The 124,914-nt window shown below is 53.2% G+C and overlaps 1 protein-coding gene across 2 annotated transcripts; it reads right to left on the bottom strand.

Moving 5' to 3' along the window:
- Window positions 1-6,023: 6,023 nt before the first annotated feature.
- On the bottom strand, window positions 6,024-110,056 carry MGLL (monoglyceride lipase). Of its 2 annotated transcripts, none has more exons than XM_022562571.3 (8): window positions 109,903-110,056; window positions 108,607-108,751; window positions 73,530-73,636; window positions 31,690-31,826; window positions 30,391-30,501; window positions 22,807-22,896; window positions 10,697-10,912; window positions 6,024-8,702 (listed from the first exon to the last, which is right to left on the bottom strand). In XM_022562571.3, the coding sequence occupies exons 2-8, from the start codon at window positions 108,729-108,731 to the stop codon at window positions 8,577-8,579; spliced, it is 912 nt and encodes a 303-aa protein (XP_022418279.1). In that variant the 5' UTR covers window positions 108,732-108,751; window positions 109,903-110,056; the 3' UTR covers window positions 6,024-8,576. The 2 variants fall into 2 exon arrangements, with proteins under 2 accessions (XP_022418279.1, XP_022418276.1); XM_022562568.3 differs by lacking the exon at window positions 109,903-110,056 and adding an exon at window positions 109,212-109,329.
- Window positions 110,057-124,914: the final 14,858 nt, after the last annotated feature.

Below are 124,914 nucleotides of genomic sequence, written 5' to 3'. Positions count from 1 at the left end.
GGCAGCAGCTGTCTTGCACGTGGGCCGGGGACCTGGGCTAGAGCACATCAGAGCCACCGCATCCTTATCGGTCTAAGTGGGAGCAGTACTACCAACCACCAAACCTGGAGTGAGAGACGGGGTCCTGAGGAGGCACCAGCAGCCCACTGAACCTCGAGATGAACTCACCTCTTTCCTGGAAGATGGAACACGAGCAATTCTGGGCACACGGTGTAGCCCCTTCTTACCCATGGAGTCATGGAGATGGACACTCGTGTACTCCTAATTCCTCGGCCCTTGAGGTAGTTGTCACCCAGCCTCCACGGTAGCCGCCTCCTGCCAGCTCGGCCCCACTTGGGGCCCTGCCTCACCTCCAGCTCACTCTCACCTGCCCTGTGGGCATCTTCCAGGTGGATACTGAGCCCAGGTCTCCCCTCCTGGAAAGCCTGGGGTGCATGTCTGGTTCCTGGGCACAGCCTGCTGTCTCTCTGAGCTCTGTGCCCTTCCTTTGCTGTGGGCACCTGGCTCATTTACCAGCTTCCCTGCCTTGAGTCGTGGCCACGCCACCAGGTCCTAGATGTGAGCAGAAACCGTAGACGAGGTCTCTGGTTTTGTCCTTGCAAAGCTCACCCTGCCCCTCTCCTTTCTTCTCTCCCAGTGGGCTGGGATGAGGATGCTGTGGCAGGAGCAGCCACCTTGGTCCACGGGCCGGAAGCCACACAGTCAGGGCAGTGAGTGGGAGAGCAGCTGCTGCTCCCACCCAGCCTCCACCCGGCCACGGCTGTGTCCTCTACCCCAGGCTCCAGACACCCTCCGGTCAGGGCGGGTGGCTCCCCGCTGTGGCTGGTCCCGGCACTGCACCCCCACCGCAGGCTCCCCCCACGCACCATCCCGGGCGGGGTGCTGCTGCTGCTGGAGATCTCCGTCCCTGAATCCCAGTCCTGGGACCAACCTGTGCTCCCTTCCCATCTACCCCGAGCCCCTCGGACACGCCCCTCTCATGCTCACCTCGTGCTCTCTCCCGCTGGGCCGGCCTGGCGCTCCATCGTCCCTCTTCCTGCCCCACCAAGATGAGGCAAGCTGTGTCACCCCGTCCTGGATCTGGGGGCAGCCCCAAGACCATGGGGCACCTGCCACGTGATGGCCCTCAGCAGGAGTCTGTGCTCCATGGGTGCTCCCAGGAGGCAGGAACAGCCCAGAGAGGACACTGCCCACAGTCAACCCCTTGAGGCTTGGGCTGTAGGAGGAGTGCAGGCCTCGGGAGGGGGCCGTCCTTCAGGTCTACATTCCACCCAGGGGGCCTCTGCACAGGGGACGGCCAGCTCTGGCCACCCCGTGGGACCTACCCCAAAATGATTGAAAATTCCATCACAAGTCATCTCAGGAGAGCAGCTCACCTCCTCTCACGAGCACACCAACATCACAACCACCTGCAGAACCATCCACGGAAAAGACCAAACCCCACCAGAAAGTATCTTCCATAGCTAAAGACATGAGGAAGGAACGACGACGGGACAGCAGGAGTCCCTGACCCCCGGATGGGTGACCCACACACGAGAATAACGACCCTGCAGAGGTTCCCCCCGAGGAGTGAGAGCTCTGAGCCCCACGTCAGGCTCCCCAGCCCGGGGGTCCGGCACCGGGAGCCCCCAGAGCATCTGGCTGTGAAGACAGCGGGCCTTGACTGCAGGGGCCCCACAGGACGAGGGAGCAGAGACCCCACTCCTAAAGGGCCGCACAAAACCTCACACGCACCAGAACCCAGGGCAGAAGCAGTAATTTGATGGGAGCCTGGGCCAGACCTACCTGCTGTTCTTGGAGGGTCTCCTGCAGAGGTGGGGGGCGGTTGAGGCTCACCCTGGGGACACAGACGCCGGTGGCAGATACACTGGGGGACATTCGGCCCGTGAACACAGCTGCTGTGCTGCTGGGCTGACATCTTGGCCTGTGAGCGCCAAGACCAAGCACCACCCAACAGCCTGTAGGTCCAGTGCTGGGAGCCTTGGGCCAAACAGCCCCCTGGGGGACAGAGCCCCACCCGTCAGCTGACAGGCTGCCTTGGGACCTGCTGGGCTCACAGCCCCCTGGGACACGGCCCTGCCCACCAGACGGCGCAGCTCCACCCACCAGTGGGCAGGCACCTGCCCTACCCTCCAGGGAGCCTGCTCAGGCCGCTAGACCAGCCTTGCCCAGCAGGGGGCAGACACCAGACCAAGAAAACCACAGCCCTAAAACTGGACGACTATATGTAAAACAATGAAATTACTGTAAGTCCCCTACATACAAACTTTCAAGTTGCGAACGAAATATGTGTTCCACTAACGTCAGGCGTGAGTGAAATTGCAGCTCGCTCTCCGTCTCCTATTGCTGACGATCCTTCAGCTCTACCGTCTCCCACCCCCTCTCCCTCCTCAGTCAGTAACTCTTCTTGCCTGTTCCCTTGATGCCAGTATCCCAGCTGTTGCACTACTGTACTTTTCCAGGTGCTGTAAGATTAAAAATGTCCAGGGCTTCCCTGGTGGCGCAGCGGTTGGGAGTCCGCCTGCCGATGCAGGGGACGCGGGTTCGTGCCCCGGTCCGGGAAGATCCCACATGCCGCGGAGCGGCTGGGCCCTGTGAGCCATGGCCGCTGAGCCTGCGCGTCCGGAGCCTGTGCTCTGCAACGGGAGAGGCCACGACAGTGAGAGGCCCGCGTACCGCCAAAAAAAAAAAAAAAAAAAAAAGGAAATGTTTTATTTTTTGTGTTTATGTATTATTTGTGTGAAAAGCATTATAAACCTATTACAGTACAGTACATAGCCCATTGTGTTAGCTGGGTACCTAGGCTAACTTTGTTGGACTTATAAACAAACGACTTACGAACGCGCTCTCGGAACAGAACTCATTCCTATGTAGGGGACTTACTTTAGAACATCCTCTAACACCATACACAAAATAAACTCAAAATGGATTAAAGACCTAAATGTAAGGCTGGATAGCATGGAACTCTCACAGGAAAACATAGGCAGAACACTATGACGTAAATCGCAGCAAGATCTCTTGCAATCCACCTCCTAGAGTAATAGAAATAAAAACAAAAGTAAACAAAGGGGACCTAAATAAACTTAAAAGCTTTTGCACAGCAAAGGAAACCGTAAAAGACAACCCACAGAATGTGAGAAAATACTGGCAAACAAAGCAGCCGACAAGGGATTAATCTCCAAAACATATCAGCTCATGCAGTTCAATATCAAAAAACCAAACAACCCCATCAAAAAAATAGGCAAATGATCTAGACAGATATTTCTCCAAAGAAGACATACAGATGGCCAAGAGGCACATGAAAAGATGCTCAACATCGCTAATTATTAGAGAAATGCAAATCAAAAGTACAATGAGAGATCACCTCACACCCGTCAGAATGGCCATCATCAAAAAGTAGGAACAACAAATGCTGGAGAGGGTGTGGAGAAAAGGGAACCCTCTTGCACTGTTGGTGGGAATGTAAATTGATACAGCCACTATGGAGAACGGTATGGAGGTTCCTTACAAAACTAAAAATAGAGCTACCGTATGACCCAGCAATCCCACTCTTGGGCACATATCCAGAGAAAACCATAATTTGAAAGGATACATGCACCCCAGTGCTCACTGCAGCACTGTTTACAGTAGCCAGGACATGGAAACAACCTAAATGTCCATCGACAGAGGAACGGATAAAGAAGGCGTGGTACAGATACACGACGGAATATTGCTCAGCCATGAAAAAGAATGAGATAGTGCCACCTGCAGCACCATGGAGGGACCCAGAGACGATCACACTGAGTGAATCAGACAGAGAAAGACAAACGCCATATGATATCACTTGTGTGTGAAATCTAAAAGAAAAAAAAAGATACAAATGAACTTATTCACAAAACAGACACACAGACTTAGAAAACAAACTTATGGTTACCAAAGGGGAAACGTGGGGGCAGAGGAGAGAGAAATTAAGAGTTTGGGATTAACATATACACACTACTATATATAACAGGTAATAAATAAGGACCTGCCGCAGAGCACAGGGAACTCTACTCAATACTCTGTAATAACCTATGTGGGAAAAGACTCTGAGGAACAGTGTATATATATATACAACTGAATCACTCAGCTGTGCACCGGACTGAAACTAACACATTATAAATCAACTATACTCCAATATAAAATTAAATTAATTAAAAAAAAGAAAAGAAAACCACAGTCCTGCAGCTTGTGGACCCAGCCTGCCCAGAGCAGGCCAGATCCGCCCTGGGACCAGCTGGGCCCCGGCCCTGCCCACTGGCAGGTCACCACAAGCTTCAGGACACCCTGGACCCCAGACCCAACTGTGTCAGGAACCGCTCCCCCACCGGCCATCCAACACCAGCTCTGGGACCCCTGGGCCCGGCTCCGCCTGCCAGTAGACCGGCACTAACCCCAGGACCTGGCCTCACCGGCCAGTGGGTGGGCAGCATCCCAGGGTCTCCTGGACCCCGACTCTGCCCACCAGGGAGCCAGCACTAGCCTGGGGTCCCCTAGGATTCCACAACCCGCCGCCTCGTGACCAGACCCCGCTAACCAGCAGCCAGCGGCATCCACACGTGGCAAGGCCTGGCGACCAGCCAGGCCAGGGGCCGACCAGGCCCACCAGACGCCCCACGCGGTCAGCCCCCTGCCTCAGAAGGGCTCACGCAGCCCCCCAGAGCATGCAGCTTGGGTGACGAGAGGCGAGAGCACTGCTGGGACACACAGGACGCCTCCTACAGAGGCCCCCTCTCCAAGGTCGAGAAACGTCACTAACAGACATAAAATACAAATAGCAACTCAGACAAACCGAGGGGGCAGAGGAACATGTTCCAGACGAAGGAAAAGATAAAGTCCAGAAGAACTAAGTGACGTGGAGCTGGGCGACCTGCCCGAGGAAGAGTCCACAGCAGCGATCCTAAGGATGGTCCAGGAACTCGGGAGGAGAACGATGCCCAGAAAGATTGAGGATTTCAAGCCAGCAACAGCAGAACATTAAACCCAAGGGGGCCCTTGGAGGTGTGGCCTGGGTGAGGGCACGGGCGCCCACCAAGAAGTGGGCCCTGCGCCTATAACCCCAGTTCCAGGCTCCAGCCTGGCCCAGAGAGAGCGCTGGTCCCCCACCCCCTCCTCCCTGGACAGATATTTACCGGGGACCCCTGGAAACCACACAGAGGTCTGACGTGAGGACCCAGCTCCCGCAGCTCAGCTCCGGTGCGGGGACAGGGCTATCGAGGGTCCACAGAATGCGGTCGAGTCAGATGGCAGTGGCTGTGCTGCAGGAGGGGTGGCGGGGGCCAGGGAGTGGGTAGCTCCACACAGGGTGGTGGGAAGGCTCCACAGAGAGGCTGGCGTGTGGCCACGGGCCCAGGGCCTGCAGGCTTGGGAGGGCCGTGGCCGCCTCTGCATGAAATGGGACCACGAGGGTTGGAGTGGGAAGGGCCACCGCCTGACTCGTTGAACACCCGCTCTGGTCGCTATGTGGGAAAAGACCAATGGGACACAAGTCGGGAGATGGGGCACCCGGAGGAGGCTGCTGTGGCCACCGGCAGGAGGGGACAGTGACTGCCCTGGGGCCAGTGGGGCCAGAGGGAGATGGTCTGCCTGGACAGACAGGCAGCCGACAGCCTCTGCTTCTGGGTCAGGCGCAGGGGGGGACGGAGGGAGGGGTGCAGGCACCCGCCCGAGCTGGGGTCTCCTGCGCTCAGGTGGGCGAGGCAGAGGTGCAGCCACGGGGGAGGAGATCAGAACTTATTTCTAAATTGTCAGAAGTTATGTGGGACTGTGGAGGAGGGTCAGCCGTGGAGCCCAGAACTGGGGCGGCCCAGCCCCTGGTGGCAGCGGTGGCCGCGTCTGTACGAGAAAGCCGGTGTGCAGTCTGCTCCGCAAGAGGGACGGTCAGGTCCGCATACTGGGGTTTATCAGGGGACCGGCCCAGACCCCCAGTGCAGCCTCGCAAAGGGCCGCTGGTCTCTCCGCAAGGGACGTTGCAGTCAGATCACACAGACAAGCAGACGACACCATCAGAAAACATGTGGTTTATTAGGGTTAGCTGTGGCAGACGTTGGTGCGTTAATAGTTCTAATACAAGGGTCCCCACTAACAGCTTACGTGTAGGAAGGTGGCTGAGCGGCAGCAATGACAATAACCAGTAAATTGCTTATGATCCTAACAGGTTGATGCCAGCAGTTGGTGAAGGAAAGAGCAGGAGGGTGGGGCCCTGCAGGGAGTTTCCAGAGCTCTCATCACAAGCCCCAGGGCCCCCAAGAGCCAAGGGGAAGCTGGGGTCACCACCCCCCATCCCAGCAAAGGAATGGGCCCTGGCGGGGTTGGGACCTCCAGTGGCTGCAGGTGGCATCTTTTCCTAGAGATTTTTTCAGGCGTGAAACCACTTCGTGTGGCCCAGCATGGCCTCTGAGTTACAGGGCGGTACTGAGTTCACAGGCGTGCTTGGGCCCAGTGTCCCGAGTAATATGTCCATTCTCCCAGGCGTGGTTTGGATAGGCTGCATGTCCAGGGCCCCTCTGTGGCCTCTGTCCTCCTGTCACCTCGAGCCCAGGCCGTGTGTGACCTCGCTTCCTTTCCAAACCCAGCTCCCCTGCACCACGGCGATGGCGTGGCGGTGGTGCTCCAGGTATGGGCACGGAGCTGCCAACATGGAGGGTGACCCCAGTTCAAGACTTGCTTGGTGCAGCAAGGACGGAAGGGTGCTCCCTAGGGGCCTCCAGACGCTGCTACCTGCACCCCTGACTCAGCAGGTGGACGTACCCTGTGTCCCCTCCCAGATGAGGAAACAGTCCTGGTTTCAAATAACTTTTTTCTTTTAAATATGGGCGATTCTTTAACCAGATCTGTAAAGGTGACTGAATATGCCTCTATAAGAGCTTTCAAATAAATAAATTCATGCATCGAAAGATTACTGGTCAAACCACGTGCCTGGTATTTAATCTGGGATATGGCCTTGCCATGGCATGCTTCTGGGAGGTGGGGGGCGGGCTGTGACCTGCAGGCGGGACGGCTGGGCGTCTGGGGTTTGTGGGTGGAGTTTCTGCCGTTCCTTAGCCCGAGAGCAGGAACTTTCTCACGGCTGCCCAGCTGGGCAGGTGGGGCTGACCTCTCTTTGCATTTTCTACATGTTTTTCTCCTCCAAAGAGAAGCCAGAGGAATAAGACGTGGCGATGAAGCCGCTCTCTGTTGGGACCCAGGTGCCCCGGGGCTGGGTGCCTGGGCGCCTCTCCCTCCCAAGGGGCAGGGGCAGCAGGACACGCACCAAGGCCCCCGCCAGCTGACGGTCGCTGGGGTGAGCAGCTCGGGGGCCCTTGGAGGTGGACCGAGAAGCAGACCTGGAAGAACACGGCACACGTGGGGCATCAGCTCCCAGCGCTGGAGGAGGAGGGGAGTGGGGAGTCCTGCCCCCAGCCTCCGCGTCAGGCAGGGAAGCCTTGGGGTGGCAGGACCGCACCTCCCCCAAGGTTCCACGCCCCGGCGGCTCCATCCCCACCATGGCCACATCTGCAGGTGGGGCCTCAAGACCTGACAGTGAGTCCCATTTCAAAGTCAAAGTACCCCCCGGGTGGGTGGTGACCCCGTTTACTTCTGGCGCAATTGAGGGCCAAGGGGTGGGGGGCTGTGGGTTTGGCACCAAGAAAGGCAGCGGGGCTGCTGTGGCCTCAGGCCTGCAGCCATGGGCAGGGCCACCGCGTGGGGAGCTTCTCCGGCCACCAGAGGTAGCTGTGCTGCCAGCACCGAGGCTCCCAGGGCGGCTGTGGCCCGGCAGGCGGGAACTGGGACAGGCGTGTCCCGCACGGGGCTCCTAGGCCTGCCCCCCGGGGCTGCACAGGGCTGTCGGGCATCCATGCCTTCAAGCCCCCTGGTTCCCACCACCCCCCCGGCTCTGCTTCAGAACAGACGCTATACACACGAGCCACTCTATCTCCAACACAACCATCCTCTGAGCCCCAGGTAACGCTAGTCAGCGACGAACAGCCGCCCTGACGTGCCCCGCGGAGGGAAGGGGGCGAGGGTGCCTCTTCTGGGCCAAGCCCCACCTGCCCCACAGCCCACCCCGGGCTCCCGGCGGACAAGGAGCTGACGCGGGTCACGGGGGGACATGTGCTGAGGAAGTGCAGGCATGTTCTGGGCCGCGGCGGCGCCAGTCTGCCGGGGAAGTGGATGCCGCCCCGCATCCGGCGGCCAGAGGGGGGGCCCTAGCCGAGGCAGTGAGGGCGGGGCGCGGGGTGGCGGGAGGGGACCCCTCCAGTTATTGCAGCGGGGGTCCTGGGACCCTGCGGAGCAGGAGAGGCCGGGCAGGGCTCTGCGGCCTAAGGCCTTCCAGCACATTCTCTGGGAAGTGCTGTGACCTCCTATTTTTGCATAAAGTGTCCACCACTTAAGGCAGATCCAGTGGCGGACGGCCTGATGTGCGACAAGACTGTCTTTTCTTTTTTTTAGTAAATTGTGCTAGGGATTCCTCCAATTTGTGATTTTTGTTTGTTGGCAAGCCACATCTAAGAAGCCAGCTCCTGCCCTTCCTCTGCCTGCTTCCCCGACTGTGGCCCGACGGCTGGCCAGGGCACTCAGGGCGGGGACCCCGTTCCTGCCGCCGCTGTCCTTTGAGAGACCCACGTGTTTATCTCGCGGAAGACGGAGCTGGTCACTTCAGGAAGCTCTTTGTGGAGGATGTGGTAGGCACCTTCGTAAATCTGCAATTAGGAAAGACAGGAAGTCACGGCTACCACGAGTGACGTGTGGGCAAGGCGGCCGGGCAGCGGATGGAGAGGACCCCCTCTCCATGCACCCACGCCTGGTCAGCAGGTGGTGCTGCAAACAGCTGGAAAGGTCCCAACATGTTCATCAGATCCTTTCTTGAACCACTGTCCCCTCTCCACGCCACTCCACCTCCAGCCTTGCCCCACCTGCGCCTCCTCTCCTCCCTGTGGGACCCCAGCCTGACCCGGCTGACCCTCACTCCTACCCGCCCACGGCGGTGGTCCTGACACCAGCTCCACGGCCCTCACATAGCGGTGGCCGGGGATCACTTGCACTCTCGTAGGACTTGGCTTCTCAGCATCATTCAAAAGCTGACCAGGGGAACCTTCTAGAAACACCTTCCTCCGTGGTTCCCACAGCTCTCGACCCTCCTGGTCTTGCTGCCGCCTCTGAGTCAAGGCTGCAGCACGCCACCCTCCTGAGCTGCAGGCTGGGGCGGCCGAGGCGGGGTTGGGCCTCTTTCCGCCTCTCCCCAGGAGCCCCGTCCAGGCCCCTGGCTGTAAAAACCACCCGTGCGCCAATGACTCAGAACCTGTGTCTCCAGCCAGACCCCCCCCTGAGCTCTCCATGTGTCTAACCACCTGCCTACTTGCCATTTCAGCGATCCCTAACAGCTATCTCCAAGCTTGTTTGTTTGTTTCTTTAAACTGTAGTACACATCATATAACATGAAATTTACCATCTTAACCACTTCTGAGTGTACGGCTCAGTGGTGTTAAGTATCTCTGCACGCGGTGCCATATTCTCATCCTCCACAACTGAACCCTGTCCCCGTTACAGCGCCCTCCTCCCAGCCCTTGGAAACACCACCCTACTTTCTTTTCTTTTTCTTTTTTCGGCTGCGCCACTCGGCTTGCGAGATCTTAGTTCCCTGCCCAGGGCCCCAGCAGTGAAAGTGCGGAGCCCTAACCATTGGACCGCCAGGGAAGTCCCTCTACTTTCTATTTCTATGAGCTTTGACTACTTTGCATATGTCATGTGCGTGGAATCACGCACTATTTGGCCTTCTGTGACCGGCTCATTTCGCTGAGCACAGCCTCCTCCAGGCTCATCCGTGTGGCAACGGGCGTCAGAACTTCCCCCTTTTCGAGGTTGGAAAACACCCCCTTGCCTGGACGGACCACCTCCCCTCAGTGGGCACCGGGGCTGCATCCACCTCTTGGCCGCCGTGAACATGAGGTGGAAATATCTCTTCGAGACCCTGATTTCAATTCTTTTTCTGAATTTCAACTCTCTCTCGGGTGTGCCAATGTGGGACTTGCGGCTGGGACCATCTCCCGCCGTGATGGGAGTGGCTTTCCTTCCCCTCCTTCCTCCTGCTGTTCGTCCGGGCCTCCCTCTGGCAGGGGTGTTGGGCCAGGGGCTGCCACTCTTAGCCGCGACGGAGGGGCGCTGGACAGTGCAGACACGTGAGAGCCTTTGTAGCACAGCGCGCTGGGGCAAGCGGTGCAGCAGGCTCGGGGCAGAGAGCCAAGCGCCAGTCCCGGCACCCATGCAGCAGGTGTGGCACCTGCGGGGAGCTGCCGCGTTCCCTATAACCTAGCGGGAGGTGGCCCTCTACCGGGGCGTCCACTCGGCCGTGCCCAAGCTGGGGCGGCACTGTCCAGGGACACGTCTGTTCGCGCGTGTGCCCTGGGGTGGCGGTCTGCCCAGCCGAGCACGCAGAGCCACCTTCAGGCCCTGCTGCCACGTGGCAGGGACACAGCCGGTGCGCCTGCTCTCCCCACCCTCCAGCCAGCGGTCTTCCCGGTTCAGCCAGACACCCAGGAACTGCTCCACCTGGAACAGCATTTTCCATCCTGCTGTGCGTGACACGCCTAACGCTCTCTGAGGAGGACGACCTTTTCTGCCCGGAGGCCAGCTGCGGACGTGCCTCCCCGGGGGCCAGGCCAGCCCTAAACCAAGGGGACGTGGGGCAGCTGCTCACCTTGAGCGTCTTGTCCTGGCTCTTGGCGGACTCCATGAGCAGGTAGGCACCCCTGCTGTCGCACAGGCGGTCGGCAGAGCCCTGCAGCAGCAGGAAGGGCAGGGTCAGCTTGGGCAGCGCCCGCTCCACCCTCGACACGGCGTTGAGCAGCTGGGTGCCGAAGCACACCTTCAGGCCTGCGCGGCAGATGAGGGGGTCCGTGTTGTAGATGTCCACCTGCGGGAGGAGAGAGACAGGGGCCCGTCAGGCCCTCACGGTCCCTCCTGCTCTGGCTCTGAAGAGCCGACCCCGGTGGCGGGCCTGGGGTGGGGACCCCCAGTCAGTCTGGCCGTGCTGCCCCTGCTTCCAGCCTGCTCTGTGACCCCCCCCACCCACGCCTGTGCCCTGGGACGGTTTCAGTATCAAGCTGTGGGTTTTCTTCACGTGAGCGACATCGTATGTTCACTTTGATGAGTTCACACAGGAACAGCTCAGAAGATGTTTTGGTGTCAGTCTGAGTGGATTCTGTTTTCTCTAAGTCTGTCTGTCCTGACACAGTGTCCCCTGGTTGAAGAGGGTGAGGGGCACCCACGACTGCCGGGTCACAGGGCTGTGTGTGTGGGAACGAGGCCAGGGAAAGGCTTGGGCAGGACACCCCCGCGGGCTGCAGGACGTGGCTCCAGCAGGCTGCCTGCCAGCCTGAGAGGCAGGTCTGCTGTCCCCCTGCGCCTGTGGACGTGGCTGCCCCTCTGCCGGACGTGCGCAGCAGCCGGGCCTGCCCTCCTCAGCCGTCAGCCTGCCGGACCTCCTCTGACACTGGCCTCGCCTGCGGCCGAGGATCTGACCATGCCCTTTGCGGGGCTACCCGGGCCCCGTCCTTGACTTTCTGGCTTCACTCCTCTTGCCCCAAGGGGACAGTGAGTGGCCTGCTTGCTGTGAGCTGAGACGGCACACATGCCCACAGAACTCTCTGGACCAGGTCGGGGCCGTGATACCTCTTCCCTCACCTCTCTTTTCAAGAGCTGTGTGGTGTCAGGAGGGGTGAGGGAACAGAGGGTCAGCTGCCCGCGAGGAGGCTTGAGTGTCCACTGTGTCTCCATCTGACTCTCGGGCGGGGGCCGCGTCTCCCTGTGACAACTCCCTGGCAGGGTCTCATCCAGGGTCCCAGATCCACTTGGAGAGGGACAGGCTGTCCCAGGTGCCCGCACCACCCTGATTCTTCCGGAGCAGACGAGCCAGACCACTTGGGAAAAGCCACACGAGATGAATGAGCCCCTTACTGCAGCGGAGACGGCGGGCCTCCCGCGGGGCCGGGCCACCAGTCTGGGGGCCGAGAACACGGGAGCGGCAGGGGCTCCTTCAGGGTCTGCAAGGAGGGCTGCTTGGGAAGAGGCGGCGGGGCCAGAGAGCCCTGGCTGCCAGGTGTCCCGGTGAACGAACGCCCAGGGCCAGGGCCCACGAGGTCACCTCCTTCCTGAGCGGCCTGGCGCCTGCCCTGCTGACGGCCATGAAGCCCCGCAGGGAGTCAGCTCCGGGTTAACTGCTCTGACGGCCCAGGTGGCTTCCCACTCTTGGCTCTTTTCCCACGACTGGAGCACGTAGGCGCTGTGTACACAATGGTCCATTCTAGACCTGGGAGGAGCCGCCAGCTGTGTCGGGGAAAGGGCAGGCCCCTGTGCCAGCCACCACCGCACGGGGGGGGGGGGGGGGGGGGGGGGGGCGGCAGAGGGGCAGCCGGGAAGGCAGGGCAGGGACCACCGGGAAGGCAGGGCAGGGACCGCCTCCTCTCAGGGAAACAGGCTTAGAAGCCCAAACCCTCCCCTAAGGTAACCAGCCCCGCCCAACCCCAGGGCCTTTGCCTTCTGAGGGCTTAAGACCTAAATCCACCAAAAGTTCTCCTAGTGGGGGAGGGTCGTGTCCTGTCCCCCAGGCAGGACAGCGTTCTCCCTCCCAGCCCAAGCCAGGCCCGGAGCACCCGTCAGCAGCCTGAGGCCATTCAAAACCAAAGACCGAACAGTCGGTGTCCGAAGATCACTTACTGTGGGATTCCATCTCCATGACATTCTTGAAAGGACAAACCGGGGGCTTCCCTGGGGGTGCAGTGGTTAAGAATCCGCCTGCCCGTGCAGGGGACACGGGTTCGAGCCCTGGTCTGGGAGGATCCCACGTGCCGCGGAGCAACCAACCTCGCTCGCCACAACTACTGAGCCTGTGCTCTAGACCCCTCGAGCCACAACTACTGAGCCTGTGTACCACAACTACTGAAGCCCGCGAGCCTAGAGCCCATACTCTGCAACAAGAGAAGCCACTGCAATGAGAAGCCCGCGCACCGCAACGAAGAGTAGCCCCCACTTGCCACAACTAGAGAAAGCCCGCGCGCAGCAACAAAGACCCAACACAGCCAAAAATAAATAAATAAATTTATATTTTAAAAAAAGGACAGGGCTTCCCTGGTGGTGCAGTGGTTGAGAGTCCGCCTGCCGACGCAGGGGACACGGGTTTGTGCCCCGGTCCAGGAAGATCCCACATGCCGTGGAGCGGCTGGACACGTGAGCCATGGCCACTGAGCCTGCGCGTCCGCAGCCTGTTGCTCTGCAACGGGAGAGGCCACAACAGTGAAAGGCCCGCGTATCGCAAAAAAAATAAATAAATAAAAGGACAAATCAGAGAAATGTAGACCAGACGAGTGGTAGTCAGGCTTGAGGGCGTGGGGCTACAAAATGGCAACATGGGGTCTTCGTGGGGACGGCCTGACTCACCCCCGAGGGTATCCTGGTCGCCATAACCCTGTGGTTTTGCAAGATGTCAGCTCTGGGGCAAACTGGGCAAGGCACACAGCTCCTCTGAGTTATTTCTCACAACTGCACGTGAATCAGAGGTCTCAAAGCACAAGTATAGTTAAAAGCACAACAAGGACTCGGTCTCTGGCGATCTCTCTTGCCCCCCTAGCCCCCATTTCTGGAGCACAGCCGCGAAGACATCAGCTGGAGGCTGTGGACCCAGGTCCAAGCCAGGGCATCTTTGCTCCAGGTGACCAACCTCTGGGGGTGTGTCCACCGGCTGAGACGTGACGTCTTTTCTCTTGGGGGGAAACCCTGTGAGGAAGACCACCCAGCCCTGACGTTTCCCAGCTGTGTGACGTGGGCAAGGCTCTTCTCTCTGGGATGCAGTTTGCTGATCTGTGAAATGGGGGTGACGGTGGTCATGCCCCGGAGGACGCCGGGCATCTGGATGGGATGTGCGCCCACAGCGAGGCTAATGCCGTGCGGCTGCCTGACCCCAGCGCGGGGCAGCGAGGTGGGGCGCCACACTCCTCGGCCTGGGTTGCCCATCAAGGAAGGGTCCTCTTCCGAGCCCCAGCCTCTTCTGGTCTGAGGGCTCTCAGCAAGGTTGACTTGACAGCTGGGAACAAGCCAACTGGGGCGCCTGCCTTTTTTTTTTTTTTGCGGTACGCGGGCCTCTCACTGTTGTGGCCTCTCCCGGCGCGGAGCACAGGCTCTGGACGCAGGCCCAGCGGCCATGGCTCACGGGCCCAGGGAACCACTGCGCCACCAGGGAAGCCTGGGCCTGCCTTTTGAAAAAGCTTCGCCCTGAAGCACAGGAAGCAACCCACAGTTGGGAGTGATCTTAAACTTCTGGTTGAGCAAAATCCAGGAATCACCCCCCCACCCCCGCCCAGTCAGATCTCTTGACCTCTTTTTTGAAAAGCTGTTCTGGGATAGACTCAAAATTAGATTTTTAATTGGAACAGTATTAGAAATAACTAGCCCTGAGCCCTCACCTCTGTGCCAGGTGCTGTGCTGAGTGCTTTACATGTACTTGCTCCTCAAGTCTCTGCAGGACCCCTACGCAGGGACTGTCATTATTATCCATTTTACACATGAGGAGACTGAGGCTCAGAAAGGCTGGGTGACTCACGCAACGTCACACAGCAAGTAAGGGACAGAGCCAGGATGAGAACAAGGCAGTCGGGCCCCACCATCAGCATTCCCAACCTCTCACCACGCTGCGCTACGTGTTTAGACAGGGGGAAGTCAAGGTGAGTCCTGTGGGCTCAAGCGGCCAGGGGGCGTGGAGTTGCAGGGAACCAGCACGCCCCAGGAGAGAAACGGGTGCGTCCCTGGTGAGTACTGTAGCATGCTGCCACCCTCACGGACTGCCACGGGGTGGGGGGGCCTCTGAGCACAGGTGAGTGTCCTGCCCACGTGATTTCACACTTCCCAGAGAGGCCCAGCCCAGCAGGCCCAACCTCCTGCGTTCCCTCCCAGGCACCTACAGACATGTCTGCAGCTGGTCTTCCTGACCCTCCTTCCAGCCCATCCCCTCCCTCTGCCTACGGAAACCTCATCTTCCACCTGCTTCAGGGCCACCTGGGATTCCCATCTCCTTCCTCCGATGTTTCCATCTCTCTTAATCCACCCATTTTCACCCCAGGGAAATCAGATAGCCTTCCCCAGCATACTGGAGAGAGCAGGGCAACTCTACCCAAGTGTCCTCTGGAGCCAGAAACCTGTGGGAACCCGAAGATGAACTGGCAGGTCTTTGCAGAGGCCATGTCTTCGCCCCCGCCTTGGTCTTGAACGGCAGGACTGCTACAGAGGGAGCTGGACAAGAGAAAACCTCTCCTAGGCCTCGCCTCCGGACTTTTTGTTGGAAAGCTCAAGCTTCCCCCCAACCACCCTGCCTCTTTGTCCGCTGTTAACAGACCCATGATGTGACCCCGAACACGGGGCCTGGTCCGAAGCGCGAGTGACACAGTGTCTGTTGACCTGACGTGCCACCTGCAGGGTGGGGAGGGGACATAAGGGTCCCGCCTGATTCCACAGAGTCTCCCCAGCACGGCCGACTGAAGCAAGCCCTGTTTACTGAGGCCCAAGTTCCCGCTATGACCCCAACCCCGGAGCAGGCGCCCTGCCCTGGGGGACTGAAATTCCTGAGCCAGACCAGAGGAGAGCCGCCAGAAGTAAGGACCTGCAGTTCCACTTTGGACAGAAAGAGGACTAATCGGGATTAGCCTACATGTATACACTGCCACGGATCAAGGGCGTGTGAATCACCGAACATCTTTTCCCGAGAAGTGCTTTTTGCTACTAAAGCTTGAACTCCTGTTCACCCTCGTACCTGCTTTTTGAGCCCTGAGGTGGGCCGGCAGGTCAGGCCCTGGGCAGGTGGGTGCAAGCGGTTTGCACAAACCCACCACAGGGCACTGGAACCAGAAGCGATGCAGAGGGTCACCTTGCTTGTGCCTTGGGAGTCCCTGCGCTGTGACCCTGGAACCAGACACAGGTCCTGAGTGGTCACCGAGGGAAGGGAAAAAGCAGACCCACGTTCTGCACCCAATCACACGGGCCACGGCCACCTTTTCACAGGCCCAGGGATAGAATAAATAATAAGAGAAACAAGAAAGAATCACTGGGGTCTTGCAGGACCATGTTCACAACTGCTGGTCACAAAACAGCAAGATCGCGTGGTCTCATGTCTTGGAATCAAAAGTTGGTCACAACTGAGGAAATCAAACATGGACCAGATGGTGAGAGGCAGTGAAAGGAGTGATGATGACAGGGAATTACTGTTACTTTCCCAAAGTGTGGTGACAGAATGGCTTGTGCGTGAATGTCCTTATTCTGGGTCCTTCCTCTTGGGCAGCACATGCTGAAGTACGACCACAGGGTCTGCAACTTATTTCCTTTCAAAAGTTTCAGGGGACTTCCCTGGCGGTCCAGTGGGTAAGACTCCGCGCTCCCGATGCAGGGGGCCTGGGTTCAATCCCCGGTCTGGGAACTAGATCCCGCATGCATGCCTCAACTAAGAGTTCACATGCCACAACTAAGAAGCCTGCATGCTGCAACGAAGATCCCTCGTACTGCCACTAAGACCCAGCGAAGCCAAAATCGATAAACAAACAGACAAACATAAAAAAAAATTTCAGCCAAAACAATGCATCTACTTTATGGCATTGGATTTGGCAATAATTTCTTGAATATGACACCAAAAGCACAGGCAACAAAAGAAAAAAATAGATAACCTGGACTACCTTAAAATGAAAACCTTTTGTTCATCAAAGAACACTATCACAGAATGGGAGAAAACATTTACAAACAATGTACCTAGATAAGGGGTTATTATCCAGACTATATAAAGAACTCCTACAACTCAACAACAGCAAACCTGATTAAAAAATGGACAAAGTACTTGAATAGACGTTTCTCCAAAGAAGATATATCAATACAAGTGGCCAATAAAGCATGTGAAAAGATGCTCAATATCACTAATCATTAGGGAAATGCATATCAAAACGACCTGGCAACCCCTCTTCTAAGTATAAACCCAAAAGAATGGAAAGCAGGGTTTTGAAAAGATACTTGCGCACCCACGTTCACGGCAGTGTTATTCACAAGAGCCAAGAAGCGGAAGCAACCCAGTGTCCACTGAGGATGAATGAATTAACAAAACATGGTCTATACAGACCATGGAATATTGTTCAGCCTTAAAAAGGAAGGAGATTCTGACACCTGCTACCACATGGATGAACCCTGAGGACATTATGCTCAGTGACATAAGCTGGTCATGAAAGGACAAACACTGAGGTCCCTCGAGGAGTCAGCTTCCCGGGGGGGAGGGGCTGGGGGGGTTGGGGAGCTGGTGTTCAGTGGGGAAGAGCTTCACTTTGGGAAGATGAGAAAGTTCTGAAGGTGACGGTGGTGACGGATGAACAACGTGAATGTATTTAATCCCACTGAACTGTACACTTAAAACTGGTTAAGATGGCAAATTTTATATTCTGTATATTTTAGCACAATAAATCGCACAATATTTAAAACATACATCCATATTGATGTTCCGTATTTAAGCACAGATAAAGAAAGTGCGGCAGATTACTTCCAATTGGTGAATTATGGGGAGGAGTATATAGGTGTATGCTATACCACTATGTCGGCCTTTCTGCAGATTTGAAATTTTCCACAATTAAAATTGGAGGGAAAGCTCCAATTTGAATTATGGAAATTAACCTCTCCTCTCCCCACAGTCTCGGCTTTCATGTCATTTTTATCCCCTTGTCAGGAGGAGCCACGCATCCCCTGGGCAGGTTTGGGGCAGGAGACCCCCGTGGTCAGACTGCACTGTCTGGGGCTCATATCGGGCTTGGCCAGTATCCCAAGCCTTGGCAAGTCTGTGGCATCCTATCCGCACGTAAATGGGCCTCCAACCCTCATCTCCCGGCCTGCTGCGAGGTCACTGGTGGTACCTCTGAGACTGTGGTGGGTGAGCCCTGCCCGGCCTGCAGCTGCTTTCTTGCTGGAGCCGTGAAGGTACCTGGGAGAGAGGCAGGGCAGGGGGTGCCTCGTTTTGTCTGGGGCCTGGCTGGCAGCTGGAACTGCCCCTGACAGGCTCTCCACAGAGGCCCTGGCTTTTCTGCTGCCACTACAGCTGCTGACCTCAGGGACCCGCCTCTCTCGAGCTCGGAGCTGTTTCTGCCGGAGTCCCGGGGGAAGGAAGGCTGGGAGGCAGGGGTAGATCAACGGACCCTATGCAGGGCACCGGCCTGAGCTAGGCCCGCTCACACGCTCCCTCGCCTGCCACCTCACACGGAGGCCTACGCCAAGAGATGTTCCCATGGCTCCTTTTTTTTTTTAAGACGTCAGTAAATTATCAGCTGCCCGAAATAGACAGGTCTTCTGTGGCGATACGAGCCATGAATGATGGCGAGTCACAGAATAAGATCAGCTAAGCAAGCAGGTTATACTGGAAAGTAATAACCGGCTCTCAGAGGGGCTCGTGGGAGGCTGTGTCCTGGGGGCAGCATGGGAGGCTCAGCCTATCTTTAGCCTTGGTTACGATGAGTCAAACGCCTCGGCATGGCCGAGCCTTCCCAGAGCTGGCAGGAGCTTCCCAGGGCCACGGGCAGGTGGCCTCCCAGTCGTGTGGGCAGAAGACACGCAGGCAACAGGGCAACAGTGGCCTGACCCCTGAGGCAGGCACACCGCAAATACTGGGTGGGGGTCTGGAGCGGAACCCACCACAGAAATGAAAGGGAGCAGAGCTGGCCCCTTCTCAGCTCCCTGGGTGCCCGGAACTCACCATATGGCCAGCAGGCATGAATGTAAACCAGCCAGGAGACGCTTGGAGGGCGTCCCAGCATAGTTACAGAGAACAGAGACTCGGTTCTAGAAGACAAACTGCCCCAATATATAAACAGTGGACGTTCCCAGCAGAAGACCTGGACACGGCGCCAGGGGATGGGGCCTGGAAGGGAAGCAGGGTACCTGTCTGTGAGCGGTCGGAGGGTCATCGATGGTGTGCAGGGGGCGTCAGGAGCTCCTCAGCACCTCCCCCTCACACCTCCCCCTCCGGTGGCCTTGGCCGGAGAACTATTTAGAACATTCAAGGCTTTTCAGAGTGGGAGGGATTCATCACATTCCGAAAAACCCATGGTTGAGGGTGGAATGATTAGTATGTCAGTACAGTACGCCAATGTGCTGACTGGGGACTCTAACTGTGCAGACAAACACAACAAAGGCCGAGCAGCCACTTGCTTGTTCCCAGGATTTCAGTTCCAGGAGCACTTCAGAACTAAGGCTGGGACATGAGAGACCTAGGCTCAAATCCTTACTTAGTAGCTGTGTGTCCCTGGATAAGTGACTTGCCCTCTCTGGGCCTAAGTTTCCACAAATGCAAATACTGATGTTAAGACTGACTTCCCGGAGCTGTGGACGGGGAGACGGAGGGGCGCGACACGGTGCACTGGGTGGTGCTGAGCCAACGCCAGGTATTTCTGCCTTTACTCCTACGTGGCGGGAGCCTGTGCGTCTGAGGGCTCGCTTCTGTGAAGTGAGGGTGTCATGCTGGCAGTCCTGGCTGCCACATCAAGCCCCAAACAAACGTCCTGCTTCCCCAGAGACACAGCCGACTTCCGAATGCCCCCGGGAGCCCACCAGGCCCCCCGCATCCCAGCCTGCAGCCCCTTCCCCCAGGTCCCACTTCAGTAAGCTTGTGAAGCAAATGGTTCTTTTCCTCCTGAGGCTTTTATAGCTGCAGAACTCCAGGGGAAATGTCTCGGCTAAAGTGGGCCTTAAGACACCCGGTGTTGGATCTGGGAGGTGCCTCTTCTGAACACATTTTCCCCCTCGGCATTGCTATTTTTAACGCTCAGCAGAATGTTGAAAGGGCGACTCAGAGAGAAGGCAGGAGAGGGGCTCATTCTCCATGCCAAGGACTGGAAGCTCCTGCTTCCTATTTATTCCAGCCCGAGTCCACCCTCCGAGTCTTCCCAGCAGGGAAATTCATGAGTGCTTCTGAAGAATCACCCCGCTTACCCGACCCGTCAGAAACCTGATACAGGCCGGTGTGCCACCACGGACGGGGGCGGGGATGAGCGCACAAGGGGAGGCTGCATGCTGGGTATTCGCCCAGACTCTGCTGTTTTCATAAGGCCTTCAGTGAAATTTCCATTATTTCAAAAAGGAGATAAAAGCTCTGAAATTTGCTACTTTCAAACAATGAGGGCTCGGAATCATCTCATTACCTTTCTTTCCTTCCCTTTTGCCCATGTAGTTTCAGGTGGTGAGATAAACAATTCGGATTTGCACCTCGATGTTTCCTCTCAAAGGGAGGTCCCTCCTCCAGCCCACTGCTGTCCTAGCACAGCTGCCACACAGATCAGTGGTTTTTCTGGAAATTGCACGTTTGAGCCAGAGCCATTATTTGGCCTCAGCAGGTGGAGGAGGCCCTGCCCACACGACTCCCCTCACAAGCGATCCTGCACACAGAGCGATGGTCTCCAGCCACGGGCCGTGTGGACCAGTAATTACAAAGCAGGAGAGAGAGCTTCACGCTTGTATGTACTAGCTGGGAGGAGGCGTCCGAGTGGAGACCTTTGAATCAAAGGCTTCGGGTCCCAGCTCTGCCCCTGACTGGCTGTGTAACCTCGGACAAATTACGTAACCTCCGAGCTTCGGTTTCCTCACCTCGGAAATGGGGTTAATATTGATCTCACTCATGTCATGACTGGCTTCGGTCTTTCTGGGTCCTAACACTGTGCCTTCTCACCACACAGATCTGCCTTTTGGAATGAAAATCTTCTTCATTAACTCAAACATTCTTGACCCTGGTGGGTCAAATTTGGCCCCAGGACACAGGTTTGGGAGTTACTGCTTTTAAAATTAGATTGGGGACTTCCCCGGTGGTCCAGTGGCTAAGACTCTGCGCTCCCAATGCAGGGGGCGGGGGGCACGGGTTCGATCCCTGGTCAGGGAACTAGATCCCGGATGCCGCAACTAAAGATCCTGCGTGCTGCAACTAAGACCTGGCGCAGCCAAATAAATAAATATTTTAAAAAATTGATTAAATTAAAATTCAAATGGAATGTGGACGACTGGGCGGACTGGCCCACCTCAGGCTCCCCGCACAGGGCTCACACAAGCCAGATTCATAAACAGCCGGCCCTCGGAGGCCTGGGTTTTGACCCCTGATCGGGAATGTCCCTTCCTACACGTTAGGCACGATCCCCGTTTAGTTGCCTGCTCTCTGAGTGGCTCAAAGGGCCGGAGGTCATATTTTATAACGAAGCCAGAGTCCGACCGCTCAAGCCCCAAGGAAGCGGGGGAGGCCACTGGGGTGCCGGGCACCCGCTCCACTTTCCAGGGTCCGTGGGCAGCCAGCAACTCCCTGGTTTCAACCTCCTGACACAAGATGGGAGCTGAGGCAGGAGAGCAGCACAGTGATGTGCTCAACCCTGAGGACCATCCCTTCCAGGCGCCCAGGGGGCCGCCTGTCCACTGGGTTGTTGCCCCCCAGACAGAGCGGGCTGGGGACCCACTGACCTAAGCTCTGAGGCTAGTCCCATCAGCGGGTGACCCCAGGCATGTGCCTGCGTATGGGCGAGCCTCAGTCTGCTCCCCCGCGATACGGGAGCTGTGCATGGGTGAGCACGTGACACAAGCCTGGCACGGAGCATAAGGGCCCTGTCACAGGCAGGGGATGAGGTGCTGGACCTTCACTAAAGGGGAGGGGCTTGGTTCGCTGAGCAGCACCTTCACAGACCAACCCTGGTCTCTGCATGGACCTGGCGTCAAGGTGCACCGTCGTTCATGCTGAACCCTGGGGTCTGGTCCCAGAGGGGGTGACGGTGACATCTCACAACCCTCGGCGTATCTCCCCTGAGGCCGCCTCACCCTGCACGCTACACCTCCTGGGCTGGTTTTGCTTCTACAGAGGGCAGCGAGCTCTGCTTGAGGGCAGTAGCCCACCCCTGGCACAGCGGTGCCTCCTGACCTGCCCTCAGTTTACCCCTTGCCACTCACCTCTACACTGTGGCCGGAGCAAACTACCGGCTGTTCTGCAAATAGGCTCTTCATGCCGAGACCTTCACCCGTGCTGTTCCCTCTGCCACGAATCCCCTTCCTCTGATCCCCCTCCAGCTCCCAACCCAGTGGACACGTGGCCTGGCCTGAATCCATTCTTCCATCCTCGATCCTATCCACCCCGCCCAACAGAACTGCCCTTCTCTGCTCTCAGGCCATGAGGTTGGGTAGGACTGATGCCATCCGCTTTCCTGGGCCAATAACCCAGACTGTCAGCCAGTAAGAACCAGCCCTGAGACTTCTGTTGGGAAGAGGTGCTACCTTTCCACTGCAGTTGCTCATGTAAAGCTGCTGGTGGTCAGCTTTGCCTCCACTTGGGGAGAATTTGGTTGGGAATGAGGCCAAACCAGGGGATATGAGAGGTGGGAAGAGAGATGGTGAACAAGACTCTGAGCCCCTGGACCCAGCCACGCCTGAAGCCTTTAGTTACACTCACCAATAAATCCCTCTTTTTGCTCAAATCACTTTGAGTTGGGTTTCTGTCACTTACAACCAAAAGAGACCTGGCTGATACACACAGAGTTTCATCTGGTCAGCTCCTCTGCACACGTGGGTACAGCTCAGGCAGCACCGCCACCCACTCCTTCCCACCCAATCCTGAAGCCAGACAGCATCTCACACGTCTTCAAGTCCCCGTCACCTCGCACAAAGCCTCGGCTGAATAGTGGTAAACGGCCGAGGCAGAGCTAAAACCTGCATTCCCCCCCCGCCGGGGCTGGTGCCTTCCCACCCCACCAGCCCCAGCTGCCCCAGGTCTTCAGAAAGACTCACCTCTGTCTTATTCCGTGAGAGCGTGCTGCTGTCGATCCGGCCCAGGGACACATTCGGCAGGACAAGGTTGAGGACTTTCACAGCAAGGACCTAGGTGGGAGGGAAGCCAGGGTGAGCGCAGTGGGACCCCCACCCAGCTGCCCTCGGGGCCAGCTCAGGAGAGGGACACCCAGACTGGACCTCAGCCAGGCCTGGTCCCGGGCTGGGCACCCAAGGACCCTCCTCTCTCCGACCAGACGGCCTCACTGGTCTGGCTCTGGGCCACTGTGGGCGAGCTGGGCGAGGGGAGGCCGTGTGGTGACAGCGGGACACCACATGTGTTTTTTGCTGACCCTGATTCTGTGCAGTTACCCTCCCTAGATCCCTCATGCGTCATGATTTTGAATGATGTGCAGGACCTCCTAGCTGAGTGCTTGTGCACGAGCACCTCTCAGAGGACCTTAAAAAACACAGCAGGAGCAGACGCACCCAGTCCCCCGAGATGAGGCAGGACACGCTCTGATCCGGAAGCATTAGACACGGCGCCGAGGGAGACACCGATCTGACTGCTGGTTGTGTGGCCCCAGGTGTGTGGATGGAGCTGCACATCACTGAGCCTGTCCCCTTAGCTCCCCACGGGACCACTGTGAGCAAAGGCACCGGCACACGGGAGGTGCTCAACGCGTGCTCCTTGAACATGGTCCTGGCTCAGGTCCAGGCCTTCCCACCCCCTCCTGCTGGATCTGGTGTTTACCCAGGAAAAGCGTGAACCTGGATCTCACACGTCTGCCTGCAGAGGGGGGCTGTTCCCGTTTCTGGGCTGTGCAGACACCCGGGGATGAAAGATGCTATTTCAAAAGCGAGCTGAGAAACGCTGAAATTAGAATTGCACGGAAGGTGGCGAACAGTGAATCCTCGGTCTGCGCGGAGGGCGTGTGTCACAGAGCCGACAGGTGCTGCCTCTTGGCACCCTGCATCCCGGGAGGGCACACACATCCACTCAGTGACAACCCCTGGGTGTGCTGGGCACGGTCCCAGGTGCCCAGTCTTTTAATCTTGACACAAATGCTGTGAGGTGAGGGTTTACCCTCGTGTAACAGACAAGGACACTGTCTGTTACACAGAGGCTCAGTGCCACTGCACACGGCCAGCTGGAAGTGGGCAGGGGCCTGGGATGCAGCTGCCCTTTCCCTTCCAGCAACAGTGGCCCAAGGACAACGTTATTGGGGAAAACGACGTGGATCCCAAAGCTTGTAAAACTGATCCTAGACTTTCCGCTGTCCTTGATGCCCTGCCACGGCCTCCTGAAGGACACGGAGCCTCTCAGCTGACTCCACGTGTGACCCTGCCAGGCCCAGGAGTCTGGGGAGGCCATGTGTGATGCAACCAGACCCTGCTGCCCACTTTGGCCCGTCTGCCTGCCTCGTCCAGCACGGACTCCTCAAGGACACGGCTCTTTCTCGGCAAGTAGCTTCCTACCCACTCCCCGATCAGATAGCCGACAGCAGGAAAAGACCCAGGGACACACCGCCTGGGCACCTGCCCCGTGGCAGGCGTGAAGGCAGAGACTGTACAGGGTCCACTCCAGTGTCCAAGCCGGGCACCGTTTCTGCGTGGACGCGGGCACGCTGCCAGCTGTTCGTGGAGGGTCAGACTCACCTTCACCCTTGCGGTCTCTGCTCCCACCATGGGCACCTCTCAACCCAAACATTCACACCCCAAAGTGCCAAGGCCTCTACCCCAGGAAGAGACACTGACAGCTCAGGCTCCACGAGGATCAGGCCAGGCGGGCTGAGACTCATGCCGTCCTCATTCTGGTTTCCCGGGGTGTGTGTGGGCACGAGGCAGCCAGGGGAGATGCTGCCTCTAGGAGAGGGCCACAGGGAAACCTGCCCTGGCCTCCGTCCCTGAGCATGTGGCCTTCTCTGCATCACTAACAGGAACTCTGCGCAGCCACGGGAAGCTTCAAGAGCCTCACGGGAAAAAAAGAGGAAGAGAGCCGTTTCTGGACAAGCATTTGCTTTACGAGAAGAACAGTGCAAGGGTCCGGTCCCTGGAGGGACCAGATAATGCACAGCAGTTCGGCTGCCCCCTCACCTTCCTGTCCCGGTACAATCGCCGAGTTCCGGCAGGGCCTCTCCTGCTGCAGCTCCGACAGCCTATGGCCCTGAGCCCCTGGTCTCCACAGAAGACGGCGCTTGGTTTTGAAGTCCTGTTCCCTGCACCCTGCTGGTGTACTGGCAGCGGGCGTGGCCCCCGTCAGGCCCTGTCCCTTCCTGATGTTCCATGACCCCTGCTCTACGTGTGGTCCTCAGACCAGCAGCACCGGCAGCTGCCAGGGATCAGGCTCTGCATTTTCACGGGACCCCCGGCGTTCGTGTGTGCCCTGAAGGTGGAGGGGCAGGTAGCCTGAGTCAGAGAAGCACCACCCTAAGAGGTTCTGCCTGACCTGCTCTGAGCTGTGGCCCAGGTGGTGCAGTGTCCCCGACCCCCACAGCATAGGACCAGGGACACGGACACACCTAATGTGTAAGCCTCTCTTTCAAAGGAGTCACAGTGAGACATCTTTGCACCACCCTGACCCTCAGCTCTTTTTCTAAACCAGCAGAGTAAATTCTGGCCACATTTCCAACAAGACTCAACTGGGTAGAGACAAACCTTTGATGGCAATAATGTCACAGCTAAAACAATCAGGTGTTTCTTAGCCTTTTCCCCACAAACACCAGAGAAGAAAAAGAGGCGGCACGCGGGGAAGGGCGCTCTGAACGGCTGCTCGACACACTCCCTTTCCCTGCTGCTCTTTTAGGGTTGGTCTATTTCATTAGCTTTTCCGTTAGGAAACGGAGCAGCGGGAGTGGTGGATCAAGGAAGATGAGGTTCAGGAGGGGTGCTGAGGTCACGTGGTGAGGAGGCAGGGGGATCGGAGGGAGCCCAGCAGAACCCACGCCTGAAAGAGCAATTTGTCCAGGCTGCTGCTGCTTCCTGCCATCATCTCCCCGCGAGAGCCCCGCACCTGTGTCCACGGGAGGAAGAGTGAGGGGCAGTGGCTCACCCAAAAAGGGAGTGGGATGCAAGACACTGTGGATCTTGATGCCATTCTGAGCAAGCGTTCTGAACTCTTCGGACAACCCTGCAGGGGCGTTGGAGAGAGCCCCAGATCCAGCTCAGGAGAGGGGCGACCCCTGCCGGGCCCCCTGGAGGAGAGACCCCACCCTCATCGTGACTCCAACAGGCTAAGTCAGGTCTGTGCCACCACACAGGTCCCAGTGACCCCAACTCAACGGGGGCCCCAGGGCATATCGCCTGAGGACAATTTGGGGGCCGAGACCCATGACGACTTACACACAGTCACTGGACCCCAGCCCTGGAAAGGGAAGGTAATGAAGTGGGGGAATCGGTCCTGGAGACTCAGAGCTGGGCAAAGTGGGATTCGAACTGTGGTTCTGAATCCCGGAGAAGGTCTACGATCCTCAGTGTCTCCATTTCTAAAATGGAGAAAATGAAACGAAGTTTGAAGGGCTGCTAGGAGGCTGCGTGACACCTAATTCCTCCAGAGCTCGTCCCTAACCGCCCTCTGGTTTCCAGCCCCAAGGAGAAGCTCCACCAACACTCCTTGGTCGACTGAGCAAACGCTGATGTCATTCAGAGTGGGGACCCCAGGAAGGAGGTGACCTGCAGAAACAGGTGACAGCTGGAGCCCCAAACTACCTCAGCGACAAAAGAGGATGACTCTCCCGGAAGTGAGGTCCACCCCCGACAAGCAAGCGAGCAGACGGTCATGTGTCCTTGGCCTGCCCTTGGGGCACCCCTGGGTTAACTGCAGCCCCATCGCTTTAAGTGCTAGTGACTTGCACAAATGCCTCTATTGATCCAAAAGGTTTTCATGGCTCCCGCAGATCATTTTTAAGCTTCTGCCACTAAAAGACTTGACACGAGGGAAGTAATTACACTCACTTTTATACAGCAGCTCAACAGGCTGACCCACGCACAGGAGGCCAGAAGTGCAGGCCTCCGTGGGCGCAGGAGTGCATGGCCAGGGCACAGCCCAGAGTTTCTGGGGTGGGGGAGAGTGCACCTCCCGGCAGACGACAGGAAGCCCGCATGCCTTACAGAGGTAACAACACGCCTGGTGCATCGCTGTTGCCAGATTCAGGGGCCAGTTTATGACCTAGCTAAGCCCTGACTCCTGAGTCTAATTTTACCTGAAGTTTGAATGAGTGGCCACTCCCCAGACCCCTTCCGTGTCCCTTCTCCACCCTCTGCTCCAGGGCCTTCCGGACTCCGGAAGCAGAAGAGTGACATTCAGAGGGGAAGTGGGCTAGAGTTGACCCAGGGCAGTTTTGGGGTGAAGGGAACATCCTGCCACGCCTGCCGCCTGAGCCAGAGCTCACGCTGACCTTCAGCGAGACAATCAGCCTCATTTCCTCGTCTGTAAACGGGAACGGGGTGGTGATGGAGGGGAAATAAGATGGTACGTGTCTGGCATGAGTGCTGGGTATACAGCGGCCACTCAAGCCCCACCTGGCCAGGTGCCCTGGTTGGTGGGCGGGACGGGGGTGGTGGTGGTGGTGGAGAAGCATCCGGAAGCACTGGGATGGCTCCTGCATCTCGGACCTGACCCCAGGGGACAACCTCCAGGCAACAGGCAGAGAAGGTCATTTAGAGGATTACCCTCTGGGCAGCCTGAGTCCCCGCCCTGACCCCGGGCAGAAATCCAGGGGGATGTCGGGTTTTTCCCCAGAGAAAGGACTGGGTTAACCTGCAGCCCCTCCTGGGTGTCGCCCCGGGACAAGGCCTGGCAAGCTCAGGGTGTGACACCTGTTCCCAAGCGTTCCCCTGTGTGCCCAGGGCTGGCTGCAGTGCTGCCTTCCCCAGAGCATGCCCGGGGGCATGAGACAATCCCCAGGGAACCTCCTGTTAACCACTGAGACTTGTTCTGAGGCACAGGACTTTTGTTTCTAAATTTCTCCTGCTTCCACCACGATCTGAACACAGACAGCATTTGGGACCAGGAGACTCTGTCCTCCTTGTCTGTTCCCCAGGCTAAATATACCCCAGCTTGTTGAAAATGGAGTAAGAACCAGATGTGCGGGATCTGGGGTGGGGGGGGTGGTCTGGCATTCTCACGTTTGGAGCGGGGAGCTGTCATCTTCCACAAGCCCATCTGTGCTCCAAGCCTTGGGTATCTCACGCTGGCTGGCTATAATGATTTTCAAAACCTCTCCATCAGGAACTGGCTGCCATGAAACAAACCTCTGGCCTGTCAAGCAGCCTCGCTCTGGGAGAATAGTCACAGAACAGGACACTGCCCTGTGCTCTGTGCCGTGGCAGTGTGACTCCACCCAGGGAAGGGTCCCCTCCTCCCCCTCAGCCAGGGTGGTCTCCAGGAGGCTGTCTGTCTTTGGGGTCCGTAAGAGTGAACCACTGGGAAGACCCAAAGGCCAGTCAGTGGGGCCTCACCTGACCCAGGGCCATCCCCATAGGGCGCCTCACCTGACCCAGGGCCATCCCTGCAGGGGGGCCTCACCTGACCCAGGACCATCCCCATAGGGTGCCTCACCTGACCCAGGGCCATCCCTGCAGGGCACCTCACCTGACCCAGGGCCATCCCCATAGGGCGCCTCACCTGACCCAGGGCCATCCCTGCAGGGGGCCTCACCTGACCCAGGGCCATCCCTGCAGGGGGCCTCACCTGACCCAGGGCCATCCCTGCAGGGCGCCTCACCTGACCCAGGGCCATCCCTATAGGGTGCCTCACCTGACCCAGGGCCATCCCCCTTGGGCCTCACCTGACCCAAGGCCTGCAGCGAGGTCTTTCCTAGTCCTGTGCGCCAAGAGGTATCACAAAGAAAAATGACCAAACTAAACCCCACCCACAAAAACAAACAGGCCACCAAAACAAAACAGGAAGCACAGAGAGCGTGTTCCCACGTGTGTGAAACACAGGGACCCACAGTGGTGTGCGCACCCGCAGAGATGCACAAACTCTGCTAAATGGCTGCCCGCCTGCAACCGTGAGGAGACTCCGCTCGTGCCCTTTCCCTCTCTCACATTTTGAACCGTATAGATACATTATTTTAAGAATGCGTCAATTAAATTTTAAACAAAGATTCCGTGAGGCTCCTTCAGAAGGCTGTCAGGCGAGACGTGGAGGGTAACCCCGTGGTCCGGGGGTGGCAGACGAATCACAGAATGTCAGTCAGAACTGCCGAAGCCTGGAGCAGAAACAGATTTCACGGGGAGGATGTGTCCTCTGGTCTGGGGGCAACGGGCAATCTCACTTGTCTCGGTTAATGAGAGGAGACTTGCACCCCGCCCGGGGACAGCTGGCTCCTGATTTGACAAGGTGATCTATTAGCGGCAGGCTCGGAAGGTCACGCTGGTGGCCTTGCCCAGAAGTTCCCCCTTTGCCAGTGACTCGGGGGAAAGCTTGTGGGCTCTACTTTGGGGCCCAGCTGCCCTGATCCCCTGGTGCACTTCATCCAAAAATCCCCACGGTCCTGGACTCTTCCCAAAGGGAAAACATCCACTTTCTTCTCTGGGGAAACACCCTTGATGGGGAGAGGAGAGGACAGCCCCAGATCCCAATCCACCACACTGGGGTGTGGACCTGGAGAGTCGCTCGTCCCTTCCAAGCCTCAGTCGTCCCGACCGTAAAACGCAGGCCTCGACCTCTCCTGGGGTGAGGGTGGGAGCCGAGGGAGATGATTCACGTGTGAGCCCAGCACGTGCCCGGCACTCACTGGGCAGAACGAATCACGAATCAAAGCATGCAGCGTGCCGTGGGGACCCCCTCTTTTTGCGATCCTGGTCTTGCTTACTCTACTCAGACCAGGACCACTGAATGATCCTGACCCACTCACTGCCTCACTCACCCCTCGTGCTCCTTTGAGAGTCCTGAGAACTGGCTCGGGGGCAGCAGTGTCCCCCAGCGACCAGGATAGACTGACCGTTGCTCGGGGAGACTCGGGGCTGGGATTCCCCACCCTCACCGGGTTACCCGTCTCTGAAACCTCAGGTCCATAATGTGTCAACAACCCGGCAGCCCTGCTGAGGCCACGAGTCCCATCTCCTTCCTCAGGGGGAGGAGGCCCAGCTCAACGCGGGAACCGCTGGGTTGCGCCGCGTGGAACATTACAGCCAGAAAAACAGAATGGAGGATCCGACAGGTCAGAGGTGAAAGTGCTCAGGGATGGAGAGCACTACAGCCAAGGCGCCGGCGCTGTCCCGTTAGTAACTGCCTGCAGCTCCGCTGTCCGCATGCCGTGGCCGATGCTGGCCAACGGTCCCCGGAAATGAGCTCCAGCCCAGCACATGGCTTGTTAACAGAGGCCCCTTCGCTGGATTCCTAACGCGCGTAACCTTTCCTCCTTCTAACGTTCACCAGAGAAACATGCACAAGCAGGAAGTCATTTTTCTTTTGCCTTTGGGAAAAAAAGTACCTGACTTGAGAAACTACAGGATTCCAGGGACAACAATGCTTGCTACTTGTCCAAACCTTATCACAATCGTGGGAGAAGCCCTTTCCCCCAGACTCTAGCTGTGAACGGACACCCCGGGGCCAGGGAAGCTGCAGGAGTCTCATGGAACCGGAAGTCCGTTTACCTTGAAAGTCGTGGCAGACTCGGGATTGGCAAGAACCAGCGGGGAGATCAGAACCATCCCGGAGAAGTGGCCGGGCCTCTCTGCGGCCGTGAGGATGGTGATGGCACCTCCCTGCAATGAGAACGGGCAGCATGTGGGTGTGGGCGTCGCCAGCATGGGCTCTTAACCGCCCCATCGCGGGTCTCCTGCTGGGCTGCAGTCCCGGCCCAGAGCCCCAAGGACGGTACCTTGGAATAGACACCCTCAAATGTTGGATAAACTAGACCTGCAATTACTTGCTTTCACATGTTTTTTTCTCCGGGTTTTCCAACAGCAAACATTTCAGGGAGATCTAAATAAGGTTCCTGCTTGTGGGCTGCAAGTTAAACAATAACATGTTTCTATTTCATTTCAAGCCCAAAGCTGGCAGACTCCCAACTCACCCATTCCGTCAGCCTTAACACGAGATCTGAAAAAATCTGCTGATAATAAGAGACTGCTACACTTTTCTTGTTTTCCTGGTTCAGTAAAGGTCCCAGAAATTTAGGTTCCAAGAAAAATAGTTAGTGAGCGTGGGTGGTGCTGAAGGCGTGCGGCCTTGGCTACTTGAAGCTGAAGGTGACCTGAACCAAGGGCTGACACCACACACGCTGACGAGGGCCAGGCAGGTAACAGACGCGCAGGAACAGAGCCCGACAGTGACCGGGCTGGAAGGGAGGGAAAAGTCACCCAGATTTCAAAACCAAGCAGCTCAAAACGTTCTTTGCCAGCCACTGGGGCAGGGGGTCTAGAGGCAGCTCCGGCCTGGATGCTGCCAGTTTGAGAAGCCCTGATTTATACATTAGAGTTGGCTGATCCTTAGGGGGTTTAATGTATTTAAAAGGTGAAAGGGATTTGGAATGACCTTTAAGGACTTGTTTCCTCTGGAACCCCGTCCTAATTCCCATGTGTACTGTGTGACTCTGAAACGGGCAGGACGCATAGGACCTGTGTTTCTCCACAGGCTGACTGAGGGGCCCTCCTGCCCTGAGACGCGGCCGTGCAGGGAGAAGTGCCCTTGGGGCCCCACCATGAAGTGGCACCTTCCTGGCGCCTTGGGCGGAGGTGAGCTTCTCTGGGGCTGCCTCCAAGATGCTGGCCCTCGTTTCCTGAGCATAAATTGTCTGGGAACTCCCAGAGGGGGCCGTGCTGCCCAGGCAGAGCGCGATGGGGCCAGAGGCAGGGCGGCCCCCTGCATCCCGGGACCCTCACCCTCCACCCACTGCAGGGCTGGGGCTGGGGCCCGGCTTGACTTAGAGGGCTCTTCCGTGGTCTACTCACCATGGAGTGGCCCAGGAGGAAGATGGGAAGCCCCGGGTGGTCCTTCTGCACAACGTCCACGTGCTGCAACACGTCCCTGATGAAAACCTGGAAGTCAGACACCACCATCCTCTCCCCCTCGCTCTGCCCGTGGCCGACTGGGAGAGAACAGGAAACAGAACCAGTTACCAGAGGCTGACTCCTGCCAAGCCCAGGGGTCTCCTCACGGAATTACGAGCCACTCTTTAGGGAGGACCCACCAAGCCCTTCCAAGAACTCTTGACCGTGGGAACTCTTCTCCCCCATTTTACAGACTAGGAAGTTGAAGCACAGAGAGGTTAAGGAACGTGCTGAAGATCACACAGCCAGAAGTCATGAGCCAGGATGTGAACATCACAAAGCCTGTCCACGCAGCCAGGATGCCTTCCTTGTGGCCGTATCCCAGGAAAAAAGAAAGGACAGGCACGTGGAGTCTCACTAGGCCTCGTTTCTCCCCAAGTGGCCAGAAACAAGACGGATGAGGCTTGGAATTCCCTGGGCTTTCCCAAGTCCTTGACCCTCACAGTTGTGTTTCCAAGCGTTAGCTTTTCACCAGGTAAAGTGCTGCATCCTGTCACCTCCCTTTACAGCTCTTGGTGAAGACAGTGCGACAGACATGACAGTCAAGTGCACCTGCCAGAACCTTCTCAGCGAAGCAGCCGTAAAACTAGGTCACGCTCCCTCCCTCCTGGATTGTACTGCCTGTCCCATATCCGTGCTGTTCACTTCCCTGCGTTCTTTCTGAGGGTCCCTCCACGCTCCCCTCTCGGAGGGACGTCAGTCGCCATAGAAACCACGCAACGTGAGGGTTTGAAAATTGCCAACAAGGAGGAGCTCCCAGAGCACACGGAAGCACAGCAAGCGGACCTGCCCAGAGCTGCAGTGACCACGCCGCCCGCTTCACGGACGGAGAGTGGAGGGGGTGCTCACAGCGGCTGGAACGGCTGGCCGCCCAGACCTCACACTCGGAAACCCTCTGTGTGGTCAGACCCCGAACTCCTGTTTCCTACTGTCCGTCCCCCACGAGTGCCCATCGCACACAGCCTTCTGTCACCCTCTCAGCGGCACCCTCAGTCCCCTTAAACTCATTTTTATCTTTTTTATTGTGGTAACACAGCATCTTCGCCATCTTCCAGTACAAGCTCAGCAGTATCGAGCACGTTCACGTTGCTGCACAACCGTCGCCACCATACGCACCCCCAGAACCTTCCCACCTTCCTCAGACTAAAACCTCATGCTCCTGGCGCAGGCTGAACTGCATCCCCCTTCCCCACTCCCTTCACGTGCTGAAGTCCTAATCCCCACAGCTCAGAACATGACTGTATTTGGAGACAGGTCTTTAAAGAGGTGATTAAGTTAAAATGAGGTCACTGGCCTTGCCCCTAAACCAATCTGACTGGTGTCCTTGTAAGAGAAGGAGATTAGGACACAGACACACACAGAGGGACGCCCGTCTGCAAGCCCTGGGGAGAGGCCTCAGGAGGAACCAGCCCTGTCGACACCTTCATCTTGGACTTCCGGCCTCCAGAACTTTCAGAAAATAAGTTGCTACCGTTTACGTCACTCAGCCTGGGGTACTTTGTTATGGCAGCCCAAGCTGACTGATACACCCACTAAACAATACTCCCCTACCCCACCTGCCGTCCTTGGAAAACAGTTCAGTAGTGAAATGGCCAGAGTATTATGTTTAATACTGCCATTTAAAAGATATATTTATTTATTTATTTATTTATTTTTGGCTGCATTGGATCTTCGTTGCTGTGCGCGGGCTTTCTCTAGTTGCGGCGAGCAGGGGCTACTCTTCGTTGCGGTGCACGGGCTTCTCATGGCGGTGGCTTCTCTCGTTGTGGAGCACGGACTCTAGGCACGCGGGCTTCAGCAGTTGTGGCTCATGGGCTCCAGAGCGCAGGCTCAGTAGTTGTGGCGCACGGGCTTAGCTGCTCCGCGGCATGTGGGATCTTCCCCGACCAGGGCTCAAACCCACGTCCCCTGCACTGGCAGGCGGATTCTTAACCACTGCGCCACCAGGAAAGCCCCAGAGTATTATGTTTAAAGTTCGAATTATTACAAATACGTGATCGTTATTTTCTCTGTGTGCTTATGTTACTAATTTGATATACGATTAGATTCATTAGTTTCGAAATAAATTTGTTCACAACTATAGATTCTGCTGTTTTACTTTGCATTTTCTTTTGTGAATACGTAAACATTTACCTGGCTCAAAAGTTAGAAAAATAAAAAAAAAGATTCATCCAGGGACATCTTGCTGCTGCTCCTGCCTCCTCTACCTCTCCCCTCTCGCGCCCCATGGCTCATCATTTTGACTATCCTCTGTTTTTTCTTTCAAAGCAATTGTTTTTGCAAAAATAATTATCTTTTTTTTTTTTTTTTTTACATAGAAGGCAGCATGCTACAGGCCCACCCTATTCTGTGCCAGTTTTTTTCCCTTTTAACGTATTCTGGAGGTTATTTCGTATCACAAACAGGCCAAGAGTTCTTCCTCTGTCTTAGGGCTGTGCAGTGCTCCTCTGTGTGGGTGGAGTACAGATTATTCTGGCCATCTCTCATCAAAACCCATTTGTGTGACATCCAACCTCTCGTTTATTAAACACCGGACTGTAACGAATCACTGGGAATGTTTTATTCCATCTTTGTGAAGGTGTGCCTTCAGGGTGTATGTCTAGGTGGCAAGGTTGTTTGGTTGAAAGGTGCATGCAGGTGCCATTTCAGTAGAAGTCGCCCACTTGCCGTCCACGTGGGATGTGCTGAGTTGAATCTAGCAGCCTCCCAACAAAGCAGGTCGTTCAGTGTTTGTATTCTTGCCCTTAAGACAGAGGAGAAAGTATAGGTCGAACATCTCCTTACATTTCAAGAGTCACTTGTATTTCTTTTCTGGTAAACTGAGAACTTCTGTCTTTGCTTGCAGGGTTTTGCATTTCTTGATATTTAAGAGCTCTTTGTATATGAACTGGTCATTTGTCCTTTGACTTGATGTTGTGTTTAAGCTACAGAAGATTTTTATTTGAAAAACTTATCAATCTTGGGACTTCCCTTGTGCTGCATTGGTTAAGAATCCGCCTGCCAATGCAGGGGACACGGGTTTGATCCCTGGTCCCGGAGGATCCCACATGCCGTGGAACAACTAAGCTCATGCGTCACAACTACTGAGCCTGTGCTCTAGAGCCCATGAGCCACAACTACTGAAGCCTGCACGCCTAGGGCCCGTGCTCTGCAGCAGGAGAAGACGCCGCAATGAGAAGCCCGCGCACCACAATGAAGAGTAGCCCCCGCTCGCCGCAACTAGAGAAAACCCGCACGCAGCAACGAAGACCCAATGCAGCCAAAAATAAATAAATAAAAAATAAATTCATTTAAAAAAAAAACAGCTCGAGCACTAGTTGCTTTAAAAAAAAAAACCCTTAAAAATTATCAATCTTTTCTTTTTATGGCTTCTGAGTTTTGATTCTTAGTTATAAAAGCCTTCTCTACTCCAGGGGTATAAAGGAACTCAGCATTTTTTCTATGAGTTCCTTTATGGTTTCATTTCTTGTGGGCGGGGGGAAAACATATACATAACATAAAATTTACATTAACCTTTTTTTTTTTTTTTGGCCATGCCGCACGGCATGTGGGATCTTAGTTCCCCGACCAGGGATCAAACCCATGCCCCCTGCAGTGGAAGCGCTGAGTCTTAACCACTGGACAACCAGGAAGTCCTACATTAACCATTCTCAGGTGCACAGCTCAGTGGCATCAAGTACATTCACACTTTTGTGCAACCATTGCCACCATCATCTCCAGATTTGGTTTCATTTTCTACATGTTAATCTTTGATCCACCTGCAGCTTATCGTGGTACCTGGTATGAGACACGATCTCTTTCCTGACGGTTCTTTTCTTCTTAAAATCGAGGTGAAGTTCACATAACACAACGTTAACCATTGTGAAGTGTGCCAATTCGATGGCATTTTGTATATTCACAACGCTGTTCAACCACCTCTATCAAGTTCCTAAATGGTTCTTAATTGTTCTAGTGGAATTTATGAAGAAGTCCCTCATCACCTCACTGAACTGTGGCGCCCCCCCGATCCCATGTGAAGGTTCCCCAGACTGGAGCCTGGCCTGTTTTTGGAGGGCTGCTCGGTTCTGCTGGCCTGCCTGCTCACAAGTCAGCCCCCATGACGAGGGCGCTGCAGTGCTACCCGCCCCGGCCGCCCCGCAGGCCCTCCCGCGCTCCTCTCCACTGTCCCGTGGCTGCCTCTCCCCGCGACGCACGCTGTGCGCCGCGCCCCGCCCGCGCCCGCGCCTGCCCGCTCTCCCCGCTCTGGCAAGTTCCTCCCAGAGCTGCAGATCCACCTCGTGAACCCCTGGTCAGAAGAATCCCCCGACTGTCCTGTTGATCCTCAAACAGCTTCCAAAGTGGCTCTGCTCCCAGGTTCCATTCACCTTCTGAATCATTCAGGCTCAAAACAGGCCTGCTATCTTTGACCTTCATTCTACCCTATGTCGAGCTGGTCCCCAAACCCTTCCAGATTTCTAGGTCCTCGGCCTCCTGGATCGGCCTGCTCCTTTGCATGCCTACGCCACTAGCAGGGGGTGAGACGCTCATCGCCTTTTCCCTGGCGACAGCTTCCCACCCAGCCCCCCGCTGCCCTAACCCCCTCTGCACCCCTCTGGAAGCTGCTCTGATCCTGCAGGGGTCAGAGTCTCCACTGTTTCAGAGCTCGGTCCGCGTGTGCCAGCCCAGTTTTCGGGGCCTCTGGTAAAGGCTCCTACTGGTCCTGCTCCCTCACTAGAAAGCACAATCGGAACCACACTCACACCTCCCCGCCCGCTGTCCCTCAAAGCACATCCACGCTTTTCCGCTACGCCTCTCATACAGCAGCCCCCTGCTGCGGGGCCCTCAGCCCTGCACCAAGCCAGGAGCAAACCCTTCAAGGCCAATCGCCACTCCTGATCCTTCCACGGAGTCAATTCCCTCCACACAGGTGCAAGTTTCCCCTTCCCCCTCAACCAGGTCTTGTCTCTATCACAGGTGAGCTGACCGGAGCTCCCCCCGCTCCTCTCCTCCAGCACCACTCCTCCCCCATGGACCGAGGGGCCCTAGAGCCCGGCTGACAAGAAGCTCTGATGGGTGGCTGGTGGCCCCCACTGCACTGCGCTGTGGGAAACTGGTGACGTCTGCCATGGGCTCGGGGAGGAGGCTGGGCCCGCATGTGCCCCACACCCGCCAGGGCTGACCTCGGGATCGAGGATCCCATTCTGTTCTTCTGCACATTCCTCAGGGCTCCTCGCAATGGCCTGGCATGGGGGGCAGGTGCCTGCTATACACCTGCTGAAATGAACTGTAGCCAGGATTTCCATAATGGCCACTCACCAGAGATTCATCTCCATCACCCTGGCCACACTGATGGATACATTTCCTTTCCCGCCACGTACACTGAGCAACAGTTCTGCATTTGCAATGAAAATCCTTTTCCTCATATTTTTTAAAAGAAAGAACCCTGCGCCACAGGCCTTAATCCAGCATATTTTTGTTTTGTTTGCCCTGATTCTGCTATGTACTGTGTTTTTTAGTTTCTGTATTTTGATGCTTTACCATCTGGTTAAAGCTGGCCCTGGAGGGACCGCTGCTCCCAGGGTTAGCGAATTTCTAGAGACAGGAAAGAACTGGCCTGTGAGCTGGCCTTTCACATGCAAACCAACCCGCCCAGAGCCTGCATCACACCTCTCACTTTCTGGGCTACCCTCCTGCTGTCCTTGTCACCCAGGGCCAGGTACCGGACAAGCAGGGCAGCCCCTGAGCCCGCGAGCCCACTGAAGTTATTCAAACCAACCAATCCTCAGCCTGCTCAGCCTGCCTCACCATTCCTTCTCGTAGAAAATGCAGTAACGGCTCCCATCTACACTCCCCCCACTCCCTCTGCCTCCTGACCAGCCCTGGTGCTTCCCTGAGTGGCCCTGTATGGCGTGCCCTGCCCCCTTTCTAGGGAATTGTGAATATAATAAATTGTCCCTCATGACAGCCATTTCCGTGTCTGTGTGTCTCACCACATCTGATTAAAACCAATCCCAAGGACCCTTAAAACACTCTAGCGTCGTATTCCGTGCACAGTTAAGTAGTTAATAATTCTTTGTTGAATGATGAAATAATCCCCGTCTCTTTGTCTCATACAAAATATTTCTACCTGAAAATAACTTTCCACGGCACCACCATGTGCTAAAGAGATCGTGAGGAAGTATCCAGAAAGCTGATGATCCCGTTAAAGCTGGAATAGGAAGAAATGAGCATCTGACTTCCCTTTTCTTAGGGAACCAGTTCTACTCACTTGATCCTCACAACCCCATGAATTAGAGATTCTTTCCCCCATTTTCTAGCAGACAAAACTGACCCTCGGACAGACTGGATGGAGCTCATCCTCCCGGTGAGTTACAGGCCGAGCAAGGGCTCAAGCACTGATTTCAGACCCCAAATCTGGTGCTTTTACTGCCACTTGCCTTGCCAACAAGGAGACCAGGGCCTCGCGGCACGGCTGGATCTGACCCAGGGAAGTCTGATTCCAGAGCCCACCCCCTACACGGTGGTGACTCAACACGCTGCCTCTGTGCTCTTCTATTCTACCCCTAAATCTACCTCAAACGTTCTTCCTGTTTTAATCAGAAGAGATGGGTGCGTGTGACTGAAAACACAGGCAGGCATTCACACCAGGCCCGCAAGTCTAAACGATGAGATGGTTTCCTCCAGACGCTGGGGTACCAGGCTCCCAATTTTGCCATTTTCACAGCAAAAGCATCGCCACATGCCCTGTCTGGTGAGGGGTCCACAGCAGGGCCCTAACTGTGGACCACACGCTCCCCACTGGGGGGGTCTGCACAAACAGAGATTTCTCATTTCTCGCCTCTGCTCCTTTGGAGGCTCCAAGCAGACAGCATTTCCCTGACCCAGGCTCTAGCGACATGGCTTTGTCTCCCTGGGAAAATCTGACCAGTAAGAGGACGGACTTCCTTCCATCCCGCGGGGGGCTGGCCCTGCATTCCTGGCCGGCGCACAGGCCAGCACGAAGGAGGAGGGGGACTCCTGTGGGACGTGCGGTTCAGGCCAGCGAGACAGACGGTCACTGTGGCGCCTCTGGCCTCAAGAACCACAGGACTGGATGGGCAGGAGCCACGTGTGGGAATCACAGCCACACAGACCCAGAGGGAGAATAAAGCCACTTGGACGAGCTCCGGTGTAACAGAGCACTGTGAGGGGCCGGGAGGAGACCTGATTGAGCTCCCGTGTCCAAACTTAAAGGGCGCCACTAGCCCGTATATGTTACACAGAGAGAAGCCGGTACAACCACTTTGGAAGCCTATCTGGCATCTCGCAAGGTTGGAATTCCATACTTTACAACCCAGCCGTTCCACCCCCAGGCATTCATACACCCAAGAGAAATTCCTGTGCAGGCACCATAGGAGGCGGGGTAACATCCTTCACTACAGCCTGTTGTCACAGCTGGAGAATGGACACATTGCAGCTAAAGGGATTATTCTACAGTAGTGAAAAAAATGAATAAACGAAAGCTACATGTAGGAAACTTAGAAACAAAATACAAAGTGAAAAAAAGAAAGGTATTCAAGTTTAGCCATTTTATAGAAAGCTAAAAAAAAAAAATCAAAAAAGAAAACGAAAAAACAAGCAAAAGCAAACTATATCTATTTTTAGAGAGCCAAACCTATGTGATTAAAGCACAGAATAAAAAAGCAAGGGAATGAAACACAAATTTTAAGATGGTAGTTACCGCTAGTCACTTGCCCATCTGTAAAACTAGGAGACATCTCCTGACCTCATCGTAAAGCTGCTGGAATAAATGAACCAGAGCAGCACACCCGGCAAGTAGTGGGTCTTCACCAAACGCTCCCTTCCATCCCCACACAGTCTCAGAGGAGAAAACCCGTAAGTTGTCGTGGTGTTTAGGGCTCTTCCCCATCAGAGGTTCTTCTGCATGTCTAACCTGTATTTCTCCTCTGCATAATCATGGCTTGCTTTCGCCTTGGTTTCCTTCTAACTAAAAATAAATTTAACATCTAACAGAACTTTTCTCCTCAAAACATTAAGGTAGGTCTGTTCAGTCCCCACCAGACGACAGAAGCTCCCATGTGGCGCCTGACAGTTGTTTGGAGCTTCTGCAACCCACAGAAAAACATGAGAACTGGGCAACCCACGTTTAACCTCTGTTGAAACTGCAACAAATGCTACTTTTAGAAAGCAAAGGAGATCACCCATGGTGAAGTGAACTGCTTTAGAAAGAAGCACAGATCCCTTTCTCCAGGATGGGAGACGCTGTATTGTTAATATTTAGGAAGCAGAACTTTCTGAAAGCCTTGGAGATGCCAGCAACTAAAACCAGCTGAAGTCAGGACCCCAGAGCTTTCAGCAAAGACAGAAGGTGGTCAGCGTTTCTCAACCACAGAGAGTCAATGGAAGCGACCACAGAGCGAGCGGGCAGGAGAAACGGCCCCTTCCGCCCCTGACAAAGGGCCAGCTCTGCACACTGAGGCCCCGGCAGGGCCCGGCAGGGGACAGGCCCTTACACACCTGGGTACTGAAACAACACTACTGCAAGTTCAAATTCAGCTAAGATGTTACAAAGGCGAGAAGAGGAGCACATATTAGCTCCCGCCCCGTGCCAGCCCCTGGACCCGTGGCTCCTCCTGTTTGATGACAACAGCGCAAATCTCGAGGAAGAGTCACCACCCCATTTAAGGACCAGGAGGACCAGGGAAGGACGGGATATGGAGGACAGAGCTGAGCGTGGAGGTCAGGAGTCAGCTCCACCTCACCTCCCTGTGAGCTTGGGCAGGTGACTTCACCTCGGCCGGCTCAGCCTCCCCGCCTGCACAAAGGGGCGCTCGTGGACCCCACTCCACAGGGTGCGTGGGGAGTCAGGGGGAGTGAGGCACGGTGGTCAGCCCTGAGTGCAGCACACAGCAAGCACTCAGTAACGGCTCACTGTATCGCTGGTCAGGGGAGGACGCAGGCGGGGACCCAGAGCAGCCCTGCGTTCTCTGGGCAGTGTTCCCTGCCGTTTTCAACTCCAGGACACACCAGCTACCCCCAGGACACAGTGAAAGCATCCCCGATCCTCAAGCCCGGCGTTAATTATGCACCAGCATCACTACTGCACACGAGGCTATGAAATCAGGAGATGAGGGTGAGGTCGGCGTGCCGGCAGTTCCGGGAGTCTGGACCTTTCCTGTTGATTCCTCAAGCAGACGCAGGGGCAAATATACCCCAAGTCTCTGCTTCTTAAGGAGCCAGTGGGGGTCCCGTGGGATCACCGCGTGGGGTGGAGGCTGGGGGCCTGGAGTCCGGCCTCAGGCATCCTCCACCCTCTGGCGTTGTCAGAGCAACAGACAAGGCAGCAGGAGGCCTTGTGCCAAGGCCATCGGCTGGACCGTGGGCGTCCTGCTGGCCCCGACCAACCCCCACCCCAGGCCTCCCTTGAAAGGGTTAGAGATGGGCCATCTGGGTGCGAGGCTCGGCTCCCTGCGGAGGGTGGAGCTCGGTCCCGGGGGGAGCAGGCAGGAGGGTGGCGGTGGGGCCCCAGACGAGGGCGCCTGGTCCCCAGACGCCATGGGGCAGCGACTCTGGAGGGGCGGCAGCCACAGCCACGTGGGGCAAATTTAAATTCACTAAAGTGCAAACCGTCAAAACGCAGGTCCTCAGCCTCACCAGCCCCATCACGGAACGTTCCGTTAGGCAGCGTCGAAAACAATTTCTATTGCGGAGGTGCCATGTGGAAAGAGGAAAAACACCTGGATCCGTTGGCCTGTATTTAAAATGTTACTTAAATAATAAAACCCTGCACCCCTCCTCTGATTACAGAAGTAACACACGTTCACGGCCGATTTCTGGGGGAGCCAGGAAAGCGTCGGGCAGCCCGAGTGCGGGTCACGGGACGGCTCTGGGGTCAGACGTCCTTGGACCTAACCCGGCCCCGCAGGGTGCAGCCTCCTGCACGGTTTCAGCTCCTCTGGGCCCCTGTCTCCTCACCCCCGCTCCCTGGACTGTGGGAAACGTGAACCGAGACCACCTGTGTGAAGTGCACAGGTCAGGGCTGGGCACAAAGTGGACGGCAAATATTAGCTGTGGAAATGAAAAATTAACCACAAAAAAGCAACGGGGACTTCCCTGGTGGTCAGGGGGTCCGGGTTCGATCCCTGCTCAGGGAACTAGAGCCCACAGGCCGGCCGCAACTAAGAGCCCGCATGCAGCAACTGAAGATCCCGCACGCCACAGCTAAGACCCGGTGCAGCCAAACAAACAAACAATTTTTTTTTCTAAAGCAACAAACCAGTCCTGCCCTCGCCAAGCAGGAGTAAACACAACGGAAGTCTGGTCTCATTTCCGGAGCGGCCAAAGTGAACTGGACCAGCTGACCTGGGACACCCTCCAGCACACATCACCGGGAGAAAAAGAGCTCAGATTGTGAGGGGTGCCTCCACTGTCACCACCGATGTTTTCAACAACCCATAAAACCATACTGTCTATTCCCTGTCCTGCCTGTGGCCCGGGGGCTACCTCGGCAGGGTCAGGGCCGGCTGGCATGGCCTCCTGGCTCTTCCCAGCCAGCCTGAGTTCTCGCAGACAAGACGAAGCCACCGCGTCCTCTGCCGGGCGAGAGGCTCACGCTGGGGCACCCATGGGCCTCCCAGTGGGGCAGAGGGTCCTGGTGGAGGTGGCCAGGAGTGCTTTCCAGCCAGAGCAGCCGGGAGTACAACCGGACTCCTCGTTCAGTCAACACCCTCATCTCCCATCCAGGCGGTACACGTCAGGATGGGGTTGGGGAGGTCAGTCCTGCAGTTGACAAGAGTCCTCTGTAGGGGCTGCTGCAGGAAGAAGGTAAAAGCCGACCACTTCAACTGGAACACACGCTTCCCAATTACCTGTTGGGTGTCCGGTCTTGGCTAGGCTCTGGGGCAGGGGGCTGATTTTCAACTTAACACATAAGACTGTAATATTTCCCCCACTTTCACACAAAATTTATACTTGGGATTTATACTGACTGCATGATGTCCCATCAGGGGGATAAAAATCCAAACTCACGTTACTTGCAATGGTGGAGCACTGAGGTTGCCAGCAATGTTTGCTATCCTAAATAACACTGAGATGAACATCTTTTCACAGATATTTATAGAACTGTCAGGATAAACTTGCCAAGATGGGATTTCTAGATCAAAAGATATGAATATTTTGGGGAGTCCCCATTCATAGAACCAAAAATGCATTCCAACTTGAGAATTTCCGTTGTCCCCAGCCAAGCACAGAAATTTGAATTTCCTCACGTCCTTGTCCACACCGGGAGTTACAGCTCTTTGTTTATTAGAGGAGGTAGCAAACCCACTTTCTTCCCATCACGGTACTTTGCTTCCAGGTAAAAACCCTATGGAAAGCTACTGTTTCGGTCTGAAGAACTTGTAATCAAATGTTTTTCTCTCCTCTTTTAAAGGCAGTTCATTTCTCTACCTGTGGTAGGGAGAGAGCCACAGAACACATAGTGACCCAAACAATGGTTCGTAAGATAACCAGGGCTCTGGGCTGAGCCAGGTGGAAGCCCCCACTGCCAGGAGCAGCTGTGTGACTACTTGGGCCACACCAGGTGCCCCCAGAAGAGATGTGACAGAAAGCACACACATTCCAGGTCCAGCAGGTTTCCCTGAGACTGTTCTGTAGTTTCTGCTTCCACTGAGTTCCCCTCAATGCTCTTTTGGAACGAGGGTGCCAGAATCCCCATAGATCCTCCCTACCTTAGGCCGCAACGTGATCACGCTACTTAAAATTTAGCCATCGGGGTTTCAAAGCCCGTTTCTAACGAAGGTCTGGCTTGCTTTCCGCGCTCCTGGGACAGTCCCCAATCGTGGGATTTCATGTTGCAGAAGTCCCATGAGCAACAGCATTCTATACTGAAGTGTAAGGACACGAGGCCAAAGACAAGTTAAAAGTAGAGGAGCTGCATCCTTCAGCTAAAAGGCCACCAAAAATCACGTTCAGACATCAGCCGACACAGTCCGCTGATGCTAAAAACGCCCTTGTGAGGCTCCAAGAGCAGACAGTGTGGGACAAAAGGACACTCGGAGGGCGAAGGGCTCACAGGCGATTTGGTGCAGGCTGTACAGGACCTTCGTGCTGCCTCTCGGGGAATACCGTGTGATCCGGGAGGTTCTGCTTCTGTCTGTCTCTCTCTAAAAAAAGTGCATATGGCAGAAAGTCCAAGATCACAGCTTGCTGGCCTGGAAAACAGTTTGTTTCCCTCAACAAAAGCCATTTCCTCCTTTTCTGTTTGCTGATGGTCCAGGCTTCCATCATGGACACCTGGACCAACACGCTTTCATCTCCTGAACTCCTGCTGCACGAGCTCCCCTCAATGGGAGGAGAAAAGGGAGTTCCCTGCGGCATCCATGCACAAGCTCGACTGTACGAAGGACACAAAGAGAGAAATTAATTTCTCTACTAATTGACAACAGCTTGAAAAAGGTATAAAGATGCCAGAATTCAGCATATGGGCTACGGAAACACATTTCGGCTCAGATATTTTTTTTTTTGAGCTGTTACAACATGCTTTATAATATAACCAGCTAAAAGGCTGTTAACGGTGCAGCGTTTCAGAAATAATGCATTCTCAGGATTTCATATTTAGAGGGTTTATTTGAAAACATCCTACTCTCCACTGCATAAATAAGAGGAAGCATGACCAAGAGTGTCATAACTATGGCTCGTGGTGTCTAGCGAGATGATCTTCCTTTTGTATCAAGCTGCAGGATGACTGGGCGAGGCCAGTTCCCCCGTGCGATCAGCCACCCCTTCCCACACATCACGTTCCTTTCCTGTCTCTTGAGCAGGCAGGGCTCTGGGCGACTCTGGGTGACGCAGAATCACCCAGAGCTACCAGACCTTTCACCCAGATCTCTCGATGAAAGCTGAACACATACAGAAAGTGCCCGTGGCTTATAAACAGGCAACAGCTGTGGGGCAGGGCGAGGCATTCACAACGGCAACTCCAGGATGCGATGAGATCAAGGAATAGAAGTCTGTGACACAAAAACAGGATGCTCGGCAAATTCCAAACAACGCTCGAGGCAAAGGACAGAGCTCCACAAGATCAGCAATCCCAAGAGCTTGAAAGTTCAGGAAAAGGTTTAATGTTAAAAAAAATTTAATACAATGTCCAAGGGATGGGCGACACCATGCCCGACCAGGCAAATGCCCGACCTAACCTGGCTTTTACAGATACTTCCTTTTTAAACTACTTTCTCCGTGTCCTTAAGGTCAGCTTTATTTTTGTTAGAAGACAGATTAAATAGACCACGTTCTGACTCTCATGTTTTCCTCGACCCCGTAAACCCCTCGACTGGCAGAGTTTCTGGAAGAAGAAAGAACACAGCTTTGGAAGCAGGTGTGGGTTCAAATCCTGCTGCGTTTCGGCTGTGAGCTCGGGCAACCGCTTCCCTGTTGTGGTCCTGTTTCTCCCATCAGTTAAAACTGCCCTGACTCTAGCCGGCAGGTGCTGGAGGATTAAACGAGAACGCAGATGAAAGCAGCGAACATCACCCAGCAAACGGTGCTCCTCTTCTTCCATGCTCTGCCTTTCGTCCTTGCGGTGGCAACTCCAGGAACGGGAAAGCCTGTCCGGGGACGCTTCAGTCCCAGCACGGGGTCTGCCCCCCTCTACGACGTGGCCCCCACTCAGGCCGAGGAGGCCTGAGCCTCACCCAGAGCGGCCCCCTTGGCGCCTGTCGTAGGGACCGGCTGTGGAGCATGGAAGGAGTGGCTGCACAGGGCACCAGCTCCTACGAGACTGGCTGTGAAATCTCCTGCTTTCACCTACCCTGCTAACAAAGTGGCTTTGACTTTTCTGCAGCAAACGCAAAGAACAGAGTTTAAACAGAACAGGAGGCCTTCCCTGGTGGCACAGTGGTTAAGAATCCGCCAGCCAATGAAGGCGACACGGGTTCAAGCCCTGGTCCGGGAAGATCCCACATGCTGCAGAGCACCTAAGCCTGTGCGCCACAACTACTGAGCGTGCGCTCTAGAGCCCGTGAGCCACAACTACTGAGCCCCCGTGACTTGACTACTGAGCCCGCACGCCTAGAGCCCATGCTCCACAACAAGAGAAGCCACCACAATGAGAAGCCCGCGCACGGCAACAAAGAGCAGCCCCTGCTCGCCGCAACTAGAGAGAGCCCGCGCGCAGCAGCAACGAAGACCCAGTGCAGCCAGCAACGAAGACCCAGTGCAGCCAAAAATAATAAATAAATAAAATGAATACATTTATTTAAAAAAACCAGAACAGGACACTCAGTAGCCAGGAGCCTGGGACAGAGGTGGCCCAGATGGGCACAAATCAGGGGGAATGCAAGAGGGACAGCGGTGGAGCCAGAAGGTCGGGAGACAGCCAGGGGGCTCAGGGGGTGGCCAACACGGAGCAGGGTCCAGCTGCAACAGGCAAGTCTTCTTCATTCTCCTTCAGGGAAAAACCAAAACTAAATACCCGTGGCCACTTCCTCCAAGCGTCTGATGTTCTATGTGCCCCGAGTCTCTCCAAGCTGCTCACACCCTGTGCAGACGGCAGCCACCCGTTCCCCTCCCTGGTCCAGCCCGGGCAATTTCCCGTCTCACTGGGCTCCCAGGTCCCACTGCCATGTTTCCCCACAGCTCCCCTCCAGCCCAGGCCTCTCGTGCTGCGTCCCTCACCTGCCCTGGTGGTAGAACCTCAGGGTCCTTCCCTGGCTGCCCCTGCCCCTCGCTCACCCCTCCCGGGGAGCCTGCCAGCCGACTCACTGATTCACACTCTCCCCGACCCCCATGCTCTGCAGCGCCCGGCCTCCTCTGGCCCAGCACTGTCTGCAAAACGCTCCCGGTCTTCGGGCCCAGCGGGGACATGCTCCTGCCCCCGCCCTCCTGCCTCCTCATTTTTCCCAGGAAGGTGGTCTGCTAATCTGATGGGCCCTGTTCTAGACCCTGACAGGGACGCCCCTGCGAGCGAGTGGACCACGGGGTGCGAGAAGGTCCTGCCCCTCCTGCTCAGCAGAAACGGGGAGCTCCTTGGGCACCTCTCCAGCTCCTGCCCTTCGATGGCCTGGGGCTCAGAGGAAGGGTCAGTACCCAGGTCGCGTCCCAGGCCTCTGCCCTCTGTCCTCCAAAGGCACCACGCACGTCCAGCCTTGCACATGCTCCGGGGCTCCTTCTGGAACACTCCCCTGCCCCCTCGTGGAGCTCAGCTCTCCTGTCTCATCCTGTCCCCCCCAGGAGACCCCCTGATTTCTCACTGTCCTCTGGGGTCCCCGGCTCCAGTGTCAGCCCATGACAGGGTGACCACGCTCTACCTGGAGAACCACACCCCCCAGAGACAGTGCTCCTGGGGCAAGGACACCTCATCTCATCCCTGCATCTGCAGGCTCACAGCAGACTCTCAAGGATGCAAGGAGCAACAAGAGCCAGAGGCTGTGGGTCACAAACGAGAGAGCCTCCCCAGGTCAACTGACAGGCCCGTGGGAACGGACCGCCCGGTACCAAGTCCAGCCCAGCCCAAGCAAGTGGAACCGTCACAGCTTCCTGGTGAAACTCAGGCCCCTTCTTTCTTTGGGGTTTGCTGTAGATGAAGCCTCCGAGGGACAAGGAGGCCACACAGGTGGTCTGGGACGCTGGGCCAGGAATCGAGTCACCATCCTGTCCCCAGCCTGCTGGGTGGCCTTGAGCAAGATACTTGCCCTCTCTGGGCCTTGCCTCTCCATCTGTGCAGGTAAGGACACAGCCTCCATATCTGCTACCATCGAGCTTCAAGATGCTGTGCTCCCACTTTCCCATTTCAGAAAAAGCAGAGGGAAGTGCAAAAATGAAGGAGACAGGGCTTCCCTGGTGGCACAGTGGTTGAGAGTCCGCCTGCCGACGCAGGGGACACAGGTTCGTGCCCCGGTCCGGGAAGATCCCAACATGCCGTGGAGCGGCTGGGCCCGTGAGCCATGGCCGCTGAGCCTGCGCGTCTGGAGCCTGTGCTCCGCAACGGGAGAGGCCACAACAGCGAGAGGCCCGCGTACCACAAAAAAAAAAAAAAAAAAAAAAAAAAAAGAGACAGAGAACGCCCCAGACAGCAGGTGGAGCCCAGCCCAGTGACCTGTAAGGGGACATCTGTCCACTCTGATCTCATTTACACACACGCACGCACACAACCGAAAGAATATTACCACAAAATGGGGTACTGTCTCTGGGTAATCAGATTAAGGTTAGTTTTTTTGTCTTTTTTTTTTGTGTGTGTGTATTTCCCAAAATTTCTACAATGAGCAGGTATTTTGCCATCGGGGGAAAAAATTAAGACTTTTTAATCATTTTGTTAAAAATCATACCTGTACGTAAGCACAGGACCATAAAGCCTGAAAATAAAATCAGCCAGCTCTGCAACCAGCCTACAATCCTATCTGCTCTCGAGAAGTGACTGTACTTGGAGTTAGTGCATTCAGGTGTGAAAGTGACAGGCGGGGACTCAGCTAGGTGTCGCGAGCTTGGAGCCTAGGGAACTGGGCCGGGGGTAAGGAGGTAACGACAATCAGTCTGAAGGGCCCTTTAATGAGCGATGTTGCGGCTGCTGGCCTGGATCAGCGCCATCAACACAATTCCCTAACCGCCACCGAGACAGAAAAAAGCGACTATCAAAAACAGCTCCAACAAACACTTTTCATTACATGTTGCCATCTCTGCCTTCTCGGAAACACGCCTGTGGGCTCCTCGCGGTCCCCTGCTGGGCTGGCGGGAACACAGCTGCACCTCCCCCCACAGCACCCTTTGCAGTGGGCCCGCAGCTCCTCCCCGCCGGGCCTGACCCCGGCGTGGACTTGCTTTGACCACATGCAGCGCCGCTGACGTCGGCCAGATCTGGGCCCAGGCTCCAGAGGTCTCGCAGCTTCCAGAAGCCCTGCTAACCAGCCCGGCACCTCTACAGCCCAGGCCACCGCATGGACTCACAGGACCACAAGCTAGACACATGGCAGGTGGCTTCTCACGACAACTGTCACACTGTCCCGGGTGAGAAAACCTTGGCACAGTCTGAACCTGCCCTCAGAGAATGCTGTTTTTTACACGTTGAGGCTCGTTCTCCTGTGATGGGCATCTGGGTCTCCCAGCCCCCCAGGGCCTGGCCAGGCCAAGCACTGTGGCAGGTGAAGAGCCATAAGTAATACCTGAGTCAACAAGCTTTGCATCTGTTGATTTTTAAGCTGCTATTTACTTTAAATGACAAGGCACATGAACACAGCCTCCCATCTGCTAACCCTATCACTTGGGTGTGTGTTTGCGAGACCTCTTTCTACAGTCACACTCACGTCTGTGCCTCCGGATAATTCTGTGTTAGGCTCTTCTTTTTCTTTCCATAAACGGCACTCTATTTTTCTCCTTAACAATATGTCTTAGAGGCCTCTCCACAGCCAAAATTATACCTCTCTTTCCTCTCAGCAGGCGGGGTCTGAGCGTGCCCTGGTCTGGACTAGCCGCCCCTCTGGGTGGGCACAAGGGCTGTTCCCAACTTTTCAACTAGAGCAGTTTGTGCATACACGCTGGGCCCCCCTGGGTGGAAAGAAATGTGGACTCATTGGTCAAGCAAGCATTTTAAAGAGAAAAAAGCAGTGGGTGGAGATGCCAAAAGCCACAGACCACTGAACTGACGATTCCTGAAAAGCCAGCGGAGCTTCCCTGGCCCTGTGCTTCTGGTTTGTGTCGCTCCCATCTCTCTCAGGCTCCCTCCCTTGCCTCCCCTCCTGCAGCCTCAAGCCCACATAGCACGGGACTGTCAAATACAGTTTTAATCTTTCCTGCCTTAATCTAAAAAAGCATGTCCGCTGAAGCTGCTATATTTACCCAAGAGAGGAGAAAACTGCCCCATTTACTTGCTCTGGTACCTTTGATTGATTTTTCTGAGTCAACAGCCTTGCATTTAAAAAAGTTTTTTAAAAAATACTTTCTACTTTTGCATTGTAAAATAAACAACAGATTCTTACGGAGAAAGACTAGGAAAGGAATCAGTACGAAAATGGGAGACAACATTCACAGAAGTGCAAAAGGAACCCAAAAAGATAAAGAAAAAAGACAAAAGGAAGAGAAGCAGCAGAACAAAGTGAAGCAGCATGGAGCCCCCGCCTGATGGGGGCCACCTGGCCCAGTGAAGGCACATTCGCTTCCGCACCCTCTCCCTGGTGGTGAAGGACCCGGGAATGCCCTCAGGGGTCAGGCCTGAGCCCACGCACAACGGCCCTGGACCCAAGGTTTTCCAAGCTGGCATGGATCTCTGTTCCATGGATTCTCCGGGCGTGTGTGGATCAGCTGCTAAGCTGGGTGTCTGTACTTTCACTGAATCAGCATCAGGCACTCTTGGGCCTGAGTTTCGGCTCTGCCATTCGGGAGCCCTGTGCAAACACTGTCACCTCTCTCCTCGCCGGAAGTGCTGACAGTAACAAGGGCAGCACGTGGTCCATGGGGAGGAAAGTTCCTTCTGCAAAAAAAAAGGAAGCTCGGAAGCCACTGATGACACAGGGCCACATGCTACAGGATGATGAGGACCCTGGTCCTCGGGACGTGCAGGTCTCACCACCCCCAGCAGGCACCCGGTCCTCGCAGATAGGTCTCCACTTCCACCCCTGCCTCTGGCGTGGTGTGCAGGGAGGGCCAGCCTGGACCAGTCTGAACCAGCTGGTACCGGCCGAGCCCCGTCTTTCCTTGGGTGGCACTCCCGTCACAGCCATGTCACAGCCTCTGGGGCTCTGCCCCGCTGTGCACTTCTCAGCTGGATTCCTGGGTCTGCAGGCCCTGCCTCCCACACGCCAGCGTCCTGTTTCGGTCACTTCTGGTTGGTGGCCATTTCAGCGGCTGGGGTGGGGAGGGGGCCGCACTTGCCCCCCTCCCCCGTTTCTCTGAGCTTCCTTCTCCTGCTGGTGCTTCCCTCTGTGAACGCAGCACCGGCCGGCGAGAGCCCGCGTGGCAACCTCTGACTCTGTGACCCGCCAGGCTCACCATCCACAGTCCCACCCAGTTCACACTGAGCTCCTGGGATGCCCGTGAAAGGAGGAGGCGCCCAGACTAAGTGAGAAAATTTCTCCATTTTAGGGAATCAGTCCTGCTGTCACCCTCACGACCATAAAAGGCAAAATAAAGAAGAAACAAAAAAAATATATAAAAAGCTCCATACCAAAATGTTCCAAGATTGCAAGAAATACTTCACTTCTGCTCCAGTTTCCTCAACCATAAGATGAGAATTCTTAAACCTCTTGCTGAGGGAGGGAAGGCTACTGGGAAACCTAGAAATACTGTACGTGCACCCAGGGCCTCCGCGTACATCACCTGGACGACTACTCAAAGCAGCCCTACTAGGCGGGTGCAGCTGCTGGTCTCCCATCCGACCCAGGAGGAGGAGACCCACAGCGCCCGGGTCCACAGCTGCCCACCTTCGTCTGTTAGTCCCAGCAGGTTCACCCTACAGGCTGGGAGGCAGGGTCCTGATCAGTGCCTGGGAGAGGGAGGCGTGCCCGAATTCCCCAAGGCCTGGTCCCGGGAGGCCGGACGCTCGTGCCTGCACCCAGCCTCTCCCTGCAGGGCGCCCAGCTGGGCTCCCCATACCCTCTCTCACTCAGCAGCTGAGAAACCAACCACAACCACGGCGAGGGAGAGGGGAATGTTGAAAAGAAAAGGGTTTTCTGGGCAGGCATCTGAGATGTATTTTCCAATGTGTGCACTCACGTTCACATATCCTGCACCCTTTAGACAGGAACGTCCCCCGATGCTGCTTTCTGTTTCAAAATTCGCCCTGAGCCCAAGGGAGGGGACTGCGTAGGAGGGACGCAACCTCTGACAAGGCATCGGGTGTTTTGTTTTTACGCGTGCCTCCCGGCGCCCTTAGCCTTTGGGAGGGGCTGGCTACAGGAGGGCCATCAGACCCCGGCCACTCTCCCAGCGGACACAGCCCCATCTGCACGGGGCTGCCCCAACATTGCTCAACCTCAGAAAGAAAAGCAGAAGACAAAGCCTAAATTCAATTTCACTTCCCGTGAGCCACCATGACCCGGGAACAGGGGAAAATCCAAAGTTAAAACTGGGTTCACACGAGCTGTGCTCTGGTCTCGGTGACAGGCTTACATATCTGCGTGCAGCTCCATAAAGTCCAGGATGCTGTCCCGCCCCGCCGCCCTCCCATGTCTCAGCCCCTCCCCACACACGGCAGTGACACGGAACGCCAGGCATACATCAAAGGACATTTTAACGACAGCTGCAAGAGAAAGCTGCTTCTGAGCGCACGTGGGTGGGAGCATGCAGACGTGGCGCGTGGTCGGGAGGGTGGCCACCAGCCGGCGGTGACTCAGCACAACTGGATGCAGGCAGATTTGTGGAACATGTGTCACTGTTGTTCCGAACCCAGAACGAGGGGCACCCACTGCGGGCCCCGGCAAATGCACCGAGCCTTCTGTGGCCCCAAACCTCTTGCAGAGGAGGCAGTCACCCAGTGTCCATCACAACTGTGTCCTGGCCACGCACCAAATGTGTTAACGTTCGCCCAGTATATCTCTTTACACGGGGACTCGTATCTTATACCAACACACTTAACCAGACACTTTCGAACACTACTGTTAAGGGAGAACCAGAGTCGCTTCCCATAAACAGAGAGTAACTGGCACAGACTGCTGTTTGCCTCCTTGGTAGCCGTTCTCTCCCTTCTTAGTAACCTAACCCTGATTTTATTCACACTGGCAAGAAACCCAGCTGGAGCACTCTAGCTTCCAGCCTCCCTAGTCATCAGGTGTGGCCACATGACTAAGTTCTAGTCATTAAGACATATGAGGAAACTGATGGATGAAACTGTCTAGATGGAAGGTAGGCAGCATTTCTAATGTCTGAAATATAAATGTGATGTGATGGGTGGTACTCTGGCTGCCGTTCTGGACCAAGACGGACACTTGAGGCTGGACGCTCTTCTCTCTGGCAGAACAGATAGAAGAAAGCTGGTTTCTTGACAACACAATAGAGCTGTCATCCCAGGGTGTATTAAACGTGTCTTCTATTATAATATTTTGACATCTGGGGCCTTATGGACCCTGGGGAAACCGGGGGGTGGGGTGCGGGAAGCCCTCCTAGGGCTATCCAACTCCCACAGAATATCAACCTGCCTTCCAGGGTGCCTTTCGTATGCAAACTAACCAATCCAGAGCCCACTCACCCCACCCCCTTCTCCTCTATCTGGCTCTCACACTCAGGCCAATATCCTCCTGCCCTCATCACCCCAGGGTCTGTACCAGACAACTAGAGACAGGCCCCCACTCCCCAGAGCCCACTGAAATTATTCAACCAGCCAGTCCTCAGCCTGCTCACCCTGCCTCACTACCCCTCTCCAGGGAAACCACAATAAAGCGTCCTGTCCCCAGTTCCCTGCTCCCCCTGCCCCTCCTTGGTCCTTCCCCATGTGGCCCTGCATGGGGGTGGCATCCCCCACTTCTGGGACTGTAACAATTACCTTTTTTTTTTCTTACAACTATCTTTTCAATGGCAGTTGTCTCCTGTACCTGATCTGTTGATCTCACCATACCTGAGTAATAATAAAACCTACATCTTAAAACACAGGCCTGGAATATCTCCAGACATCTTTCCAGTTAGAGAGAAATTAACTTTTTCTTGTTTAACCCACTGTTATGATCCATCTTATTCCAGCAACCAAACTTAATTCCTAACTGATATATATTTATTTTACGATTTCTTTTTTTTAATATACAGCAGGTTCTTATTAGTTATCTATTTTATACATATTAGTGTATACATGTCAATCCCAATCTCCCAGTTTATCCCACCACCACCACCACCACCACCCCCCTGCCACTTTCCCCCCTTGGTGTCCATACGTTTGTTCTCTACATCTGTGGCTCAACTTCTGCCCTGCAAACCGGTTCATCTATACCATTTTTCTAGGTTCCACATTCATGTGTTAATATACCATATTCGTTTTTCTCTGACTTACTTCCCTCTGTATGAGTCTCTAGATCCATCCACATCTCTATAAATGACCCAGTTTCGTTCCTTTTCATGGCTCAGTAATATTCCATTGTATATACTACCACATCTTCTTTATCCGTTCATCTGTCAGTGGGCAGTTAGGTTACTTCCGTGACCTATCGTAAATAGTGCTGCAATGAACATTGGGATGCATGTGTCTTTTTGAATTATGGTTTTCTCTGGGTATATGCCCAGTAGTGGGATTGCTGGGTCATATGGTAATTCTATTTTCAGTTTTTTAAGGAACCTCCGTACTGTTCTCCATAGTGGCTGTATCAATTTACATTCCCAACAACAAGGCAAGAGGGTTCCCTTTTCTCCGCACCCTCTCCAGCATTTGTTGTTTGTAGATTTTCTTATGATGCCCATTCTAACTGGTGTGAGGTGATACATCAGTGTAGTTTTGATTTGCATTTCTCTAATGATTAGTGATGTTGATCAGCTTTTCATGTGCTTCTTGGCCATCTGTATGTCTTCTTGGGAGAAACGCCTATATAGGTCTTCTGCCCATTTTTGGATTGGGTTGCTTGTTGTTTTAATACTGAGCTGCACGAGCTGTTTATATATTTTGGAGATTAATCCTTTGTCTGTTGATTTGTTTGCAAATATTTTCTCCCATTCTGAGGGTTGTCTTTTCATCTTGTTTGTAGTTTCCTTTGCTGTGCAAAAGCTTTTAAGTTTCACCAGGTCCCACTTGTTTGTTTTTATTTCCATTACTCTAGGAGGTGGATCAAAAAAGATCTTGCTGTGATTTATGTCAAAGAGCATTCTTCCTACATTTTCCTCTAAGAGTTTTATAGTGTCCAGTCTTACATTTAGGTCTCTAATCCATTTTGAGTTTGTTTTTGTGTATGGTGTTAGGGAGTGCTCTAATTTCATTCTTTTACTTGTAGCTGTCTCCAGTTCTCCCAGCACCACTTATTGAAGAGACTGTCTTTTCTCCATTGTATATCCTTCTCTCCTTTGTCACAGATTAGTTGACCATAGGTGCATGGGTTTATATCTTGGCTTTCTATCCTGTTCCATTTATCTATATTTCTGTTTTTGTGCCAGTACCATACTGTCTTGATTACTGTAGCTTTGTAGTATAGTCTGAAGTCAGAGGGTCTGCTTCCTCCAGCTCCGTTTTTTTCCCTCAAGATTGCTTTGGCTATTCAGGGTCTTTTGTGTCTCCACACAAATTTTAAGATTTTTTTGTTCTAGTTCTGTATAAAATGCCATTGGTAATTTGACAGGGACTGCACCGAATCTGTAGATTGCTTTGGGTAGTATAGTCATTTTCACAATACTGATTCCTCCAATCCAAGAACATGGTATATCTCTCCATCTGTTGGTATCATCTTTAATTTCTTCCAGCAGTGTCTTATAGTTTTCTGCATACAGGTCTTTTGTCTCCCTAGGTAGGTTTATTCCTAGGTATTTTATTCTTTTTTTGCAATGGTAAATGGGAGTGTTTTCTTAATTTCTCTTTCAGATTTTTCATCATTAGTGTATAGAAATGCAAGAGATTTCTGTGCATTAATTTTATATCCTGCAACTTTACCAAATTCATTGATTAGATCTAGTAGTTTTCTGGTGGCATCTTTAGGATTCTCTATGTATAGTATCATGTCATCTGCAAACAGTGACAGTTTTACTTCTTCTTTTCCAATTTGTACTCCTTTTATTTCTTTTTCTTCTCTGATTGCTGTGGCTAGGAGTTCCAAAAGTATGTTGAATAATAGTGGTGAGAGTGGAAATCCTCGTCTTGTTCCTGATCTTAGAGGAAATGCTTTCAGTTTTTCACCACTGAGAATGATGTTTGCTGTGGGTTTGTCATATATGACCTTTATTATGTTGAGGTAGGTTCCCTCTATGCCCACTTTCTGGAGAGTTTTTATCATAAATGGGTGTTGAATTTTGTCAAAAGCTTTCTCTGCATCTATTGAGGTGATCATGTGGTTTTTCTTCTTCTATTTGTTAATATGGTGTATCACATTGATTGATTTGCATATACTGAAGAATCCTTGCATCCCTGAGATAAATCCCACTTGATTATGGTGTATGATCCTTTTAATGTGTTGTTGGATTCTGTATGCTAGTATTTTGTTGAGGATTTTTGCATCTATATTCATCAGTCATATTGGTCTGTAGCTTTCTTTTTCTGTAATATCTTTTTATGGTTTTGGTATCAGCATGATGGTGGCCTCATAGAATGAGTTTGGGAGTGTTCCTTCCTCTGCAATTTTTCGGAAGAGGTTGAGAAGGATGGGTGTTAGCTCTTCTCTAAATGTTTGATAGAATTCACCTGTGAAGCTATCTGGTCCTGGACTTTTGTTTGTTGGAAGATTTTTAATTACAGTTTCAATTTCATTACTTGTGATTGGTCTGTTCCTATTTTCTATTTCTTCCTGGTTCAGTCTCGGAAGGTTATCCCTTTCAAAGAATTTGTCCATTTCTTCCAGGTTGTCCATTTTATTGGCATAGAGTTGCTTGTAGTAGTCTCTTAGGATGCTTTGTATTTCTGTGGTGTCTGTTGTAACTTCTTTTTCATTTCTAATTTTAATGATCTGAGTCCTCTCCCTCTTTTTCTTGATAAGTCTGGCTAATGGATTATCAATTTTGTTTATCTTCTCAAAGAACCAGCTTTTAGTTTTATTGATCTTTGCTATTGTTTTCTTTGTTTCTATTTCATTTATTTCTGCTCTGATCTTTAGGATTTCTTTCCCTCTACTAACTTTGGGTTTTGTTTGTTCTTCTTCCTCTAGTTCCTTTAGGTGTAAGGTTAGATTGTTTATTTGAGATGTTTGTTGTTTCTTGAGGTAGGATTCTATAGCTATAAACATCCCTCTTAGAACCGCTTTTGCTTCATCCCATAGGCTTTGGATCGTTGTGTTTTTGTTGTCATTTGTCTCTAGGTATTTTGATTTCCTCTTTTATTTCTTCACTGATCTCTTGGTTATTTCGTAATATATCGTTTAGCCTCCATGTGTTTGTGTTTATGTTTCTTTCCCTGTAATTGGTTTCTAATCTCATAGCATTGTGGTCAGAAAAGATGCCTGATATGATTTCAATTTTCTTAAATTTACTGAGGCTTGATTTGTGAGCCAAGATGTGATCTATCCTGGAGAATGTTCTGTGTGCACTTGAGAAGAAAGTGTAATCTGCTGTTTTTAGATGGAATGTCCTATAAATATCAATTAAATTTGTCTGGTCTGTTGTGTCATTTAAAGCTTGTGTTTCCTTATTAATTTTCTGTTTGGATGATCTCTCCATTGGTGTGTTCAAGTCCCCCACTATTATTGTGTTACTGATTTCCTCTTTTATAGCTGTTAGCAGTTGCCTTAGGTATTGAGGTGCTCCTATGTTGAGTGTATATTTATAATTGTTACATCTTCTTCTTGGATTGATCCCTTGATCATTACGTAGTGTCCTTCCTTGTCTCTTGTAACATTCTTTATTTGAATGTCTATTTTATCTGATATGAGTATTGCTACTCCAGCTTTCTTCCGATTTCCATTTGCATGGAATATCTTTTTACATCCCCTCACTTTCAGTCTGTATGTGTCCCTAGGTCTGAACTGGGTCTCTTGTAGACAGTATATATATATATATATATATATATATATATATATATATATATATATATATATATATATATATGGGTCTTGTTTTTGTATCCACTCACCGATCCTGTGTCTTTTGCTTGGAGCACTTAATCCATTCACGTTTAAGGTAATTATCTGTATGTATGTTCCTATTACCATTTTTTAAATTGTTTTGGGTTTGTTTTTGTAGGTGCTTTTCTTCTCTTGTGTTTACCACTTAGAGAAGTTCCTTTAGCATTTGTTGGAGAGCTGGTTTGGCGATGGTGAATTCTCTTAGCTTTTGCTTGTCTGTGAAGCTTTTGATTTCTCCATCCAAACTGAATGAGATCCTGGCCGGGTAGAGTAATCTTGGTTGTAGGTTCTTCCCTTTCATCACTTTAAACATGTCATGCCACTCCCTTCTGGCTTGTAGCGTTTCTGCTGAGAAATCAGCTGTTAACCTTACGGGAGTTCCCTTGTATGTTATTTGTCATTTTTCCCTTGCTGTTTTCAATAATCTTTCTTTAATTTTTGCCAATTTGATTACTATGTGTCTCGGAGTGTTCCTCCTTGGGTTTATCCTGTATGGGACTCTCTGCGCTTCCTGGACTTGGGTGGCTACTTCCTTTCCCATGTGAGGGAAGTTTTCGACTATAATCTCTCCAAATATTTTCTCGGGTCCTTTCTCTCTCTCTTCTCCTTCTGGGACCCCTATAACGCGAATGTTGTTGTGTTTAATGTTGTCCCGGAGGTCTCTTAGGCTGTCTTCATTTCTTTTCATTCTTTTTTCTTTATTCTGTTCTGCAGCAGTGAATTCCACCATTCTGTCTTTCTGGTCACTTATCCGTTCATCCGCCTCAGTTATTCTGCTACTGATTCCTTCTAGTGTATTTTTCATTTCAGTTATTGTATTGTTCATCACTGTTTGTTTGTTCTTTAGTGCTTCTAGGTCTTTGTTAAACATTTCTTGCATCTTCTTGATCTTTGCCTCCATTCTTTTTCCGAGGTCCTGGATCATCTTCACTATCATTATTCTGAATTCTTTTTCTGGAAGGTTGCCTATCTCCACTTCATTTGTTTTTCTGGGGTTTTATCTTGTTCCTTCATCTGGTACATCACCCTCTGCCTTTTCATTTTGTCTATCTTTCTGTGAATGTGGTTTTTGTTCCACAGGCTGCAGGATTGTAGTTCTCCTTGCTTCTACTGTCTGCCCTCTGGTCAATAAATATGTATTTTTAAAATAAGAAGTGATTACCTACGTACTGTTTAAAATCAGCTTGGGCTCCATCCTTGATAACCTGGGCCCAGGTCAACACTGGGATGAGCCTCAGCTCTTTTCTAGGGAAGCCTCCTCCACCTGAGCTCTCTGCCCCAAGTCACTGCGGGTCCTCACGCCAGGTGAGGAATGTAGGATGTCCCGACCTTGGGCTTGGCCAGTAGACTATGGGCAGAGGTGATGGTGGGGCCAGTCTGAGCTGAGGCTTTAAAAAGCACTACATGGTCCCACCATTCTCTCATGCTTCTGACATGGTCCTGGGAGGAGCAGGATTTGGCTAGACCCCTGGCCCAAGGAGGACGAGAGTTCATGGAGAGGACCGGACCCAATCTGAGCGCAGCCAGGCCCGGCCCAAGTCAGCCGACCTACAGATACACAAGAAAAACAACGCTATTGCTGTCTTATGCTCACGAGTCTGGGGGGCCTTGCTATACAATATTACTGTGGCAATTGCTGACTGATTTGGTCAGAAAAGCTGTGATCTACAAGTATTTCTTGATTTCTTTTCTTTTTTTCTGGCTGCACCATGCAGGATCTTAGTTCCCCGACCAGGGGTTGAACCCAGGGCCTGGGCAGTGAGAGCGCTGAGTCCTAACCACTGGAACACCAGGGAATTCCCTATTGATTTCTTACTGTTTTTGAGAACCTGTATGAGGCATATCCCAGTGCATAGACACATATACAATATACAGTACATAATACACACATACGTGTAAAATTAGCAACACGGTTCCTGTCCTCAAGGATTCTACATCTTAGCTCTGGGACCCTCCAACTTCCCAAAACCAGTGAGACAGCTCGAGGCCCAGCCATGAGTCTGGCAGGAGATGTGTCCCCATTCCCAGATGAATGGATTCCCCCAGAGGAAGAAACTCCTCCCTGAACTCCTAAAAGATAAAGTCCCGGAAGAGCCCTGGGGACACGAAGGAAGCTGCGATGGTGTCGTGAGCTGGGGGACATCTGAAGTCGGCTCAGGGCACCCCAACTCGGCTGCCTTTAGCCAGGTGCATCAGCGCCTTGGGATGAAGGCTGCCAGCCTGCGTGTGTGCTGCAGGAAAGGGGTGCGTGTTTGCTCAAGGTCACTGAGCTCCTCCCACACGTGTCGGTGCCGGCGATGCCATCAAGTCTGCAGCACAGTGCGTGAGGTCTCTTACCCCCATTTTACAGATGAGGGGCCCAGGGTCCACTGGGCCCTACGTGGCCTGCCCTTGTCACCTCCCCCTCCCCCCACGGCGCCTGCTCTCCTGCTGCCTGGCCTCTGCAGGTGCCCTGTGGCCCGGATACTCACGGCCCCCCTCCCCTCCTCTGGTCCTGGCTCAGCTGTCACCAGCTCAGTGAGGCCAGCCTCCTGCTCCACTGCCCACCCCACCCCGTTTCACCTTCCTTCTGACACCGATCTCTGAGTTATACACTCTGAAGTCATTCATTTCTGCTTAGTGTCTGACAAGGGCAGGGACTGCGCCGTCTCCTTCACAGGTGTGAAGCCGGCCTGGCCCTGGCAGATGATCAGTAAATCACAGAATGAACAAGTGAATGAAGAAATGAACGGATGAAGGAGTGAGGCTCTCGGGTGTGGAGGAAATGGCACGAGTTCTCTGTGCAAACTGACCCACGATCCCGGCCCCGCAGCAGGTTGAACCCACAGCACCTCCTCCTGGGCGCCCCCCGTCCCTGGCACTGGGAGACAAAGCACCCTCTGTGCCCTCAGCAGTTCTGCTGTGGGAGCACGGAGAGTGGGGACATCACTTACAGTTTTCTTTTCTCGATCACTCTTTAAAAAGGCCTTAAAGTCAGACGTACTTTATGGGAAAACCAGTCAATTTACCATGCCGATGACAAGCTATCGCTAAAGGGGAAACTTGAAAATGTGTATAAACACACTAGCTTCAAACTGTGAATGGTGTCCTCGCAGGTGAGGATGGTCTAGGAGGCTCCCTACGGCTACTTCAAATGGTCCCCTACTCTGTGACAGCGGCAGGGGAAACGCACGGGGTCAGGCGGGTCCCGGCAGACCAGCCAACGTCTCAACTGTGTCCGGACCTGTCCCCACACAGATGTGAGATAGAGCCCTCAGTGTCGTGCCCGGCACACAGCGTGTTCAGTAGAGGTCAGCTCATCCCCGTCCTGGGTCTCGAGCTCGAGAGGGACGTCTGTGTCCACCTGCATCATTTAGAAATCTCATCACAGGCCCGTCCTCACATCTCACGGCAGCTTCTCCCGCTTGGGGAAACTTTAGTTCACAGAAACGGTGCCGTTTTACCGAGATGCTTCAAGCCCGGGAGCCGCATGACCTCAGGGGCTCTTGGTTGGTGGGTCGGTGGACAAAAGGAGGGGTTGAGCTGCTCCAGATCAGCCCAGCCCTCCCTCCACCCCCCAGGGACCTTGGACTCTGTCGCTGGGCCTTGAGATGAAGCACCACAGATGATTCCTCTCCTTTTTTGGTAAAAGAGGACGTTTCCACTGAATAAACTCTCTAAGCAAGTTTTCCGATCTGGTGACATCTGCACAACAGCCGAGGAAAGAAATAATTACTATTATGGTGCCAAAATGATCCGGCCCTTCTCCACGACTCTGGGGAAGACAGCTGGCCCCTGCCAGCCAACTTGGTTTTCTGTGTTGAAGGACGGAAGCAAGCGTGGCAGGGAGGGCGGTCTCAAAGCTCCTAACGAGAGCAGAGCGGAGAGGAGGGGAAGAATCATGCATTTACTGCACATGGAGTTTGTGTTGGTTGCAGTGATTTATGGTCTCTAGGGGAAGACTCAGGCCCATCACAGATGGGGAAAATGTAGTTCTGAGAGAGAGACTGGACTGTCCCAGCCACACAGCCAGAAACACGGGGCCAGGCCCCGAGCCGCGTCCCTCTGGAGCATCACACCAAGCTCGTCCAGGCTGGGCTCACCCTGAAAACGGGGAGCTCCACCCCCGTGGTGCTCAGAGGATGCCGTCAGTGTGGGAAATGCGGCGACGCCGTCTCTGAGGAATCGGGGGGCAGAAGGACTGCGTTTCCACTCCTGGAATCGGCCCAACACTCTCTGTCCATTGGCTGAGCTTGCGTGCCACCCGTGGGGGTCAGGGCATCTTCGAGCAGAGCCCTGGCGGAGGGCTCGGTGGGGAGCTGGCACCCCTCCCCCGACAGACTGCACGTCATAAGGTGCTCCTGGAGCTGCTCAGGCACTTCTGTCTGTCGGGAGATGCAGAAACCCCAGGGCCACTTGCCTGGGGACTACACTCCAAGCCAGGCTGCTCACAGCCATCGCAGGTCTGACAGGGCCTGCGACACCTCACTCCAAAGCAGTTTTCCAAAAGTCAAGGTCTTAACAAGGCAAAGAGTGTGGGGATTTGAATCTAGCTTTGCTCCTCTCCCACCTCCCCGCATTGGCTGTGTTGCCTTGGGCAAGTTACTCTCCATCTCTGAGCCAGCTGGCTTCCTCCATGGGCACGTTGGTTGTCTCACCACACTGCTACAAGGGTTAAATGGGGGGTGATCCATGGAAAAAAATACTAGCACAGAGATGACGGATGTTCCCCAGTGGGAAAGCGTTATTTTTCTTTAAACAGGGCCCATCCTCTAGTCCAAATTCATACACACACACACACACACATTCACGAGCCTGAACTTGGACAAACCCAGAGAAACGATCGTTTTCAGTCAACTGCCTCAGAATTCACAGATGCTCACCGAGACCCTTTTACGGACGTGGCCCCGGGCAGGACCCAGGAAGCGGGTCCCTGGGCTGCTGTCCTGGCGCTTACAGTTGGGTGCGTGCTGGTGGCTGACTACGCTGAGAGGGGCCTGCAGTGTGGGGGTCGTCCCCCGGGAGGTGATGACCAGTCTGCCTGCTTTCTGGGGCTCGCCAGGCAACCCCCTTCCTCCACACTGCTGTGTCAGACTGGCTGGCTTGGATCTGGGTGGGCGTGAGATGCTAAGGGATGGGGGCCTCTCCAGGGCTCCTCCAGCTCCAGCCGGCAGGGCCCCTGCTGCCCACCCTCTGCTTCCAGAATCAGGGCAGGAGCCCACGGTCCTCCTGGGGAAGCTGCTACTGTGCAGTGGCCTCGGGCAGAGACTGCACTCCGACTTCACGCTCGGTTCCGAGCATGTCCTGCATAGGTCCAGCTCACGCCGCAAGTTTTGCTGGTCTCATTTTTGCAGAGGCAGAGGCCCAGAGAGGCCCGGCACACAGCTCGTCTGGGGCAGAGCCTGGGTGCAGCCACTCAGGCCGCCTCCGTCCCAGCGTGTCCTGCAAACTCACTTCTCCGGCCTGGCCCCTGGGAGCCCAGCTCTCCGGCTCCGACTCGCCCAGGTTTCACACGCAGAGCTTCCTTCGCGGATGTCCAGACAGGTGCTGAATACGCGAGGTGCCCCCAGGGTGCTTGTCCATGGGATGCCCCTGGTCTGAGTATCCCGCTGGGCTCCTCGGTGGCCTCTGACTTCTTCCTCTTACCGCTAACGGGACAGAAATCAAGGCACTGAGGGTGCTTCCCAGAGCTGTGAGCAGGAGTTCTGGTTCTGGTCCTGGCCCGCCCAGCTCGTTGCCTCACCTGGGAAATGGAGTGAAGATCCTTCTTGCTACCTTGGGAGCAACGTGTGCAGCGAAATTAAGCAAAGGCTACAGACACCCTCGGGAAAGGGGCAAGCGCAGCTGGGCATTTATTATCTGCAGGTGGGTAACAGGTACTTGTGAAGCACCTCGTCTGCCACATGGGGTCCTTTCCCAGGGTGGGGGGAGGGAACCCGCCGGCTGCTCCCCTTCTCCCAGAGGCCCTGGCCCTTGGCGGCATCTCAGCAGTTATTTTTAGCCCTTGGTGGGACCCGGCCTTGTTGTGCTCCCAATTCCAAAAGGCTCCAGCTCACAGAACAGAGACGAGGCCCCTCCCCCAGGCAGCCCCCCACGGGGCAGTCAGTGTGGCCTTCCCCAGGGACACATCCCAATGAAGCCGACTCTGGCCCCACTGTTCTAAAATTTCTTTCGTTGGCTCCTCTTCCCGGTCCATCTGCAGCCAGTTATTTCTAATGTTAACGTACTGAAGGGCAGCGGCAGCTTCCAAGCCTGGGGAGACGTGTGGGGGACCTGGGTCCCGGCCCCAGCCTGCTGTTCAGGGTGGGATCCTGAACCCGCACCCACCGTGCCTGAATCGAGGAGACGGGCCGTCCCTGCAGGCTTGCTGTGGCCTGCGGCTTCGTCGGGGACCAAATGAGGACGGCAGCTACAATCACCATTTCAGCTTCAGTCACGAGTCCGCGCGTAGGGCCCGCGCCACCCCTGCCGGGCTCCCCTGGGCCAGGCCTGCTCACGCTCGGGCCTCCCGGGTGGCGAGCATGGGAGCTCTGCATCCAGGCACCACCGCCAGCATCCCCACCTCACAAGGAAGGGGGCCGCGGGCCGCGTCCCTTACCACACCACCTGCCTGGTGGTTTGAACCCAGGCGATCACCCCAGGTCCTGCCACTCACCCTGGCCGCTCCCGGCCCCTGGCCTCACGTGCGCTGGAAGAGCCTGCGGGTCCCTAACACTGGGGACAGGTGCCGATCCACCCGACTTGAACGTCTTCAGGAAAAGACTCAGTGTTTGCAGATGGGAAAAAATAATCCAAAGTAATTGTTACCTAAGCGGGTGCGGACTTTCAATTTAGAAGGCGTCTGGCACGCGGTGGGGAGGAGCTGGCCTCGTGGAGAGCGATGCAGGGCACGGGCTGGCGTGCTCGGGGGTCGCCAGGGCTGCCGGCACATGAACCCAGCAGCCAGGGAGCAGCTGCCTGGGAAGAAAAGGCCCAGAGGGCACATCTCCAAAGCTCATTTTTAAGACGCCCGTGACCAAGGGTGTCATAAATTGACAGCTAAAGGCACCACCCTCCTGAGCCACCTGGCCAGCAGCCCGTCCACAGCTGTAGGCTCTGAAGGGTCAAGGACAGCTCTGACTCAGCCCGGAATGGGAGGCTCTGGACACTGAAGGCCACGAGGCCCCCTCCTTCCGGCCCAAACCAGGCGGGGACCTCTGCTGTCCAAGCACAAGGGCCCCGGACATGTCCTGCTGCTGACCCGGTGCAGGCCCGGGCTGGTGTCCATTTCCTGCTCTGCTCTGACCTCTGTGCCCATGACCCTGCCCTCCGTGGGGTCTCCTCCAGCATCCTCCTTCCCCCGACCCCGTCTCTCCCCATCTCGCTCCCCCCAAGGATGGGCCCCGACTGGAGAGAGGAAGGCAGTGACCTCAGAGAGCCACTCAGCTTCCTTATTTCCCATTCATGACACCTCCCCTCAGGGAGTGACCAGGAGAAAAAGTCCTGCCTCCAAAGCTGGAGGAGCTAAGAGGCCAACGCGTGGACAGACAGCCGAAAAGGCACCGTGGAGAAGAACCTTCCTCTGCTGGAAGGTGCTGCAGGAGCACTGAGGGGACCCGGGGCAGGGACACCCGGCGGGAGGGTGGGCAGTGGCAGGCCCGCAGCTGGTGCTGGAGGTGGCTGGGCCGCCGGGTAGGCTGCAGCCGTGGGCACACGCTGGTCCAGCGCCCACACAAAGCAGTGCGTTAGGAGGTGGCTGACGCTACCCAGGCCTCCAAAATCCCTTGGCCACGTGGGCAGCACCAAGCTGCTTGACGGTGGTTGTAGAGACCCAGGAGCTGATCCGTTTGAAGCAGCCAAGCCCTGCTCGGCACCCTGGTCCAGGCCGTCTGTGAGGCTCTGGCAGCAGCAGGTTCCCTTCCTCCCGAGCAGCTGATGGTCCCCAAGCCCCAGGCTTTGGTCACCCAGCCCGATCATGGCTTCTCTTCTCAACCGTCCGCATCCTGGATGGTGCAGGGAACCCACATGCCCTTCCTACTACATGACCTGGCCTCTGCCTCCCCAAAGCTTGGGATGCTCACCTTTAATGCAAGAGGACACGCCTCTGACTCGTGGTGCCTAGCTCGTGACAGGGAAGCCCGTGCCCGCGTCCTGCCCGGGCCTCTGTGCCTCTGCACCTCTGCCTGGATGGAGTCCCAGCTGTCATTCAAGTCTCAGCTCACCTGGAGCCATTTCTGCAGGGACCGTCCCCCCGCCCTGGCTGTCTCGTTCTTCCCTGTTTCCCTTACCCTAGCGACCTGCGCTTGGAGGGGGTGGGGCCTGTGTGGGTGTCAGGTGTCCAGTCCCCACAAGGGGCCAGGCCCTCTACGTGCACTGCCTCGCTCGGCCCCTTCGCGGACCCTAGGGGTAGGTAGAGACTCTGACCCTCCCCTTGCTGTAGGTAAGAACACTGAGGCTCAGGGAGCCTGGGTAACGTGTCCAGAGCCACACAGCAAGTAAGTGCTTGAACTGACTTGAACTCGAGTCTTCCAGATACCAAGGTACATGTTCTGCTCTACTTTCAAATATAACCTACATATACGTTAAAATGAGGTCCATCTTCTCTCAGTTCCTGACCTGTGGACAGAGCATCCGTGGTGCTGAGAAGAACTCCCTTCCCTAGAATTATCCACTTTTCCTTTTTAGCACAGCACCACATGTAGGTAATTCGACTGTCCTCCTCCAACACGTGACACACCTGAACACTCCAGAAGCTGCTTCCTCCAGAGGCGGAGAGTGGAGACTGTCTTCTCCTTACCAGAAAGCCTCAAATATTTCCACCTCGGGGCCAGGTGAGTAGTTTTGAGTGAACAAACACTCCCTTGGAGGAAATTCCTTTAGAAAGGTAACAGGGAGACAAGTCACCAGGTACTTCCTGCCCTGAGACGAGAAAAGACGGCACTGGGCTTCCAGAAGCATCCATGTGGCTCTCAAAGCCCCTCACGCTGAGCCTGATGCAGGATTCAGACCAAAACTTGCCTCTAACCCTCAAAAGGGCTGCGTGTTTTTGCCACCTGCTTCACATGTGAATAGATCAGGGCACCTTCCCTAGCAATCACTGTCTAAATGTCTTTATTTTTATTCATTGTTTTTTTAAGATTTTTTTTGATGTGGACCATTTTTAAAGGCCTTATTGAATTTATTACAATATTGCTTCTACCTTGTTTTGGTGTTTTGGCCGTGAGGCATGTGGGATCTTAGCTCCCTGAACAGGGATCGAACCCGCACTCGCGGCACTGGAATGCGAAGCCTTAACCGCTGGGCCGCCAGGGACGTCCCCTAAATGCCTTTAAAAATGGAATCAGTAGTGGGTAAAGAACGGACATGATAAACGGAAGCCCCCAGATGGTGATAAAGAGGGTGCTCGGTGACAGGGACATCCCTATAGAGGTCCCGTCGAGGGTGACATGGAGTTCGGCTTAAATAAAATGGGGAGTGTGAGCCCCTTGCTTCAGAGGAGATGGGAAGCACGCCCCTAGTCTGCGGGGAGAGGGACGAGGTCCTCTCCTTGAAGGCTGCGTCTGGGGACGCAGAGAGCAGGCGTCTGGGGGTGGGCGGGGGGCAGCGCCGATATCTACTGATATTGATACGCGCCCGGCAGCTACCACATCATGTTTCCTCACCAGGCAGATGCTCTGACTCAGTCACAGGTGGGGAGACGGAGGCTCGGGGAGGCTTAGTGCCCTGTCCAAGGTCACCGGAGTCGTGTACTCTGAAGCCTCTCCCCATGCTCACCCTGCAGGGAAGACCCGTCCCCCTTTACCCCCAGGGACACTTCCACCAGAGGCCCAGGGTGCCTGCCGCCTTCCCTGCCCTGGGAGGCTCTGGAGGTAGGTACCCGGGTCTGTGTCATTTCTGCAGCTCACGCCCAGCACGGACTGCACAAGGGAGGTCCCCGGGCTGTGTCTGCTGCAGGAGATGCCCAGTCTGCTGACTGCGGATATTCCACTTCCAAGTTTAACGACACTGACGCTGCACTTTTTTTTTTTTGGCCGCACCACATGGCATGCAGGATCTTAGTTCCCCGATCACGCAGTGGAAGCGCGGAGTCCTAACCACTGGACCGCCAGGGAATTCCCGACGCTGCACCTTATTTAAAGTAAATTCTACCCAAGAAACACCTGTGGTGACGCTGGCCCACTTCTTGGAACCTGCCCAATTGAAGCTGAAAATCTGGGGGTGGGCCCAGCCGTCGGGGTTTCCACCAGCCTTCCCGGGACCCTGGCTTCCCCCAGGTGTGAACCCCATCTCTCTCACTTTGTCTCAGCCACAGGTAACTTCACTGTTGCTGGTATTATCGTCATCATCACCTTCATTTTACAGATGAGCAAACGGAGGCTCGTGGAGGTTTTCGCTTTACGCAAGAAAGAGTCAATCCCAAACAATCCCACGTCAGAGACGGATATCCAAGCTGGCAGGTCTGGGGATGTGTAACGTGAATACAGAAGGGCAAGGAGGAGGGACCACGAAGGCCTGGAAGGGACCCGGAGGTGGCCGGGGCCTGCCTTCTGCGTCTGACGCCTGCACCCACCGCGGGTGGGGTCCCGTGCACTCTCCAGGCATCCACTTCACTCTCATGTTTACTACAGCAAGAAAACGTACACAGTTTTCAAACGCTGGAAACAGAACATATGAGTGTAACTGACAGCAATTATAGACTAGATCCCGCAAGGGGCCTTGACTCAAAACTCGCCCTGTGTGGAAAACACACAGGTAGCTGCTTCTCCCCTGAATTTCCTGAATACTCTTCTTCTGACTGGGCAGGGCTCCCACCAAAGAGAGTCAGGCTTAACTGCCGCCCGCAGACACTCCCCCAGAGCTTCCTCTTCTCACATACACCCCAGCCCTGTCTGAGTTTTTCTAAAAAGTTAAAAAACAAATAAGACACGTACAAACTGCCTTTAACGCCTTCCCTCACGTATCTGCAGATATTAACTCGCTGTCAGTCAGCTAGGAACGGTTCCTTTATACGCCGTAAATAAAGAGGGGCAGCCCGGGCCCCACCAATGGAGCTCTGAATGCACCACGGTGCAGAGTCAGGAGGCTGCTCCTGGGAAGGGCCTGGAGCCGCTGTGCTGGAGACGGAAGGGCTCCCGCCGCCCAAGTCCTCCCAACACTCCTGCCCCAGCGGCAGGTGGGACTGGGGACTGCCCGCCTCTCCGGCCCCTCTCCCCTGCTCATGCCACTGCTCCAAGGGGTTTCCAGTGAGTCACCATGAGCAGCTGGTGACCAGGGATGGCGTGAACCAGAGGCCGGGCTTCCCCAGTGCTGTATTTAGAACAGCACAGAAACTCCCACCCCTGGTTCTCCACCTGCTCAGACCTCGCGGAAGCTCCCCCAACTCTGCCTGCCGCCCCTTCCCTCGCTGGCCCTGCCCTGGATCCCGTCTCGCCGGGGGGTTACTCCCTGCTTAGCGTCCTTCCCGAGCGTCCACAGGGTCTCACCACAGAGCCCTGAGCTTCGCAGGCCAGGGGATGGCTCCCCCTCCGTTCCTGGGGCTAGACTCCAGGATCTAGCTAAACCCTCGGGCCGGGAGTCCCATCTGAACAGGACATAAGCATGTGATCCCATGCATCTGAGTTTTGCCAGTACCATACGGCCTCCTCTGCCTGGAACGGTGGTTCTCAACCTCAGCTACTCGTTAGACTCACCTGGGGGATTTCAAAGGTCTTGACACCACGGCCACACCAAAGTCCCGAGAGATCAGAGTCTCTGTGGAGTGAGGGGCCCCAGCATCAGTATTTTTCAAGACCCCCACCGCAGTGTTTCAGGGGCATCCCCGGAGAGGACCATGGCTCTCAGCTATGGGCCCCTCTACACCCTTTCTTCTCCCCTCAGGCTCCTCTACTCAGCCGACAAGACCCAGAACCTCGCCAACCTGCCAGGCTTTGGGAAGCCGTGTGCCGCTGGGTGGCCGAGCCTGCCTCGAGCACCTGAGTTATAGGCCTCGAGGCTCCTCTGCCCCAGCTCCAGTCGACAGCAGCCCCGCCCCAGCCTTAGCCACCAGACCGAGTCCTGGTCCCTCTGCTGGGTCCTCTCCACCCTGCTGACGCTGACGCTGACGCTTTCATGTGAGTGTTTGCTGATATTCATAGCATCTCTGGTCTGATCTATTCCGGGTCATACACTCCTTCGTTCATTCAGCAAACACTGGTGATGCCTCTACTCTCTGCTCAGGCCTGGGCTGCACAGCAAGGAGAAGGCTGTGGGGCTGAGGGAGAAGCGAGCACACGACAGCGTAAGTCAGTTTCCGTTGCCTCCAACCAAAGGAAGAGGTACCCCTCAGGGTAAAAGTACTAGGACAAAGCTGAGCGCTTCACGGGGCTGCTTAAGGGGGCTGGGGGGACAGGTCCCTCGGCCATCAGGGTGCCAGTGCCTGTGTCCGTGCACTGCTCCTTGTACAGGACCTGACCCAAGGTTAATGCACGATTAGCAACCTTCACCGCTACATACTGATGATCCTAATACTAACCTTCACATCTAAACCTTCTGAAAGCACACAGAAAGGTGACACGGTGAGCTAAACATAGCTCAGAAAATATATAAAGCAGAAACGGATGAGAAACGCTCTCTCAAAGAACACGCCTGGAAGCACAGCTGTCAGAGGAGACGGTGCTTTAGCGTCCATCCTGGGTGCCTTTCTTAGCAACCAGGCCCTGTTTTGTCCGAACCAGCAAACACGCAGCAAACAAGTTAGATCTCTTGCCTCCCTTGCAGCTGGGCTTGGCCGTGTGATGCTGTCCTGGAACCTGCGGTGTAGCTGCAACACGACGGGGAGCTCTGTACTGCCTCCTGCTGAGCCCGGGAGCTGGAGCCGGTACCCGTGGGCATGAGAGCCATGCAATGAGAACAGCTGAGCAAAGCTACAGAGGGAGCCTTGGGCGTGGATGGCACAGCGGTGTCCCGAAGCCGCCTCGGCCTTCTCATGTCACGGGAGAAAAACAAACCTTTGTTTGTTAAGCTAGCGAGGTCAGGGGTCTGATGCAATCAAACAGCCCCCAACCGGTACGTGTGCTCTGGTGGACAAGGAGAGCCTCAGACCCTCACCTCTGACTAACTGTTATGAGGGGTAGGAAATAATGCACGAAAAGGGCCTTGGTCAGAGCCTGGCATGCAGGTGGCACTCAGTGAAGGGCAGGAATATAATTCTCATTTCTGGCAAAGCCCTGCAGGCTCAGGAGGCCATCCTGTAAAATTCTAAGGTCAAATAGAAAACAAAGGGGCTTCCCTGGTGGCACAGTGGTTGAGAGTCCGCCTGCCGATGCAGGGGACGCGGGTTCGTGCCCCGGTCCGGGAAGATCCCACATGCCGCAGAGCGGCTGGGCCCGTGAGCCATGGCCGCTGAGCCTGCGCGTCCGGAGCCTGTGTTCCACAACGGGAGAGGCCACAACAGAGAGAGGCCCGCGTACCGGAAAAAAAAAAAAAAAGAAAAGAAAACAAAGGTAAGCGGGATGCTAATTGAGCACCTTGCTGTGCACACCAGGCGGCCAGCCAGACCACCCAACCCAGCGTCTCCAGGTTTCTTACTGGAGCACAGCTGAGCAAGGAGATTTAACTTAAAATCAAGTTAGCATAGGATTTGTAGAAACCCGTGTTTCTACAAATTGTGTTATAGAAACCAGCCACGAAACCGCCCTTGGTATCTGTTTACTTTGTGAAGCACTTTCCATCTATCCTTCAGCCGATCTTCACCGCAGCCTCTGCAGCCGGGCAGGGGACCCAAGAACCCGGCACCCCGGCTCCCAGCCTCGGTGTCCCCCGTTGGGGCTGGAGGGGGTCTAGGAGCTGGCAGAGTGAAGGGGAAGAGGTACCACCCTCCCCTGGGCCCCCGTATGCCTTATTTTATTCTATCACTGCACTGCCTGGCCCGTTTGGTAGATGAAAAAACTAAGGCTCGGAATGGTTAGGCGTCTAAGGCCCACGGCTGGAATTGCAGTCCAGTAGACACCTGGCCCCAGGTGTGTCTGCGTCGCGGCCCTTCTGTCATCTGGGGGGCAGGTCCCCCCGGAAGCACAGGAGTGCAGATGACAACCGACAGCAGGACTGGAAATGGGGAGGTTTAGGCCAGCCTGGCACTGGCGAGGCCCTGGGGCCTTGAGAGGTGTTTTTGCTCTATGTTTTTAATCTTTGTATCCCTCCAATTGGCCCCATAAATGCCCTGACCTTTTCCCCACAGAGGTTTTATTTAAATTTAAAAGCTATGCGGGAAAGAATGAAGCACCTCTCTGTAGGCTTCATGCCTGTTGAACACCAAGTCATGTGCGGTGTGATAAAGGGAGGCTGGGCTGCAGAACCAGCAGGCCTGGGCTCAAGCCCCTCCACGTCCCCCGCTCCCCTCCACACCTCTGCGAGAAGCCACCAGGCACAGGGCGTAACCACCAGTGTCTGCTTCCCCAGCCGGCACAAGACCCCACAAAGGCAGCCCAGCACCCGCTTTCTCCCACTAAGGAAGCCACAGCCACACTCATCTCTAGACAACCAAAGTCACACTGGGTTCATTTCTTGAATAAAACACCTCCCACAGGCACTTGCCAGGAGATTTCCCGTGAGTCGTTGGAAGAAACTGATCAATCAAGGAACTTAAAACAGGTGAACGCAAACAACCAGCTTTGAGCTATATTCAGAATGTCACAGAGAGCCAGGCCTCAGATCTGGATGGTAATTTGGAAACATCAAAAGGCAGGCTGTTTCTTTTCTCTCTTTACTCTAAAAAAGAAGGCTTTTCAAATTGCTTTTCAAACTTCTACGGCCAGACAACATAAATAAGGCACGACAGTTACTCCCCCCCACAGATTTGGCCAAAGGCAGCCGATAAGAGGGTAGTTGACCTCAAGGTTAAAAGCAGGTAACTTAAAATTCCGTTGGAGGTGTTCCGTGTTTGCATAGTACAAACATTCTATTCTTTCAGAATGCCCCCATGTTGTTCAGCTCACTTCAACAAACGTTAACAGAGACAAATGTGATAGGAAAAAAGTCATTCCTATCATGGGCCTTACAGTGTAGAAGGTGTCAAAGTAAATAATGACAGTCCCACAGTGAAAATCAGGATAATCCTCGAATATTCTCTCTCAAACAGTCTCACAAATATCACTGGGACTATTTGCAAAGCAATACAGAACATTATGACCATAGTAAGAAAGAATTTAGTCAATATTCTCAGTTATGAGGACCCTTGCACATATCTGGCTGAAAAAGGGCTCTTGGTAGACCAAACTGCAGTTCCTTATATACAAAACGCCCCAGGCAAGCCTTCCCTCCTGTCACAAGGACTCCCAGGCCTGTCACTTCTCCCCTACCCCTCTTTTCACTTAATTATTTCCCTATCAGATAAAACGGAAGCAACGTTTCTGGATCTAGGCCAGGATGATAGATTTCTACATTGAAGCAGTGCAGAAATCACTATGGTCCGTCACAAGGAACTCTTCATTCTTAAGACTGTTAGACAAAGAAAGATCTCGACTGAGAGCCTTCCCAGCCACAGAGAAGGTCACCCAAACGATTAAGGAACTACACACTGATTTAGGCAACAAATTCTGATGGTTCCTATGGATTTTGCTACTGATGAAGAATCAGAGACTCGGCCTGGGGACGTGTGTGTACATGTGTGCGTGCATCTGTATGTGCCTGTGAATGTGCCCGTGTTCGGGGTTTTCTCATGACCACACGGTCCTTGAGACCCTTAATGTTCTCCTGGTCTGAATGCTTTGGAAGCATCCTGAGGCCGCACTGGGCTGTGTACGGCACTTGCACTGAGAGCATGGCATTGTCTGAAGTCCTGTGGGGGAAACCAGGGCCCGTTCTGTGCAGAGAGCGCTTTATAAACGTGAGAGAGGGTGACTTGGCCTGCGGCAAGTTCTTACACAAACACATCCCGACTTTGGGGCTTTTCAGTGGAGGTTTCTAATCAGCCTGCATTCAATCCCAGACTCAACAGAAACTGCTGGTCAGACACATTTTTGGTTTACATAACTGCACATTTTTTACTTACAAACATCCCGTGGAGAACGTCTTTTCCCAGTTTCAGTGCATGAATCAGAAGTGGAAAACTGAGGAGGAGGGAGGACTGGAAGGGGGCGCCCCGGAGCGGGGGCTCAGCCCCGGGCTACTCACCATGGTCGTGGGCGAACACCAGCAGCTCCAGCCCCACCAGCATCCGAGCCAGCTCGTCGTAGCGGCCACAGTGCTCCCCCGCTCCGTGGGACACAAAGACCAGGGCCCTGCAGGGATGAGAAACGGCTGTTAGGAAGGCGCAGGCCATGGAGGCAGTGTCCAGGGCGGGGCAGGGCTCCCGCAACATCAGCGGAGAGTCAAACACTAAATCACGGGTCTAAGTGAGAGGGCACGCTGTTAAAACATGGGCTTCAGGGTCACCCAGAACGGAGCCGGTTCTTATAGAACAGTCACCACAACAGTGTCTCCAGCCGGGGGCTGAGGGAGTCCCGGGAGCTCACTTCTGCAGGTGCTGGCGTATGGCGGGTCCTCCATCGGCCCCACCCAAGGGGCCAGACCTGAGCCAATCCGGGCACCAGGGTCGCAGCCGCAGTCACTGGCTCAAGTGGCTCCAGCCAAGCGAATGGGTCCAGGAGGAGCCTACCCTAGAGGACAGGTCAACCCAAGAGAGGAGAGGCACGTAGGGGGAACCCAGTCCTAACGGTGTTGTCTGGGCCCTGAATCCAGCCAGACCTGAAGCCAGCACGCTCCCAGCCCTGCTCCTGGCTGTGCCGTGCAGGCACTGGGTTTTCTGTCACTTGTGCCGACAGACAGTTCTTCCCACTGTCGTGCGGATAACTCCATTCGCACGTGCTTGCCCTCAGCTGCTGGAGTTTGTGCTCTGTGTGCACCTTTTCTTCTCTTCCCCCCTTTGCCCACCTGGCTCCCTCCTCCCTCCCTTCCAGGCCCCACTCAGGGCCCCTCCTCTGAGGGAGATTCCACAGCTTCCTCTGGGCTCCAAACCCTCTGCCCAGTAGGGGCCAAGCAGCTTGCTGCCCTCCCCGCTGGCTGTAACCTTCTTGAGGACACACTGACACTCTCTCTCTCTCTCTCTCTCTCTCTCTCTCTCGCTGCCTCTTTGTGGCTGGCACGGTTTTGAGCTACAGCTGGCACTCTGCAAATGCGGTTTGAATGAATGAATGAATGAAGGAAGGAAGGAAGGAAGAAAGAGGCTGTGACGTTCTGAAATAAACACGGTATCTCGCACCCAAGATCTGTGCAGTGGAAGCCTCAGGCCTGGAAGCAGAGCTGGCTGGGCGCCCAGTCCCCCAGCCGCCGAAAGCCTTCCATGTGGTGAGCCCACCTGCGGACACAGACAGCAGCACCCATCACGCCGCGGCTCACCCCAGAGTGACCCAGCAGTGGAGGGTTACAGGAGGGCACTCAGATTCTTGAATATACAACTGCCCAGTCTGGTGCTCAGCATGCGGCCCAGGGAGGCTACAGTCCCCTTCAGGCAAGGGAGGAACTCCTGTGAGCCACGCCCATAAAGAGGAGGGGGGAGGGAGAGGGGCAGGAGGGGGAGGACAGCAGCTGCCCTTTCACGGAGCATTTACCATGTGACAGTTCCTCCGCTAAGTCCACATACAGGCTTCTAACCCTCATAATCATCTACCTTTACCTTCTTTACAGCTGACAGTGAAAACCAGAGAGGTCACACAGCAAGTGGGTAAAATGTAGAGCAGAGCACGTCACCACCCGGCTTTCAGGTCTCCAGCGGGCGACCAGCAGGCCCAGAGTACAGGTCGTCCTGTCCCTTCCCGTCTCACCACTCCTCGGCCCCTTCCCGCTCACTGCCGTCCTCACGGGGAGCTTCCGGCCATTCTTCAGCAGCACCAGCTCTTCCCACCTCAGGGTCTTTGGCGCGTCTCCCCGGAGGACCCACCCCCAGACCTCCCATGACTGCTCCTCGTGCCTGGGACTCATGGAAGACGTCTCCTGGAGCGGCCTCTGTGCCTCTGGCCTTTCTGACCTGTACTGGGCCCTCACTACACATCACAGTTTGCCCTTGTTTGCACTGGGCCCTCATTGCACGTCACAGTTTGCCCTTGTTTACATTGGGTCCTCATTGCACCTCACACTTTGCCCTTGTTTACACTGGGCCCTCACTACACATCACAGTTTGTCCTTGTTTGCACTGGGCCCTCATTGCACGTCACAGTTTGCCCTTGTTTACACTGGGTCCTCATTGCACCTCACACTTTGCCCTTGTTTACACTGGGCCCTCACTACACGTCACGGTTTGTCCTTGTTTGCACTGGGCCCTCACTGCACGTCACGGTTTGCCCTTGTTTGCACTGGGCCCTCATTGTACGCCACGGTTTGCCCTTGTTTACACTGGGCCCTCACTGCACCTCACAGTTTGCCCTTGTTTGCACTGGGCCCTCACTGCACCTCACAGTTTGCCCTTGTTTACACTGGGCCCTCACTGCACGTCACAGTTTGTCCTTGTTTGCACTGGGCCCTCATGGCACCTCACAGTTTGTCCTTGTTTGCACTGGGCCCTCACGGCACCTCACAGTTTGCCCTTGTTTGCACTGGGCCCTCACTGCACGTCACAGTTTGTCCTTGTTTGCACTGGGTCCTCACGGCACCTCACAGTTTGTCCTTGTTTGCACTGGGCCCTCATGGCACCTCACAGTTTGCCCTTGTTTACACTGGGCCCACACTGCACGTCACAGTTTGCCCTTGTTTACACTGGGCCCTCATGGCACCTCACAGTTTGCCCTTGTTTACACTGGGCCCACACTGCACGTCACAGTTTGCCACTGCTTTGCTATTCACTTGCTCGCTTGGTTCCTGGCTCTCTCCTCCACTTCGAGGTCAGCTCAAGAGGCCAGAAGCCTTGTCCACCTTGCTGCTGGCAGAATCCCAGAGCTGCCCCAGCCTAGTGGCACTGGCACATATGTGGTGAGCGAGCAGACTCCTGGGTTCTCTCTGCAGCTCCCCTCTGCACCCCGCATTTTATTCCCTGAGCGGCACACAAAGCCCCAGCACTAACCTCAGTTTCCTTCTGCATCTGTTCTCCCTGCCCTTTTCCTAAAATACAACAGACATCTCACACCCTCTTCACTGCTCCACGGAATGTCCAGCCACCTCTGCTTGATCAGACGTCAATGTGGGCAGATTACAACAGCCCACCTGACACTTCCGGGGTCGGCTGACGGGATGTCCCTCAGCTACCCAGAAGCATGGCTGGAACCTCTAAAGAGCCATCACCTGCCATCGGCACAAGGGGCTGTGCTCCCAGAAGGGGCAGCTCAAGCACTTTAATATCCTTGGGGAACGTGGCAGCTGCTGGATTAATTCAGCCCACAGCTAACGTGGACAGACAAGCCGGGTCACGTGACAGCCAGCCTCTCCCTGCGGTCAGGACCCACTGGGTGGAGGAGGACTTCAGGGTCTCAGTCTGCATCCACAGGAGTGGCACACGGCATCACTGCCACCATGCCTGGAACTGTCTGTTAACAGAACCCAGCCTGGACACAACGTGTGGGAGAACGGGTGCTCTTACTGTACAGGAACAACTTCTCCCCCAGTGGTTCTCAACTTGGGCCACACCTGAAATCACCTGCAGAGCTTTCCAAAGTGCCAAGGCTGTGTCCCACCCCCGGAAGCTGCTCTGGTTAACTGGTCTGGGTGGGAGAGTGCCCCAGAGGTTCCGCTGTGTGGCCGAGGCAGAGAAGCACCTCTCACCACGTGCAGTGCGGCCAACGATGCTGCTCAGACGCCACGTGGGATCCCCAGTGGCGAGAAAGCAGCCCTTCTGGCATGGAGACTTTTGGAGCCACTTATCTCCCAGAGGGACATGCTGGGTAAACCACAGGCTTATCTGGATCGCTGTAGAGGCTTCTGAGGCATGCTGCCGCCACCCCTTTGGAAACAAGCAGACCGACGTGGCCATCCACTGCGGGCAGCAGAGGTCTCTGCCCCCCCCCACCCCCCACCCACCCACACACACACACCCCGCACAGATGGGCAGCACCTGCACGCTCGCCTCCCCCAGACCCAGGCCAGGCTTCTCCACAGACACGCCCTCCGGCACTGGCCTCGACTGGTCCTAAGCTGCTGCTGCCATCAAGTGGGTTCCCCTTAGTTGCTAGTTTCAGCTCTCACCTGGACCCCAATTCTGAAACATCAGTCTGCCCTCCTGCTCCCCACACTTCCCTGCTCCCTGGACCTGAGCCTTTATTTTGTAGAATGCGTCTAGCAAAGTGAAGATCCAGTCACATGAGACTTCCCGCTGCGTCAGAGAGAAGCTACAGGCCCCGTGGTCACGCCCTCATCTCCCTTCTCCCCTCGGCCGAGGGCTACCCTTCTTCCTAGCGCTCAGATAAGCAGATCGGGGTGCACTGCTAAATGTTTAATAACCGTAGGGAGTGGTCCTCATTTGTAGTGTTTGCCAGTTTCCACGGTGTAAATGCTCTCAGCACAGCGGATTTCAAGTTATTAACGTGACACCACCGGACACGGTGCTGGGGAGAGGTGTACACAGTCGACTCCCGAGAGCCGGGCAGGTGGGCGCCGGCACGGAACCCCTGCGCCAACCGAGGCCTCTCTGGGTACCCCTCTTTTCTGACTGTGCTTGGACTGTCGCTTGGGTCTCAGGCCTTTTCTGACCACCTCAGGTGAAGGGTCCCTTCAGCACGCGGCACCGTCTGAAGTACTGGTCCACGGCCACGCTTTGCTTTGCCTCCCCGACCCCTGACCGGCGCGTACTCTCCAGAGCAGAGGTCTCATTTAGCTCATTTACGGCCGAGTTCTCAGCTGAGGAAGATGCTGGCACACACAGGAGCTTAGGAAGGATGTACTGACAGGCTGCAAGACCCCTGGAGCCTGGATCCCTCTGCCCACCGCATCCCACGGGCTCAGACCTCATGCCCGGGGTGTCCCTCTGCCTCGCCCCACCCACCCGTCGGGACAGCCCCCTCCCCCGGCAGACCTTCCTGCCTCCCCCACCCCCAGGCCTGCTGTAGGTGGAGCCCCTGCTCACCGTCCCGTCCTGCGATCTAAACCTGAGGCCGGGCCGCAGCCCCTCCCAGGTCCCCACCTCGCTGCCACGGGAACATCCAGCCATTTCCCGAGCTGCGTGCTTCCGCTGTGTCTCTGGGGAAAAGGGAACCCCCCAGCACATTCACCACTGCACGCTGGCCGTCACCTGGCATTGCTCCTTTGGGCTTTCACGAGACCCCGTGATTACATTTCAGCTCTGGAAAACAGCACTGTGGAACCAGCATGCCAAGTAAATAAACACCAGCCTCACTCAAGGCTGTGAACAGGGAGCAACGTCTGAAGCCAAGACAACTTGGTTTGATTCCCGGCATTGCCTCTCGTGACCCCGGGCAAGGCCCCTAGCCACTCACAGGATGGCAGCGACGGCAGTCCTTTGACTGAGATCACCCAGAAATACGGACTCAAGGCTTACCACGTGCCAGGCCCCAGGGACAAGAGACGGACGAACAGCACTGCCCCTGCCCTCACACAGCTGACAGTCCAGTGGGAAAGACAGGCCTCAGCAGGGAACACACACGTCAGCGTGTGTTGTGAGAAGCACCGTGAACACACAGGGGGGCTGCAGGGAGCCTGATCGGCCCTGGAGGGAGCGGCCGGGAAGGCAGGCCGAGAAAGAGACAGGCGTGGTGGGAATGAGAGCTGTCCTTTGCAGGGTCCTGCCCGCCCCAGGCCCAGAGAGAAGGCCTCCCATGTGGACGCTGCTGCGAAGAGCTGGGGGTTCTGCATGCAGAGGGTGGGACCGAGCAGGGCAGTGACCCGATCTGACCGAAGCCCCCGGAGCTGCTGTGGACAACAGAGCAGGGAGGCAGGGGACGACGTCTGCTGAGGAACCCGCGTGGCCAGGCCCCCAGCAGGTGCCAGGGAAGGCGATCCCCTCCCTCCTTCCTCCCCTCGTGTTTGCATCCCCGACAAAGGACGGCAGCGGAACACCAGCGAGGCTGTTTATGCAGACAAGGCAATACCCGCAGAGGCAGGAGCGAGGCTCCAGAAGACGCTGGCGAGGATCTTCTTCCTGGAACTTCTTCGCCGGCTGCAGCCAGTCGGGAGCCAGTCGCTCCCATTCCGGGAGAGGGCGACTGTCAGGCCCGGCCCCGGGAGCAGATGGCCTGCCTGGCATCCAGCCCTGGGAGGTGGGGCAGCTCCCAGTAAAGCACATGCCGCCCCTGAGATGAACACGCTGCGGAGCTCCTCGGCATTTACAAGCCAGGGCCGGTTTACCTGTGCCTCGGTTTGACAAAGCGGAACTCGCCCTCCATCAAATAACTGATTCGCTTTATTCCTCCGCTTGTTCATTGTTTAAGTGACTGACCTCTCTGGGGCTCAGTTTTCTCAGCTGTAAAAGGGGGACAATCCTAAAACCACTGACCACAGAGGAATCGCAAGGTAAACAAGAAAACAGGTGTGGAAGGCTCTGGGTCCTGCCCGGCACTGTCCTCGGTGAGGATGTTTCTCCGACGGCACAGGGGGTCCTACTTGCAGCCTGGAGGCCGGTTCACGCTGCAGCCCCCGTGAGCTGGCTCCTGCACCTCTGTGGGCCTCGGTTTCTCCACCTGTGAAACGGGGGCACTGGCGCCTCCTCGATGGGGTTGGAGATGAGGTGAGAGAAGGTATGTGAAAATACGCTGAGGGGCTCTGCAGCCCCTGTCATGGGCTCTGCCTCACTCACCCGCTGGATAGCGAGCCCATTCATGGACCCACACTGTGCAGAGGCCCCTGGAAGGGTGGGCGGGAAACGGGCCAGCAGCCTCATGTGCTTCGAAGACAGAGACCGGTGCTGGGATGCAAAGAACTCATCCCCACCTATTTCCCACAGGACTTTGGCCTCGGCTGAGACCTGCTCCCACCTCCGTCTGCACACCTGCAGGGTGGGCACACGGCCGTCGGGAGAACTAAGGGGACCAACGTAAAACACTCAGCCTGGCCTGGCTGAAGGAGAAAACGTCAGCCTCCTTCCTGCTCACCCTTTTCCCAGACATGCTGACTCATCAAAGGAAGAACTGACTGCCCAGCTGAAGAGATGTTCTGCTCGTTTTATTATTTTATTTTATTAGGAAGAAAAAGCAAAAAACAAACCCAAGGATCTCCTGGAGGAGATTTTTGGTCGGAGGGACACAGTAGATGTCTGCACCAGCAGGCAGCAGCTCAGGTGCGGTCACCTGACCCAGGAAGCGGCAGGCTTTGTGGGCACCAGCCCCACTGACCCTCATAACGTCCCCCAATGCAGGGGGCGCGAGGGGATCCTCCTGCCTCTTCAGGGGCTGTACTTGCTTATTTCCAAGACGTCCCGCTCAGAAAACTAGATGGACACAGCAGCATCCACATCCACCGCGCTCGTTACTGCCAAGTTCTATGACGTAAAAAAATTCCCCTGGGGCTTCCCTGGTGGCACGGTGGTTGAGAATCCGCCTGCCAATGCAGGGGACACGGGTTCGTGCCCCGGTCCGGGAGGATCCCACATGCCGCGGAGCAACTGAGCCCGTGCACCACAACTACTGAAGCCCGTGTGCCTAGAGCCCGTGCTCCACAACAAGAGAAGCCACCCCAGCGAGAAACCAGTGCACTGCAGTGAAGAGTAGCCCCCGCTCACCGCAACTCAACCAGAGAAAGCCCGCGCGCAGCAACGAGGACCCAACGCAGCCTTAAAAAAACAAACAAAAAAAAACCCCCAGCGCATGTGTCACCAGGCCTGCGGGTGGGACTGTGAGGCTGGCTTGGACCCCTTCCCCATAACGAGAGCGGGAGCACGCCGGGCTCTGCAGAGTCCAAACCCAGCTGCCGGAGGACTTGGTTCCTCCTCCCTGGCAGGGCTCCCACAGCGTGAACAGTGTGCAGCGGGGACAGAAATAGAACAGAGCCAGTGAAGGGGGTCTAAAACTTCACAGAGGGAACTAGAAATAGACCTCTCGTTTGTAAAACAGATCGATAATGCCTGTCTCCCGGGCCTTGTGAGGAATGATTGAGAGAATTTATGGAAAATAACCCAGCAGGACGCGGAGCGCAGTCAGGCGTTATGTAACAGCCAGTGCTGACAGCTGGTATTTACTTTGGCCAGATACTGGTCTAAGTGTGCTGGGTGCTAGCTCACTCAGGGCTCACAACAACCCTGATGTGGGCACCACTAGATTCCCCATTTTACAGATGAGAAAAGTGGGGCCCCGAGAGGCTAAGCAGCTCTCCTGGGGTCACAGAGCTGTAAGTTTTGAACCTGCACGCTGGGCCACTGTGGGACCACATGATAAGGGGAAGATAAGGCCACGTCCAGATGTGCAGTCAGGTGGCGTCCCAAAGGCCCTCGCCCTGGGCAGTAGGGGGAGACTGCAGGACACCTACACAAGGTTTGCTCTGAGTCGATAACCCTGAGATGAGTGCAGCAGGCCCTTTGCTTTCCCTGACTTACTGGACTTACGAGCACAAAGCGGGGCTGAAGGCCATGAGTAACCCGTGGTGCTGCCTTCCCAGAGCCTCCAGAGTGGACGCCTGGGCTGCCCGCCCGCTACCCGTGTGACTCCTCCTCCCGCCTGGGCCCCCACTCCCTACCCCCTTCCCTCCTGCTCTGATGTGACCCTGGTCCTCCAGGCCGCCCGCTCCTGCCTTCCCCGCTGGAGAGCGTGGCCGGGTCCCCAGAGTGCACGTGTAAGGCATGGCCGGCGAGCCCCTGTGAGGCCCTCTTCCGCTTCCTTTCGATGATGCGCATGCCCCCCACCCAATACCAAGACGCTCCCAGAAACAGAAGACAAGCCGAGCGGAGACCACCGAGCTTCCCCACATCCCCGCGCTCTGAGCTGTACCCTTCACCACGAGCTTGTTTCCAGGTCGCCCGAAAGGCCAGATCTAGAGAGCTGAAACCTCACCCTGCGCACCCGCGTGCCCTGCGGACGGAGCTGCCCGCCTCCCTTCCCCCTGGTCTGTGTGCCCTCCCGGTTCAAAGCACCCTGCAGCCTCCAGGGTGACCACTGCCCAGCCAGAGCTAACGTCCACGCCCTGGTTACTCCACACAGTGGCAGCTGGTTATGTCCGTCTCTAGGCTGGAGGTGTCTTCTGCATCTCTTAGCTGTCCCAAGACACAGAAGCGGAGAAATTCTTATCTGCTGAGTGAGGTCGAGTCATCCTGCTGAAGGAGCTCCCTGCTTACTGCGCCCCCAGGACACCATGCGGCCCACTCACCCCAGCACTGAACTCCTGAGGCCAGGAGTTTTTCCCTCACTTTCACGGAAATTCTTCACGCTGCAACTGGCTCCATCTGCTGATGTTCCGTCCTCGTGGGAAGGAGGGGCCAGGGCCCCTGTCCTTTCGAGTGCATTGTGCCTGGGGCCACTCAGGGGGCCAAGTCCACACATCTCTCTCTATGGAGACCGACAGCTACGGACCTGGCTTTAAGATACTCGTGCTAAATCAATCCATTCACTTTATTTTTATCTCACAGACCAGTAACATTGCAGAAAAACTTGGCTGTGGTCCACAAACGTCCTTCTGTAAGACCTGACAGGAAGGCCGCAGAGAAAACCTAGAGTCACCAAAAAGGGGTGAGCTTTAAAAATCAGCTCTCCCTGAGTTCGGACCCCACCTCCGCCATCTGAGAAAGTCACTCGGGTAGGTACCCGTAAAAAGGGAAAAGCAATCCCTGCCTCGCAGAGGTGTAAATGACGACGCCCTCAAGGTGCCTGCCCAGCACGTGGCGCTCGGCTTCCTCTCCCTGTTCAGCCCACGGCGGCGCTGCGTGAGCCGGGCCACCTGGGAACACACCAGGGTGCTGGCACTTGCAGCTCCTGCTCCACACAGCCATTCGGTTACCAGGCAGGTCACCTCCTGGTCTTCCACTCTGGGTATTCTACACATAAGCAGCCCCACCTGTGCCCAAAATGGACCTAAAGCCAACAGGAGGTCACGACTCGAGCCATTTGGACACGGGAGCAGTGCTGGACTGTCAGCCTGCCCAAGGCTGCAGGACCTCTCCACGCCCCATGGCTGCCAGCCAGCCAGAAGTCTTCCCGGCTCCAACACGCTAACAAGAGTGGCTCCCACCAAAGAAATAAAGCAGCCGAGTGGAAGCAGGCATGCAGCAGGATGACAGCCGCCCGGGGCCTTGGCTGGTTCAGCAGCTCTCACTGCAACCCACGCATGTCCATGGGAAGAAGGGCCTGCTTTGGCAGATTTGCACAACGGGGTGGTTTCAAAAACCCCACTTAGCCTAAATCCCCATATGCCAACGTTACTAAAACATTAAAAAACAGGTAATGTGTGTGTGTACGTTATAACATAAACATAATTTGATTTTACAAATGATAAGAATGGCATATTTTGAGTGCCTGTGTGCCAGGTGCTGGGCTCTGCACTCTGTATGCACAATCTCATCCCCCAGGCTGGAAAAGCTCTGGATCTCCTGGAGCTTTTTCAGATTTCAGTTTATTCCCTCTTCGTAAGTGCCCATTCTTATTTTACAGAATGTTTTATAGCCAAGTCTTCCTGGATCCTGTTGGAAGTTATTGGAAAGTTTCTAAATTTCTTGTAGCAAAGCTATCTGATAATACGTTTCCTCGAGTCCTCAGAAGGATGCCCTTCTGTGGAGCTGTAAAGTCTGGATTTCTGGTGATTTTCATCTTTTGCTCATCCTTTTTGAAAAAGGTCAAGATGTGCCCAGTATCAAGAAATGAGGGGCAATTGTGAGGGTCCTGCCCAAACCTTTTCATCCAGCTGAAGCAAAAGGTGCGGAACTACCCCTAGGGAGCCACCAAGACTCACAGGAGGAGGAGTAATTAATGTTCCTGGTGAATTTATGAAGGGACAAAGGCCACCAAATCTCCACAAGTATAACATGAAAAAACACCCACACCCACACCCACACACAGATACTTTATGTAAGTTTGAAAAAGGAATATGGGTCATTTTGAAAAATGGAAAAATACAGACAAGCATAAAGAAAAATCACATCCATCCATAATCCCACCACCCAGTGATACTGTCAGGAACATTACATTTCCTTCCAGGTTCTCCCTCTCCACAGACATTAAATTTTGTTCTTCATTATTTGTAAGTTAATTATAAATTTATAATTACAACTGCAATTATGGTTTATAATTGTAATCACACTTATGTTCCATTTTGGACCCCTCTTTTGATTCCTCAACGTCTTTCCATGAAGTTTCCTGCAGGAAGTGCGGCGCCACCTACTTCCAGAGCTGCTGTGAGTGAGCGGACGGAACACCTGAGAAGGCCCCCCGGCACTGCGCCCGCACCTGGGAAGCACCCAGGAAACAGTCAGACGATAAACATCCCTCCTGCATCCAGAGCAGACATCACTTATCAACCATAGCTCCCTGTTCTGCTGAACCCAGGAAGCCTCCGAGCCTTTTCAGCTCCACACTCGGGACTCATACTGTGTTCCTACACTGGGTCCTGGTTTTGCAAAGGCTGGTTCTGAACAGCTTCAATTCCTAATTCCCCCAGGGTGATGTCACCACCACCTGGAGCATCAAGGCTCTCGCACTCTGTGGACCTGCAGCTGGTCCTTCTGCATTCAACGCGACCTTCACGAATGAGTACCGTGAAACCACTGCACATGGGTTCCAAAATCGGGGTCTGGCCTCCCAGCATCACGACAGTGACGGGGCTGGATTTAGTTTGAGACCAGAGCTCCTTGATTCCTGGGCCATCGAAGGAACACTGTCACACAACCCTCCAGACAGCAACACACGGAAGCCGATGGTGCCCCGGGAGGTGTCACAGGACGCCTGGAGCAGCCACTCTTCCAGCACCGACCCCACTCAGCAAAGGTTTCCCTGTGCAAGGATAATGAAATCCCAAAGTTGGCCTGCCCTGAAGTCAGTCAACTAGGAAATCACAGGCCACACCAAAGGTGTGTTTCCATACAAATGTGCAAAAGCAAATCCAGCATCAACCAGCTTGAAGCAGAGGGCGATGGACAGTCTGATGCATTTTTAACCCGTAATTTATCACACTGCTAACATCTCTCTTTGGGCACTTATTGCATCCCCCCCCGGGCCACCCGGATGCCGGGCTTACCTAGCCTGCTAATGTGATAGCTCACCTACTCTGCAGAGCCCTTGGGCTCCTGCGACTGACAGGTGTGCCTGCAGTCAGGGCCAGCAGGGAGCAGCATGCGGTGCCGCCCCGTCACCGGGCATGGGGGGTCCGCACCAGCCTGGCCCCCAGCCCCACTGTCCTCGTCTCTCTGCAGAGGACGTTATCCCCAGACTGCTCACCACTCTGCTTCCAGCACACGCACTCCTGGGTCTCTGCCAGCTTCTCCTGGTTGGCCCCCCTCAGCCCTCCGCCCCGTGTGGCTGTCCCCGAGAAGACCTGGGCCTGGCAGAGCAAGGCTGAGGTTCCTCGCCAGCCCACAGCCTTAATGTCTGCAGGCAAAGCAAGGTGTCTCGAGGATGCACAGGACTACCACGTCTCCTACGTGATATGTCTCTTTACCTTTCAAGACTCGATCTAGTCTTGCTCTGCACACAGCCTTTTTCTGAGCTGGAAGCCCTCTGAAAGCAGAACCCTGGGGCAAAAAGACTGAGATCTGACACCATCCTTTTATTATAATTGTCTCTAACTCCTTACTTACATACCTACGATTTTACGTGCTCTGAATATCACTAATATCCTAAAATATGCCAGCTTAGGAAAACAGCATACAATCGAAAACAAGACAAAATGGGGCTTCCCTGGTGGCGCGGTGATTAAGAATCCACCTGCCAATGCAGGACACGTGGGTTCGAGCCCTGGTCCGGGAAGATCCCACATGCCGTGGAGCAACGAAGCCCGTGCACCACAGCTGCTGAGCCTGCGCTCTAGAGCCCACGAGCCACGACTACTGAGCCTGTGTGCCACAACTACTGAAGCCCGTGTGCCTAGAGCCCAGGCTCCGCAGCAAGAGAAGCCACCATGAGAAGCCCGCACACCACAACAGAGAGTAGGCCCTGCTCGCCGCAACTAGAGAAAGCCAGTGAGCAGCAACGAAGACCCAATGCAGCCAAAAAATAAATAAATTTAAAAAAAAAAAAAAACCAAAAGAACACGCCCGGCACAGAGCAAGCCGCTCACTATGTTAATGGATTCCATCAGCTTTGAAGGAAAACTTGCTCATTCCAGCAGAGAGTACTTTGGGTTCAGGTGGGAAGTTCGATTTAGGTGAAAAGACAGGTGTGGACTCCTCGCCGGCCCCCTGAGCCTCCGGTGCTCAAGGTGCATCCTGGGCGCGCGTCACAGGCAGCCGGCCTCCAGCTCGGCCTCTGCTTTGAGCTCCAGGCCTACCTCTGCGGCCGTGCCGGCCACCCCTGCAGCCTCTGGACACGGAGCCCCGGGCCTGACCCCCCGAGATGGGCCTCGCCTCTCATGTGCACTCTCTCCACCCCTTCTGCTACCACCCCCGGCCCCCGTTCCCCCAGATCGAGGATCACAATAGCCTCCAACTCCACACCCTGCCCCCAGCCCTCCCACTCCAATCTGTGCCAACACAAACCCCAGCTTTCTGGCGTGCTGACACCTGCGCCTTCACTGGGCCCTCTCCTCTGCCAGGCCCCTGTCCGGGCTCTGCACCTCTGCCTGCCCTAAGAGGCTCTGCTCCGGGCCCTCCCAGGGTGCCCCAGCCACAGGGGTCTGGGGAGGACATGGGTGGTCAGGGCGGCCGCAGGGAGCTGAGGTCACGGACGATGCGGCCCAGCTGGGGAGTGGCCAAGAGACACCATGGGCAGAGCAAGTGGGCGGTGGGAGGAGTCACAGGACCACAGGTAACAAGGCTCAGGACAAGGGCTGGCAGAGTGCCCACGATGGAAGGGACAGGCAGGGCTGCCTCGGACGTCATCAAACACGCGGGGCAAACGGTCAGGGGCCAGGGGCTCCGAAGCAGCCAGAGGGAAGGAAATACGCCTGGGGCCGTCCACTTACCCAAAGCCGTACCCTTCATCCCAGCAGACTCTTCCCAGGAGTCCTGTGACATAAGTAGCCAATTTTGCAAAGCAGAAAACGGAGACTCAAAGAGCGGAAGTTACGCACTAGCAATCAGAAGCGTCAGAAGCGGGGCCTCCCTGGTGGCGCAGCGGTTGAGAGTCCGCCTGACAATGCAGGGGACACGGGTTCGAGCCCTGATCTGGGAAGATCCCACATGCCGCAGAGCGACTAGGCCTGTGAGCCACAACTACTGAGCCTGCGCGTCTGGAGCTTGTGCTCCGCAACAAGAGAGGCCACGACAGTGAGATGTCCGCGCACCGCGGGCCAATGAAGAGTGGCCCCCGCTCACTGCAACTAGAGAAAGCCCACGCACAGAAACGAAGACCCAACAGAGCCATAAATAAATAAATAAATAAATAAATAATTTTTTTCAAAAAAAAAGAAAGAAGAGCCAGAAGTAGAATCTGGATCCACCTGACCTTGAACCTGTGCTCTGCCCATCCCACCAGGATCCCCGAGAGCCCCAGCTCATGGCTCCAGCCCTCACCAGCATGGACCTACCCGCCCCTTTTGGGGGGGGTGGCAAGAAGATGAAAGAGATTATGCGTACGGACTGCATTTTGCCAACTGTATGTGACCAGCTACCAGCCTCAAGTCCTCGCTTAGGGTGAGACGGGCAAATGAAGGGGAGTGAAGGATGAGTGAAATCGTGACTCAGCCTCTTTACTCTTCCCTGTTTGGTGGCCGACAGCTCATCTCCCAGCTACACTACCAGCAGAGACAGTGAACTGGGCTTCTTGGAAGCCCCCAAACCCTTGGAGGGTGGGGCAACAAGGTGGGAGGGACTTGTGCCCTGAGTGGCCGTGGGGACCCCTGGACTGGTGATGGAGAGAGACACAGACCTCCATCTTACATGAGCACCATGTTTCTTTTTCATAACACTCAGGCTGAACCTTAACAAATGCAGACCCTCGTGTACGAGATCCCTTCACACATGCAGGTGCAAGCTGATGTGGGTTCACGCCCAGGCTCTGCTGTTCCCTAACTGCAATGGTGGGCAAGTTGCTGAATTCTCTGCTTCCTCCCGGGTGAAACGAGGGTAACACAGGACCGGCAGTGCAGATGACACAGCACACACACCACAAAGCTGGCTACTGTCAGCGTAGTGGAGTGTTCTCCTGCCAACAGCCCCCTGTCAGTCAGCCTGTGCTGGAGGAGGCAGGTTTTATGTGGGTCCCATGGGGTCAGCTACTGTCTTCCTGCCCCAATTGATATTACCACCCTCACATCCATTTTAACGCAAGATCCTAACAAGCACAGTGGTAAGAACTGCAAAGTTCCAATGCTGCAAGGCTCCTCCAGCATGTTTCCCAGAGCATCTATTTCCTTAAAAAAGAAAATCTATTTATCCATCCAGCTATATGCACATAGACACAGACATATTTTTCCCTAGAGAAGACGAAGCCCCATGAAAGGGTCCATCCATCCATCCATCTATATGTAGATAGATACAGACATAGACATATTTTTCCCTAGAGAAGACAACGACCCATGAAAGGGGATGGAAGGCAGCGATGACTCCACCTGTAACACCAGGTGGAGGAGCAACAGGACCACTGGGCACAGTCCAATGGCTGCCCGGCTCTCAGCCCCTCATTTCTTCAGTAACAGAGATTGACTGAGCGCTGGGTTTCTGGGCCAGGCTCTGAGGACACATCTGAATTAGATAAAGTCCCTACCCTGGTGGAGACAGAATAATCAGCAAATAAACGTGTGCCAGGTCACATTAAAGCGCCATGGAGAAAACAGTCAGGGTTAGGGGCCAAGTGCCACTGTGCTCCACCCCTCAGAGTGCAGCATTGCTTCCTGCAGCACCAGACACTCTAGACACACCAGGTCCAAGACTGCGGTCAGACATTTTCCAAAGAAGATGCATGGATGGCCAAAAGGCACATGAAAAGATGCTCAACGTCACTAGTCATCAGGGAAATGCAAATCAGAACCACACTGAGCTACCACCTCACGCTGGTCAGAATGGCCACCATTAAAAAGCCTACAAATAACAAATGCTGGAGAGGGTGTGCAGAAAAGGGAGCCCTCCTACACTGCTGGTGGGAACGTAGATTGGTGCAGCCACTGTGGAAAACAGTATGGAGGCTCCTCAAAAACTAAAAATAAAGCTACCATATGATCCAGCAATTTCACTTGAGAATATATCCAAAGGAAATGAAAACACTATGTCCAAGAGGTATCTGCACCCCCATGTTCATAGCAGCATTGTTTACTGTCGCCAAGTTATGGAAACAACCTAAGCGTCCGTCGACAGACGAATGGATGAAGATGTGGCATATATTGCGTTGGCCAAAAAGTTCGTTCGGGTTTCGCCGCAAGACGTTATGGAAAAACCCAAATGGACTTCTTGGCCAACCCAATATATACGGTGGAATATAATTCAGCCATAAAAATTGAGGAAATTCTACCATTTGCAACAATATGGATGGACCTTCAGGGCATTATGCTAAGTGAAATAAGTCAGAGAAAGACAAATAGCACATGCTCTCACTCATACATGGAACTGAAACAGAAACAACAGCAAAATAAGAAAACTCTTAAAACAAGAGATCAGATTTGTGGTTACCAAAGATGGGGGTGGGAGGAGGGGGAACTGGAAGAAGCAGGTCAAAAAGTACAAACTTCCAGTTATAAGATAAGTAAGTCCTGGGATGTGATGTACAGCATGGTGACCAGTTACCACTGCTGTACATGATACAGGAAAGTTGTTAAGAGAGCAGATCCTAAGAGTTCTCATCACAAGGAGGAAAAAAACACTTTTTTTCCCCATCTATATGAGATGAGCAATGTTCACCAACCTAATGTGATAATCATTTCTAAGTCCATTAAGTCAAATCATTACACTGCACACCTTAAGCTCATACAGTGCTATATGTCAATCACATCTCAATAAAACTGGAAAGCAACATCAGCGACAACAAAGAGTTTGGTCAGAGAGGGTGTCACTAACTCAGCCACATGCCTTATTGCTGCCAATAAAATGCAGAACCAACCAAATACGGGGCCCTCTGAGGTACTTAGCAGCTGACAGTTCCAGCGCCCAAAATCCAGTGAGCAGAAGTGGCATCTGGATGCCCTGACGGAGGTTACTCAGCCCCTCCCACGTCAGCCCCTCCTCCTATCACCTGCTCAAGGCGCCCCTGAAGTGAGGCGGGTAACTGCCTTCCAGAAACCAAGCTCGAAACTGATATGGAAATTATTACTCCTCCTGCCTCAAAGTAATTTCCTACGCTTTGGGGGATGCAACCTCCAGGAATGATTTATCTTCAATCGCAAAGCAGTTCTGAACTGTAAGGGGGCAGGAGATTAAGACCCTTCATTAACATGTGTGATCTCTTCAGAGGCGTCTTCTGGCAGCCGTGGCCCTGCGGCTCTGAAAAGGTTCTCGTGCCAAAGGGCTCCTCGGGGGCCGCTGTTGAGATCAATTTAGAACTGGCCTTCTGGGAAATCACTAATGGTCTGCGGAAGGCACATGGCATGGCTTTTAGGATGGTCCATTAATGAAGAGCTTCACAGCTGTCCCAAGATTTCAGAAAAGGGAAGCCCAGGGCCAGATGTTGGTGAGACTGACGTGGTCTCCGCGTGGAAGCGCTCTGAGCTCTGTCTCCAAGCCCAGGGCTCCTTTTCCCTGCACAGAAAAGGGCCTGTGCTTGCTCTTGCTGCCAACAGTGAGCCGCCGCCTGCAGGCCACGAGGAGGGGCCGCACCCAGGGCTGCTCTGGCCTGCCGCTGCTCCCCTGCATCCTCCCAGGGGCCAGCCAGATGCACAGCAACGGTGATGCAGGCACCCCATGCCATCTGGGACGCTCTTGCTGCAGTGTCACGTTCCACAGAAAAGAGAGCGGCAGGCTCTCGCGGGGGACTCGTGAACGCGGGTGTGTGGTGTGGACATGCGTGCACCTGGAGAAGCCAGACCACCAGTCTCTGGAAGGGAAGGTGCAAGCCTCGACGCTTCCCAGTTGGTGCAACACGTCACGGGGGTGGGAGATGGCACACCTGTCTTCGGGCTCCCAACCTGTGGGGCCCCCATGCGGGCAGCGCTCAGGCTGAACCGGGGAGGGCTGGAGGCACAGCATCAAGGAACGGGAACGTGCACAGGGCGACGCTACTACTCCTTCATCCCTCCCATTCCACCCTGAATGCACGGAGCCCCGGGCGAGGTGCCGGTCTGTCTGAAAGAGATCTCCAACACGACCCGCCTCCGTTCTCAGGACAGAGAGAAGCCACAGGCCCAGGCTGGGGGCAAGCCCGGGGTAGAGCTAGGATTCAGTGCCGGGGTTTTCTTTTGTCCTGTGGTCACCTTCCACTGATGGCCCCTGATACTGGTTTCCATTTCCCGAGTTAGAATAACCCTTCCTCTTAAAATAGCTTGCCAGTGAAAAGGAAAGTTGAGTCAAAGAGAACAATGAGGAAATGATAATTCAGACAGCTGCAGCCGCCACAGCACCGGTGGCCTGTGGCAACGAGGACACGCAGGGTCTTCATCTGACAGGGAGGGGGTCACCAGGCCCCTCTCTCACCACCGGGCATTTGAAGACTCACCGAGAGCAGAGGTGGAGGAGGCTGGACACAGAAATGACCCGCACAGGAGGTGGACATTTATTAGGCAAACCTTCAAACGCTCCTGGAGGATGCGGAAGCAGAAAGCCCCACTGCCAGTGAGGCGAGCACCAGGGCGAGCCGCGGGCAGCAGAGGGCTGGATGGCAGGTGGACACAGAGCCCCGGGCCGCCTCCTCACTGGACAGCAGGTTCATGTCCAGACCCAGGTCAAGGTCCCCTCAGCTCGAAGCCACCCCAGCAGAGTCAGGTGATCCCCTGGGCTCACTGGTCACCTGCCCCTCACCTTCTTGCTTGCCTGCCCACTTCCGGCTTCCTGGAGGTGGGCCCGCAGCTCACTCGGCTCAGACCCCTGATTCCTGCCACAGGCACCAGGCCTCTGCAGGTGACTGAACGGTCCTAGCTCCTCTGGCTCCCCATCTGCAGAGCCAAGGGGCTGATCATCTTTATGGTGCTTTCCAGTTTCTCAGAGTCCACGAATGTTAACAAGGATTGTCCTGGGGTGGTCAGTCGTCCTAGCTTTCCACTCTTCCTTAATTTCTCAATGTCTTATCATGAATATGTTCACAAAAGAAGAGAGCAAATTTTATTTACGACAACAAAATTAAATGACCCAAGATGAGCGAGTCGGGAAGAGACTGTTCCACGAGGGAGAAATGGCCACAGCTGGAGAGGCGCTAGGAGGAGGTGGGCGAGGGTCCTGGGGACCTCTGCCCCCAGAGATGACTCCTATCCCTGCTTGAAGGATGGAGGACAATGTGACCAGCACAGACTGCCTAGAGGAAGGCCCATGAGTCCTCAAGGAGGAACCTCTCCTCAGACCCAGAGGAGACCCTGAAGACAGGGCAGTTCTGTGTGGGAATGGAGGCAACACTTCTTCTTAGAGGTTTTGCAAGGAACCGTGTTTGCAAAGATAGCTGCAGTGTGATTTTGGACCTGGATGAAACAGGAGGTAACGGGCAGAGGTAACAGGGATTCTTCAGGCTGAGAAGTGGCTCCCGACCTTCCGGTAAGAATGTGCTCGGTCCCATCTTATGTAACATTCTCTTTTTTTTTTTTCCTGGAAGGAGAAAAGCATGAACTCTCCAAGTCTGCAGATGGCTCCAAGTTCTTCTGGGTGGTGAAATGCCAAACGGATGGCAATACACAATCGGGAATTTACTAAGCATGCAGGAGAGGCAAGGCGGGCACACAGTGATGAATTTAAGGGAGACGGCCACAACCTTATGGGCACACAGCTCAGAGCCCTGTTATGAAATGCTCTAAAACTGATTATCATGACGGTTGTACTGCCCTGTAAATACACTGCCCCAACAGGCAGCTACAGTCAGGACGGCCTACTCAGAGCAGACGGCAGAGTTGAACGCGAATGGAGGTGGATGGACCACGGACCATGGGCTCACACCACGACCTGTCACTGTACCAGGGTCCCTCATCAGAGCCACCGTGCCTTTCCAAGCATCAGTCTCATCTATAAGGTGGGGCTGTCATCCCTACCTTCACCAACTGCCAAGAGCATTATAAACAGCGCCTGTGCACACAGCTGGGTTCTATGAGCAGCTCTGTAAGCGTTTGATATGGCAGAGCTGGGTGCTGGAGACAGAACAGTGCCTTTAAAGCAAACAGATGTGGGTTCAAATCCTGGCTCTGCATTCATTAGCCCATGGTTCTCTGGGACCAGTTTCCACGTCAATAAAATATCAAGAACGATGCCAACCCGCTGGTGTGTTGTGAGATTCAGGGAGGTGAAGCCAAAGAAGTATTTAGCAAGGTGTCAGACTCAGGGGTGGGCCTTTCTGAAGACTAGTTTCCTTTCCTTTCCAAAGATGATGCAAGGCCTGAAGACATGCATTCAATTTTTGTAGTCAAATTTCTAACCTCTTTTCCATGATTATATTTTTAATATGGTTGAGATCACAGTTTTATACTTAAATTTATACTTTTTCTCTGTACCATTATATCCTAAATAACTTTGTGTCGTTAGTTTTTTTGGTAAACATCGTTAAAAATGTTCGCATAACATTCCTTAACTCATTTCCTTAGGTATTTGCATTTTTTGGTAACAGCTCTAATGAGATATAATTCACAGATCATATAATTTGCTCTTTTAAAGTGTACAACTCAGTGGTTTTTAGTATATTTAGAGAATAGTACAACCATCACCATAATCCGTTTTAGAACATTTTCATCACCCCAAAAAGAAACCTTGTATCCTTAGCTATCAGCCGGCAACTTTCCCAATCTCTGCCCCAGCCCCTGGCAACCACTAATCTACTTCCTGTCTCCACAGATTTGCCTGTGCTGGACACTTCACGTAAATGGAGTCATATAATATGTCACCTTTTGTGACTGGCTTCTTTCACTGAGCATAATTGTTTCAGGTTCACCAATGTGTAAGTATTTCATTCCTTTTTAAGCGCAAATAATATTCCATTGTATTGATACGCCACATTTTATTTATCCATTCATCAGTTACAGACATTGGATTGTTTCCACATTTTGACTATTATGAATAATGCTGCTATGAATATTTGTGTACAAGTGTCATCAGGGAAATGCAAATATATATATATATATATATTCTTTTTCAGGTTCTTTTCCAATACAGGTTATTACAAAACATTATAGTTTCCTGTGATGTACAGTAGGTCCTTATTTATCTATTTATATAGAGTAGTGTGCAGCTGTTAAACCCGGATTGTTTTTGCTATCTACCTAGGAATGGAATTGCTGGGTCATACGCTAACACTGTAACTTTTGAGTAACTGTCAGACGATCTTCCAAAGTGGCTGCAGCATTGAAAACCCCCTCCAGCAGTGCGTGAGGGTCCAGACTTCTCCACATCCTCACCGATACTTGGCATTCTCTGTCTTTTTTATTACAGCCACCCTGGTGGATGGGAAGTGGTACCTCACTGTGGTTTTCACTTGCATTTCCCTGATGACACTTGATGCTGAGCATCTTTTTATATGCTCATTGGCCATGTGTGTATCTTCTTTGGGCAAATGTTACTCGGGTCTTTTGCCCATTTTTTTGATTGGGTTGTCTTTCTATCACTAAATTACAAGCATTCTTTTTACATTCTAGATACAATTCGCTTACCACATAGATGATTTACAAGTATTTTCTCCCATTTTGTGAACTTTTCGTTTTCTTGACAGTTTACTTTGAAGCACGAAAGTTTTTTAATTCTGATCAAGTCCAATATACCAGTTTTTTCTTTTGTAACTTGTCCTTTTGGTGTCACATCTAAGAAACCACTGTCAAATCCAAGGTCATGAAGATTTGCTCCTACGTCTTCTTCTACGAGTTTTACAGTTGTAGCCCTCGCATTTAGGTTTTTGAGTTTACTTTTGTGTGAGGAAGAGGTCCAACCCCCTTCCTCTGCATGCGGATATCTGAGTGTCCCAGCAACATTGTTGAGAAGGCTATCATTTTCCTACTGCGCTCCTTTGGCATCTTGTCAAAAATCAATTAATCATGGACATACGGGCTTTCCTGGACTCTCAATTCTTGTCCACCCTTATGCCAATAGCACACTGGTTTGATTATTGTTGTTTTATAGTAAGTTTTGAAATCAGAAAATGTGAGTCCTCCAACTTTGTTCTTCTTCAAGATTGTTTTGGCTTTTCTGGGCCCCTTGAGTTTCCACATGAATTTTACAAAGAGCTGATCAATTTCCAGAAAGAAGCCATCTGGGATTCTCATAGGGATTATATTAAATCTGTAGATCAATTTGGGGAGTACTGCCATGTTAACAATATTAAGTCTTCCCATCCATGAATATGGAATGTCTTTACACTCATTTGGATTTTCTTTAACTTCTCTCAGCGATGTTTTGCAGTTTTCAGAGTACAAGTTTTGCATTTCTTTTGTTAAATTTACTTCTAAGCACTTCTATTCTCTCTGATGCTCTTTTAAATGAAATTGTCTTAATTTCATTTTCAGATTGTTCACTGCATGTATGTAGAAATACAATCGATTTTTTTAAATTTTTTTTTTTTGCGGTACATGGGCCTCTCACTGTTGTGGCCTCTCCCGTTGCAGAGCACAGGCTCTGGACGCACAGGCTCAGCGGCCATGGCTCACGGGCCCAGCCGCTCCGTGGTATGTGGGATCTTCCAGGACCGGGACACGAACCCGTGTCCCCTGCAACGGCAGGCAGACTCTCAACCGCTGTGCCACCAGGGAAGCCCTACAATCGATTTTTATATATTCATCTTGTATCTTCTAGTCTTGTTGAATTCATTTATTAGTTCTAATAGTTTTTAGTGGATTCCTTAGGATTTACTACATACAAGATCATGTCACCTGCAAATAGAGATAGTTTTTCAATCTGGATCCCTTTTCTTTCTTTTTCTTGCCTAACTGCCATAACTAGACCCTCAGTACAGTGATGAATAGCAGTGGTAAGATGGACATCCTTGTCTTCTTCCTTATCTTAGGAGAAAAGCATACAGTCATTTATCATTAAGTATGGTATTAGCTTGAGACTTTTGTCATTGTTCTTTATCAGGCTGAGGAAGGTCTCCTCAATTCATAGTTTGTTGGATGTTTTTATCATGAAAGTGTGTTGGATTCTGTCAAACACTTTCTGCATGTACTGAGATGATCATGTGAGTTTTTTTAAATTTTACTAATATAGTGTATTGTAGTGACTGAGTTTCAGATATTAAACCGTCCTTGCATTCTGAGGATAAATCTCACTTGGTAATATTGTATAATTCTTTTTTCTGTTGTTGGATTCAGTTTGTTAGTATTTAACTGAGGATTTCTGCATCAATGTTTATAAGAAATATTAGCCTGTAGTTTTCTTTTCTTGCATGTCTTTGTTTGCTTTTGGTATCCCGGTAATAATGGCCACTTAGAATGAGTTGGGAAGTGCTTCCTCTTCTAAGAAAAATCTGTGAATAATTAGTATTAATTCTTCTTTACATACTTAGTAGATTTCAATAGTGAAGCCATCTGGGCCTGGGCTTCTCTTTGTGGGTAGTTGTTTTGCTTATTAATTAGATCTCATTACTTGTTACAAGTCTATTCCGATTTTTTTCATTTCTCCTTAGGTCGGTTTTGCTAGTCTGCATCTTTCTAGAAACGTGTTCCCTTTATCTAAGTTACCTAACTGTACCTGGTGTACAACTGCTCGTACTATTCCTTTATAACTTTTTATTTATGCAAGATTGCTACTAAGGTTTCCTCTTTCATTTCTGATTCTAGTAATTTGAGTCTTCTCCCTTTTCTTCTTGATCAATCTAGAGATTTGTCAGTTTTGTTGAGCTTTTCAAACAGCCAACTTTTGGATTCGTTTATTTTCTCTATGGTTTCTCTATTCTCTACTTCATTAATTTCTGCTCTCATCTTTATTATTTCCTTCCTTCTGCTTGCTTTAGGTTTAATTTACTGTTCTTTTTCTAGTGTCTTAAGGAGATACACTGGTCCTATAGCCACCTCTAGCTACAAATAACACTGGTAAGTGAGAATGGTTTTAATCAGGTGTAAATATTCCAATCATTAGTCATACCACCGCCCCTCCCACCCCGGGAACAAAAATCAGTAAGAAAGAAAGAGGAATGGCTAGAGAGAAGGCAACTACTGGGTCTGCACAGTACTGACAGAGCTTGTCCCTGGTATCTCCCACTCCTGTGTCTGAACCTGCCTCAGGCCAGCCGGCCAGTAGGGTTTGCTGAAACCAGGTGGTCTTAGACACAAGACATCAAGGCAAAGGCAACTTCAGACAGGCTGGGGCATCTACCATGGAATCACAGAGAAGCAAATATGTGAAAAGTCAGGATCCTCATCCAAGTTCAATCATGGAAGATTTACCCAATTAGAGGAAAGACTCACAGAGGAAACATCACGTGAAGAAACAGAGAGAAGGTGGCCATCTACAAGCCAGAAGAGAGCTCTCACCAGAAACCAACCCAACCAGCACCTGGATCGTGGACCTTCAGCCTTCAGGACTGTGAGAAAAATAAATTTCTGTTGTTTAAGCCACCAGGTCTGTGGTATTTTGTTATGGCAGCCCTAGCAGACTAATACAAGTGCCATTCAAATTCAGGCTCCTGAACCAGTGATTCCAAACTCTCCTTCTGCCATGTACCGTAGACTATAGTTTCCAAAGACTTCGTTTTCAGAACATACCTCCATGCCTGTGTGAAAGTGGTTTCTCCAACCACATTCAAGGGCTGGCTTAAAGTCACCTCAACTTTTCCCTGAAACCACCCCCTCCCTCCAAATGCATTGCCCTCACAAGCAAACTCCCACGGTGCTTGGAACTGTCTCCCTGATAAATGTGGGGAGATGTCTTCAAAGGCAGACGGGGGCTGTTTCATTTCCATATCTCCAAACCAGAATTCCATATCTCCAAACCAGAATGAGACACGGCACACACAAGATGTTCAGAAAAAACTCATGGGATTGGAGGTCTGCAGTCAAGCAGACCCTGAGTCTCCATGTCGCTTTGAGGACCCCCCATCTACCACAGCGCTGAGTTTACATCTGGAGCTCAGTTAACGCCCACTGAATCATCCCCCACATCAAGGGGAAGCTGACACCACTCCAGATTCTGGTGTCCACGCTGACTTCTGTGCTAACACGGAAAACACTGTCTGCCGTCCTGCACTTCTCACTTGTAGGTGTGTCTTCACACACAGACCTTTACTTCAAAGTTAAATTGGCTAAAACCCAGCCACCTAGTATCCCAGGGGATCACCTGTAGGGAATGTTCCCATCCTAGGTGTTACTAACTTCTTCACTCGTGCTTCTGGATTTAGGTGCTGCATTTCCTGCACAAACAGTTAGCGCCTCTGACCTACACTTGATGGAAATACTCGGTTCTTTTCCTCGAAAACCATGCCAGAAGGGATTTTTGAGACTCATCTAGCCCAATCATCTTACTCTAAATATGGGAAGTTCATTCATTCATTCAACAAACATGTTTAGATCCCTTAGTTTGTGCCAGGCACGAAAGTCTACAAGGGGCACGCACTAAAGAAGCATGAATTCTGCCCTGGAGAAGCTCACAGGTTGTTCTACCACTATGAGATGCAAAACACACCAGAGTTACATAAAATACAAAACCCTCTGGGAACTTGCTGGAAGGTCTAATTGAGGGTACCTTGTCTAGAGTCACTCAGAGGCAAAAATAAAATTTCAACCCTGGTTTCCCAAATCTCAGCACAAAAACATTTCCCACTGTTGAATGCTATAGATTCAACAATGGCCACAAACCATCCTCCCCTCGCCTTGCTCCGTGGATGTGTCCCCACTGCCTCCGGGCCGACAGACTTTGACATTTGCAAACTCGACACAAGCAGAGACCTGGAGAGCATGCTGCTGCTCACGAAACACTGCCACCCTAACGGCCTGGGAAAGGAGGACAGGGGATGTGGGGAAGGACAGACATGCTCCCGCCAACAGCCTGCCAGGGCCAGACACTTGAGACCAGCAGCCCCCCGCCAGCTGCCAGTCCTGCACAGAGACACATGGAGAGCCCAGCCAAGACTAGCACAAGGACTGCCCGGCTGAGTCCAGCACAGGGCGCCAATCCAGAGAATCCCTGATGCACCGACCACCCTGCCACTGCAGACGCGGCAGGTGCCAGGACAGCCCTTGTAGCACAAGCTCATTCTGTAGCACAAGCATCTCCACACACCCCGGCCCACAATCGGGACCAAAGGAGAAACACACGACAAGGACTGAGGCCACTGGAGATGGGACTCTGAGAAGCGGGTGGGTCTGTCTGCACTGGCCCCCAGCCTGCCTCCCTCCGTAAGACTCATTTGGTCCTCCAGCCATTCTAGAGTGACAGCACAAACACTGTCACAGAGGTCTCGTGTGACATTAAAGAAAGTATCTAATTTGCTACCTATGTGTTATCTCAAAAAGAATTTCACCACCAACGGCTTCCCCATGACTTTGTAAACTAAGCATCTACAGAAGTTTATCGTGGAGTTTGAAATCTCACTGAAATGGAACTGAGTTTTAACTGTTAAGGAAAAAAAAAGTCAAAACCTGGAGTCTGGGGAAAGCACACAGCCTGCAACATGGGGAGAGAGGTCAAGGTGGAGTTAATAAAGGTTACTGCTTTGGGCTTCCCTGGTAGCGCAGTGGTTGAGAGTCCGCCTGCCGATGCAGGGGACGCGGGTTCGTGCCCCGGTCCGGGAAGATGCCACATGCCGCGGAGCGGCTGCGCCCGTGAGCCATGGCCGCTGACCCTGCGCGTCCGGAGCCTGTGCTCCACAGCGGGAGAGGCCACAACAGTGAGAGGCCCGCGTACCGCAAAAAAAAAAAAAAAAAAAAAGGTTACTGCTTTGCCTCTGGGTCTCTGTGACTGATGCTGGACGAGAGGGTGGAGGAGAATAAGGAAGGGTGGTGAGTAACAGACAAGCCAACGGTCCCCAGAGCTCACCAGCCAGACGGTGGAGGCAAAGAGGACACACATCTCATTACCGGGTGCCTGGCGCTGACCACCCACTGATGTCTAACCGTATAATCACCTGGGGGAAAGGTGAGAAGACCAACACACTGGTCCAGTGACGGCCCCCACGCCGTCCGTGTGGACTCAGGCTGGTCCTGGGGCCTGGCTCCACGGTCTTCGCCATTCTCTGCTGCACCACCCAGCTGTGCACATACCTCTACAAGAGTGACTCAACAGGAAGAACAGAGCGGAGCTCCTAAAATGTCCAAAGGCAGCGCTTCCTAAGCGGGGGGGCCTTTCATCTCTAATCCAGCCGCCGTGGACAGCCTGGGGGAAACTGACCTGCTTTGACCAGGAGAGCCTGACCAGAGCCCGGGGTGACCCAGCCTGCAGCTTCCTCCCTGCCTTCCAGCTCCTTCTCTCGACATTCTTTCTTCCACCCTCCCCCCACTCTACTCGGAGGGCCCCCATCTCCTCCGCTTCTTCTCTTTTGTTCCTAGAGGCCTCCGGGCTTCTCCTCCCACCTCTGGGTCTAAGTCAGTCTCCTGCGTCCTCCTGAGGTCCGTCTACCCCCGCTCCTCAGCCCCCTGGGCACCGCACAGGTGCCCACACACTCTTCACCACTGAAAACAGAACCACCAGGACAGAGGCGTGGGAAATGATTCCTTTGGTGGGGGCAGGGGGCGGGGAGAAGGGTGGCAATTAGGACCTCTCTAAGTCGGGCCCCAAGCCAGACATTTGTTTAAACGCTTACTGGGAAGGGCTGATCTATACTTTAAACCCACAAGAGGAAGGTGTGGGAGCAGCTTCTGAGAGACGGGGTGGGGCGGAAGAACTCCGGGACTGCCCTCTGGCCCCGCCAGCCCCTGGGTGGCCATGCTCACCCTCTGAGCCACCTCCCCTGCACGCGATGAGGCTGCACGGAGTGCTGGGGCCACGGGCCGCCCCGACCTGGACAGTCTGGGCGAGTCTGTGATCCACCGTCCTTTCTGGGAAACGGCATATACTCGCACATCATGATGTCAACAGGTCCGCAAACTCCACCCACTAAACCCTCCACCAGCCGTGGGAAGCCCCCAGGGAGGACGCAGTGCCCAAACCCTCCTCCTGTTCTGCCCCTCCTCTTCCTCCCTCCTCCCCCTTTCCTTCCAGAAGGTTAACAGAAGAGCTCCTTTGAACCTTTCTGAGGAAGGTGAGAAACTTTCCACCCCTGCATACCAGAGAGCCTGCCAAACGGCAGAGCAGAGACTGATGGCCAGCAAAGTGGGGGAGGGACGCCTGCCGTGAGACCCAACAACGTGACACAGAGCAAGCTCCTCTGGCGGCCCTCTTCCCTGCACCCACCCCTATGCGAGTGGACCAGGCCCTCGATACAGAGAAAACGTCACCCCCAGCCCCACTCGATGGCCACCACTGCCTCCCCACCCCCACCCCAGTGAACAAGCCTGTGTGAAGTGAAAGCACCTCCTCCAACAAGAGACTTGGCTGACCCTAAATATGGGACAAGGGTCATCCTGTAATCTCAGCTGCAAAGATTTGCACCACTAAGGACCGCTTCCCCATTGACACAATAACCGATGTTTGGCTGGCCCTGGGGGACAAAGTGTGCCTGGGATCAGCATCTCTACCTAAAAGGTGCCAAGAGACAGACAATGGTGAACATGGCTCTCGTTCAGGAAGCAGCTTATTTTGCTATTTCTTTCTTAATCTCCACTGCAAACAAAGACAGACTTGTATCTGCAGAACATTCTCAAAGCAACTGGAAAAAATCATCCCTTAACGTAGCTGCTGGAAAAATCAGCTGCAAGAATAGCTGCGGCCTCTCCTCTCGCCATCAAAAGATCTTTGCTGTTTGAAGAATCTTAAAAAAAAAAAAAAAAAGAAAAGCCCAGAAGAGATGCCCTATTTAAAACTAAGGCAGTTTGCTGTGCTGTAAGAATGGCAGAAGCACCAGGAGGAGGACCAGCGGCTCCTTACAAGGGGAAGGAACTTTTGGAAATTCTTAAAATAGGCAAGAGAAATCTGAAGTCGTACTGGAAGGCAGTGATCGCATTAAAAATAATGTCCTTGCTATAAAACTCATAGTAAGGTCCATTTTCTCAGTGTCTACGTAGAAATTTCATGAGCCAACACATATAAGTCAAGGGCGGTTTTTGATTCTTCAGCGTGGGGAGAAGGTGGAAGCCAGGAAGGACTCCTTTCTTACCTTCAGGAAACCACCCGCCCCCGCATTAGTATCTTACTGGTGATGCTCGCAGTGTGGTTCGTTTTGCGGCCCCAATACCTCTCCTCCACTTCTCCTACTGGCTTATCAAGGATGTTCCAGCAAGGTGTCCCAGGGCGCCTGGAGTGCCACATGTTGTCACAGGCAGAGGGCAGCCCCGCGTCTTCAGAGCAGAGCAATCTAAAGGTGTTCCCTGTGCGCCGTCACCCAGGGAGACACCTGGGAGCGCCCCACCACCACCATCACCACCACACACGGTCAGTCCCTTGCAACTTGAGGTGCCACTACCACTCCTGACTCAGCCCCCTTCACCTGCCACCTGGATGATGGCAAACACCTCCACCCAGCTGGCTGTCCAGGTCACATGCCTGACGGCACCACTTCCTGGCCTAACACCTGTCCGTGGCTCCCCACCCACCCCTTGAGGCTCAAGTTCAAGCCTGCAGCTTGGCCTTCAGGACCCTGGGCGCCTGGCCCCACCCGCCCACCTTTCTAGCTTCACTTGGTTCCCTGCCCCGCACGCCCTTCTCACAGGTGCAATACCGTTCAAGGGCGCTGGCTGGAAGGATGAGTAGGAGCTGAAATCCAGCCCACGCTCTCCTCACCAAACCTCGCACCTGTGAGGCCACGTCTACCTGGATGTGCTCCTTTGTCTAACTTACACCAAGGTGTTGTGTGGCCAGCAGTGGTCCCGTCTCCAGGTACCTGCCCCTCGTACAATAACTACACCCACCGCTTCCTGAAACACAGCGGCCTTTGCTCCTCTCTCCCCACCCTGGTGCCCAGCTCTGTCTGGGACACGCAGGCTTCAATAAATCAGGGTCTGCTAACCGACTTTTTGGATGGCAGTGTGGCTATGGGTAAGCGCGAAGAGCGGATATTCACGGAGCTGAGCCCTCAGGGCCTGCCTTCCTGCAGAGGCTCTGGGGAGCCCAAGAGCTATCCCAGCCCCTCACAATTGGGGGAAGGTCCAAGGGGCTGGGCTGGGAGCTAGATGCGTGGTGGCCCTCACGCCCTTGGAGACCAAGCGAATGGAGTTCAAAGTGGCTACTTTTAGGGACAGTGAAAGGACGTGATTTGCTTGGCCCTGGGGATGTACCAACCAAAGGTAAGTGATTCGGTGACGCCTAGCCACACAGGCGGCAGGAGTTCAGAGGGGGTGGGGTCATGAGGGCTGCAGGGGCCCACAGAGAGGGAGAAACACTCCAAGAAACACAGAACCCGGGGAATGCTGCCCAGGACACTGAACCCACACTGTGAGCAGTAGGGAGAAAGGCGCCAAGTGACTGACACACAACCTGATTGGAAAGCCTAAGGTGGAGGGGAGGACGGGCAGACGCCAACCTCATCAAAGGGAACAGAATTTCCAGAGGGCGGGCGGTGGAAATCAAGTCCAACCAGATGATGGAGACTCTGCCTCTCTGTGGTCTGGACCAGGTTGGCCGGGAGGGGCCCAGCTCCTGGAGTCACAGATGCCACACCCAAGTGGCTGGTGACTGATGGAAGGACATCGTGAGGGGTGGCAGGAAGGGAGGACATTCTCTAGCATTTAAATATATCCCAGCTTCAGGGAATGGCTTCTTCTCCAGGTAAATGTGCATAGGTGGGAGGAAGTGCCCTAAGACGGCATCGCCCGAAACTCCAGACACAGACTGCGAAGGCCTCGTGTCTGAAAGGGAGCAAAGTGACCCAGTAAAGGGTAGAGCAGGGGTAGGGGATGTCAGCTGAGCCCCGTTCTGGGGAATGGGAATAAAGAGGGGAGAAGGGGCCTTGGCTTGTTGCTTCTAGATCCACCGACAACAGCCATGGCTCTGAGAACACAGGTAACGTTCCCGAAACGACGCCACGCCACCCTCCTTAGTCCAGCCCCTGCCATGGGCCCCACTCCCAGCACCCTGTCACCAAGAGGAAAGTCCTGACAACCACACCGGCTGAGACTGCGAGGGGGCAGCTTGGACGCGTGGAGCTGGGGAGGGGAGAGGAGGCGTCCACGGCAACCAGTGGCCACGGGGTCACTGGAGGAAGGCCAGCTCCTGAGTGGAGGCAAGAAAGGAGGAGCGGGCAAAGCCAGGCAGACTGCAGAAGGGGCTCCGGGGCTCAGGTTGGGAGGTCCCCGCAAAGGCAGGGGCTCTGGAGCTTCCACTGCGGAGTCACCCAGGCATCTGCATCAGGCCATCGGCCCGTGGAGGGACAGTGCTCTTTGAAACGGCTCCCTCGGTACACTGGCTGTTATCACCACAGAAGCTGCAGGAGAGCCTGGTCAGTTCCTCAGCGTTGGGCGGGGGTGGGGTGCTCCTCCGAGACAGAGCACACTCAGCACGAGGGGAGCCCCTGCTCAAAGGAGCATCTGGGCATTGATTCCACAAGTGTCTATTTCACACTGGCCTTGGGCATGACCGGTCCACGCCGGGAACTAACCGCCCAGAAGGTGGCAGCTGTGCGATCACACAATTACAGCGAGCTCTCTAGCCCTCCTGGTCCAGCAGAACCAAGGGAGGACTTCTTTGCAGCCAAGTCATCAAACGGAGTATTGTTTCAGACCCCCCAATGATGTTGCCCAGTCATTCATCCTGTGGGGCAGGATGGCTAAGTAACATTCAGAAGTTAATTCAAAGTTGCCCTTTAAGTGGACTGAGGGCCCCGTGGTGGACTGAATCCAAAGGTGTGAAATACTACCCAAGGGCACGAGAGCCCACAGAGCAACTCAAGCCTCACCTGGGCTAGTCTCCACTACCCTGAAAACACCATCAGTGGAAACTTGCTGAAGAACCAGTATTTTACAATTCCAAAGTACCGAGTCTCGATAAGGCAGCCAGTCCCCAGGGCATCAGAAGGTTTTGTTTCAGAATGGATCATATCTTAATCTATTTCCCACTTTTAATATATTATGAAGAAACAATTAGGGAGGATTAATTATTCTATTCCTCTTTACCATAAGAAGTGACCTTTACCCTAACAAAAAATATAAGAATTTATCAGGAAGACAGTACTTAGACAAAAGTCTGTCTTCCTTAGTAAGAGACTTGGAACCAGAGGAATGTGGACAAAATGCAGTTGGACCAGCTTTAAAAGAGGGAAAACAATGATAACATCTGCCCCTCAGGTTGACGTGAAGATAAAACGAGATCACGTCTAAGAGACTAGTCCGGACTGCAGAACACACGATACTCGATTCATATGAGATAATTCTGCTACACCTTAAGTACGATGTTTGTTGTTACAGTAAATACTACCAGATGAGCGCGAATCTGCCTTGGCGGAACCAAGCGTAGGCTTTAAGCCTCTGGTTCATAGTGATTAAAGACCGAGTCTCCGGCCAGCTCTGTTAAAAACAACACTGAGTTTGGACGCACACAGGGGAACAGCGACCCCAGGGCCCAGGGTGAGGAGGCCAGCCTTTGTAGAGACACAATGTTTCCATCAGCAGGTTAAGCCGACTTCCCAGTGTGGCTGATGCCATGACCCTGGGTCGCTCTGAGCCGCCTGCAGAGCTGGTCTGGGAACCCAGCAAATCCTCCGGGGGCTGAATGTTCTGGCAGGTGTTCTGAACAGGCCCAACTTGTTGACCAGAAATCCAACCCATCCCAGTGCCAACTAAGAGAGACAGGCACCGACCCCTCTGTTGGACACAGTCTGTAAGACAGTGGCTTCTGAGGTCCCAAGGGCCTCTGCGGGAAAGATTTTTTAAAAGGAGCAGAGAAAAGGGACATTTGCTGGTGTTTTCCCCGCCGATTAGAGCAGACAAGACTCTGAGCTAACTGGGGGAAAGACCATGGAGGACACTCCCTGGAGGGGAAAGGCGGAGGCCAGTGGTCCCCTCCCGCTCCTAGAGGCAGCCGTGCTGACACGAAGCAGCAGAGCTGTCCCAGAGCAGCAAGAGGGCTGGGCTGCCACACTGCTATCTGCCAGAGCAGCTGGGCTCAGCTTCTCTGATAGGGACACGCTCCCTCACCAGCCGGCACAGACCTCTGCCCTGAGGCCCCCGCTGCGTCCTCACCACTCGGCCTGCCCTGACCCCTCCCCCAGGACGCCAGGATGCGGCATCTGTCACCGCGGGGGCCTCCAGGACTTTCCAACTGGTCAGGGCTGGTGGTGAAGTGTTTTAAGGACCCCCTGACAGAGGGGGGGCAATCCCAGAGGGAGTTTATCGACCTGCATCATCTCAGGGGGTGGAGGCCGAGCAGGTAGGCGGGCAGCCTCTCTTCCAAAGCCCAGGGCCCAGCTGCCTCAACCATCGGCCCCCGTTCTTATTCCCATCAGCGTCCGCTGCAAGGTAAACACTAACCCCAAGAGACACTCGGTTTAAACAACTGGGAGTGGCGTTTGCCATCTCTAACTAGAGCAAAAGCGAGGAAGCACAGAGCTCCCCACAGTGCGACTCAGGGTGGAGACTGTGAAAACCACTCACAGCCCAGGGAAGGGCAGCCATTCTGCCTTGGCCCACCCACTCAGCACCGCCCCGCCCATTTGAGGACCGCAGGGTCTCCCCTCCATCAACCTCCAGCGAGGACAACCTCCCCACTTAACCAGGAAAGCCCCCAACGTCTGAGACTCAAACATCACAAACTTAGCTCCCAATTCTTTGTCCTCTTTTTGTATATTGATCAAATAATGCACCACATACCACGAAGTTGTTAGAAATTAAACCAAGAGTGTGCACTTGTACTGCCAATTAAGTCAGAATGGAGAATTAATGATAATGCCTGACAACCCCACCTCCCCGTCTGACACACATGCACATACACACATACTTTCTCCTGTAGAGGAAATCTTTAAGAAGGACATGGCCAGACCTGTAAGAACTCGTTTTTTGTTTGTTTGTTTTTTTTGCGGTACGCGGGCCTCTCACTGTTGTGGCCTCTCCCGTCACGGAGCACAGGCTCCGGACGCGCAGGCTCAGCGGCCATGGCTCACGGGCCCAGCCGCTCCGCGGCATGTGGGATCTTCCCACATGTGGGGTCCCACATGTGGGACCGGGGCACGAACCCGCGTCCCCTGCATCGGCAGGCGAACTCTCAACCACTGCGCCACCAGGGAAGCCCTGTAGGAACTCTTAACTGCCCATTACAATAGCCGGTTTATATAGCTGCCCTGAAGCTATGATTTTAAACCAGGTCTTTAAAGTCCATATCTCTGCTTTTGTTTTTGTTTTTTAATGTGCAGCTACCTGGATTATACACACCTTGTTGAAAATGTAGGAGGAATTTTGTATCTGTACTAGGGTTGGGTGATGACTGAAACACAAAGGGAGACATAATCCTATAAGCCACAGCACACCATACATGTCCCCTAGGAGACAACAGGCCTGTGAAACAGGTAACATGTCCATGGAACAGAAAATGTTCACTTTTCACTAGGCCAATTGGTTACCACAAATAATTTCTTTCCCTGAACAACGCAAACAAGCAGGGTTTTCCCTATTTCGTACAAGAGGAGGGAAGCAGGAGACCAGCTATCTTACTGTGTGCAGGTCCCAACGCCTGCTTCTAAGAGCAAGACAAGTCCTTGATGGAAAATGTACAAAGTAACTGAGCTGGCAAGAAATCAGAAGGAAACACCCAGACCCCTTTCTCTCTGTTACACAGGTATGACACCTTCTGAAGCTCATACTCAAACAGGAAAAGAGAACAAAAGTTACTATATATCCATTATTTTGATCTTATCTGATTAGGTGGTTTTCTGTAACTGCTGGGTTGGATTTTAAAGGAATGCCTGTACAACAGGAAATCAACTCCAGTACAAAAAATAAACTCATGTGGAATTTTTGAAAACTGCCATACGGTAGAATCCGTATCCTAGTTGTTATAATGAAAATAGAACGTCTGCTTCTTAATTTTAAAAAAAGATATATAAATCTCAGTTCTGTTAGCCCACTGTGCCTGATGTTAAAATGGCACGTGAAGTTGGTCATGGAGAAAGTGGCCGCACGGGAGCTGCACACAAAGGGGGAGAGGGGACATGAACCCCCCCCCCAGGGCACATCCGGGTAGCACCTGGGGGAGACTTACCTGGGTGTGCCCGAGGGTTTCCAGTACCGGCAGAAGAGGTACTGTCCATCGGCGTTGACCAGGTGAGGGAGGTCCTGGTACGGAACACTCTGCGGGGTCCGCCTGGGAGAACTTTCCTCCGGCATTCTGAAAGGATCTTCAGGTCCTGGGAAGGAAGAAGGACACATTCCAAAGTCAGGGATATGGCAAAACACATAGAGATCAGGAGGGAAACCTTGTTCAGAGTCAGTAACAATTTTTTAAAGCAGGTTAAAAACAAAAAACCTCCATTTCAAAGATTTAAAAAATACATATATATTCCTTAAGACTGAAAAATCCCATTCGTTAAGAAAAATGCTCACTTTATTTTTTAAGTGCCTCATTACAGCTTTTTCCCCCTTCCCATCTGTGTTTATTTTAAATCATTTCAGGAAACTTCATCTTAAAGACTACTTTAGCTGTAATCAAGTGGAAATTATAGTCAGCTCTATGGGTATAAAGACCCAGCTGCAAAAGACCCATCTATCTTAAAATCCCCCAGGAAGTTTCCAAGGGGCACGATAATGAGGTGGGTGATATTGCGATTAACTCCTCCTGTCTGAAATTCCAAGGATGCCGTGACAAACCTGTTTCCATCACGTCCTGGCTTTTGCGGTCCACAACCCCACAGCCTTGACAGTTAGAGCCAGGCAAACACGGGCTGTTCCCTCATCTCGGCGGTCACAGGTTCCCACCTCGAGCCCTGGCTCACATATGCCGCCTGGGCTTGAAGGGTGCGGCGCCCTCTCAGCCCTCCGAGGCCGCCCTCCCTCCGCGGGGCGGGCAGCGGGCGCCTGCGAGCCTCCACTACTAGTTCACCATCACTTTTCCTAAACAAACCACTGAGGCGGCGTGAAAGGGGGCCGGGAGCCCGGCGCCCACTGCCCGGGAAGCCAGGGAACCAGCTCCGCGCTCCCAGGCCCCCCGCACACGCACACATGCGGGTCCCCGAGGAAAGTCACCCGGGCTCCCGACAAACTTTGTTCCCCTCCTGTCTCCACCAGCGCAGGCAGCACAGCCCCGCGCTGTCTCTGGAGGTGCTGCCAGCTGCTCTGCTCGCGGACAGGCACGGGGACACGGAGTTGACGGGTCCAAGTTGGTTCGGGGCTGCTGCTGGGGAGCGGGGCGCGCGCGCACCAATGCACACACAGACACGCGCGCACACGCGTGCAGGGGCGCGGGAGCCCACGCCGAGCCCGGACGCGGGAACGCGGGGACCCGGGGCTGCCCGACCCGGGGACGGCGCGGCAGCCGGGGGCGGGTACGGGAGGCAGTTACCGGGGCCACGAGCGCCGCTGTCGCGTCCCCGAGCGCGGTCCTCGTCTGTGGCGGGCCAGGGCCGGAGAGCTGCGCGCTGCCGGCTCCGCAGAGACAGGGCGCGGCGTCCGCGCCGCCACTTATCCCGGCTCTCGGCGGGGGCGGCCGGAGGGGGTGGGAACGCGAGAGGCGGCGCCGGGCCCACGTGTGCGGCTGGCGGACCCGCCACGCGCTCCTCCCCGCCGGCCGCGCCCCGGGGTGGCCGCGCCGGGGACTGTCACTCCCCGAACGGGGTCGGCTCTCGGGAGCCTCCGAGCGGGAGGACACGCCACACCCACGCGCGCACACACCACGCGCGCACACCCACCCGCACAGAGACACATGCAGGGACACACATGCACACAGACCTCCCCACAGATACACACACGTGGGCACCACGCATGCAAACAACAAACTGCACGGACACACACTCAATACACAAAGACAGACACACGCGATCCACAGAGACACACAAACCCACATAACACATAAAAAGGAACAGAGAGGCACTCAGACACAGACACCCCATGCAGACAGAGAGACACACACATCACACACACACACCACACAGTCAGACACACACACAAAAAGCTGGGGGTTTGAGGGAGGATGTGCACAATCCCCAAGAGGTAGGGTAGAGGCAGACAAGTGCAGGCCTTGCCCCAGAAACCCTCCCTGGGCTCCTAACAAAACCCCTGGGAACAGGGAATTCTGAACAGCTTCCAGTGCAGCTGGCAGTGTAGCTGGGGCACAGGGACAGCACTGGATCGCAGTCTAGACCACCTGGGCTCCACATTAGCACCTCCAATTTGCCTGTGAGGCTTCGTCTCCTCACCTGCAACCCACGACTGACAGTATCTCTGTCCCTGAGTGACAGGTGCCCCTGCTCACACTGACCTCGGAAGGCCTTTGCGTCCTTCCTTCTTTCACAAACAACTTTACACCATAGCAGTGTGGAAAAGAACCACTGTCCTCCAGAAACTCCCATCTCAGGGTCACACGTCTTGAGGGGGGGACCCAGGCTGCTTAAGGCCTGTGCTCCAAATTAAGAAATACAACGAGAGAAGCCGTTGAGAAGCTGCTTGGGTGTAAGCGCTGCGGAGAGGGGTGGCTAAGTGACAGGACCCAGGCACGCCAAGTCTGGAGCAGCCATCTCAGAGCAGAGAGCCCGGAGGCGGAGGCTGTCACACTGCAAGCACCTGGATTAGAATTTATTCAAGAAGTGGCCATTGGGGTCCAATGGACATTGTGGGGGACCCAAAGCCCACCAAGTCCCCTGTATGCAGTTGTTTCACATTTTCCCAGCTCCAGCATCTCATGATTTTGAATACACACTGTGAAAGTTTGGGGGACAGTTTTCAGCAGAACCCCAGTGGAAGTGATGGTTAAGAGCTTGAAGAGTCTCTCCTAGTTTGGTTACCAACGTAAACGAGAGCACGGGGGTTGGTCAGCACCCACACTGGGAGTTAAGAGAGTGGGATTGTGCTGTTCCGTATCTGGCTTTTTTTTTTAATTAAACTTTTTATTTTGAGAAAATTGTAGGCTCGATTATTCAATGATATAAATGTAGATTCAATTCAGAAATAATACAGAGAGATACTGTGTACCCTTTAATCCAGAGATAACATCTTGCAAAACTACAGGGCCATGTCACAACTGGGATATGGATGTTGACATAACCTTCCAACCCCACAAAGATCCCTCATGTTGCCCTCTTTTAGTCACACCCTCTGCTCTCCCATCCCCACTCTCCCCACACCCCCTGGTAACCACTAAGATGTTCTCCATCTCTAAACTTTTATAATTTAAGAAGTTTTATAAATTGAATTGCACAGTGTGTAGCCTTTTAGGATTCGCTTGGTATGGACGTGCCACATGGTTTAACCAGTTCACCAGGTGAAGGACATCTGGATTGTTTTCAGTGTCTGGCTACTACGAATAAAACTTCTGTAAACATTCATCTGCAGGTTTTGCATGTCTCTGGGATAAATGCCCTGGAGTACAATTGCTGGGCCCTATGAAAACTGCATGTTTAGTTTTTTAAGAGATTGCCAAAACGTATTTCAGAGTGGTTGTCCCATTTCATATTCCCACCAGAAATGTATGAGAGTTCCAGTTTCTCATCAACCTTGTCCGCATTTACCGTTCAGTTTCTTTGTTTTTGTTTTGCCATTCTGTTAGATATATAGTGGTATCTCACTGCGATTTTAATTTTCATTTGTCTAATGGCTCATGTTGAGTATCATTTATGTACTTATTTGCCATCTGTATATCTAATTTACTGGATGCCTCTTCATGGCTTTTGACCATTTTCTAATTGGATTTTTTTTTAGTTTCTATTTGTTTTAGTTTTTACTGTTGAGTCCTGAGAGTTCTATATTTTAGATATTAATCATTTGTTGGATATGATTTGCAAATATTTTTTCCCATTCCTAGCTTGTCTTTTCATCTTGTTAATATGGTCTTTTGCAAAGCAGAAGTTTTTAATTTTTATGATACAATTTATCAATTTTTCACCTTACAGAGTTTGCTTTTGGTGTCAAGTCTAAAAACCCTTTACCTCGTACTGCATCTGAAGATTTTCTCCTACGCTTTTCTCTTTATGTTTTACATTTCAGCCTCTGATCTAGTCTAAGTTAACTGTTGTATAAGGTGTGAGACTTAGATCAGTTTTGTTTTTTGTGTTTTTTGTCTGTTGATGTCCAATTGCTCCAGTTGGCTGAAAAGGCTTCCCCGGCCCCCCCACTGAACTGTTTCGCAACTTTGTCAAAAACCACTCTGCCCAACTTGTTAGATCTGTTTCTGGATTCTCCATTCTGTTTTGATCTATGTGTCTATTTCTTCATCAGGACCTCACTGTCTTCATTATTGCAGCAATCTAAGAAATCTTAAAATTGGATAAACTGGTTCCTCCCACTTTATGCTTATTTTATACATTTTTTAGCTATTCTAGTTCCTTCACCTTTCAATATAAATTTTAGAATAATCTCGTCTATATCTATAAAAAGTCTTGGTAGGATTTTGATAGGAATTGTGTTAAACATGCACATCAATTATGCTGATGACATTGTTACTATGTTGATTCTTCTTGGTATGTCACTCCATTTATTCAGGTCTTCTTTGAGTTCCCTCGGTGTCGTATAGTTTTTAGTATACACGTTTTATACATCTTTTGTCACATTTACACCTTTCTTTTTTCAAATAATTGTAACCGTCATGTATTTTTAATCTCGGTTTCCATGTATTCACTTCCAGTGCATGGAAAGACAACTGATTTTTGCAGGTTCATCTTGTATCCTCTGACCTTGCTGAACTCACTTAGTAGGAGGGTGTTTGTTGTTGTTGTTTGTTTTTGTAGCTTCCTTGGGATTTTCCACACAGACTATCATCATATTTGGAGTTTCTTGTAGGCAACATATAGTTGGTTCATTTAAAAAAAATTAATTCTGCCAACCTCTGTCTTTTAATTGGTATACTTAGAACATTTACTGTAACGATTGTTAAGTTAGGGCTTAAGTCCACCATTTTATTTGTTTTCTGTTATTTCTCTTTTTCCTTTTTCTGTTTTATTTTTCTTGCCTTCCTGTGGGTTACTGGAACAGGATCGTTTTATAATTCTATACATTTTTATTTATCTGTACTGTGTTTGAGTGTATTTCTTTGTATAGACTTTTAGTGGTTGCTCTAGTACTGCAAATATATAGAGAGAGCATATATTGCATGTATATTACATATATATACATATACGTACACATATATCATGTTCACTGATATCATTTTACCAGTTCTAGTGAACTATAAAAACCTAACATCTCCTTATGTCCCTTCACTCTCCCCCATTTATACTACATTTGTCAAATAGTTCCTCTATGTACTCTGAGAAACAGATCAGACTGTGTTATAAGTTTTGCTTTGACCATCAGATATAATTTAGAAAACTCGAGAGGAAAAGTAAAACCTATTTAATTTCCATGTATTTTTGCTCACCATGTTCTTTTTTTCCTTCCTGGTATTCCAAGGATCAATTTATCATTTTCTTTCTGTTTAGAGAACTTACTTTAGCCATTTTTTGAGGATAGGTCTGCTGGAAAAAAATTCTCTTTATTTTCCTTCATTTGAGAATGTCTTGATTTCCCCTTCATTCCTGAAGGATATGTTTGCTGGATATAGGATTCTGGTGAATAGTTCTTTTCTTTCAGGACTTGAAACAGGTTTTGCCACTCTCTTATGGCCTCATGGAATCTGAACAGATATCCACTGTCATTCAAATTGTTCTTCTCTTACAGGCAACATGTCATTTCTCTCTTGCTGCTTTCAAGATTTTTCTTTGACTTCAGTCCTCAGAAGTTTGATGATGGTGTGTCTTAACGTGGATTCCTTAGAGTATATACCATCTGAGGTTTGTTCACCTTCTTGGATTCATAGCTTTATGTCTCTTGCCAAATCTAGGACATTTTCAGCCATTATTTCTTCTGTTCCTTTTTCAGCCCCGCCATCTTTTCTCCTCTCTCTTTGGGACTCTGATGATACAAATGTTAGATCTTTCATTATATTTCCATAGGTCCCTGAGGGTCTGCTCACTTTTTTCCAGTCTGTTTCCTCTCTGTTGTCCAGAGTGGGTAATTTCTAGTGTCCTATCCTCCAGTTCACTAATTCTTTCCTCTGTCACCTCCATTCTGCCTTTGAACCCATCTCTTGGGGTTTTTATTTCAGGTGGTGCATGTATGTGCCCATCTGCCAGCCCCTCTGCCATGCCCACCTCCCAAAACTCCAATCCTAAGGTTTCTGGTCTATTTTACTGGGATGGAACATAAAGGAGGGGGAGTAGGTGTTGATGGTGGGGTGAGATGTAATTCTAGACATTTTGAGTTCTCTGGGACATCCAAGGAGAGGCCTGATGGGCAGGTGCAGAATGAGACTCAGACATTTGGAAATAATTGGTAATTGAGGTCATGAGAATGGAGTAACTTGTCCAAGAAATGTGGAGGAGGGGGAGGAGGGGGAGGGGAAGGAAAAGGGGGGAGGGGAGGGGGAGGGGAGTTTGCAAAGGTGATGGAGACAGAGGAAGATGGTCTGGAGGGTGCGATCTCAGAATCCAAAGGTACAGCATATGGTAAGAAAAAAGGACCAAAAGAGTCTAATACTACCGTCCAGAAATCAATCAAGAGGACTGAGATGTGCACAATAGATCTGATGACAGGGAGGTCACATGTGGCCTTGGAGATAACCCAAGTTCATGGTTCATCAGGGCAGAAGACAGCCCGAACTGCATTATGAAGTGAGTGAGAGGGAGCGAGGCAGCGAGTGGAGACGACCGTCTCAGGATATTTTCTGTGAAGAAGGGGCAGAAGAGCACAGTGGTGAAGTCGATGGGTTTGGGGGCCGGACGGGGCCAGACAGCCTGGATGCAGAGCCCGGCTGTGCTGGCTTCAGCGACATGACCTTGGGCGGGTGGCTTGCCCTCTTTGCGCCTCCACAAAGTGAGGGTGATCACGATCACTTTCTAGTTCACAGGGCTGAACAGAAGAGCGCAGGTCAAGTACTTAGCACAGCGCCCGGAACAAGAAAACCTCACGATTTCTAAGTTAAGGTAACATATGTGCGTGTGTGAAAAATGCCAGCGAGGACCAAAAAGTAATCAGCGAATGGTGAGTCTCCTTCCCACTCCTGTCCCCAGGGGTAACCGCCCTGCAGGTGCTCGAGTGACCTTCCAGACCCACTCTGAGGTCTGAGGAGAGTGGGAAATGCCGGAAACATCTATGAGGAAGAAGGGAGGAACTAAGATGCAAGGGCACCAAACGCCAGTGAGAGTAACTGAATTTCTAGTGGCTCCTTAAAGAGGCAGAACCAGCTGCTGGGCGTGGGCGGTGAGGACAGGGCCCGTGAAACTGCTGCTCAGCAGGTGTCGAGGTTTGTTGCATCAACAGCCCCTGTGAAGGGCCACTCACTCCCCACGCCATCTGCATTTGTGACTGTGCAGCTCTTCCCATGGAGAGATGGAGTCCAGACCCCCTGCCTTGAATCTGGACTGGCTCCACGACTTGCTCTGGCCAATAGGATGTGGTGGGAATGATGCCGTGCTCATTCGAAGCCTGTTCCAAGCCACTGCAAGAGGCCTGCCATGCTCCCTCTCCCTTCCCTCTGCTGTGTCAACCCGCCTGGGCAGCTCGACGCAGCCACTATCAAGGCGCAGGGAGAGTGAACGCGCGGAGAAAACAGACGCTCCGCAGCTCACAAGCAGCCTGTCCAGAAGCAGCTGTGCCCTGCTCACCTGCTGCTGCCCACAGTGCCTGAGGGAGCCTGGCCGGGACCAACATCCACCGCCACCGGCTGAGTCCAGCCCCCAGAATCATAAGCTGAATAGATGGTGGCTGTTTGAAGCCCTAAGTCCTGGGGTGACTCGTGACACAGCAGGTCCCCCATTACATGTGCCTTCTTCCACACTCACAGGTTCCTTTCTCCGGCATCACTGCGGGACCTGGGAGGTGGGATTCAACAGTTCCAAGTGTAAACGTTTTTTAAAATCACTGAAAACTTGGATGGAGGAAGGAAAAGGGAACACTGTAGTGTATACACGATCTACAAAAAGGATTTACAGATGACAACGAACAGGTTAATAGGAAGTACCCAAAGCTGTAACTAAAAAGGTCATTAAAAAAAATCCTAGGGCTGCTATGACAGAGTATATTCATTCTGTTGTTCTGTCTTATTGAAATGTGTTTAAAAATTTCCTAACATCATTTCTGCCTTGGCCCCCCTTCTTTACTTTTCCCATCAAGTCTTAAGTTCCTTCTTCATCAATTCTTCCTGCATAGGAGACTTGGGGCCACTAACGGCCATGGTTGAGAAAGGGCTGCTGGGTGTTAAATGCACGTGGAAGTCCTAAGACGCGTGTGGGTGCAGAGAAACTCCTGAGGTGACTCCGCCTCCACGGACTCTTGCCGAGGACACGCTGTCAGCGTCACTGAGGGTGGCTACACCGGCAGGGCGGCACGGCGCTCAAGGCACATCCCTGGCTTTCCCTGACCACTGAGAGTTGTGCAGGAAAGACAAAACAGTGGAATTTTAATCCTTTCAGTGTGGTTCCCACAGCAGTTACATCCACTGGAATCAAAACAGGGGGTTCAATTAAAAGGGGGAATTTGACAGCTGAGGAAACTGCACTGCCTTTCCTTGGCCACGGCCCACATGTTGGGAGGCAGAAGCAGCCCCTGAACCCCATCTGTCCGCACCCCATGTCCTTTCCTCTCCTACAGACTGCCATGTGGGCCGAGGTTTCTGGGGAGGATGGATGCAGGTGCTCACAGGCAGGGGTTGAGTGCCACTCAGCTGCATCATGGGAAAATCCCCTTCAGTGCCTGCATCTTTCTGAGGAAAACTCTTCGTTAGGTTTTTATGCATCCGTAAAGGCTCACTCATCTCCCTTTCTGATAAAGGCAACCACGCGTCCCTAGAAGTTAACCACTTGGCTTTGTCTTCATTCATTTATTTGTAGGGTTACCTTAAATTTGTGGCAAGAGTTCATTTTCTATTAAAAGAAACCTTTAAAATAAATGAAGTTTAACACCAGTTAATGTAAAGAAAGACAGTGAAGTAAATACAGAGCACGTGGTCCACAGACACGGCGAAGCTACAATGTCAGTGGTGTGGCCGTGAGTGAGTCAGGGACGCCCAGGGAGGAGCCCCGGGGTGGAGGCGCTCTGCCTCTACCTGCCGACAGCGCGTCCTGGTTCAGGCTCCTTCCACGCCAGCCCGAGACCTTGCTGCTAGGCTTCAGCCTCCTGTGGGTCAGAATAACGGTCGGCACAGAGGGTCTCCAAGGTCATTCTCAGAAAGTCATCTGAGGAGGGCTATTTTTGCTATATATTTAAGCACCAGGGCCAGGCCTACTGGGAAAGGCCATTAAGTCCAATCAGATCCACAAAGATGAAAACGCAGGTTCCCACCCACATGCCACCCCTTTTAAATGCGTTTGGCAAGTCCACAATGTCAGCAATTAGTAACCGGGCCCAATCACTGTAATGAGATTTGCACTCAGCAGTAAAGGAGAAACGCTTCCACTGACTAATCTGGTTAATGGAGCAGTTAAAGTTATACACACCGAAAAATATTCCGTCAGGGTCACTCTAAGTACAAGTAAAACGGACTCCGCTAGCAAGTAACAGTGGTGGGTAACACACATCTATTTTTATTCTTAAAATGTCTTTTCAACTTCACTGGAAATAGATGCCACTCCCCTAGTGCTGAAGGTTGGCCTCTGAAGGCAAATGAGGTTGTGGTTACGTTCAGGCAGGGAAAGTCCAGTGACGGCTGAGTAACTGCAGACGGCGCTGCAGATGTATGGACATTTCCAGACACTCGAGGCAATTTGGGGGGAGGCACGGTGCACAGGTATGGACATTTCCAGACACTCGAGGCAGTTTGGGGGGAGGCACGGTGCACAGCATCTCTAAACAACAGCATATTTTCTCGTCTGTTTTCATCTGGCTGATTTTGGTCAGAGAGGCTTGTTATGGGCATAGACCCTGGGGTCTTAATCAGCCCTTGGACTTTCAGGCTCTGTGCCCTTGAGCAAGTTACTTAGCCTCTCTGTGCCTCAGTGCCCTCATCAGTAGAAGGAATGCGGTAATGGTACTTGCTTCACAGAATGGCTGTGAGGGCTAAAGGAACTGACACATTAAAATGCTGACAACAACGCTGGGCATACAGTAAACGCTTTACGTGTGAGCTATATTCTTTTATTATTATTATTATTATTTGTAACACAGCATCAACACTCCCCTCCAAATTGCCTTTGTAAATACCACACGCCTGAGAACCTGTGTCTCAGGAAATCGTGTGACCATATACAATGTTAAATGTGCACTTCCCTGTACGTCAAGCAAAATTGGTGAGCTTGAGGAAGGATTTTACATCTGAAAGCTGTCCTAGACATCATCCATTCTAAAGCCACCATTTTGTAGATGAAACAACTGAAACCAGAGGGGTGAGGTGACTTGCCCAAGGTTGCACAGCAGGTTGGCGGTCAAGCACAGAGCAAGGGCCCAGGCTGCTCCTTTTGCATCTCGGGTACAGTTTACATCATCTGCCCCCACCCCCAGTGGATTCCTAGTGCTTCAGGTGTGAAAAGCAATTGGAAACCAGGGATTATCATGCTTGGGGTCCCTCACCCACATGAGGCCACAGGCAGTGTCAGACCTTCCCCCGCTCGTTTCCTTCAAATCCACAAGAGGTCTCTGTGGACATTTGTTTTCTCTAATTTGTTTTTTGACCACCAAGCAACACTTTCTCTTTTCCAACAACAGTTATATTTCCTTTTAAGGAATTCTCCACCACTGTGTAAATTCTTGGGGCCACTGTCAATCAAAGTGTGTGCCTCCCTCCAGACGGGTTGGCCCAGGGCCCAAGGAAGGCCACTGGAGGCTCCCAGACCCTTGCACAGATTGACATGGGATGGAAGGTACAGGCAGAGCTCACTCACACCTATGCTTTCTGGGCATGGTAGCTGGGGGGTGGGGAGGAGTTGGTTCCTGCTGCAGGATGCCTGGTGCACGTCGTGGGCCCTGATCTGTGGTTTCCAAGCTTCCAGGCTCTGGTGCATCCTGTGAGTGGGTCCAACAGGGCTCCGATAAAGGCCCTTTTGGCTTAAGTCAGCCAGATTTGATTTCTGTTGCTTGCAATCAAAGACCTGTTTTTTTTTCCCTATTTATTTATTTATTTATGGCTGCATTGGGTCTTTGTTGCTGAGCGCAGGCTTTCTCTAGTTGCGGCGAGCGGGGGCTACTCTTCGTTGCGGTGTGCGGGCTTCTCACTGAGGTGGCTTCTCTTGCTGTGGAGCATGGGCTCTAGGCGTGCAGGCTTCAGTAGTTGTGGCACATGGGCCCTGCAGTAGAAGCACAGAGCCCTAACCACTGGACAGCCAGGGAAGTCCCTGGCCCCAGCTTCTAATACCATCACGTTGGGAGATAGACTGCAACATACAAATTTGGGCGTGGTGGTGGTGTGGGGGACACAAACATTTAGTCTGTGGCACCAAACAATCTCCAAAACACAGATACAGACATATTCCTAGGATTCCTGTCCCTTAATAAGATTGTCTAATGGCAAATGGAGATAGCCAACTCTGCATTTAGTTGAATTTTATTCACTTATTTTTTTGAAGGACTAAAATGCAGATCCTAGGGAATTCCCTGGCGGTCCAGTGGTTAGGACTCCGCACTTTCACTGCCGAGGGCGTGGGTTCAATCCCTGGTCAGGGAACTAAGATCCCGCAAGTTGTGTGGTTCGGCCAATAAAATAAAATAAAATGCAGAGCCTAGAAGACTAGCCCCTTCACCTGCAGGAGACTCTGTGGAGACGCCATGCAAATAACCTTGTGTTTCTCCTGAGTCCCCAGGACCTCATCACCCAGGGGATGGAAATTAAGTCACGTATAGGGATGGTAATACCTGATGACACCCACTACTTAGGCTCCGGGTTGATATTTTGTGTCTACAGGCCTATGTAACACTCACCACAACCTTAGGAAGGAGGAGCTCTTATCATTAGCCCCATTTTACAGATGAGCAGCCTCAGTAGTTGTGGCACACGGGCTTAGTTGATCCGCGGAAAATGGGGTCTTCCCAGACCAGGGCTCCAACCCGTGTCCCCTGCATTGGCAGGCGGATTCTTAACCACTGCACCACCAGGGAAGTCCCCCACGTAATATTTTTAAATTTTTAGTAGAATTCCTGTTTTTACTCATTGTGTATCTGAAATTCAAATGGAACTGTTTTGCATCCTGTATTTTTAATTGCTGAATCTGGCAACCCTAGTCTACCAGGATCCAGTTGTTAACCTCTCAACATCTAAAAGGGCTTGAAGCTTTTAAAACAAAGGGATTCATTAAGAAGAACCAAAAGAGCAGAATGAGTGGCTTCAATTAAGGGACACTGAGTACAATTAATTATATTTTCAACCCTGATATGAATGTAGTTGAATCACCAATTTCTCTCCACAATAGAGCAAGAACTAGAGGTGGCAGAGGGTTTAGTAAATAGCACTGGAAAATAAAGCTGAATTTCTACCTAATACCACACGAGCTATAGACCCAACAGTGAGAGACAGACTTTAAAAGAAAATACCAGAGAATGTCTTTGTTACCCTAGGTGTAGGGAAGGCATCTTAAAGCAAATTTTAAAAATACAAACCATAAGACCAAAAAAAAGAATTTGATTACATCAAAATTAAGGACTTCCTTTCGACAAAGGACACCAAGGACAAGGTGGAGATATTTACCAAAGACAAATTAGGGATTAATCTATAAAAGGCACAAGGAACTCTTGAAAATCAACAACAAAAGTCAACTGGCCTAAGAGGGAAAAAGTGGGCAGAGAATATAAACAGGGGATTTACAGAAACAGAATACCAAAAAGCTAACAAGTGTATCAAAGAGATGCTCAAAATCATCAGTAATCAGAGAAATGCACAACTAAATAACATCGACACATCACTCTGTACAAGCCTGTGTCAGCCTGGCAACGAGAGAAGGCTGGGCTCAGGAAGGGGCTGCAGGAGAGCTGCACCCGGCTGGTGGGAGTGGACAGCCTCGCACCCCCGGCCGGCACCTCCCAGTCCCATTCTCACACAGCTCCAGAGGGGGCAGCACAACCCTTTGTGGGCAGCCGTCCATGCTCCCTGAGCGCCGTTGCTGGGGCAGTGGACCAATCACAGAAGGTTATGCAGAATTCAAAGCAATGGCCAGACACACCCAAAGTAACAGAAGCGCCTGCAGAGCACTTAGTAAACAAAGTGAAAAACAGAAATCTATAACCCACTTCCATTTATATGTACTTAAAAACACAGGCACCCCAAACATAGTTTGCAATCATGAGCTACATATTCAGAATAGAAAAGTTGTATTTGCTTGGAAGGAGAATTGGGAGAGAGATGCAGAGATACAGAAAATGATAAATGAGAGAAAGAAGTAATAAAAATAATAAACAAAGAGCAAACAATAAAATAATAAGCAAAGAAGAAAAATGTAAATAAAATGCAAGAAGAAACAACCAGGCGTGGTAAGTAGCATGAAATGGGGGGTACTCTCGGCCCAGTCCTCTGCACCTGAAGTTCAAACACAAACCTGTAAATAAATAAGTAACCATGGGGGTCTACAGTCACTGTCATCGTCCCCTTTGGGGCTCACTCCGAGGTACCCACTTCTCCGACCCTCGGGAGCCCTGGCCTCCCGGCTGCTGCTCAGTTCTGCCCAGCCTCTGGGCCTCCTGCCCTTTTCATGCAAACTGTCTCTGCATCTTGCATGTGGATGCCCCGATTCCCACTGCTGAGAGGTAGTTCTTCCCTCCTTCTCCTGGGGAAATGCAATCACTCACGCAGCGGGTGAACCCATTACTCAGCCCAGCCCCACTCTCTCTGACTCGTGGATCTGAGCTCCTCACATTCTGGGTCTTAATCAGTGGGTTCTGACCAAGGGAGCAGAGTGCCACCTGAACTCCCCTCCTTTCCTGACATTCTCTGCAACCTCGGACAGGGGAGGGAGCCTCAGCATCTCTACTTGAAAATGTTCCTTAGGTGGCTCTTTAGGTTGAAAAATGCTGATTTTTTTTAACGAAACAAAACAAAACTCTAAGACAGGCTCTAAAATTAGCACATAGACAGTTTAATTGTTTAGCCATAGAAGACTTGGTGAGATGGTATCTGTTTTGTTCATGTATTTCTAATTATGAACCAATAATGTGGAATAGAACTAATTTTATTATAACCACTAGCCTGCAATAAAGCAAATGCACAAAAGATAAAATTAGCACACAGAAATCAACAGCCTTAAATATATATCTCAGAGGACATTAGGAAGATAAAATCCCTTTTATAATAACAACAAAGAAGATAAGATATTTAGGAATAAACTTAATAAGAAACATGCAAAACCTACATTAAACACCATCGAAAGACACGGTAAATAGATGTGAACAAATGAAAAGACATTCCTTGTTCTTAGAATGGCATCATCGTAAAATTAAGTTTTCCTTAAATTAATTTATGAAGTTCAAACAATCCCAACAAAAATAGCAACAAGCTTCTTTGTGAAGTTAGACAATTGATACGAAAGCTCTTAACCTTAAAAATGCAAGAATCAAATTTAATGCCTGATAGGCAAGAACGGCTGACAGGCAAGAACGCCTGACCAGACGCTGAAGCAAGCTTTTCAGACAGTGTGGTATCGGCGCACAAATGACTGAAGGATCCGTGGAAAAGAACAGAAAGTCCAAAAATAGAGCCAGGCACATGTAGGAATTTGGCATTTGATAAAGGTGGCGTCTCAAGTCATTGGGGCAAAGAAGGACTTTTTAACAAAGAAACTGATTAGTTGTTTGAAAGAAGATACCAGATCTGCAGCTCACGCCACACATAAGAACAAATTACAAAGGGGTCAGAGATCTAGATGTAAAAAAAAGTAACCACCAGAAAGCCAGGACTCTCATGTCCCTCCTGACTCTCAGATGCTGGGATTTCAACGCTTTGGCAAAGTAACTGAAAAGGCAGAGTGTCCCTCTGAAAACAAGTATTGGGTTTGCAAAAAAAATTCGTTCGGTTTTAAGTAAAAATAAAAGATTTTTCATTTTCACCAAGAACTGTATTGAACACCGTATTCACTAATCGACGAACCTTTTGGCCGAGCCAATACACTTGTTTCAGTTTTCAGGCCACCTGGCTCACCCACTGTGCAGCTGTGATGCACAGGACGTTTTATACCCACATTTGTGCAAAGACTGCCAGCTCACGGCAACCACCAGACATTTCCCAGACACCCTTGCACCTGAAGCGACCACGAGGATCAAGTTCAAAAATGCTGAAAACAACGTGTGGTTCTCTCTCTAAGTTAAAACTCTCCTGAGCTGATTTAGAGATTAACCCAGAACAGTCGGCGGCATCACTGCAGCCCCTACCTGGCGCAGTGGTGAAGGAGCACCGCTAGGTCAGATCAGGGACAGGGCAGCCTGGGTCGGAAGGGAGCCACCGGTCAGGCAAAGCTATTACAGGGGTGGTAACATTTAGAGTTTCTTTTTTGAGGTCAAAAGAAGTTGTTTTCACATCGCCAGCAGCCCCCCACCTGTTGTAACAGGAACCCAGATGGGGGAGCGCGTAGCCCAGTTAAGATCTTAAATCACTTCCCGAGAGTGACAAGCATGACTTGGCGGCCTCCTGAGCACGGGTCAGAACCTGCTCAGCAGAGGAAGTGACAACAGCACCCTAGCCTCCCAACCCCAGAGGGCAGCGGGCAAGCTCAGAGCTTCTGGGGCTGGTGCGGAAGGGGCTGCAAGGGAAGGGGCTGGGAAAGGGAGAACACATCTGTAAATACTGAGGGGTCCACAGGGAGAGCGGAAGGGTCTGCAGCAGGAAGTCAGCCTTGCAGGGATGCGCGCTGCAGCCTCAGAGCCGCAGATGCACAGCCGGGGACGGGGGCGGGGGGCGTGGTGGTGGCGGAGGGAGGCTCTGCCCTTAGGCAGCGCTGCAAACACCAGTGTGTGTTCAGAGTGCGGGGACTTGAGCTGGTCGGCAGCACAGGCAAGAGCTGCCTTCCTCTGTTAAGGGAGAGGAAAACCTCTCCAAACATCTGATCCTAGAGAAAGGCTGAGGCACATTTATAACCCTTTTAAAGCATGATCGTGATACGTGTGGAATAGATGCATTCAGCGGGCATGACAGTGACTTGTGACACCTGCAGGGAGAAAATGCCTTTAAGCAGGTGCGTTGGCATGTGAGGCTCTCAAACCCCAGACAAGGTGTCCCCATGTCCAATCACAGAGGATTCATGGCAGTTGCTGTACAAAGAAACCCTCAGGGAAACTGACAGAAGACACACACACGGCTGCATGTAAGGGTTAAGGCCTAAGACAGCATCCTTTGACATGGAAGAGCTGGGAGCACCTAGGAAACAGGAGCACGGATTCACATGCTCCAGAAACAAGCTCCTTGCCTGGCCTGCAAGGTTCC

This window comes from Delphinapterus leucas, chromosome 10 (genome assembly GCF_059928025.1).
Source record: "Delphinapterus leucas isolate spDelLeu-1000000601 "Yukka" chromosome 10, BTC_Dleu_Yukka2, whole genome shotgun sequence".
In the NCBI taxonomy this organism is placed as follows: domain Eukaryota; kingdom Metazoa; phylum Chordata; class Mammalia; order Artiodactyla; family Monodontidae; genus Delphinapterus; species Delphinapterus leucas.
The sequence above is the reverse complement of the archived record's forward strand: the minus strand, read 5'-3'. Positions and strand labels throughout refer to the sequence as shown.

Excerpts from the sequence above, each read along its gene's own strand:
- MGLL (XM_022562568.3), bottom strand. Across the intron at positions 22,897-30,390 it reads AGTCTGCCACGACTTTCAAG|GTCCTTGCTGTGAAAGTCCT; the intron begins GTAAACGGACTT and ends CCTCCCACCTAG. Across the intron at positions 8,703-10,696 it reads GCCAGGACAAGACGCTCAAG|ATTTACGAAGGTGCCTACCA; the intron begins GTGAGCAGCTGC and ends TCCTAATTGCAG.